Source organism: Endocarpon pusillum (assembly GCF_000464535.1).
Source record: "Endocarpon pusillum Z07020 unplaced genomic scaffold scaffold692, whole genome shotgun sequence".
In the NCBI taxonomy this organism is placed as follows: domain Eukaryota; kingdom Fungi; phylum Ascomycota; class Eurotiomycetes; order Verrucariales; family Verrucariaceae; genus Endocarpon; species Endocarpon pusillum.
In genome coordinates, this window is record NW_006916621.1 from 55,501 (window position 1) to 175,344 (window position 119,844).

A 119,844-nucleotide genomic window follows, 5' to 3' on the forward strand; every position below is an offset into this window, starting at 1 on the left:
GGCTTGCAAAAAGACGGTTATTCGAGCATTTCGAGCAGTTCTTGACAAGAATTATCATGTGGATGATCTTGTGTCAATAGGTTGGCCAGGTCGAGACAGGCAGCCAATGCCTCCTGAGCTGAGGCAGAAATTGTTTCTCCCGAGACAAGCAAGGCTGCACAGCCTGATTCAGCCTCTGCGTTACATAGCTGCTTCTGTGCGACAAGAGGGCGATTCGAGAAGCATAGCTCGACCTACAACCCATTAGAAAGGCTCTGTATCCGAGATGGACATTCCTGGATTGATGTTGAATACCCTTCCTTGATCGAGTCCTGTAGAATGAGAACTATGAGCTCTAACAATCAGCTCACCAGCGCCAAAAGGTCCCTGAAAGCGGAACTTATATAATGGATACTCAGCAAGCCGCAAAATTGCGGAAAGCTGCAGTCATTTTAGACCACTCTACGACACAAATCTGGCTTCTACAGTCTCAAAGGAGAGAAGGTCTCTAGTCAAACGTCCCCAACAGTACAACGTTGAGGATGACCCATGCTGGCATATAAATTGTTATTTGATCGGTGTCAGTAGCTAAGGACTCTCTGCTTTATAGCATCGTTGTATAAGGATAGGCGCAAGGATTACCACGAGCTCCATAAATGCTACCCTCCCACCACTGGTCAACGTTTTCAGGTACTGCAGTGGAGGGAGACACTACCCAACATAGTAGACATATAGTCTAACCAACATTTCATCCCAGCATTTCCAGGTCAATGAGAATTTATCCAGATGAAGGAAGTAGTTTCAAGAGCGTTCATGATGGAGAGCCAGGCGGTGCAATTTTCACGACCTAAAGCCGTCAAGGACCTTTTGACAGAGTGCAACACAATTTATTAATCATAAGAAACCATGATTGCAAAGAGCATCCAGATTTCGCATGTAGCAATGATGCTGACTAGTTCTTAGTCGAGCAACAATAGACATGCAACATTGCTCAATCAGGACAACCCCCACCATACCATAGGACAGAATGATGACATAGGGAAAAGAAAATTGTCAACTGGCATCACTGTAAATGCATGGCACACAGCCTATGGCTCTGTGCTCTGCAGCATTGGTGCTCAGAGCAAGACCCAGCTTGTTGGTGAGTTGAGAGTACTAGTTTGCCATAATTATTGAACGCTTTCTGAGCAAGAATGGGACCCTAGATTTCATGGAGTATAATCTTTTCACCATGTTTTGGCAAGCATCGTTTTCGCGTGGAAGACGGGAGCGCCAGTTTCATTAAGGAGAGAACTATATTACGTCCTACTTTCATAGTAGGTAGCCACGTTGGAGGCTGCTTTAAATCCTTTAGCACTTCTATGCTAGTGTTCTCCAGCCTACGGATTGGCTATCAGTCTCTTAGAAACTTCCGGAATCTTCCCGCGTGCAAGTCACAATTTTGGGAGGGGGCGGTGGGGCAGGATTTAATCTTGGTTGACAAGTTGATGTAAATTAAGTCGACATCCTTAGACTAGATACTTGTATGGAACATTCACTTTGCTAGGGCATTCAATGATTTGTAACCAAACAAGAGGTGGCAAGGTAATAAGCATTGTTTGAGGCAAGATTTCATGTTTGTATATGGTCTAGTGAGCACTTCTTAAGAAGCATAGTTCATGGTGCGGAAAAGTCCTGCTTTGCTCATGGAATCACCATTATGCGGCTCTAGTGGCCGGGATTCAGGGAACGAAAGTGGAACCTGGTAGCGGAAAGGACGCTCGTAACATTAGTGCATCCATTGTACGTAACTAGTATCAAACCCGATGGTCTGGAGTGATGAGATGATCTCAGGGACAAGAAAATAAAAAGCTGGATATTAGGGCATCTTCACATCTGCAATTCCAGGGGCAACTTAGGGGAATCGGATCTGTAAGCACGGAGGATCAGCGGTTGATTCAGGTTTCACACCGGAATGACCTCATGTGCTCCTGGGCCTATGCAAAAGGTTTAGACACCGTGTGTGGATGACAGCTGAGCATTTTGTTCATACACCTTCCAGATGGAACAGGCTCGGACCGTGAAGGCGAACAGAAAAGGAGTGGCCGGCACCTCGTCCCGCATACTCAAGACAAGCGGCAACCAGCAGGAGTGGCTTCGACCAATGAAAATGCTTGTCATGGGAAGCAAAGGACACAGTACAGTCTCTACGACTAAGTATTCCGTGCTGGGATGACAACTCGCTTCGGCTTCCCGACACTCTGCTGCGCATTCTCCGTGTCGAAGCTATTCTCCAGCACATGCACCCAGCTAACTTTGGAAAATTGAACACTGAAGTTCTGTATGTAACTATCATTACACAGGTCACGTCGCCAGGACGAAGGAATACTCGTAGAGCAGTAGTAGTGCAGGTCAATACCAGTTGGTTAGCACAGAGCTTTGACCACGATGGAAGATTGATTGCCGTTTTGGATCATTTGAGCCACTCAATCTGAAAAGGGGGTGAGTGGAGGGGGGGAAGCTTTGGGGGGTATTCCCTCTGCCAGTCTGGGCTTGCTGGCGGGGTTTATCCATATCCCCCTCCATTTTTGCGACTTTGTCTTTTTTCTCTGCAGGCAAGCACGCGACAACCACCAAGAAATTCATCGTCATATCCCCAAACACCCATAATCAGCGATAGTGGTGGTGGTCCAAAGCATAAGCATAAGCCTGCCACTCGATTCCCAGCAAATAAAACACGTGATTACTACAAACTCATCACTGCATAGAGCCGGCAGAACTAAGACGAAAGCCGCCGAGAGCCACCTCAATGCTACTAAGTACTGACTGCAAGCTGATATCACCCTAAACTCGACATGCACCATACATTCAACATTCTCTCACCATCTCATTCTTGAGCAAAAAAAGGCTTGCGCGTGGCGGGAGAGCTTCATTCAAAGATTGCGACTGGGAAAGGAATAACTGGCTTCCGCTTCGTGTCAAGAAGTTCTCGCAGCAGCCATGGCCACTTCCGACCCCTCCACATCCACCTCGAATCCTTCACCCCGAAAACCAGCTTCGGCGCCTGAGAAGAAATACAAATGTCAATTCTGTAATCGTGCTTTCAGCCGGAGCGAGCACCGCAGTCGGCACGAGCGATCGCGTAAGTCTCAAAATTTTGTTGTTGCGTGGGGCAGATGTTTACGGCCTGGGATGGTGGGGTCATACAGATTTTCAGATTGCTAACAATGCGTTCATGCAGACACCAAAGAACGACCATTCAAGTGTGCCAAGTGCCGCAGTACCTTCGTCCGTCGCGATCTCCTCCTGCGCCATGATCGGACTGTACATGCAAAAGATGGTGGCGTGCCTCTCGTTTCCGAGGGTCGAAAAAGAGGCGGCACCAAGTCGTCGCCAACAGAGGGACCATCTAAGCCATCGATCAATGTTGATCCAGGCACACTGGAGCAGATTGAGGCAAGCAGTGATGGTATGGTCGATCTTGAAACTGCCGCCATGTTGATGACAAATTTCCAACACAAAGCCGCTGCAGCAGCCAACGGTCATCTGAACGACGCCGAGAACTCCCTTCCAACATATTCCCCCGACCGTGGCTCTATGCTTGAACCCTCGATAGAGTACCTCTCCGGTGCGGCGACGTTGCCGCAGATGCCATGGGATACGTTCATGTCTCAGGCACCTCAAGACCATAAATCTCACTCGATGAGCTCCAGCATGTCGTCTCAAGATACCAGCATGTCGCAGCAGCCTTTTGTCAACATGGGCACTATCCAACCTCACCAGACCCAACTTCCCCCTATCATGGAAAGGCAAAGCTCACTGAATAGTGCGCTTGCCCCCACCTTCCCATCATTGACTGATTCTTTTCCAGTATCTGGAAGTCCTACACCCAATGCGTTATCACCATTTCCCTCCATGACAGGTCCCGTCTCGCCAGTGAACTATCGCCGGTCACCCGGCCCTAGTCAGGCATTGACACTCCCAAAAGCACCACAAGTGGCGGATGAAAACGAACGAAATGCTATCGCGGCTCAGATTGTGAATGAAGACATTGACTTGCCTCCAACAGATGCAATCAACCAACACCTATCGACGTATTTCAACCTTTTTCACCATCATCTACCATTCCTCCATCCGGAGTCATTCACACCAGGTATCGTAGAACCGGCACTCCTCCTCGCTGTGCTCTCGATCGGTGCTCTGTATAACTTCGACCCTGCGCAAGCATACTTGTTACATCACGGCTCAAAGAAACTTGTCAATCAGTTCCTCCAGAATAAAGACAACTTTGACTCTCGAAAATGTCCGTTATGGACCATGCAGAGTACATTGCTAAACATGATCTTCGAAAGCTGGAGTGGTGGACCGGGCGGTCTTGAATGGGCATGCTCGATCAAAAGCCTGTTGGCTAATGTGAGTGCATCTAAGAGAATGTGAAGAAGTGACTAACTCCTTCTCCATAGATGGTCGCTGGGAATAAATACGAGCTGAAACTCCGAACTGATGCCCGAGGTGGTGTTCCACCCAGTCATCAGGAGTGGATTGAAGACGAAGGGTGCCGGCGGACCTATTTCGCAGTGTATATCTTTTTTGGCATGCTGACATTGACGTTCAATCACACACCTGCCATCAGCTTCAACGAATTCGACTCCTTAGAACTACCCTCTTCCGAATCGCTCTGGAATCTTGAGACTTCTGACGAGGACTCCTGGCGGGAAATCTTCTCTGCATCGACATTCGTTACAGTACGAGAAGCACACGACAGCCTGTTTCGTGGTGAATGCACTCGTTACAGCGCTTTTGCTACTCGAATCATGATCAATGCATTGTTTCTGGAAGTCTGGAATTTGAAACGGAGTTTTGAGACCCTCCAGGACGTTGTGCTGGAATGGAAGATTCGAATAGCTTTGGAGACATGGGAACGCTCATTAGACCTCTGTGAGCCAGAGACCATCGTCGTACCGCTTAGTACCCCACACAAGAGCCACCCGTTGATTTTCAACGCTATGGCTGTCTACCGAAACACCCGCGCCCGCCTTGAGGTCGATCTTAAGTCTGTCCAAGAGGCACTGCGTTACCACAATTCTTACGAGGTTGCTGCAGCAATGACGGTGGCCAGAGAAGGTGTGAAGAGATCCGAAGAAATGCTGAAAGTCATTGAGCAGTGCTTCGAGTGCATCGAAATCGTTGCTCTGCAGGGCATCAATTGGGTCACAAAAACTTCGGCCACTAACTGGAGTGTCGAGCATCCATTATGCGGCATGGACTTGATGGTCATTCTCAGCTTGTGGCTTTACCGTCTCGAGACTGATGACGAACCGGCAACCGACGATGAAATTGCCATGTATAACAAGATTCGGAATCTTTTCGATGACGACGCAGTTGAAATGTATGGCTCCAAGCTCAGCTCGACAGTCGCTAGAGTCTGGGGTACTATGCTCGATGGTGTTGTGGTCTGGGGGTAAGTTTGCCTTGTTATGCGCTGCTGTAACTTCCCGATACTGATCAACATGCAGAATCTCCAAGCTGATGGGAGAATCCTTCAAGCTTCACTCACAGGCCCTGATTGGCTATGAGGACGAGATCATGCCTGACCCTACCAATGGAATGGCGTCGCTCCCTGATCAAGGTCTCATGCCGTTAGAGGCTGCTTATTGACCGCTTCACCTCTCTCAAACCCCCTCTCTACTCTCGGCGCATGGTGCTAAGGTTAATGCGAGGAGCGGACTATCTCCCTCGGTTGTGTACAGGCGTCGAGGTGGCGTTCGTGCATATCTTATGTTCAGCCAGCATTATCTCCAGTCTGTCGCCCTGAAAGGGTGTAGACTGGAAGACGTCGGATATGGTTAGACCTCCTCAGTGAGACCCAGGCATGAACCGTTTGTGATCGTCTTTGACCTGGATGGGAGTTCCTGGCAGCTAAGTCTGGCCAAGTATCAGTCTACCAGTTTCATTTACTATCTAATTCCACTTCGATATCCCTGTACGAGACTTACGCTGGAGGGGCCATCTGCTGGTCCCAGGATTGTTGCTTTGCTGCGGATATCATGCTCTTCACGGCCTCCATGTACAATAGTAGCCCAACACAAGTCAGTACTTGTGCTTGCATATCTAGACATATATGCTGGACCAAAGTTCTCAGTGGTATCCATTTGTTTGAGCCCTCTGTTGAGTATGTTTGCTCTCCATGAATTCTCAGAATTCTCAATACGAATCATAAGACCTTAAATCAAGATCTGTATGTTCGGATTCATTGCATGTGGCCCGAATTGAAGCAACGGGGCACTTTCGACTTCCAGGGATCTCGCCCCCACCAGGTCCTTTGGGCCACGTCTGTGCGTTCTGCTGCATTATCTGACGTTCTTCGGCAACCCTCTCCATACAATACAGTGACTCTATTACATACCGGGCCTTTCTTCGCAAAGGATGCCAGATTTGTCGTGAGCTGGTGCGCACCGCACGGAATTACCTGCAGTATAGCCAATTATAACTGTGTGCACCTACAGGACCTCTTGATATTGCACATACGATGGTTCCCTCAACCACAGTCCGACGCCTCCTGCGCGAAGTCCGAGAACTCTCAGCGGCGTCCTCAAATCCAAATCCATCATTCCATGCACACCCAGTATCCGATGAAGACCTCTTCGAATGGCACTTCACACTGCTGGGCCCACCATCTCCTTCGCCATATGCTGGTGGGCTCTATCACGGTCGCATCTCCTTACCTCTCACCTACCCTCTCAAACCACCCAACTTCCGCTTTCTCACCCCTTCCGGCCGCTTTGAAGTCAATCGCGAGATTTGTCTAAGCATCAGCGGCTTCCACGAGGAGAGCTGGATGCCGGCCTGGGGTATTCGAACAGCCCTGGTTGCATTAAGAACATTCATGGGAGAACAGGGTACAGCTGGTCAAGTAGGAGGCATGGAGGCGAGTGAAAATTTCCGAAATGTGCTAGCGAAGAGTAGCAGGCAATGGAGATGTGATGGCTGTGGCGGCAAGACGAACGAGGAGATTATGCGAGATTGGTGGGATATCTGTAGGGAGAAGGGCATCAATGTCGGGGAAGAGGTTGGGTTGGAGGAGCTGCCTGAGGGTCTGAGACTGGGGTTCAAGGACCAAATTGGCAAGGATGAAAAGAAGAAGTCAACTGAGAGGACAACGCCATCCGAGCTTACAGGCCACTCAGAGTCTGTTGGAAATAGAGACATCTCCGCCAGAAATGGTGGAACAGCACCGGTAGCCTTCAAAGGTACATCTTCAACGAGCGATCCAGCCCGAACGAACGCACTTTCAGAGCCCTTAGCCGAGGCCTCGAATGCAGCATCCGGGGGAGCATCCAGATCTTCAAGCTCTACACCGTCTTCAGACACCCAGAGAACTTCCAACCAGCCTGCTGTGGCTTCATCTCCCGTAGCGAGGCCTATCACAGCTCAATCTACCACAACGATACCCACAAGCCAACCGCCCCGGCCTGCCACACCGATGTTAGACAAAGCCATCTCGGGTCTTGTTCTTGCCCTGCTTTTCATGGTCCTTAAGAAAGTACTATACAATCCGAATGTTATCGGGTACGATTATTGAGTATCAAGTCAGGGATATTCGACGAGGTTCTCCACGCCTTATATTGACGTGGTTAAAGAAGCTCGTTGAAGTATCTCCCGAACATGAGGAGGACGCCCTGGATGTCGTAAGAAAAGGATCACACGGAACACGAAACCATGATTTCGATATCCAGAATCCATACGCTACACCCGGCGGTTTGATCCCATCTACATACCAAGGCACGCCAGCCCCGGTTCTGCAATCAACGCTCTTGGAAACTTGGAAGCTGAGGTCTCACCTTCGAATCTGGGCAGCCCATGCAGTCGGCTGGCAGCCAAGCACTGGGGACGATTGCTCAGCAAGTAGATGCAAAAAGAGGTCTTTGAAATGCTGTCAAGACCCACGCCCGAGACCTGGAAAGGTACACCGTATAGTTTCGTATCAACAGAACGAAACCAGGCGAGGAACCTGTCTTCTCTCCCCCTGCATGCAGAGATGGCCATGCTCTGTCCACCCCGACACCAGCTTGTCCATCCCCCATCTCTCTCTCCTTTCATTACCGGACATACCTGGACTCAACCAACCTGCAGCAGCACCCTGGACGCAGCAAATGGGAAACGCCCACATACACATCAGGACCGAGACTAACTAGACCCCTATCTCCACCGTCACACTGGTGCTGGAACGAGACAGCGTTGGATGACCGTTGCCATGAATCACCAACGACAGGCTGCCAGGACTGCGGATCCTCAGTTTTAGAATGATTAGTAGAAACTTTTCCCATCAAGGCAGACCGTTATTTTGAGACCTTTGTCTTTTTTTTTTCGCTGCAAGATTCCTTCCTCGCTGTACGCCTTGTAGGTATCACGTGGCTTGTTCGTGGTTCCTCTCTGGTCTGCATCGTCCAGACTGCTCCACAAAAGGCTATTGGACAAGGAGTAGATCTTGAGGAGGGTCTGGTCACCTAAAGATATGTCATTGGTTTCTGTCTGGGGATATCGATAGTAGGAAAGGGGTTGCACGATGGCACGGCCCAGACAGCCGAGATGGATAACGCCATCTCATTGACTGAAAACCAGGACAAGACAGATTTGATGAGATGCCCACGCAAGCACTATCTTATTTTGAGCTCAGAGTTCTCTAGCTAGGATGTATCTAATGACGTTGGACCGTGAGAATGAGTCTAACATGATGTTGCTTCCGGGTCCGCCCTCACCAAGTTTACAGCTTTCCGTTTGTAGTTGTTTGCATAGGCTCCCTGACCATGATATCCATTCTGATAGCTTTCTCGGCACGCTTGAGGTAGATCTTCTTGACGAATTTGAAGCCCATTTTGCCGTAGATGACGGGGTTGATATCGTTCGAGCTCTCGAGGTAGCATGCTCGGTTCTCATGATCAGCCTGAATGTGCCTCACCGTGTTAGCGAGGTTTCCCAAGAAAAAAATAGGAATGCTTTTAAGACTGCTCACCTGCGCGGTAACGTGCTCGACCAGTTTCCTCGCATAGCCTCTCCCTCGACTGTCGACCTTGGTCCCGAGATAGACAAGATACCAACAGTCGTCATCACGCTCGCCCATGACTTCTTCCTTGGTCGTGTGCAGCAACGGCAGGAACTCGTCAAAGAACCGCTTCTTCCCCTCCGAGCTCAACTGGAAGTTCAGCCTCCACATCCCACTCCGCAGGATCGTGCACCAATCGTCCATGTTCTTGCCCGGCGGCATCCACAAAGCCACGCAGCCGTAATCGTCTCCGACTGTGGTCACGAGCCCTTTGACACAATGAGCGTAGGTGATGTACTCCAGAGCCTGGCGATGGAGGGTGAAGCGCTGGTCTTCAGTCCAGTGCGCCCGGTCAGGGGTGTCGATAGGATATCGAATCACAAGATCCTCGACGAAGGCCTCGGCAAGACATTGGGCGGCAGCCTTGTATTCAGAGGGCGGCACGACACGGATTTGGGACTCTAGAGGAGTGGCGGCTGAAACGCGGTCGGCTGTAGAGCTGCACTTCTCAAGGGACAATCTTGCATCTAAGATTGGGCCAATAGAGCTCGGAGGAAGTGCCATCCTGCGTTTTGTGCTGGCCTCAGGATGTGAGTGTCAATCTGAATCTGATTGTGGTGAGTTGAAAAAGAACGGCGCCAGATTAAGTGCACCCACAAGCAAGATTTCAGGCAGCGGTTGGCGGAAGTTCAACCTCTATCAATGTGTCTCGTTAAGTCTCCTGTGTGGACTGGGATAGTTCTGACCTCAAGACACTTTCCACTCGAGCAGGAAAGCACAAACATGTACAAGGCAGGCGAAGTTCAACCGACATCCAGGTTGTCTAGAGGTAGAGTCACTGTGATACAACTCACCAGCGTTCGATGAAGAAGCAATGGGTTTCACTTGCGGAGCAAGGCGACAAGATGAATAGCAGGCAGAGCAAGCGCGCTGGAGAGATGGAATAATTTAGTGGCAGGAACGACCTTGAAGCAGGTACCTTTCGCATATACCTCTCTAGATATTGATGTTCCAATCCGAAATGGGTTGTCAGACATCATATTCCTGAGCCGGTTGTTGAAGACTGAGAGAAGCGGAGAGTCACGAGAACACACAAAACAGCCTTTTGTTGAGTGGAGGTTTAGCAATGGAACGCTCTGGCTTATGGTCCGGATTCCATCCCAGACTCCGGCTCACTCTTGGCATTGAGGCTTTTGACCCTGTACGGCCCCAGCTGCATGGTCATTGGCCATGTCAACTTCACACTGAGAATAGCGCGGGACACGAAGGCGAAGTGCTTGCCTTATGCATCGTGGCCGTTGTTTGGTGGATTCAACGTCCGCACAAGTCCTGCAGATCAGAATGTTGACGATCCGCCATGAGATGTAGTCCGTAAATGCCATCTGAGCATCATCGCAGTGTAGGATCCGTGGTGCAAATGGACCAAGATCTGGGGCTTGCTTTTCAACAATGTCCTTAGCATATTGCTCTTCTTAAAAAGCCATCTCCTGCAGTGCATCAGCCACATAATACCTTAGTCATAAGGCCTCCATGGTTGGCCCCTCCATGTCCGATCGTAAAACACCAGAAAATGCTGGAGCCAGGTCGCTAACACTCGAGCAGAGCCCATGTATATTCGTCGACCGTTGTGAAGATCAAACCAAGACTGATGAGCTCTTCCGCCGCCCTCTGCACTTCGTTGGTGTTTGTTCCCATCTGGCCCGCCAGCATTTGCACGTGTAAGCCCTCATTGCTCTGAGGAGTAGCTTTCAACGTCTGGAGCAGCTTCCTTGCTCCAGGACTCATTGATGGTAGTGCTTGACCATTTGACATTTGTTGTGGTGGTGCTCCGGGTGCACCTTCATTCATTCTCATGCCATTCTGACCCTTCCCTGCGTCGACTGGTCCCCTGGTGAAAAATAGATGTATTGCCGTTGCGTCAAGCAAATGGTAATTGATCTCGTTGTAATCCGTAACAGGTCGAACCACGTGTGCGCCGACGTGCTTCTTATTATTGAAGACCTTCAGTTTACCCCATACCCTGCAATAGCCGTCTTCGACTAGTTTAGACTTCGAATCGTTGTCATTGCCCATTGGTTCGGCCATCGACATATCAGGATCATTCCATTGCTTGACCTCGATGACACCAGTCCCATCGTCGACCTTGTAAGTGATATTGGTGGTTTGTGTGCTGATGTTGCGAATTTGTCCCACAAAGGTGATCTGTCACAATTAGCTTCTTGTGGGCAAATGGCGTAGTAAGAACCTTGGCTCTTACGTGACTGATAATGACTCCGTCGACTTGATGACCGGCTTCCGGATATGGCTCTTCTGCATCCAAGATTTGCTTGATCGTGAGTGGTCGCACGGTATCTTTTCCATAATCACCCTAGGTGTAGGAGCAATGAAGTCAGCATCAGGATGTCAGGAGCAGCAGGTGGGGAGCCCACTTTTCCGCCTGCAGGACTGCTTGTGACTTCTCCTTGCATGAAACCACCTCCGTCTGTACCACCCTGAGCTCCATAGCCAGTATTATACGGATTATCGAAGTTGTAACCCGCCATGATTGCAGTATTCGTTCCTATTAGAGGGGTTTGATGGGATGTGATGAGCCAAAGTAAAGTGTAAGATATCGAGCTCTAATTTTGAGAGGAAACTTATGAAGACCGCGTCGCGCGTCTGAGGATGAGGGGATCTGGAAACCACTTCCGTAGTTCTGCCGATGTCCGCCCAAAATTTTGGAGGAGCACTTTCACTGGGACGCAATACTTTTTGTAACACAGAATAATGTGACTTCGGAGCGTACAGAATTTGCATTGGCAGTGTCTGCTACTTGCGATACCGCGGACACAATCTGAAATTGTTATCTGTCCCTGTTCGGCAGAATGGGTCGAGCACTGTCACCAGCCAGATCCGAGAACGAATTCGACATATCCACTGTTCTATTTACGAATGGCCTTGATCATGATGGCAAGAGGCCGTCCGAAGAGATGGATATCACTCTTGATGCTACAGATATCATGGTTGACTTGTCCGAGAACGATGATACAGCCATCATTGCAGAGCAACAAGCTGCGGCAAATCGCAGGGCAAAGAATATGATCGGAAAAACAGTCAAAAAGGGTGGTGGGTTTCAGTCGCTGGGTCTTAATACGACTCTCCTGAAGGCTATTGGACGAAAGGGTTTCTCCGTACCCACGCCCATTCAGCGCAAGACTATTCCACTCCTCCTGCAAGAGAAAGATGTTGTTGGTATGGCAAGGACAGGCTCTGGGAAGACGGCAGCCTTCGTTGTACCAATGATCGAGAAGCTCAAGGCTCACAGTCCTCGTATTGGTGCAAGAGCGCTGATTCTTTCCCCGGCCAGAGAGCTGGCGCTGCAAACGCTTCAAGTCGTCAAAGAGCTTGGAAGAGGCACTGATTTAAGAAGTGTACTTCTGGTAGGCGGCGACAACCTGGAAGAACAATTTACTGCTATGGCTGGTAACCCTGATATTGTAATTGCTACGCCTGGCAGGTTTTTGCATCTAAAGGTCGAAATGGGTCTTGATCTCTCAAGCGTACGTTATGTAGTATTTGACGAAGCTGATCGACTATTCGAAATGGGCTTTGCAGCTCAGTTGACAGAAATCCTGCATGCCCTTCCTGCTTCAAGACAAACCCTGCTCTTCTCCGCCACTTTACCGAAGTCTCTTGTTGAATTTGCACGAGCGGGGCTTCAGGAACCGGCATTGGTTCGCTTAGATGCTGACAGCAAGATCTCGCCTGAGCTGCAGAATGCCTTTTTCACAGTCAAGTCGGCCGAGAGGGAAGGTGCATTGCTCCACATTCTACAGGATATGATCAAAATGCCGTCTGGGTCTTATCAAGATGAGCACTCAGATGCTGCCAATAGCTTAGCGGAGCCGTCAAGGAAACGCAAGCATGATGATCAAGAAAAACCGCCTTCCCGAGGAGTGCCTAGCCCTTTCTCTACCATTATTTTCGTGGCAACGAAACATCATGTTGAATATCTTGCTCATCTCCTGAGGTTGGCCGGCTTTGCTGTGTCACACGTGTACTCCTCTCTCGACCAGGTTGCTCGAAATGCACAGGTAAATGCATTCCGATCTGGGTTGACCAACATCTTAGTGGCGACTGATATTGGTGCTCGTGGCATTGATATACCTATACTTGCAAATGTGATCAATTACAACTTCCCGTCGCAGCCGAAAGTTTTCGTCCACCGTGTCGGTCGGACAGCCCGCGCCGGACAGAAAGGTTGGAGCTACAGCCTGATCAACGAGACAGATGCCGCTTATCTACTCGACTTGCAACTGTTCCTGGGCAAGAAGCTTGTGGTTGGTAGAGCTGGTAATGAGAACGTCAGTTTCACGGATGAAGTCGTTGTAGGGACTCTACAGCGAGACGCCATGCAGCCCAACGGAGAATGGATAACCAAGAATTTAGATGAGAACGCAGACCTTGCCGCTTTACGCTCCGTCGCTGGAAAGGGCGAAAAACATTACCAGCGATCTCGAAACGCTGCGTCCAAAGAAAGCGTCAAGAGAGCAAAGATCTTGGTAGGCTCTGATAGTTGGACGGAAATCCATGCCCTTTTCAAAGATGATTCTAGCATAATGGAAATGGCCCGGGAGAAGATGTTGGCGGCCGTTGGTGGATTCCGACCACAAGAGTCCATCTTTGAGATCGGAGCTCGAAGAGGTGGGCGCAAAGCGAATGAAGAGGCAATTGAAGCCATGCGCAAGATCCGGTCTTCACTAGACGCAAAACGGAGAAGAAGTCAGAATAAGGAATTGGATGTTGCAGGCGGTACTGACATAGCTTCCGAAGATGGTTTGCGAGAAAATGCGGCTAAGAACGCCGAACCATCTGCAGATCTAGCTATTGCATCTGACTCAGAGCTCGAGGTAACATTTTCACACTCCGAACCTTCTACGAAGCGAGCCGAAAAGAGGAAAAGAGAACGAAATCCGGACTCGTACCACGATTCCGAAAATTTCATGTCATACGTACCAACCACGCAAAACTTGGCAGAAGACCGCGCCTATGGTGTCCATTCCGGATCAGCTTCCAATTTCACAGAAGCTGCACGTGGCGCTACGATGGATCTCTCTCTGGACGACGCAGCCAAAGGTTTCGGCGAAGCCAGAGGCATCATGAGATGGGACAAGCGGCAGAAGAGGTACGTTGCCAGAACAAACGACGACGACGGCTCAAAGGGACAACGTCTGGTGCGCGGCGAATCCGGCGCCAAAATCGCCGCCACTTTCCGCAGCGGGAGGTACGATGCTTGGCGCAAGGCGAACAGGATTGATCGTACCCCGCGGGTGGGAGAGGTGGAAGGGAAACTCAGCAGTAATAACCCGACGATGATAGGGAATGGGGGCAAGAAATATAGACATCGAAATGTTCGAGCGCCGAAACAAGCGGATAAATATCGCGATGATTTCGAGAAGAAGAGGAAGAAAGTGGCGGCGGCGAAGGAGAAGGAGCTGAATAAACGGGGCAAGAGGGAGATCAGGTCGGTGGATGATATCCGAATTGCGAGGAAGTTGAAGGAGAAGAGGAGGGAGAAGAATGCCAGGCCTTCGAAGAGGGTCAAGAGGTAGGATCTCCAAATAACCACTCCATCCTGTTGCAGAGCAATGAAGTTTAAAGCTTGCTGAGCGCTTCTGTTCACTGTTACCATCACCATCACCATCACCATAGCCACGCTGGACTCGCATTTCCCGCCTCCCATCTCAACCAGCTCTGCGTGAGCCTCAAGACAAGCCAGGCCTATCTCACACCTCAATCCATCTTACCAAGGTCGAAGATTCTACTCGGCTGGATTCGGTGTTCAGATGCTGGGAGCAAGAGCGAAATGGGAGAAGTAGCAGCAGCAGCAGCAGCAGCAGACCACGAAGTACATTCAGCCTAATGGAAGGTAAAATTGAGTTCCAAGGCCTTAGATGAAGGGGACTCCACACCGAGAGGCATCTATGACCCACCTACTACCTGCTTGCCTTCTTTTCAGGCGAGATATATGGACCTGGGCAGGGTGTAAACCCAGTAATTAATGTTAGGTCAAGCTCTGCTACTGCCACCGTCCGAAAGATGGAGAGGATATACTCTCCTCCCCGTCTCAAAATAGTGGAGATATGTCTGGTAATCTGGTTATTTTCATGAAGAAATGTTGTAAAGGGGCCAATGAGTTGTTTCATAACTGTAGCTATGGTTCTGCGGTGCAGATCAAGGCACTCATTCATTCACAGACACAGCCAACCACGACCCCCCTCTCAGCCTGGATACTCGTGCATCCGATCACCCATTCAGACATTGTAGATCGCCATCTCGGGCGCATAACCCGTCAAGCGCTCTCCACTGCTGGGCCTGAACTTCTTCTCCTTGTACCACTCATGCGCTGTCTGGGACAACTGCTCGACCTCAGAGAACTCGAATTCCTTCTTCGGGAGAGCCGAATACACGCCCTGAGCATAGTCGGTGCCAATATTGTAGATCTGGGCCAGATATCTCTTCTGGATGTCGGGATACTTGACGAACCGCAGGAGCTTGGCCGTGTTGCTGATGGTGTTCTGTCTCTGCGTGTCGGTCATGACGCGGCTCCAGAGCTCCTTGGCTTGGTCGTATTCGTTCTTCTTGCCTTCGTGCCAGTAGTGGCTTTTGCGGGAAACAACGTTGTCGCTGACGAGATAGGGCGCCTCTGCGACGTCCGGACGGAATTTGTGAGCAAAGCTGTTGGGAACGTATTGTTTGTTGCCTGCGTGGTTGGCGTCGACACGCATCTGGCCGTCGAAGTTCAGAGGCGAGTATGATTGTGCCATGAAGGGGCAGTTGACAGGAACCTGATGCAGGTTGATGCCAATCCGGTGGAACTGGGCGTCGCGGTAAAAGAACATACGGAATTGGAGGAGCGGGTCCGGAGAATCTTCGATACCAGGAACCATGCTGCCAGGTGCGAATGCAGCCTGCTCGACATCACGATGGAAGTTTTCTGGATTCTTGTTGAGGACGAGGCGGCCGAATTCTTGCATGGGAAATTTGCCGCGTGGCCAGACTTTGGTTACGTCAAAGGGATCGAAGCCGAGTTTCTCGGGGTCAGCTTCCTCCGGCTGCATGACTTGCACCATGGCAGTCCATTCGATTTCCTCCCCTGCTTCAATGGTGTCCCAGAGGTCGCGTTTCGAGTAATCAGGATCTTCTCCAGAGATGCGTATTGCTTCTGGTTCGGTGAACTGCTTCTGACCATGTTTTGCAATGAAATGGTACTTGATGTAGACAAATTTGCCATCCTTATTCACCCTAAGATAGCCGTCATTGTCACATCGGAGTGCCAGCATATGGCTACAGCGGACTTACCATCTGAAAGTGTGGCAACCATAACCATGATTGAAGCGCCAGCCTTGTGGGGTGCCATGGTCGCTGAAATACATCAAACCCGCATGATTGCCTTCTGGAGTGTTCCCTAGCAGATCAAATAAAGCATCGAAATCAAGAAGAAAATTCTTTGGGTTGCGAGATTGGGAGCGGATCACATCAGGACCTTGGATAGGGTCACGGCAGAAGAAGACAGGCTGTGGTGGTCAGTGATGGGAATGTCTGCTTTGGATAGAGAGTAACCCACAAAGTTCAATCCCACAATATCATAGTTACCCTCCATCGTGTAGAACTTGATGGCAAAGCCACGCGGGTTCCGCGCTTCATCTGGGAACTCGCGCCCTAGAGTCACGGTGGAGAAGCGGACGAAGACAGGAGTTTTCTCTCCCACGCTGGAGAGGAAGTTGGCTTTCTGTAGAACTCAACGTTAAGCAATGCCATCTTTCTATGAAGGGGATGACAGAGGATTATACGGTAAGATCGGAGACATTCTTTGTAGTCTCAAAATAACCGAAAGCACCACTACCACATGGATGTACCTGTTCGCTCGGGACCGGAAGTCAGTTTGAGCTCCTTGTTGATACTCGGGGCCGAGGGCTGACAGCAGGGTGCTGCATGACTAAGGCGTGGGCCAACAGACCATACCTAAGAAAATCGACACGAGTCAACAGAGATCGTTACGTCACCAAACATCACCATCATTGTTAACGTCAGTTGATATCCGCAAATACCGTAGTCCGTGCAGATAATGGAAAGCAGGCATCTTCCACTTACGTTCAAGGTTCTTTGAGCGGTTGAAGTGTTGCTGCTTCCTGTACATGGATTGAGACCAGGACTAATGGACATCTCCTGTAGAAGCGCGCTTACTGGAACAGAAACACGTCGCTGGCAATCGGAATACCGCCAACAGTCTTGCTGTGCGCGCTGCACTGGGCATCAGCAATGAATATTCGAGGCTTAAGCGACGTGAGACTGACGGATCTGGGAAGGGAATGCCTTCGTTGGAGGTGAAATACGCTCCATCGTCCTCCCTCGTTCCACCTTGAACAGCCCCAGATACTTTTGCAATGATATCCGCAGGGCCCTCATTCGCGCTGGCCATATGGCTCATTCGGTTGCTGCGTCTCTCTCCAGTGGCACCGCCAATAGCCATAGCGGTGGCCTGGAGAGGATGCTGGAGCGGGTCAGTCTGGTTAGTATTCGCGCTGGTGCTGCTTGGTGCCATTGTGGGTAATTTGGAAGCAAGGTTGAACGGAATGTCCATTGAGAGACAGAAGGACTTTGGGGTGAATCAAATTTATGAACATATTCCACACTACTGCTCCCTCTTAGGCGTTACTTCTTATGGGCATAGTGATGACGTGACGTACTCAGTATTGGTGATACTACGTAGATTGCGCTCCTGCTGAGGTATTGTAAGCCATGGCGCCAATGATAATGGAAGGACCCAGTCGCCAAGCTGAGATGCATGTGGGAGATCCTACTCTTTCGGACGATGATTGGGTTCGCAGTCGGAAATGTGCTCCGAGCCAGGCGGTAGTTACTGCTAGTACTACGTATGCTATCCATGGTTGTCCAGAGTAACGAAGTCTTCATACTGTTGCTGCCCTCAGCTTCTTCATGCATGTGGCAGCCATTTCTGCTTTTGAAGTCAAAGAAATGTTGTCGACTCCTCCTCGATACCTTCATCTCGTCGACGAGACATCGAAATCTCACCTATAGCAACATGGCATACGTGCTCCATTGCATCCGACATTAGCCAATGAGGAGATCAGTGATCTCGACGGTATAACAGCATTGGTGACTGCGCTGCGTTTGGCATGGGGATTGCTCGATCTAGTGCCCTTGGTATCCACTTTGTTAGGCGTAATCTTACTATAAATACTAATCTTCCTGTTGAGTCCAGCTATACTTAATACATCTCGTGCCTTCGTATTACTGGAGGCTCACGTGCTGATATTTGAACGGCAAAGAAGAGCAGCGTTTGAAATTCATCTGTGATGTGCAGGTAGAGACTCGTAGAACTGAGAGGCCTGAATCATGGCTAAGAAAACGATACTGCCCCAAGGGCAAACTTAAATGAGGTGGGGAGGTCTTCCCTATAGTTAGTCAAGGGCGATGAAAGATCGCCTAATCATAGATCTCCTCGATCAAGTTATGATTGTTGTCACAGCGCACCTCAATAATAATGCTCTTTGAAGCTACTTGAATAACTAATATAGCTGATCCTCTCTGTCAGCATCACCACCGCAAGACAAACTATCCCAGGGAGATCCCTACTTGTTCGACATTCCCGCAGCCATTTATCAACCGGAGCTATATACTCGCCCACGATGCGAACATGATTCCTCCATAGAATAAGCATAGCCATAGTAGATTCCGCCTCGACACACACTCTGCCTCAATCTTACCGCAGCATAAACAAGGCGTCAATGGTGGGCGGCCTTGTCGATGAAAGAAGGTCAGCTTACGTAGTATGGTGTACTCCACTTCGAGGTGCCATGACTTGCTTACGAGGTGAGGCTGCGAGACCTCTGCATTATTGGTTATTCCAGGCGCGGATCGATTCAGGAACCAGGCCAACTTACTTATAGTTAGCTACGTCTTCCAGGTCGCCTCAGTCCGTGTCCGACAACTCCACATTATTATCCCTCGACGCCTCTTCCTTGAACAAGTGAAACATTCACGGCATCTTTCCAAGAGCAGTCCCGCCTAAGTCAATTGAGTGACTGACCCTTCTTCTTTTCGCGACCGTTACTCAGTAGGTATATCATATCACGAGCCGGCCGGTTGGGAACAGAAGGACGATCTTCCAACCTATACTCGCATACCACTGTGTCAAAACAACACGCCGAGGAGGTCTGCTGCCTGATCCACTATTCCAGGTCGATCATGGCAGCGAATGAATACTACAATGCTGCCACTCCGTACAACCATACCGCTCATCAACACCTCGATCATTCCCCACCGTCACCTCCGCCGTCCTCTGCAAAACCGCCTACATCTTTATACACCAACTATCCGCCTTCTAGGGCCTCTTACATCCAGTCACCGTACAGCGCCTCGGGGGCGATAGATAGCCCTTACGATAACCCACATCACTCACGAGATTCCTATTACTCAGGCGTTGTTGGTGGCGCATTGAACGACGATCGCCAATACGCAGATAACATCCCCTTGAAATCACCTCAGTCGAGACCTTACTCCGGGGATCCTCTTGCTGGCCAAAACACACAATATCCTCCGTCACCTGAATCGCAACGTCCGCCAAAGTCGAGTCGCAGGCGAGAGAAGAAGCAGGGATGGTTTTCTGGGAAGATAACATGGGTAGTCTTTGCGGCCACACTGGTGCAGATTGGTGTTTTCATTGCCGAGATCGCAATAAATGGTGAGTTCATGCTTCTTCTAGCTTTCCATCTCACTAATCGACTTCGAAAGCGACGAAAACAGGTTCCCCGATCATGACCCGTCCCAGTTTTAATCCCATGATCGGCCCTTCTCCATACGTTCTCATAAACATGGGTGCTCGATTTGTACCATGCATGCGCCTGACCGATGGAACCGACGGCCTCCTCTTCCCTTGTCCCGAAACGACGAGTTCTGATCCAAACGATGCTGTCAATAAGTGCACTCTACCAAGACTCTGCGGATTTGGTGCAGCCGAGAACTCTCAACCAACTCAGTGGTTTCGCTTTATCATCCCCATGTTCTTGCATGCTGGGATCATTCACATCGGCTTCAACATGTTGCTTCAACTCACGATGGGGCGCGAGATGGAGCTCGCGATCGGATCGCTACGATTTGCTCTGGTGTATCTCAGTTCTGGCATATTCGGCTTTGTCCTTGGTGGAAACTTTGCACCACCAGCCATTGCATCGACAGGGGCCTCTGGATGTTTGTTCGGGGTTTTGGCGCTTGTTTTGCTAGACTTGATCTATAGCTGGAATGAGCGTTCGAAGCCCGGCCGGGAACTTCTCATCATCCTGCTCGACATTGTCATATCATTCGTGCTTGGACTTCTCCCAGGTCTGGATAACTTCTCACACATTGGAGGCTTCTTGATGGGGCTGGTTCTCGGGATTTGCATTCTACACTCCCCCAATGCCCTGCGACAACGTATCGGTATGTCCACGCCATACGAGCCAATGGCATCTGGAGGGGCCACGGGAAATGGGGTCATGGGCACATTTGTCAAACGCCCGGTTGGCTTTTTCAAGGGCCGAAAGCCTGCCTGGTGGGCGTGGTGGTTGCTGAGAGCTGGTGCTCTGATGGGAGTGCTTGTCTCATTCATCGTTCTTCTGAACAACTTCTACAGGTACAAGACCGGATGCAGTTGGTGCAAGTATCTGAGCTGCTTACCGGTCAGCAATTGGTGTGAGCTTGGCAATATTGAACCAGCGAATGCAAATGGCAGCCAGGTGCGAAGGGATTTGATGACGAGTGTGTCACAGATCGGTAGTAATCTTTTCCCAAGAGCGAGGAGTTGATCTGAGCCTGTTCAAATTATTCTCAAGCGCATGTTTACAGGCTTGCTCGTGATACGTCTCAGAGCTACGAGGACATAGGTGCACTTCAGCATAGCGACGGTTGTTGATGATTTTGCCTCTTTCACTGAAGAATGGCGTTGGCCGGAAAGTCGCTGAATAGAATTGGAACCAGTCGAGTTGTACAACTCGTCCCTTAGCACATCACATATATTAGTAAATACATACGGAATAGGTGTGACCCATATGAGGAACTTCTTCGTCAGCTGACTTGGTTAAGTCGAATGACTGGCGGTTGACTTTGTGGATCGTCAGTGTTGCCGCATGGTGCCTATGTGTGGCTATGTATGTAACACTGTAGAGGATCCCTATGATCTTCCACTCTTTACAGACCACTAAGTCAAGTATTGTCGCTCACTCTGCTTTGCATGTCCCTCACAAGAATACTTTGCTCATTCGACTCATCGGCCTCGCAACTAGTAGTGGCAGCGACGATTTGTCTTCCCTCTCGAGCGATGATGGCCTGCAGAGTCGTCTAGCATCAACCCGCATGACTGCGCGAAAGAAACATGTCACCTCTCGACTCACCCTCATCGACATCCTCGTCCCCTGCCTTCGGGCGCAAGACGCGTTCCTTTGCACGTAGATGCGAACGTCGCTGCTGCACCATCGCGACCTATTTTCCTCTTGTGTTCGTTTACAGTCTCACCACCTGGGCCGCCTATGTGGAAGCCAGCATCGGCCTTCCAACCCTGGCTTTTGGAAATACAAAATCATGGACTTCAAAGCCCTCCTCTATCATTGGAGTCTGCCTCTACATCCTCCTTAATGTTTCCTATACCACCGCGGTCTTCACAGACCCTGGATCACCCTCCAGTCCCCGCAGCTCACCGCGCAAAGACCACAAAGGCTACTCTCATCTGCCTACCAGTGAAGCCTCCTCACAGTTCACGCTCGCTCAGCCTATCACTGTATCATCTACCGGCGCTCCTCGTTATTGCAAAAAATGCACCCATCCTAAGCCCGACCGGACTCATCACTGCTCCACCTGCCACCGATGTGTCCTGAAAATGGACCACCACTGTCCGTGGCTTGCGACCTGTGTCGGTCTACACAACTATAAGCCTTTCGTCCTTTTCCTCGTCTACACTAGCTTGTTCTGTTGGGTATGCTTTGGCAGTACAGCGTATTGGGTATGGACCGAGCTGCTGAACGCAGAGAGATATCAGGAAAATCTGATGCCAATCAATGTGGTTTTACTGGCGGTCATTAGTGGTATAATCGGATTGGTGTTGACTGGCTTCACCGCTTGGCACTTGTATCTGTGTGTAAGGGGAATGACGACGATTGAGTGTTTAGAAAAGACAAGATATCTGAGAGGCGTGAGGAGCAGGATTGAGAGGCAAAGGATCGAGGCATTGCATCATCCCTACGATGCGAGCGAGCCACATGGGGTGCAGGAAAGGCTACAGAGGGCAGGGGAGATGGTGCTTGAATTCCATGCAAATGCTGTTCCGGGTGCCACACGCCTAGAGGAGGGAGAAGAGAGACTCAGTCCAACAACAATCCAGCCGGGTCCTGTGCCTGCCCACAAATCTCCTTATCACCAATCCGGGTCAGATAACATGACCCCCGCCCAATCATCACTTGCACGGACCTACGCGTTGCAGGAAGCCGACCGCGAACGCTCACGATATGAAGACTATCTTGCCGATCAGGAATCCTCCAAATTGCCCAACGCATTTGACCTTGGCTGGCGACGGAACCTACTCCATCTCTTCGGGGCCAAGTGGTATCTGTGGGCTTTGCCCATTACTAATACCACTGGGGATGGGTGGAAGTGGGAGGTGAGTCAGCAATGGATTGATGCTGTCGAGGAGCAAGCAGAAAGGAGAGAGAGAGATGGAACGGGACAAGCACTTTTTGGCAGTGGACTGAGGGGTGGGGATGGTTATGCAGGCGCCAACGACCTGGAGAATGGGTATCCTCACTCTCAATCCGGCAGGCCAAGTAGCCAAGGGGCAATGTCGATGCAGACGCTCAAGCGGCCGGGTCGTACACTGGCAAAGGCCAAGCAGAGAAGAGACCTTGACCATGGAGATGGCGGAGAAGTTGACTCCTTTGAAGTCAGCAGTAGTGATGCCCGCTCGTCCTCTGACAGTGGCCCACGATCAGGCAGTCGATATAATGACAGATGGCGAGATTGGGATTGATTCGATGATTTATGTCTGGATTGGGCCAATTACATTTCAACAAACTTTTCTCACGCTATTGCTCAATGCTCTTCCATTACATTTCCAGCCAGAGAAGCGCCGCTCTGCCTGTCATACTATTGAGACGAGCAAGTTTCCATGCTGTCATCTCGTGGCAACTATCTCAATCCTCGATCCCTGACATTAGCTCCTTAGCATGGATTCCTTATCCTGCAGTGTCACTCCGCCATCGTTATCTCCCCACCCCTGAACTGTTGACGCCGTACAGTAGCTTGACCTCCCGCTTCGTCGGCTTCTCATTGACTCAAGTGACAGTACACTAGGTGCTTTCCCTGCATTGATGTCAAAATCGGGGTGGAAGCTTAGTTAGCAAGAAGCTAGGTCTCTTATCAATGCTGGAGCAACCTTTCGCTGCAACATGCCGATCGCCGTCAATTGAACAGCCTATCGAGCTTCTGCAGCATCTGCAGCATATCTCAACGACAGTTGAACGTTCTTCGGCTCGGTTTGGAGGACTGGAGTGTTGAAGCGAGCATCTTCCATCGCTTGCTCAATAAACATGTGTTCTCCCGTCTGTCTTTCTTTCTAATGTCTGTTCCAACTCCTATACTATCTTCATGTTAGCAATTCCTTACAGATCTACTGCGCGATTTTATTTTACTCCTTCCCTGTTGACGATGGCAACCCCTTCCCCCAACAACACCATAGAAACCAAAACGTCTCTCACGATAACCAACTCAAACCACCTCTGAATACAAAATGTCGAACAAGGCCTCCTCGTCTCCCCCAACCAACCCCACCGCAACCCCTCCGCCACATTCAGTCCCGACCCAGCAACGGAGCGCGAAGTCCTGCGCAGATTCGACTTGCGCATCCTACCCATCCTCGCGATCATGTACCTCTTCAACTCGCTCGACAAGTCCAACCTGGGCAACGCCAAAACCGGCGGCCTGGAAAAAAAACACTCAATCTCGGATCTCCAACCAATACAACATCGTGCTCTCGGTCTTCTTCGTCCCCTACGTCCTCACCGCCCCCTTCTTGGGGATCCTAGGCAAGAAAGACGGGCCCCTCACGCGTCCTGGCGATCATGATGTTCTGTTTTCGGCTTCGTCACGCTGATGGTGGTGGCGGTCAAGAACTTTCGCCGGCCTGATGGCGATCCGCTGGGTTCCTCGGGATGAGCGAGTCGGCTTTCTTCCCCGCTCGTCATCTATTATCAGACGACCTTCTATCGACGGGGGGGAGCTGGCGAGGCGGCTGGCCATCTTCTATGCCGCGCAGTCGATCGCGTCGGCATTTTGGAGGCTTGTTGGCCTTTGGCGTGTTTCAGATCGGGTCCGCGACGATGGCGAATTGGAGATATCTATTTGTGATCGAGGGCTGTTGTACCGTGGCCCTTTTCCTTTTTTGCGTGCTGGTACCTGCCCTACAGCGCGGCAGAGGCGAAGTTTCTGAGCGAGGAGGAGAAGAAGATTGTGCGTTCTATAGGATGCAGGTTGACTCTAGCTCGGTGGTGAATGAGAAGTTCAACTTCAAGCAAGCGGTCACGATCTTCAAACATCCTACCAGCTGGGTGATTCTCGGTGTGTCATCTTCTTCTCCCTTCTTCTCACAAACCCCTTTCCCGCTCAGTTTCTCCTCTGCCCATCAACTCCCTCAAACACCCACTGGAAGCTTCATCCACTGACCAGAGCATCAACGTGTAAAACTCAGCCATCGAGATCGGCCTCGGCGTCCCCCTCCAATCCACCCAACTCTTCCTCCCCGTCATCATAGCCCGGCTAGGCTACTCCACCGTCAAAACGAACCTCCACGCCGTTGCGCCCAACATCTCCGGCGCCATCATTGCTGCTCCTCCTCGCCTACGCCTCCGACCTACACGCGCCTCCGCTTCCCCTTTCGTCGCCCTGGGCTTCTTCTTCACCTTCACGGGCTTCGTCATCTACTCCGCCATCGACGTCGAGAGTCAGCTGCGTCTGGCCTACTTCAGGAGCTTCATGATGTGTTGGGGGCACCAGCGCACCCAGCGTCATCCTGGATGTCTGGTATAATAACAACATCGCGGATGAGAACAAAGCGGGTCATGTTGACGAGCGTGGGGGGTCCCTGTGGCGAATCTGATGGGCGTGGTGGGTTCGAATATCTTTCGGCCGCAGGATGCGCCCAAGTATATCCTTGCGTTGGCGACGACGGCGGCATTTGGGGCGCTGGGTGGGGTTTTGACGCTGGCTTTAGGGGCTTGGATGGTGATGGATGATCGAAGGAGGGATCAGAAGCAGGGTGGTAGCAAGGTCAGGGCTAGAGATGTAAAGACGAAGTTGTTGAGGAATAGACTAAAGGTGGAAGAGTATTAATAGTTTTTGTAATAGAACTAATGTCGAATAAAGGATTAAGATAGATGAAAGTAAAATATTCTTATTATCAGCTTATATTTGTTATATCTTTTATGAAAGAAGAATATTCTTGAAATAACAAAAACTCCGGCTAGGGTACCCCTAACCAGGGGCCCTACTAGCTTAGGAGAAACCTAATTGAATAGGTTTTTTATTATTGTTGAATCCACTCGCCGGTGGTATCAGCGGTATACCTAAGAAGTTGAATGTTGAGGTAGCGGTGCTGATGTCGACAGGTACCAAACGACCTGTGGTCCGCCGGATCTGGTGAGTCAGTAAGTTAGTTAGAAAGCCCCCAGAACCCGCATCCTTCATTATCTACCTCCCCCATTCTCTCCAGGGGAGGGAATGACTGAAAGGCGTTTATTTCTCTTATAGCCACAAGTGCCTAAGCCTTTGTGTGTCAGTATCTTTCTCCTTGCCCTCTCTGCCTCTTGTTAGTTGGTTTTTTGTGTGGTGGTTGCCGGAATCGAACAGGAGATGTGCTGCAAATTTCCCCCCGATGGGGAATCGACCAGGGCAACATCTGTAATTTTGTTAGCATAAGAGAGTGTTTTTACCATTCGACTAGGGAGACTTTAGATACCTGGCTGTTAGAGAATTTCTGCAGAATAATAATATATATGCTAATTCTTTGTTCCTGCTGGCATGCGGTGTTTGTGGAACATTTTGGCAGAACACCACATGATAATCGGTGGTCTGATAAGTCTTTCTCTTCTATACATCGGTTTTTGGTAGAGTCGCCACACGGAGGTGTTGGATTTCGGGTGATCATGTCACCATCACTTGATGATCCCCATCAAGAAGGCAGTTATGTACCCGACGATCATGATGCGCCGGCATCAGGAGGAAGTGCGACTGATTGCATTGCGGATCCTCCTGTTGACTCCTCGGATCACCAGGAGCTGGTCAGGTACGGCATACTTGACTAATCGTGTCAGAGCAATGATGATCTTTCTCAGGTATCGAAAGCTATACTCTATGGTTCTCCGCTCTGGAACGTTACTATGGCCCTATGGTACGCGAGGCTGTCGAGGCGCTCCCGGGTGAACATCTCCCTCGTGGCCTGGCAGAGTACCACAGAATACGATGTCCAGGAATCTTGTCGGTCATCTTTCTACCCTTCTAGCCGCCTCGATACCCAAGAACAAGAGACAGGTGGCGACGATGGCACCTGAAACAACGCCGAAAATGACCTGGGTCTTGATACCAGTCTGCACCAGGGCGTCTCTCCGAGCGTACTTGGCCACTGTCCTGACGTAGTTGGCGAATCCACTGACCAAGGAGGTCAAGGCCAGAAACCAAAAGATTATACCCAGAGGCATCGAGATTTTCTTTTCCAGTGTCGACGGTTCATGCTTGAGATGGAAATTGATAAGGATGGCAATCGAGACAACGGCGAGATATATGCCCAGCCGCAGCCAAGAAAGGAAGGTTCGCTCATTGGCCAAATGGTCACGAACATCGGAGGAGCTGTTCGGGATAAGAAGAGGAGCAGTGTAGGGTGTGGAGAAGAACAGCTTCCAAGGCTGTGGTGGTGATCTACGATCGCTACAAGTACGTCAGACGCGGCCTGGCAGCAAAGGCATTGGGATGACTCACTCTTTCACCAGAATTGGCTTCGATCTCATGAGGTTGCACACGGGGTCGTAAGCATGGGCCAATTCAGCCTCAGCTCCCAAATCGGCAGACATGTTCGAGTGGTGGCCTTGCAGCAGCACTGGCCTCTGCAGGACTCGATCATCCGTCGAGATCTGTGGTCGTTTGACGTTGTCGTCGAGCACCACAGGTGAGAGTTTCTTAGTGATGCAGTCATAACAAGCTATCTAATCCCCGACGTCCCGTCGGGGGGCGCATTAACCCCTACCATTTGCAGCGTAGTACAGATCGATCGACAGATGTGCAGGGGAGGAAACAGGCTATTACTCACTGACTGCCCGGGTTGATCAACGGCAGCTCGGAGAATGATTGATCGATGTATCATCAATATGTACCCTGCATGTACCGATTTGCATACATTGGCTGAGACGATTAGTGCAATCTCAACTTTATCTACTTCCTGCTGTCATGGACCGATCATTATGCTTTATGCTTTCCAGCTCCCGAGCACCTCTTGCCACTTGGATCCCACTTGGATCCTTGGTCGAAGACTTTTAGCTCCCACCCAGCCAACATTTTCTTCTCCCAAACCCTTTCTCTTATTTCGTACCTGGACTAACTCACTTATTTGCCTGGAACGTAATGTCCGCTGATTCTGTGTGCGTTGCCAACCGCCAGCTAGCAAAAAGGTGAGATCATGCCCACTCTACCCAAGCCCATCGCCAAAGTTGGCGACCGAGTTACTTTTCTGAGTCGCTCACTGCCCGCCGGCTCCCCAATTGCCCAAGCCTCACTTGCTCGAGATCTCGACGAAGCTTCTGATGAGGCCACTGCATCAGGGTCGAGCTCGGACACAGAGACCTCATCTCTGCGACCGACCACCTCTGGCCCCGGTGCAGCCGTTGATCATTCCTTTACCGGCTCGTATCGACGACCAAGCTTTGCAGCCGCCGGCAACAGGGCGACCATCGTTCCACATCCACACCGAGAGCATGAGCGACTTTTCAGGCAGGAAAGAGAGGAGGTGATCGAGCAAGAGCGTAGTCTCCTGCGTGACAACAATATCATCCCTCCTAAGCACCCTCAAGAAGATCAGCAACATCATAACATCATCAGCAAGCACTTGACCATCCCAAGCATTATTCCCGGAGGGGATAGAAAAGTACTTCGAGATGAAGAAGCTGCGGGCCAACCGCTCGATGGGGCGAGGGCTCTGCCATCGGAGTCAACGCCTTTGCTAGGGGATCCCTCGTTACCGTATGGTGGCCAGGATGACCCTGTGAACATCAAGGCAAGATGGGAGGAGGCAGTCTCCGCAGGCAAGATCCAAACAACATGGCAACGAGAAGCAAAAGTCTTAGTGCAGTACTCTGCCCCCTTGATGGTCACATTTATGCTGCAATACTCATTGACAGTGGCTTCTATTTTTGCCGTAGGCCACATCGGTACTGTCGAGCTGGGTGCTGTCAGTCTGGCCTCAATGACAGCAAACATTACCGGGTTTGCCATCTATCAAGGTCTCGCGACCAGTTTAGACACCCTCTGTGCACAAGCCTATGGCTCCGGCCGGAAAAAACTCGTTGGACTGCAAATGCAGCGCATGATATACTTCCTGTGGGCAATTACCATCCCCATAGGCATTGTGTGGCTCCTCGCCGACAAGATCCTCAAATGCATTGTCCCCGAGCCCGAAGTCGCCGCTCTTGCCGGCCTATATCTTAAAGTTCTCCTCCTCGGGGCACCCGGATTCGCTGCCTTCGAAGCCGCAAAACGCTTTGTGCAGGCCCAGGGCCTCTTCTCCGCCTCTCTCTATGTCCTATGTTTCTGCGCCCCGTTCAACGCCTTCATGAACTGGCTCTTCGTCTGGAAGTTTCGCTGGGGATTTGTGGGCGCCCCTATCGCCGTCGCCATTACCGACAATCTCCTTCCTCTAGGGCTCTTCATATACGTCCGTTTCTTCAGCCAAAAGGGTATGTCCTGCTGGAACGGCTTCACACGAAAAGCTTTTCACAACTGGATCCCCATGATCAAACTTGCGCTCCCAGGCCTCTTGATGGTCGAAGCCGAAGTGCTGGCGTTCGAACTCCTCACCTTTGCCTCCTCCTACTTTGGCGTCAGGGCCCTCGCCGCGCAATCTGTCCTCGTGACCATTACATCGATCGCCTTCCAGATCCCCTTCCCCCTATCTATTGCGAACGCCGCGAAGACCTCCGCCAAAGTGGCCGGCTGCGGATCTATCATCACTGGTCTTTTCAACCTCACCATTCTCTTCAGCCTCCGCAACGTTATTCCCAGACTCTTCACGGACAACGAAGATGTCACCCAGCTCGCCAGCGCCGTCTTACCTGTCTGCGCGGCATTCCAGCTCATTGACGCTCTGGCCACGATCTGCAATGGCATCTTGCGGGGTCTTGGGCGGCAGGAAGTGGGGGGCTATGTGCAGGTCTTCTGCTACTATGCCGTCGCCATGCCTATTAGCATGGGCACCGCGTTTGGACTGGGTTGGGGCCTTTGGGGTTTGTGGTCAGGAGTAGCGGTTGCGTTGGGGTTGGTGTTTGGAATTGAGGGAATCTTTTTGGTCAGAACGAGTTGGGAGAACAGTGTCGAGGAGGCGAGGAGGAGAAATGAGGGCGCTTGAACTGTATATCATGTAACATTCGAGCGTTATTGGGACATTCTTTCCAGCGGGATGGATGAAGGGATGGGACCTGTAAAATCTCTAGTCTTTGTATACATAGGGAATGCCTCTGGATTCGAGTTTGATCTTCCAGACTCTTAGTGTAGAAAAGATAGAGCATCGTCATCAAGAGAAGTGAGGAACAATGTCTAGTCCAAGATGAAGCTACCCTCCAAGACTATGTTTGAGCTTATCATTGTATTGCATCCGGTGGTCTTTGTACTGCGTACCCAACAACAGGACAAGCATGGCATATATAAGTTATGGTCGTAGAACTTTGGGATGTGTTGACTTTGTTGCATGGTGCCTTTGATGCTGATATCATAGTTTCCATCCTGCCAATGACGGAGGACCGAAGGACCGGAGGACCCCGGACCGAAAAATCGCAAGCTCCGAGCACAGATTTGAGCAACATTGTTTTCTGGCCAGTTGTGAAACAAGATAATAGTAGTCCCATCGGGGTGTGTGCATTGAGACTGCTTATATCAACTCTGTTGCTTGCTCTGGGAGACTCTGGCTACGCCGGGCATGCCAACGCCTGCCTGAACCCTCTCCACTTCTTCCTTCACGACCTGCAGCTTACATGCAATGCTATGAGGACTCCTGTTGCTCGAAACACAAACAAAACTTACAGGATTGACGTTTTAGTTTCAGATCCTTGGGAAACATATAGTATTGTGATGAAGCATCATTCATGAAACCCACCACTCAAGCACGAGGCTCACGAAAATGCGGTCTTGACTTGACAAGCAATTACTGGCGTTGTTATGATGTCGATGAACAACGAGGGGATTATGGCTTCCAATTGACCGTCCGCCGCTAACCTTTAACACGGATCTGGATGTAAAGGTCGCAGGCTGTCGCAGCTCCTCAGCTGCTGGAATCTCCGCGACCATTATTGCTACACCCAGCTGATAAGACTTCCTTTGTAGCATGTTTCTGGGCAAGATAAGGCCTCCGCGATCCTTCTGTGGAGGAATATTTGGCAAGGCTATCATTCCCCATTACCATACTCTTGCACGTCCTGTTCGAAGATGAGGGGGCCGGTGGGCGAGTATAAACCAAGGTCCTCTTCCTAGATTTACCTCTTTATATACTCACTTCCTCAATTCCACGTCGAGATCATACATTCACTCTCACAGCAAGCATACCCAACATTGAAACATCGCAAAGAAAACATTTTACTATTCCATATTCCTCTCAACATACCTTTACTCATCTCAACATAATGAAGTCTACTCTCATTTTCTCCTTAGTCACCCTCCTTTCCACCACTTCTCTTGCCCAAAAATTCACAGGCGGTCGAGCAACCTTCTATTCTCCATCAGTGGGCCTAGGATCGTGTGGCGAAACGCATGCCGATTCAGATCTCGTCGTCGCGGGCCCCTCTAGTATGATGCCGGGAGCCTGTGGTAAAACCGTCATGATCACCAACACGGGAACTGGAAACGGCGCCGGCAACACCATCAGCGCCGAGGTGGTCGACACGTGTGCTGGGTGTGGTGAATCCGATCTCGGTACGCTTTGCTTCTGATGTGCCTTGCATTTGTATCAGCAAGACTGACGTGGAAACCATAGATCTATCCATAGGTGCTTTCGATCAGTTGACAAATGGCGATCTGGCGGCAGGGGTTGCAACTATTGATTCGTATGGCTCCATCAACGAGAGAATCTCAGGGTCCACAGTGAAGAGCTAACAAATACTAGGCAAGTTGTCTAAATCGGCACATAGTCACGCGAAGGATACTTCACTCCCGAAGTATGCTGTTAGAGGCATGCTTCGGCTCTGGCTGGTGCTTCTGGTGCATAACTGTTATTTAGAATAGAGCTTTGCTATTCAACTTTCTCTCTCGGTCCTACAATCTTCGTATCTGCTTTGCATATTTATGACCCTGGCTTCCCAATTTTCATACCTCTCTCAGCCTCTTAACACGTCGTGGTTGCACTCTCCAGAAGCTAAGCCCAAAACAGATGCTGGCATCAATTCAAGAATGCGATCTATCGGTAAGCGTGTGGCCGAGACTGAAACACAGGACCCAATTCAACTCGACTGCGAAACGGAAATCGGAGACATCAGCCATCATCGAAGCATCATCGTTTCTATCATTTGACCATTTTCGGCGGCCTGGGATTTGGGCAGAGTTTTAAGGCCTCCGCCGCATCCCACTATCAGCTGAGCCAGTCTTATGCAGTCCTCTATGATGTTCAGGAAGAGGTGCGCTGCCGAAATGCCAATACAGAACTCTCATCAGGTGCGGCCTCTCTTTGATGCTTACCTCCTCGCTTTAACATCGACCTCCTTCAGGCTGAAGTTGCCCATTGACGCATTTCATTCCACGGCGTCCTGTGTCTTCGATTGTCATAACCCGCAATCCTAGCTATCTGAAAGGGGGTTCCCCGACGACTTTCTCCATTTGGACGACACAGAGTATGCGTCCAGATATCACAGTATTCGAATATCGAACCTAAAACAGGGGAAATCCAAGAGATGCGGATTTTCCTCGCAGGGTCCATCACCTTTGGCTCTGGTTTGGGAGCTATTCCACTTACAGCCGGTCTCAGTCTGATTTTGGCCTCATATGGCGCTCGGCGAATGAATGTGGCCAAGCGGAAGGTGGAAGTCGTCCGAGGAGAGTTAACAAGCCACAATATAGCACCCCATACCTTGACAACCCGCGAAAAGGTAATTGTAGTTACGGCTGGGTTGATCAGTCTTGGAGCTGGCACGGCCATTGGTGTCGAGCTTTTCCCGCCTGTCGGTGTAGAGGTGACTAACATGGAGCTCAGTCATGCTGTGGCTCCTGGAGGCGATGTCACTATTCAACCGGGTGGGGGGTGTCCAATACACGACTTCCTAAGTGGCAATGTCTAACAATGCACTAGACAGCGTGCAACACGCGACACCTGCAGATGCAGGTAACGTTCAATCTTTTGCTGCGCAGACTGCCGTAGCTGGTCTAGCATCTAATACGTCACGATGGGTTATGGAAAGGTTTGACGACGCCTTCTGGAAGGAAAAGATCAGGATGGCGGCCGGCTGCCCGCTGCGCTCCATTCGCCGGCTGCTTTAATTTATCCTGCAAGAGGTGCAAAAGGGTGGTGACTGAAGGCAACTACGCCCGTGAGTCTCACCTGGAGAGCTCTCATGTATTTGCATCTCTGCCATCTGGGGGCTCAGATTGTTGTGAATGCGATGACGATTATGACCCGCGTCTCAGCTGTTACCAGTCTGGAACGAAATGTCCAGTGCCAGCTCACACCATTACAGTCCGCCAACTGGCGGGTGGAATGGTGATGTCTGTAAACCCAGACAAGTTTCAGGCACTTGAGCTCCAAGAATGCAGGGGAGGATATGTGGTGCGACCGGTGTAATGCAAGCATCCTGCAGGGAAGGTTCTTCAGCATGTTGCTATTTTTTCAGCCCCTGGTCATCTCACATTCCCTTTGCAGGGTGTATTGCGTACAACAAGCATGACGGAGGTCTTGGACCCCATCTGTCAGCTGCTAAGTACCATGAAGGCAAGCTCTGCGATCAGTCAAACTTCCAGCGCCTGTATTACCGTCTTAAGAGCTTTTTCTATCCAGGGAATATAGATCCCTACAACTACCTTGGTGGAGAAGGAAGTGCGAGTTGTAACAGGTGCGGAAAAGGAGATCTTTATACCAAGGGGAGTATTATTATCGTAGGAGATTCTACAATCCCAAATACTGGCGGTTTCACAAGACAGTCCAAAAACTAACATGATGAAAGACTGCTGTGACCAATATTCGACCGGAAATTTCGACCTTTTTGCCATCGCTGCTGCTACGAGCTTGGAGAATTACAGGAGTTGTGTCACGTGCACGTTCCGTTCGCTCTGCCTTGGCGCTGCTGCTTCTTAGATTAGCTCTTGCTGCTCTTCAGCTTCTATCCTCCATCCACTCTAGAATCCATCGAATTGCCCATAACCATTGCAAGTTGCTCAGCGCTACAGATGGTCACTCGGCCTCTGACTCGGGTCAAAGCGGCGCCTGCTATGGAGGCCGTAATTGGACCCGGGTAAATATACTCATATCCGTATATAGGTTAATTCCTTTTCCTTTTCCATTTTCTTACGCGGAGAAGATAACGTAGGTCCCGTCTCATCACCACCACCATCCGGCGGCGTTCATTATTCGTGGGGTATATGACAACACATCTTTGAGATGGAGTATCTAGAGAGAGATCCTGCTTTGCGAAGCGGAGCGAAGCCACGCCAAGCCTAGCATGAGATATTACGGGCCTGATGATTGGTGGTAGAGAAGAGTGAGTGTATATACATGGGCTGAGGAGCAGATTGGCCAGTATCCACTAAGAGCTATGCATAGGGAACAGAAGCACATAGGGGTAAGGATAAAGGCTTAGACTGCCGCAGATTTGTTGAGTCGGTTCGGTTCAACAGAAACTGCCACTGAAAGCTCACACTAAGCTATCAAATTATCTCGTTCGCTCGTCCACTCGTCCCCTCGTCCACACTGCCATCAATCTCTCAATCCTTCCCACGTCCCATCCATTCTTCCTTCACTTCTTTCTTCCTCTTTCTTTAGTTTGCCGCGAGGCGAAGCTTCTATTTCAAAGCTTTTGTAGTAGTTTTATTAATTTGCAAGAACATCCAGCCGGCAGCAAGCAAGCATATATGTTCTTACAGAGCTAGCTATATACCTTCGAGACATATAATGGACAATGACTTGTATAACCGAGACAGAGAGAAAGAAAAAAGCGTTCAGGTAATATGCCGTGTCAAGGATTGTGGCGAAGTGAAAACGTAAGCGTTCGGCCCAAGTACCGTAGACTGTCGATTTGAGAGGAAGGGTATCGTTTATTTCATTGCTGCAAAAGGAGAAGAACAGAATACGAAAAGCAAACTCCATAACATGGCAAGATGGAGGAAGATGGCTTCGTCGACATCAAGCCACACTAAAGTCCACATGCACAGGTACACTTTCATATGGACTTGGTGTCTGAGCTTCAGCGGGCGGGCTCTTGGTATTCCTCCCACGGCTTGTCGACCTCAATCTTGTGGTGATGGATCGGATCTTCCCTGCAAAATTCTCGTTGACGCTTCTTCCACGTCGATGACCCCCTTGGGGATTTTCCGCATAATTTGTGGGAACGGGCGGCGCTGTCTTTGGGCCAGGCACTTCGACCAAACTCGATGGATCAGGCCAGCCAACGGTCACAACGTCTCCATTGTGGCTGATAGGCGAGTGGTGAGCCATTGCAGGTGGTGGCGGTGGAGGAGGCGGAGTGGCCAGGTGTTGTAATTCTGGAAGCATGGGTGGGACCTCAACGTTGGTTGTGATTGTTCTCCCGTTGGAAAGAGCTTCACGAGGAGAGACTCGTAATCGTTCTTTGGAAGAATCAGGCTGTCTTGCGCCGGGCGGCGAAAAGGCAATCTCCCTATTCTTGCTGCTTGATCTGCTGGTTGGAAGGCGTCTGTCAAATGCTGGATGGGAAGGCAAGTCGGAAGGAATGGGAGGGGAGCCATAGTCTGGAATCGGAGCTGACATAGATCGTGGGAAGTCTGGAAGCATGTCGGCTTGATAGGCATCATTGGAGAGCACCGTCGGATTCTGATGCATGTTTGAAATGGTATCCTCACCAGAGGACGGGCTTAATGCGGGATACCGCATTGCTCGTGGAGTTGCTGGAAGACCCATGCGAGGCATGAGCGAGGACTTTGACGGCGAATGCGCGTCAGCGCTGAAAGGATCATTGGGAGAATGCTTCGCGTGAATTCTCCCAGCCAAGTTGTGCAGCTGTACAGTAGCACTGTTGTCGGTGTGGAACCGCATCAGCGCGGGTGCGCCACCCATAGAGCGAGATTTGGAGTGATTGGGCGACATGTTCTGACCAGGAAAAGGAATAGGCGGAGCTGATGGTCTTCTTGCCAAAGACAACCGACGTGCCTCAAGCTCAGCCGCCGCTAACTCTTTCCTCCTTTTATCCGCTACGAATTGTGGATTACTGTTTGCACTCGCTTCCAAGTTGAGCTCCGATAGTTGAGCTGAACGGCCTAAGAGCATAGGGGCCACTGGCAGGGCTTCGTGGTGTCGCCGATCGGCAGATGGGTCTCGGTGTCGACTATGGATGCCAGCCTCATTCCGATGGGAAAGGCTGCCTTTTCTGGTCATCCCAGGCTCACGTTCATGAGGTTGACGACTGCTAGATCTTGTCCTGGATGCCTTTCTGCGGTCCGGAGATGCATCACGTCTAGCACTGGAGCCGCGGTCAGGTCTCCGGCTCAGGCTTCGGCTTGTGCTCCGATGTTGAGCATGCAGCCGTTGTCTATCGCTTGCAACGAAGCGAAGGACTTGTTCAGCATCAGAATGCTTTGGTCGGTCGGAACCAGAAGGCGACATAGGTAGAGGAGATGTAGGTGAGTCCAAGCCAGCTTGGTCTCGCTTAGATTTACTCCTTGTGCGGCCACGATGTTCATGGGCTGGGTCAGGACTATGGCGGCGGCTCACTGTTCTACTCGAGTGTCGGCTCTTGTGGCCTTCCTTGTGACGAGAGGCCGATCGATGTCGATGACGATCACCGGTCTTGGAACCAGAGCGCAATTTCCCGTTGGAAGACTTGCCCCGGTTGCGCTCGGGCTTGACCGACCCGGCTTCTGACCTAGACTGCAGGACCGAATCAAAACTTTCCACACTGGCGTTGTACAAGTTCAGCTCGTCAGGAGACATTGAGACAGGAGAGGAGGGCGACCTTTTGGCGGGCGGAATCATTCGACCTCTTCCACGATCTTCCTCTGAGGGTGCTCGGAGGCGGTGCTTGCTTCTTTTCCTCTCCCCAGCCTGCCCATGGCTACGATCTCGACTACCGGTGCGGTAGCTTTGCTGGTGCTTGGTGTAATAGTGTGCTTCTTCGAGGCTGCTGATGTATTGATCAATGCTCCGTCCACTGACGCTTGGGCTTTTCAACGTTCGAAAGCTATCGCCCGTGGTTGGCGGGCTTGCCAGATCGCTGTGAGTGTCTATGTAAGTGCCTGTAGTGTCCGATCTCGGCATCTCTGCGGCCAAGGTTGCCAACAGGTCTGTCTCGGCTTCATTCATCGTCACTTCAACAGGCGGCCACTGTATCGACAGCCCATCCGGCTTCCGGTCTCGTGAACCATTTCGAGTACGCGAGTCTTTCTTTAATGAATCAAAAATGCCCTGAGATGGAGACGGCGGCCCGTGAACGGGTTGCAATTCGATCGCGGTCGTGGGACCTACGGCGGTGAGCGGAGTTTCTTTGGATGGAGTCTGGTGCTTCGGCTCATATCTTGCTGATGTCAGCAGGAGTGGTAGATCTGTTGCAGGTTTAGAGCCCGGCTGAACCTCATTCTGAGCCAGGGCTGACTCTTTCTCCTTATCAGAGCCCGAGTCCACAGGGGTCGGCAGGGGTTTCGGTGCGCTGGATACGGGAAATGCAGGAGGATGAATGTCAATCGGAGTCTCGCCAATAGACGGCAGTCGCTGTCGAGAATATCCTCCAGGTGTTGCAGTGCGTGCAGAGAGCGCGCTGTTGATGCTGCGAACATTGTTCAAACGATAGGAGCCGAGGCCTCCTGGAGTCATCGCAGATTCGCCGATGGCCGACTCTGCAATTGGTGTGATCCCAGGAGCGTTGGTTGGGGTTCGATCATCAGATTTCAGACCTGGGAATTTATAGTGCCCTTGGCTGTGTGGACCGAAGGAGGTGATCAGCTTCAGAGCCTGGGTCTTGGCTGTCAGCCGGCCAGGAAGTGAAGACTTCACAGGAGCTTGAGGAGGTCCCATGGCGACAGGGGTGGGCGCATTGAGGAAGTCACGACGTGCGCCAGAAGCTTGTCCAGGCTCTGAGTATTGACTGGTATAAGCTTGTTCGGTGAATTTGGCTGCCATTTGGGCAGTGGGAGAAGTCCACGGCTCGGATGGCTCAACAGCGGTACAGGAGAAGCATCTGATTGCCAAGTGTTGCTCCGAGTTCTCCACCACATGCTTACCCCATTCACGAACGAGGTACGACTGTCTCTGCCAATTCTGAGGCATCAACAGACAAGCCAAGAGGATCGCCTCCATGTAGTGGCGTCTTGTTACATAGACCTCAATTGCATCATTGTAGTCGCCAAGGCTGAGGAGGATTGTTGCTGCAGCGTGGATATCGCCTTTGGCCAGCATTTTTTCCACAAATGCTTCACCTATCTTCTTGGATTGAACCTGGTTGCCTAGCCCACTCAAAGCAAGCATCATCCAGTCCAGACTTGAGGTGGCGCCACCAGCGCCCATCATGGAAGCCATATGGTCGGGATCGTCATCGAGCCATTTGGAAAGAAGGACAGCACTTTGGCTGCCGACTGGATGTCGGCTTAGTTCATCACGAATAAGATCTTCGATGTCCTCCTCCCACCCAAATACGGTACTCAACATCTGGCGCCGAAGGTCGTCTGGTGTGAGACTTAATTCGTCAAACGCCCGAGGAGGTTTGTAAGGAATGTCGCTCAGCCGAGAGCGGGTATACGGGAACAACTCCTTGATAGGTCTTTCTTCTGGACTAGGAAGTACCTCTTGCTTCAGCCTTGAACCTTTCCTAGCTGATTTGATCGAAGCTGGTGATTGCATTGACGAGGGGTAAGTCATCGAGCTGCTAGTAGGTGGTGGGTCTCTCGCGATTTGCGATTGTGTGCCAAACGAGAAGACTGTGCTGTTGTTATCGGTGCGTCCCAACGCAGCGCTTTTCTCATGTCGTTCTTGTGTGCTTGAGGCTTGGGAGCTTCGGGACTCTGTGCGGCTGCGGGTGGAGCGAGGACTTCCGGTCTGGGCCCTTTCAATACGGGCTGCTTCCAATGCCGTTACTTGGCGGTTCGCCCTTGTGATGGGCGAGCTGACGTCTTCTTCGCTCTCGGACGCTGATAAGCCTAGTTGTCGGTTATATTCCTCCGGTGGCGTGGGTGGCACCGCCATGGGAGGATGTTGGACGTGGGCAACCATCTGAGGCCGATCTAGATCATATTGTTGTACGGTATGGTTGGGACCAAGAGTGAACAGGGTAGCTGTAGGCCCGTATCCTGACAAGCCTCTGACATCGTCTACCGTAGGCACGATTTCGTAGGTGACGTGCTTTGTCCGTACGTCCCATGACCATGTCTGTCGCTCTGAGTACTGAACAATGCGCCCGTTCTTGGACCAGGAAATCCAGTTGCGGCCTGGTGAAAAGTTCTCAGACTTGCTTAGTGTTCGAATTACTCGAGGGGCATCTCCAGTCGGCGGCTTGGACACACTCCACACGCGCAGGTCTCCATCCGACGTATGCGTAGCCAACATGTCTGACTTTTGCTTGGAGGACGAAGCATGCCAGGCAAGTGCAGCGATCGGCGAGGGCGCCCGCTGTGTCGTCAGCGTATGCAGGATAGTGAATGTAGGTTGTAGCGTTGCCAAAAGAATCGAACCGTTGTTGTATCCAATGGCATATGCTTTGCAGTCGGCAGATGGCGCCAGTGCCGTGATTGGGTCATATATTGTTCTGGCCGATATATGCTCCGAAGTCGAAGGCTCGAAGAGGATGACTTCTCCCTTGCTGTTTCCAAACGCCACATTCCCATTGCGCATCCATGCAGCAACCGTGATATGCTCGAATGAGGCAAAGCGAGCAATTTCCTGACCACTGAACAAATCCCACACAATGGCTGTCTGTCCAACATCATAGCTCACCACGAGTCGTCCTGCACCTCTTTCGCTCACATTGTCGACGCAGATAAGTTGTATGTTATCGGCATGCTTTTCAAATCTTCTTTCAAGCGCCAGCGTATCGTGATGGAGGCACAGGATCGAAGTACCCTGGGCATAGAGGAACAAGGAGGCCGTGGCAGCGCATGGCTCAAATGGCGGTGTGACAATTGGGCCCTTGCCCTTCTGTTGGGAAGGCTGTATAGATCTCGAACTCGATGAGAGTGACTTCTGCCTCGCCAGTTGACTGGCGGACATGTTCAGATGTTCCGCGCTCCCTTGCGGAGCTTCTGGTAGGGGTCAGCGACTTCAACAAAGGCGGATGGGAACATTGACGAGTATTCGGGGGCGAAGGAAGTTTTAGGAGAGCAATTTGAGAGAGCGGGCAGAAGTTGCACAAACCGTATCGATTGTGTGTCTCAGAGTCACAGCCACATGGATAGACAGACGTTTCTCCCGATTAATGGTGTGTATCCTGGTCTTCAGGCATAGACGCTTTGGCCGGGGTGCGGAGTATGCACGGTAGGTCAGAAGGGGGGCGAGCGGGTATACGCAGGTCGCTTTTTCGAGCTCACGAACAGGAGCTAATCGCGCTTAGAGGTACTTGAAACTCAACAAAATCGCAACAATGGCGCAGTCATAGGGCTTCCGAGAGACAATGAAAACATTCTATGGTAAAGAAAAAGGTGTGGTAGGACAAGGGAAAAGGGTGGAGTGGAAATATGAGAGACCAGGGCAGTCTTGGACCAAGCCCATAGTAAGAATGCCATTCAACGCTCAGCATCAGCACGATAGACTTTGGGCGCTTGGGAAGAGAGAAGACATTGGCTGCATCATACAACCCCGGCCCCAGTGGAGAATGTGCTCGCCTTGGAGTGAGTCTGACTATTTAGTCCAAGTCACGACCACAGTTGCATTGTGGGACATTTGAAGGGCTTTGAGGGGTCTACTCTGGGCCCGTTGGGAACCAGTGACAGCTCTGCCGAGTAGGGGAGCGTTTTCGAGCTCGACGGGATGGCTCGTCGGACCCTGAATGGCAGGTTCAGTTGGCTGCGAGTGATGCTGCTATTGTGCTGGTAGTTAGTGCTGTTGCTGCTGGAGTGTTGGAATGCAGTGGGTGAATTGGCTCCAGGAACAAGCTGTAGCTCGAGCATTAGCCTGATGTCTCTTGGAGGCTGCGATGATGGCGATTGGCTTGCGCTACCTTTCAATGCAAAACCCGTCACACGCAGAACACATCCAATCACACAATAAGGTTCATCATTCTCCAGGCAGTCAAGGGCTGGACTGTCCCGGGATCAGCACAATAGCTGCTCAACTAACATTCCCGCACGATTCGAGATGACCCTCCTCTCCGATCGCCTCCCTACTAAGGTTTCCGGCGGCTATGAGGTCACGGGCATTGGGGAGTGTCTTTCAGAGAATCAAAAGGCTTCCAAAGCTCATCTATGCCGCGTTCAAGGAGTACCTATGAAAGGGCTGACCAGATGACACGCATGCGTCACTTGTCTTACCAGTGCCAATGGGGCTGCACAGAATCATAATCGCTGCCCGCTAGTCCTTTGGTACCACAGTCCGGTGCCGCGCCGTGGTCATCCGATCTATCTAGGCTGGCATTCTGGGCAAAGCAAACCCCCATCGTCATCCGCTACCTGCAGTAATCTCGCCAACTCTCGGCTACGGTGACGAGGTTCCTCGTGAGGAGTGCGAGTGGTTGAGGTAAGAGAGAGATATCAATGACTGACTGCTGCCAGGGCACATCAACCCTGCTCTCCAATTCATGTTGTGTACCCGGATTCCAGGACCTGGGAGTACCATGTTACGCTGATCATCAGCAACGGTCTTGATTCGAACTGAGTCTGCATAAAGTTGCATGGGTCTAATATATCGATAACCAGCAGCATGTTCTTGGTTTGGTGCGGAAATGCTTGCAGTGGTGCCCGTGGAGGCCGAGAAAGCCCGCCGTAATATTGCGGCACGGTTTGTCTCTTCAGCATCATTATCCTGTTATTTGCTGTCTTACCGTGCATAAAGTTCATGTATCTGCTCAGTAAATGATGATCAACATGTTCCATTGTCAAGATTACATTGCGAACCTCTTTGCATCGGATCGGATCTGGCCTCATGAACGGCACAGCGGAGCGGCCTAAGCCTTGAAGGCTCGAATTCGGAACAGGATCACACTGGTCTTCCCTCGTTGCCCATCGTCGTCACAGAAGTATCACAGCAATTTCCTGGATCACGATTCTTTCATTGGCCACTTTCAGAATAGACGGGGATGGAATTCTTTCGAATTTAATCACCAAAGCAAGCGTGCATCAGCTTGTCCTATGCGCTCACGCTATGCCCACTCTGACATTCCATTGGCGAGTTGACTCCAGCCACCTGCACTACGGGATCGGAGGGTAAGAAAGTCCGGGTTGCTGTTGACTTCGCGAATCATCTCAATCATCAAGATGACTCGCAGCGATATGATGGCTTATGCTCCATAATATCTCATCCAACCTGGCGCTTATATCTCGAACATTCCATAATGCCTCTTCTCTTCCCGGTTCTGTCACAGCAGACCATTTTGACTGGGACCTGCATTTGCTGTATCATGTCTGTTGCCTTTTCTCGAGGCAGGGAAATTCCACCCAATCAAGGAGTGGCTGCACAGCTAGGGAGATGTGCAGCATCGAGCTGTCAGCGTTTCTACCACGTACCAGTATCGAAAAGAGTGATGCATTCTTCTAATGCATGCACGTCGCCGATGATTGATGACTGTGGGAAAGACACTATCGACCAAGGCCTTCCCCGTCGCTTGGATCGCTTTCGTTGCTGCATAAGTTCTTACTACGTAGTACAACTCCTACCCTTGGCCGTGGTCTTGGCACATTGGGCACGCATGAGTGCTACGTGGAGACACGGTAACAACAAAAGTCACTGAAAGGAACTTCCATCTGAGTGCTCCCTTCACGAGATTCGTTGTCTCGGTCGCTAGGCCTCGGCGCCTTTTCGGCAACGGATAACTCATCCATCTCGTGTATGACTACTGCCAAAATGCCTGAATCCGGCTATCTATGCGTTTACTAACAGTAAGTGAAGCGGATGAGGATACAATGTCTGGATATTGGTTAAAAGCCATGCAACACCCGCTGCCCATGGCCATGTGGCACCAGTTGCGCCAGTTTTGAACCTCGATGAAGAAAACGGAAACCTGTACTCTCACCTCACAGCTCGCGGACTAACGGAGCGGACGCACTCAAGGGACAGCAACGGGCAAGGAACATCGCTGGGTAAAGTGACCCCACCAAAAAATTCCTTGACTATATCTGGGTCAAATTTTGCTGGCTATCTCGCAAGCTGGTTCGTCCCCCCATGTTCGTCCCCCCATGTTCGTCCGCCGCGTGAACCGCCAGTTTGAGCGCGGGGCCCGTCTGAGTAAAGGGTGTGGAGTCCAATGAAGGTTGTGTATCCTCTATCTAGGTCTGAGATATCATGCATACGCGAGAGGAGAACATGAAGGTAAGTTAGGCAAGATAAGTTCTGCTCTAAAACAACTCACTCCAGCGGCATCCCAGCTAGGGAAAGTCAGTGCAAAGCAAGGAAGCTAGAGGCAAGAAGAGAGAAGAAGAATGGAGCTAAAAATGAAAGAGGAAATAAATCAAGGTAGGTAAAATAAATTCAATTGTCGATATCTCAATCCAACGGCATCAAGCCAGGAGAGCAGGTAGGGGGTATCATATGCAAACGCCCTGCTTGACCTTCCAATGCTGTTCCACTGTATAACCAAATACATGCCGCTTCCTCGCTTAGTTCATCAAATGCATCGCTCCAAAATGCCGGAAGACAATCAAAAACCCATCAACAGCCCAAAGTGGCAGGTGGGCATAAGTAAAAGACGTCAAACTCCAAACTCAGTCTCTTCGACTCGAGCCCTTGCCACCAACGACAACACTCCTCCTCTTCCCATGCCCAGAAGTCTTCCTCGTCTCACCGGCAAACCTCACAACCCGACTCCTCTTCTCCATACCCATCACGGGGGCTTGCTGGGCAGGAACGCCCTGCAACCACCAAGCGTCGTTCTTGCCCGCTTCCCTCTCCCGCTCAACTTGCTCTCTCACAGCCGCGACCTGTTCTTCGGTCGTCATTTCGCGCTTTCTGTTTGGCACTGTGGACGTGCCATCAAGATGCACGGACTCAAGGTTCAAGGAGAGTAACTCGTCGTCTGAGAAGTAGGAGGATGGCTCGCTATGCGGGTTGTGTGATGATGATGATGATGATGCGACGGACGAAGAGTGGAGGAGAGCTGAGCGGAAGGGTGTTGGGAGATAGGACGTCCCATTACTATTGTGGCGAGAATGGCTGTGTCGGTTGGCGTATGAGGATGGAGAGGAGCATGTGGTTGAGGATGAGGAAGGCCAGTAGGAGGAGGAGAAACTGGCTGAACTTGAGCCTGGTTGCGACGATGAGTTGTATGGTGACGGAATGGAGATTGAGGAGGAATTTGAAGCGGTTGATGTAGTTGACGAGGAGGAGCCGGTACGCGTCATTCTGATTGCGGACCGGTGAGGTTGAGGTGGGATGTTGGAGGTTGGTGAGGTGTAGAAATAAGACATATCTGCTGCTGCTGAATTTCGGACAGAATTATTGATCAAAGACTTTGAGGTAGACTTTCAGTGTTTGAAATTCCGTTCAGTCCGGTTGTTTGTCGATAGTGGTGACTATTTAAAATGTGCTTCGTGGATTTGGCTGTGCTTTATCATTTGCGTAGATGTGATGAGTCAATCCGATTGAGTTGCGCGTTGTGACTGATCAACTTCCAAGGGTGATGCATGTGCTCATTCTTGGCGCGATGTGTGGATGATAAATCCGTTGATGTGATGTAGAATAGAATAGAATTAGAGGGAATCCAGTTCTCCTCTTTATTATGCTTGGAGGCTGTGTCGAAGGGAATCAAATGTAACAATCAGCCGAAGTTTGGTGACGACAGTAGCAAATAATTCGTGCTACTCTGTATTATGGTCGTGGCAAACGACAAAAAGTGATGACCCGGGCTCAGTAGTGTATTTGTGGGGTTTGAGTTATTCGCGAGTGACAGAGCACGAGGTGGCAGAGGGCGGCACAGGCGCGCGTAGGTGGGTACGGAGCTGCTTGTCACAATAATAATAAATCCTTGGTGCGGATCCAAGAGTCTGGAGACCCTGAAGGAGGTACCGTGGGGGCGAGAATAGGGGCCGGAACACCGAAACCGAAACACGGAGGCGCGGTCTCAAGGGGGATCGAAGAATGTCGCGGCTGTGCTGATGGCTGCTTTGAGTTTCAGATCGATATTGTCTGGAACACCAACACACAACAAGAATGGGTTTGGGTTTTGAATAATGTCTGAGGAGCAGAATGTGTCGACAGCGAGGCCGTGAAGGAAGGTAGGAATTTATTAATGTTTCCGGGTGGACTCCTGATCCTGGGCTGGGGTTGTGTCGGTCTGTTGACCGCCTTGTTGTGCGCGAGGCCTGGTCACGCCGATTTGCTGTGTGCGGCAGTCGGTCTGTGGTCGGGCAGGAAAAAGGTTGCACTCAGGATTCCACACAGGGTCGCTGGACCAGGTTTAAGATTGCACGCGTGGGAATCTGGAGTAGCTTCCGGCTGCGGGCGGGAGAATCTAGCAGAGCCTGTGGTCTGTGTTGATGCCTTTGTCTGTGTCCTCTTGCCGGATAGGGTAGTGTAACGATTTCTTATTTGGTGGGGCACAGGGTGGGAATGTCAAGCCCTTTGCTAACGGATCAAGCCTGACTATCGATTAGGGGCTTATCGATTGCGGTTGTTTTGTTGTGCCACCCGCGGGTATGACTCGATCTGCAAGGGTAGTTGGTGGCTTGTTGGGCTTGCCTCACTGTATCGATCTAGGCTGCAAACAATGATAGCAAGGCAAACAGCGTTGAAGGCCATGTATAAAGCCTGCTTGCATCCACTGGTCATCATATAGCCATGGAGTTGCGGAGATGGAAGCGGATCCGAAGCGGCGAAGAAGAAACGGAACTCTCGATGTCTATCAATTCTACATATCCGTCCTAAATCCATCGCCAAGCCAGGACATGCTCTGGAGATACACCGTCTTCCCAACCGTTGGCATCAAGTGTGCCCAAATAAAACGCCATGCTACTGAAGTTGGGTTGGAGTGCGAAAACCGGAAAGATCGTGGTGGAGACTTGCCCAATCTTCGGCGGGAACCCAGAAAAGTTGCAACGGTCCTGACTAACTCATGACAGCCGGGATAGGTAGCCTTACCTAGCTTTTGACAGTACTACGTACGTGGGCGGCCAGACACTAGAATAACCCCGTATGTCCCTTGATTTATCGGGGACTTTCTGCTTCGGAGTCTGCCTCCTGCGCATGATATACGTAGTATCTGACGATATTGAGATCTACACCCTTGATTTCCACATGGGGTTTGCCAGATCGGTGAAAGTAGCTGGACAATGATCATGTCTCTTGCGTTCGTCGGATATGACGTGGTGCATTAAATTTGGCTGAGTATTCCGTGCCATCCTTCACACCGCACGGTGTCATCAGGAGTCCTCGAAATGTTCCTTCCAAGTTTGATTGCTCGGTCAGCTTTTTGGGGTTGGTTCAGCCCTGGGAGCTTGTGTCACCATCGCATTGTTGCAACCTTATCCATCCATGGAAGTCTTTGTCGGTCTGAAATTAGCCGACTGAACATGTGCGAAGCCGCTATTTATGGCCATGTTTGAACAAGTGGATGAAAACAATTAAATAGAGAGCACTTCGGCATCTTCAATTTAAAAAAATCCCCGGGCAACAGTCAGGATGATTAACTGGATGATGCCTTATCCAATTGAATGGCACGCAATTGTCATGTCGTAACTGGAGGAGACTGTAGGCTCCGACTTTCGGCTACGTTAATCTTTAAGGCGTCCATCAGATGGTAAGTCATCACCCTGACTGGACGCTTGTAAAATCCCAATCAATGTCAACAATAGCAGTCTACGACTTTTTCCAACAAGCATCCAAGTTTGGGCCAGCCTTTGCACCAGGCTACCTCGTGTCATGTAATGTGCTGTTGTAGCACCTTATGCCTCCTCCACACTGGAGGGTATTGATGCACTTGTCACTAGTTAGGCAAATGTGGAGAGGACTACTTCTCCACAAAGCTGATATCACGCGCAGATTGGAGCAGGGTTCCTCATAGTTGACTCTTCTGTTTCCAGTCGGGATTGTTCCCTTGAGATACCTTCATGTGATATGCTTCTTGTGACACATGGGGAAAGCCCCCTGGTGTTCGAGATGCTCTGTGCGCCGGTTTCACGAAGATTCACGGCGTGCAAGTCGCGAACAGCTACCCAATAAAGGATAACAAAGGCAATTTAGGAACTTTGACCAGCTGTACCAATAAAAGTAGAAGAAGCTTTGTCACATCGCTTTCGTATCATCAAATGCGGATTGATAGGTTGTTGTTTGCCCTGCATATGACAGAGCAGAAAGGGCCTTCCAGATCCAATGCAAGCGGTACAGTTGGGCCATTGAATGAACCCTGCACGGTTCAGAAATAATATCGGCAGCCGTGGATGACCTTGCGAAAATCGCTTTTTCTGGAACCCGTCCTCAATGACTTTCTGTATTCGCAATGCACTACATTCAGTTCTTTGTAGACCGAGGGTGGTGCTGCAGAGTAAGTCTTTGAAACTCAAGGAGGTCTTGGACCGCTATACACTTTTCAGCTGTGCTCCGAGGCTAGATAAAATGCCCACGGCGCAATACTTCTCTTTCCAGCGCACTTAAATTCTCTTGCTTCTGAGCAGATTCTCGATGTATTCCTTGGTGACATTTGATTAGTCGATCCACCACCATAGGTCGCTGTTAAGAACTGACATTGAGCTACCGAAATAATTTCCATTTCGGCTGATAGATCCAGTATGGGCTCGGTGTTCGCCCACATCTTCGTTCCAATCCTAGCATCCTCCAATAAAAATCGCTCGATATGTTGACCAATGATTGCTGCGGAAGGATTCGTGGTGTGGTCCACCATGATTGCTGGATGTTGGAACTGCCAGCTGCTGCCAGTTGGGACATGAGTCGAGCAGAGACTTCACCCCAGATTTCAGCCAGCTAACGGATTGGCATGAATCCGCACGCTTTCAATGGCTATCTTCTCGCCCTTGGGCCTACCCTTCCTGTCTACTTCCACTGCTTCCATCTGGTCGAGTGTACCTCCATCTTCAGCGCCAGAGATGACTCTGCCAAACACAGTGTTCTTGCCATCAAGATGTCCAGCTTCTTTGAAAGTGATGAAAAATTGGCTACCATTCGTGCCGGGACCTTTATTTGCCATGGACACGATACCTCTTGTATTGTGTCGTAGAGCTGGTATCTTGATCTCATCTTCAAAATATTGCCCCCAGATCGAAGTACCACCTTTTGGGATTGAGCTGTCGGATGGTTGGTTTGAGGACTGAGATGTGTCTCCTCCTTGTATCATGAAACCGGGTATGATGCGATGGAATGGTGTGCCATTATATGCGCCCGACGCGCAAAGTGCGAGGAAGTTTTCAGTGGTCCGAGGAACTGATTCACAAAAGAGCTCGAGCTTCAGAACACCATGACTTGTGTGCAGCTAGAACAGTCAGCAAACAACTCAATCAGAAATAAAAAGATGACGACTTATACCGAAACTGCCATGACACTTTCACGATTGAAATAGAAGAGTTTTGGAAGCGAGGACTAATAATAGTAGGCAAGCGATCGGCCTTGATGGCATACTAGTGACTTTACCGGTTGCCTAGGTACCTTACTCTGTAGTAAGTACGGGCGCCTCAGGGTATGGGAAACATCCCAACACCTAAGCTCCCACTGCAACGTACTTACCACACCGAATTTGCGGGATGCGTTCGGGGAGTCGAGTTAAATAGGCGTTCGGGACTTGGCATGTCAATACGATGATCTACCCACCATAAGTACTAATTTGTGTGAGGATCTCCATCCTTCGTCCCCTGCATGGTTTTTGCGGATTGACGCTCGAAGTCGACTCTCCGGACGCATCCCACTGAATTTGTCCCCATCCACCAAAATCTCTTTCTGTTCCCAATTGGTTTCTGTCCCAACCGACCTTGGGAACTTGTTGCCACTAGTTTCTGAGCTCATCCCTCCTCTAAACGTTCATACGGAAGTTCATAACTTACAGCTCTACGTCCTTGACCCCTCTCCACGTTCCTCCCACCACAATGTCTACCACCACCACCACCACCACCACTACTCCTGCTCAAACCATCACAGCCGAGAACATCCTCCACCTCTTCCCCGAAGTGAGCACAACCCTCAGCGCCGCCACCCCCTCTCGCCTCGACTCTCCCCACCAAGACGACGACCTCAGCGGCTACGATGCCGAACAAATCCGCCTCATGGATGAAGTATGCATCGTCCTTGACAAAGACGACAACCCCCTTGGTTCGGCGTCAAAAAAGATCTGCCACCTCATGACCAACATCAACAAAGGCCTCCTTCACCGCGCATTTAGCGTCTTTCTCTTCCACCCAACCACCCACAAGCTCTTACTTCAACAACGCGCAAGCGAGAAAATCACATTCCCGAATATGTGGACCAATACCTGCTGTTCGCACCCGTTGGCCCATCCCACAGAGACAGGCCACGGCGATCTAGCATCGAATGTCGAGGGCGCAAAACGTGCAGGGCAGAGGAAGTTGGGCCACGAACTCGGAATCAAAGCCGAGCAGGTTCCCGTATCGGAATTCGAGTTTCTGACTCGGATACACTACCTCGCGCCCTCAGATGGCAAGTGGGGCGAGCACGAGATCGACTACATACTCTTCATCGAGGCGGACCCAGAGCTGGATATCAATGTGAATGAGGTGCAGGACACGGCGTGGGTTAGCCAGGAGGAATTGAAGCAGCTGTTCAGGGATGCGGAAAGGAGGATCGGGAAGGGCAGGGACTTCAAGTTCACGCCATGGTTTAGGCTAATCTGTGAGAGTATGCTTTTTGAGTGGTGGGATGCGATGCTTAAGGGTGATTTGGGGAGGTACATCGGGGAGAGTGAGATTAGGAGGATGTGAGGAAATGATTTGAAAGATACAGAAGCATTTGCAGGTGTTTTGTCCAGCATCTCAAAAAGGACTAAACCTTAGCGTTAGAGGCGGATTATCTTAAGCAATTCATTGGTCAGGTAGTCTTAACGCAATACTGAGTTGGAGCACCTCAGCTGGAAAGTCGTTGAATGGCAGTTTATTTCTATTCTTCCAGGTGATCTATCTAAACCTATACTCTAGACTCTGTATCTGATTCGACTCCTGCGCTCTCATAGATCGCGCTAAAACACGCCGCAAGGTAGCAAATTCGGAAAGCTTTCGTGAAGCAAGATAACAAAAATCATGCTCTAACAGCGGCCACAGGGGCAATTGCGCTCGCCTCCTTGATAGCTGGAGCAGCAGGACTCTTTAGTCCAGGCGTGCGCGGCATGAAAGTCTCCGGCCAAATAAACATCTTCTCCTCCCGCGGGCTAAGCGCAGCAAAGATCGAAGCAGCAGCTTTACTGCTAGCCTTCCGCCATATATCGGCACGAGGGTTGAAGTTGTTCGGCGAACCGAGACCATGGGTCTTCTCCTCGTCATACCGAGCGATCTTGGTGACTTCTTTTTGGATGTCGGCGAAAGTGTCGAATGGAATGTGGGCGAGCTTGTTCTCGATGCAGTATTCTTCGAGGCGAAGACCGCGACGGGCGAAGAGGACGTCGGCTTCGCGGGCTGCGGGGAGGTCCGAGACGCCGTCGCCAATGAAGACGATCATAGGGATCGTGCCGTTCTCGCTCTGCATTTTTGCTTCTTCACGGTACTCAGTGATTGAGAGGGCTTTGTCGTGGCCAAGGTCACTGTCGTGCTTCCAGACTGCTTTCCATTCACTTCCGTCAGCGGAGATATCGGCATCGTTGGCAACGATTTCAATGTGCTTGCTTGCTTCCTCGCCTAGAAAGTGGTTGAGCACCCGCCGGAGTATTGGTTTCAGACCAGCAGAAATGACATTGAAGGGTATATTGTTGTTAATGCAGAATTCGTGAAAGACCTTGAAGTCAGGATCGATGTCAAGGGCTGTCTTCATCACTTCGAAGCCGTCCTCGAAAGGGACATCCAATGAAGCATAGAGATCATTGGAGACCTCCCTGAAGCTTCTTTCGCCAGACTCGAGCTCAGCAGCCAGAACAGCACGGCGTTCCGGACCGCATCCGAAGTTGTCGAATAAAGTATGGCCAGTGTCCTGGAGGAAAATTGTTCCGTCGAAGTCTGGACAGAAAAAGGTCAGCAGACCGACACCCTGCTTCGGTGGATTCTGTTATGTCGCCCAGTTATACGCACCTGAGAAGCAGATGATCTTGCGTTTTGTACCAAGACTCGAAGTGTCGACCTGTTCCACTCCAGACCGACCACTTTCATTGATCGACTTCACCACAATGGGTGGAGGGCTGATAGCAATTGGTGCCATAGTCGATGATAGGGTTGTAGAGGAGAGCTAGATTAGATGAAGCTACAAAGGAAAGCAGGTATTCAGATAAGAAAATTGCAAAAGAACGCGATACTTGGGTCTAAGTCAAAGATGAGCCGAGAGACCTCCAGAACATTGTTAAAGGATTTCCAGCACCTGCAGGCTTGCAGAGATGCGACGCTGCGGAAAAGTAAACCTGTGGTGTCAAGGTACTACTGAGCCACGGTGTCTGGCGGGAAGGCATACGAGGCTGTAAAAGACCTGTTAAGAGGCACATCGTGTTTTGCATGTTTGGGCCTCTACTGGAGTACGCCAGTGGCCTCATCCATACACAAAACAGTTGCCGACACAAAAAACTTGATCGAGTGAAGGGCGAAGAAGCAAAGGAGTGGAGTCCAGGGTGAACCAAAAGCGTGGGATTGAGGATTGCCAGTTGCCGTCTCTGGGTCTCAGACATTGTAACAGAAGCATCCTGATGCTTTGCCGGAGTTTGAAAGCTCGATTATTCTAAAATAAATGGCAAAGGTGAAGCAGAAGCTGTCGTGACGTTCAATCACTGAGTACTCGGCTGCTTGGCTTGGTGGGGTCGGAAAATCCTATTGCTCCGGAAATGGCAATTCGGACTAGTCAAGCCTTCAGATGAATCATCTTATGTTTGAGCTTTGGTCTCAAGATCTCCAGGCGTATTACAGGTAGGTTTAAGTAGGTAATTGATGTGGAGGCTTGCATGAAACTCTGCTCAATAACCGCGGATAATGACGGTTATCCCTCCATGTCCCGGCATTGTAGTATCAGCTTCCGAGAGCTCTCGTTCTTCCCATGATCCCGTAGGGAAGGTTGCGCCTCAACACCATGCAGAGCCTCTCATTCCTTCGTACAACAACCTATGCCGTGCTTAATCATCCCGCGCTCCACCACACCATGCTCAATCAACAATATAACGACTACCCATCAGTTCATCCAAGTATGCCCGCTGGCCAAGCCATTCTTTTCCCTTAGCTTTCTCTTTCTCTCTAATCAACACGGCTAGAACCTCAATGGGAGGATCAAGGCCTAAGGAGTTTGCTCGCTTCCACCTCTTCGCTCGAGCAATACCAATGCACGGTCCGAACTGTGAGCAGAGGTCGAAATGCCGAAGGATCTTCTCATGAATGGTGAGATCTTGCTGGTGCACTGTCATCACAACCGGTCAGCATGCACCTTCAACTAGTAGATATGCCTCAGTAATACCTCTCGGCGCCTTCCGTACTTCTTCTTCTTTCCTCCAGTACTTTTTAATTTGTGCGTCTGTAACCTTTTCAGCTCGTAAATCTGCCTCGTCCTTTGGTTTGGCTGCTTCTGTCTTTATCTGCTGTCTTAGAGCGACTTCCGAGGTCGGCGCATCTTCTGTTATAGCTTCAATGAGTGCTGACCCAACCTTGGACGACTTCTTGTTTGAAGGTGCCGATCCTGTTGGTTTCAAAACTTTGGTAGGCTTGGAGTGGAAAGAGAGGGTAGGCTGGGCATGGCCGGAGCTTTGGGCACTCTTGCGCCGGGTCGGAGGCATCTTGGACTGCTGAATCGGATCGGTTTCTGCACTGATATTGTTTGATGGTCGTCTTTGGTTTACGATGTGGGTGCAATACTACTACTATTGCTGTAGGAGATCACATCCGCTGGTGACAGCATTTACTACTTACTGTGGTAAAGCGCCCCCCAGTGTCCCGGCAACGCTAGCTCCTTGGCACGACGTCTTCGCCAAGTCGTGGTTTTCTTCCAGATGGAATGCAGAGTCAAAGGCCCTCCATACGAACGTTTGGCATGAATATCTCTCTCTCTATCTCAATAGGTCCGCTACGACTTCTACCGTTTCGAATATTTTCTCTTCCTCCAATCGCCTGCTTACCAACTGTAGCGACCCAGGCGTGCCATGATAAAAAGCTAGATCATAATCCCCTAGATCTTTCCATCGAGCTCACTCAGCTCTGAAAGTCTTCATGTCTCGCGCTTTATCAACATTCTTATCAGCAAGTGTGACAAGAAAAGTACACAATGCAAAATCTATGATTGGCTGATTTAGCTGTAACGAGAACAGGCAATAACCATAAATGTCTTTTGTATCTGTCCGAGTCTTGCGGCCTCCTATGCTGTTACTGCTACGATGATTCCAGCCATCGGCTGCTTTCCGTCCACCTCAGTTGCCATCCAGCAGCCAAGATATCCCTTCGCAGTGCTTTTCTTTTCAAGTTCACTATCCGCATCTTTGTTGGTCCAAGATCTGCCTCCCCTGCTCTGGCTGCCTGTGCTTATCCCTTCGTAGACTCCAACACAGGCTCTCCATGTGGCTCTGGAAAAGACATGATAGCAGCTCCTCCAAGGTCAAAGAATGCCGCAATCAAGTTCTTCACAGTTTTAGGATGGTCCGTGGTGGCCCATGAATGGTTGCGTGGCCCGCATCTTCAAGCACCTTTTTGACGGTCCTAAGTGCTCTTTCCACTGGCGGATGGCAAGTCACCAACACATCATCAATACCTACCAGGCCAAATCGGAGCCTCCGGCCTTTTGATTGAATTACCTCTTTCCCCATGGTATTGGAAGATATTTGCGATCCAAATTCCACGGCGCTACTTGCTTAGAAAGCACAGCTTCACTATGAAGCTGGATCGACCTTATCGATCGGGCCATTGGACCATTAACGGCAAGAATGAATCTTGTCTTGAGATGCCTGACTTTTCCACCATGCTCAGGAATCTTCCGAAACTTGGCTTCAGTCCATAGCGATGGCTAACACGCACTGGGAAAATGGATACTGCCACCAATATCAGTGCCTACACGCAGTGGCGAAACCTTCGCGGCTATCAAAGCTGATTCGTCTCCACTAGAACCACCAGGACTAAGGTGCTTGTGCAGAGGGTTCCTGGTCTCCTCCACACCTCGTTATTGGTCTCCATCATCATCATACTATGGGAATACTGGTTTTGACATAGAAGACGGCCCCAACATCTCGCAAGATGGTCACTAGGAGGGTTTCGGATGCCAGTGGTTCGTTCGCCAGGGCGGCCATTCCCATTGGCGAGAGATGTGGCGGATTAACGAAGCAGTCTTTCAGCGAGATTGGCAGGTCATACAGTGGTCCAGTAGGCTTGAATCTGACATGCAATGATGATCTGTGATTATAATTTGATCTGGTAGAAGCCGAGATGCCGCCTAATCTGTGGAGTCCACTTCCAGGTCAATGGAAGAGTTGTGACCGACTTCGTAGTCTTGCAAAGTCAGAGAGTCCTTAAATGGTCTCTGCCCCTGCCTTTTCAAGAGGATTTCATCTGGGCGAACAACAAGCCGGTGGGCCACCAACTTGAAATCTTTAATGCTATCCGTGGGAGAAGATGGAATGGTGCTCTTGATACCAAGTCGATTGTTGACATGAACCAGGATTAAGCCGCCAAACGACATATTCTGATTCTCCATTTTTGGGGGTTCTTTAGACTGCTTCTTTTCTACACGAGAAGCTTTAACGTGGGTATTCATTGGTTTCCCACTGGATTTATCTCGTCTGTGGACTGTTTCTCTGCTTCGAAAATCGCGTGCCGTATTTCGAAAGAGGCTGGTCGGCGTGAATTTGATAAAGGAGGGATCGGTGGGGCCATTTGGACTGCGAACTTGATTGAGCACTCGAATGCTTGAACTCGGATTGATTGCGTAGGTGGCCTAGTCCGTGCGACCACTGAGGCTGAATTCTGAGCTGGCGATGTTGGAGGATGGTAAGTAGGTATTCTGAAGAAATTGAGACTCCAAGTTTTAGTTGAGCAAGCGAGGCGTGTTCTACCCTCAAACAGTGGTAAATAGATCCATTTTATGATTGGCCTGCTAAGTACACAAATAGTCAATGGCGGCCTCTTTCTGTGGCCAGCGTACAGAGTATTGTACTGTAATAATAATACATCGGCGTGGGGTAAATATGTGCCTGGCCGCATCAAACAGCTGGCCTTCAGGTTGGTGATTCCTAACAACTTCATCACCCTGCTATCTTAAGTGTTTCTATTAGAATGCGTGTAAATACGATTTAGATATGTCTCAGCAAACTGCTCGTTAATCAAGGGCGCGGGATAATCATCGTCCCCAAAGACGTGCTCTCCAACAGATGCACCCTTGAACATACCAGCCGCGGTTTTGTCTGTGTAGCTGTCGAAAACAGCAGTGATGCGGGCCAGAGGGCTTGTCGGATGTGCGGCAGCATAGTCCAGTGCCTGTTGCTTCCACGAACCGAAGGTTACGATCTCCTTCCCACCACCAACGGCACCTATCAGCTTGAAGAAGTCATTGCAGGTCGGTGCACGTGTGTTCAAAAAGTCCCAGTCCCGGCCCATTCGATGCAAATCTTGTGTCATTACGGCTACGATGGTTTTACTTAGGTAGTCGATGGGTAGCACAGCGGACATATCAGCATCCAATGACGGGAACGCTCCCATTTCAAGGCTTCCGACAATCAAGTTGTGTAAGAAGTCGCCGCGATCGAGCCGGAAGTGACCAGTCGCAGTCGAGGCAGTGACATAGGGTAAACGGTAGACGCATGCCCTGGCGCCGCGCCAACGAGCCGCTGCCACCAGCCTCTCTGCAATGTATTTGGAGGTCCCATAGCCGTATTCTTGGTCTGCCGCGCTAAGGTCGAGGCCCATATGCTTGGGTAATGTCGAGATCGTGGACACAAGATGGACTGCTTTGGCACAGCCGCGTGAGGCCAGGCGCAGAATCTCGTGGGTGCTGACGATATTGGGACCGACGTAGTCTTCCAGCGGCCGCATCCAATCGACGAGAGCGCCCGAGTGACAAATGGCATCAACTCGATCTGCCAAGTCGTCGAATACTTCCTCGGTCAAGCCGAGCAAGGGTTGAGCCATGTCACCGACTGTCGGGTTGATCAGTGACGCAAAGTTGGCTTGCCAGAGACCATAGTCTTCCAGAGTGCCCACCACCCGCTGCCGTGCCTTATCGACGCCGTCGGCGCGCACGAGGCAGTGCGTAGTGATGCCCTGCTTGAGCAGCTCGTACAGGATAGAGGCACCGACAAAACCTGTAGCGCCTGTGAGAAAGACGGAGTCGGGACGTGTGGTACATTTAGCTGGATCCCGAGTTACGTTGTCGAACCTGAAGCTGCTGTCGAGACAGCCTTTGCGGACTGCCTCCATATTCAAATGAGGAGAGTCAAATGCCGTGGTGGCAGAAGTCGCACTGCTCGATGCCTTTGTGGTGGACGACGTATCCATGTCCTGCAGCTGGGACAACAGGGACTGGCTGAGCGCCTTTAGGTTTGGATAAAGGAAAGCAATATTGACGGAGAGCGTCAGGCCCGTCAGTGTCGCCAGATGATTGCGCATCTGGACCGCGGTCAAGGAGTCAATTCCAATGTCTTGCAAAGGACGGTCAACATCCACATCAAGCGGGTGCGTATAACCCAATGCCTTGGCAACGACTTCTCGGATCATGTTCAGCACAATACCGGCGTGCTGCCCAGGGTCAGCTTCGCTCAACACCTTGCCCAGATCCCAGCCTCGGGAGGCAAGGGTGCTGTCCTGAGTTAGAAGCGAATGAAGCAATGGCGGTATACCGCCCTGTTCCTCAAAGAAGCCCTGAAGCCGTCCCAAATCGAGCGCGGCTGCCACGGTCAGCGCACGAGTGCTGACCACAGCTTGTTTAAATAGCGCCAGCCCCTCATCGGGTGTGAGAGGGTCAAGGCCAAAGTGAGTGAGGTGAGCTCGGGTGGTTTCGCTAAGTCTGGACGCCATGCCGTCGCCTGCCCAGGTGCCGTATGCCACTGAGGTGGCCGGCAAGTGCTGGGCGCGACGCAGGTATGCCAGCGCATCAAGAAAGGCGTTGGCTGCAGCATAATTCGCAAGACCCGGCATGCCCATAACGCCAGAGATGGAAGAGAACATCAGAAAGAGGTCCAGATCCATATTGTGAGTTGATTGGTGCAGGAGCCAAGCGCCGTACACCTTGGGCGCAAGCGTCGTTGCGCACCGCTCCGGCGTCATGGCTGAGAGGACACCGGAGTCAACCACACCGGCCGCGTGGACTACGCCTCGCAGCGGCCGGTCTTTGCTGAACATTGCCATGATTGAATTGACGCTGTCTGGATCGGCTATGTTGCTGGCAGTCACCGTAACTCTGACGCCGATTCTAGAGAGTTCGAGTACCAATGCATCCGCGCCGGAAGCTTCCATGCCATGGCGTGAGGTCAGTACCAGGTCGCGGATGTCATGGTCACTCGCCAGCCATCGTGCTACGCGCGCTCCAAGATGGCCGAGGCCGCCTGTTATCAGCACTGCACCGTCCGGTCGGATAAGTCGTTGCTCGGCTAGTGGCTTCGGTACCCAATTAACGCGCTGCATCCGTGGGACAAGCACTCGGCCCTGGCGCACAGCGCATTCCGGCTCGGTGTTTAGCGTCAACGCTGATGCGATACAGGTGCCTGTTTCCTCAGCCAGGTCGACCAGGCGCAAGTGCAATTCCGGATGCTCGTTCCTGGCAGTCCGCATAAGACCCCATAACGGAGCCGTTCCAAGTCTCATGGCCTGGTCGTCGGACTCGGTACCAGTACCGACCGCCTGGTGAGTGACCCATACAAGCGGCGGCATAAAATGAGTCTGGGCTGCTGTCTGCAGCTGTGTCAGCGCCTCTGCAATGACATCTCGCGTCTGAGATATAACGTCGGTATCCGAGTCCCACAGGCACATCAGACCATCCAGCTTCCCAGCATGCTTGAGATGCTCGACTTCGACCAGTCGTATACCAGCTCGCGACAGACTGGCTGTCACACGCCCTGCCCACGTCACATTGTCAGCTCGAAGCAAAAGACCCCAGGTCCCGCTTGAATGGACATTGTGCGTCTTCACTGGATGCCACACTATCCCGAACTGGAAGCGCCCTTGACGGCCTTTGCGAGCACGGCTGGTGGTATTGCTGATATCATTAGCAGCAGCACCTGGCTGCGTGTCGAGACGGACATGGTATTCCCGCTGGAAGGCGTATGTTGGTATTTCTACGCGCTGACAGCCAAAAGGCTTAAAATAGACTGGCCAGTCGATAGGCACGTGCCGCATATGTAGAGTGGCAACACTTTGTTGAAGGATCAAGGCGCTTTCTTTGCGACCGTTGAGAGATGGCAACCAGGCAATGGACTTGCTTTTGTCATCGTCTGCAAGACACGCTACACCCATGCCACAAAGCACTTGCTGCGGTCCTAGCTCAAGGAAGACATTGACACCGTGACGGGCCAAAGTCTGGATGCCGTCACTAAAGCGAACTGGCTCACGCGCCTGCTTCACCCAATAGTCCGCTTGTTCGAGCTGACCGGCCTCAACCAGCCTGCCGTCTAGACTGCTGATGATGCTTAGCTGGGGAGGATTAAACCGTACAGTCTCGGCTAGGGCTCGGAAGTCTGGTAGCATACCGTCCATATGCCGGGAATGGAAGGCATGTCCAACGACCAGCGTCTTGGTCTTGCGGCCTTGGCCAGCAAAATGGCGCGTTATGCTTTCAACGGCATCTGTGTCGCCAGATATCACTGTCTGCATTGGTGCGTTATAGAGAGCGATATCAACCTGATCACCGTGGCCCAATTGCTCAATTGCTATTGCTACCTCGGCAGCGCTGGCGCCGAGCGATACCATCCTGCCATTACCGGATTGAGCCTGCATTAATCGTCCACGCGCCGCAACTAATCGACAGGCATCAGGCAGATCCAAGATGCCCGCTACATGAGCAGCCACAAGCTCGCCTAAGCTATGGCCGAGGACAAACTCCGGCACTACGCCCCAGCTCTGCCACAGCCGCCATAACGCGACCTCCAAAGCAAATAGAGCAGGCTGGGCAAAGTCAGTACGGTTTAACCATGTGGCGGCTGTGCTGCCCGGTTCCGCCCACATGACATCGAGCAGCGGCAATTCCAATTCCGTGAACTCGGCCGCGATCTCGCTTATCGTTTCGCGAAAGATGGGGTAGACCTCGCACAGGTCCTTGCCCATGCCTGGCCACTGGCTGCCTTGGCCGGTGAAGAGGATGGCTAGCCTTGGCGCCTCCGCAGCGTCGCTAGCAGGCAATGCGAAAGAGTCCGGATGGATGATCGAGTCCAGCTTCTCCAGCAGCTCAGCCTTGCCTTCGGCCAACAATACTATCCGCCTTCGAAAATGACTGCGAGTGGTCGCCAGGGAGTAGGCTACATCACCAAGGCCATCCTGGTCAATGGTGCTGCTGATGTGTCTATGAAATTTCTCGGCCTGCATGCGCAGGGCTGCGTCGGTGTCGCCCGAGAGGAGGAACGGCATAATAGAAGGCAGTCGAACTACCGTCCTCGCACTATCAGCAACCATCATCCGCCTCGGTGGTTCTTCGACAATGATATGAGCATTTGTGCCACCGATGCCGAATGCACTAACACCAGCCCGGCGCACCCGGCTCCCTTGTGATAGCCACGGGCGCTTTTTCAGCACCGGGGTCATCTTGGCACGCTGCCAGTCCACCGCCAGGGTAGGCTTGGCGACGTGCAAAGTCTGCGGTAGGGTGCTATGCTGGATGGCCAACGTCACTTTCAGCAGACCTACCAGACCAGCAGCGGCTTGAGTGTGGCCGATATTAGACTTGGCCGAACCGATCAATAGAGGTTCTACATTGGTGCGGCTGGGGCTAAACACCTCCATCAACGCTGTAGCTTCGATTGGATCGCCCAGTTTAGTACCGGTGCCATGAGCCTCAACATAGTCGATGTCATCAGGCTGCAGTCTAGCCGCAGTTAAGGCCGTACGAATGAGTCGTTGCTGGGCAGATCCGCTGGGCGTTGCCAAGCTGGCACTGCGGCCGTTGTGGTTGACGGCGGTGCCACGTATCACGGCGTGGATCGGATCACCATCGCGTTGAGCATCGGATAAGCGCTTCAGGATGACGACGACAGAGCCCTCGGACCACCCTGTGCCTTGGGTGTCGGCAGCAAACGACCGACAACGGCCATCCGGCGACATGCCCTGTAGCCGGCTGAATTCCACATGCAGGGCGGGATTGAGTATCAGGCTTACGCCACCAGACACGGCCATGTCGCATTCACCCTGACGCAGCGCAGTACAGGCCAAGTGAGTCGTGGCCAGCGAGGAGGAGCACGCAGTGTCTATCGTCATTGCTGGGCCCTCTAGGCCCAGTTGGTAGGAGATGCGGCCGGACAGAGTGCCTCCAGCCGAGCCTGTCACCGTGTACCCGTCAAGATCTGCCAAGTCATTAATGGCGGTTAGGTTGAAACGCTGATGGGCTGAAATATTGCTGATGCCGATGAAGACGCCAGTCTGGCTACCGCGTAACTGTTCTATAGTATAACCCACACGCTCAAATCCTTCCCAACAGGTCTCCAGCATCATGTAATGTGAAGGGTCCAGTGTGCGTGCCTCTCGTGGTGAGATGCCGAAGAATGATATATCAAACGAGTTGATTGAAGGAATGAATCCACCACGGCGGCAATACGATTTGCCGTGAGCGTCTGAGCTCACATCGTATAAGGCATCAGCATCCCAACGGTCCTCAGGCACGTCGGTAATGGCGTCACCACCGCGCTCAAGTAGCTTCCAAAAGTCCTCTGGGGTGGTAATGCCACCGGGTAGCCGACATGCCATGGAGACAATCGCGATTTCTTCGGTATCATACACATGACGTTGCTTGGTATCAAGTTTCAGGCCAGCCATATCAGACGAGCTTGTCAGATGCGCCGCCAATGTCTTGATGGTATAGTGTTCAAACAGTGTGGGTGACGAAACCGTCCGGCCTAGCAGTCTCTCGAGCTCTTTTTGGACGCGGACGACACGTGCAGAGTCCCCTCCAACCTCAAAGAAATTGTCATTGACGCCGACGCGGTCGTGGCCAAGGACTCTCGACCAAATCGTGAGTATCTGATTCTCCAACTCAGTGACGGGCTTCATGTCGGACGTCGTCTGCATTGCCGCTACTGGATCCGGGAGGGCGTTGCGGTCAATTTTGCCATTCATCGTCACCGGGAAAGCTTTCATTTCAACGAAGAATGCTGGCACCATGTAAGATGGCAGCCGCTCAGCCAGCCAAGGGCGTATCACACGGTCAAGCGCTGCCTTGGCTTCAACTCCACTCCTGAGCGGCCTCACCTTTTGCACGCAATAGGCTATCAGTCGGTCATCGCGACAGACTACAACTGCGCCGGAGATGTTCTGACACTCAGTAATAGCCGCTTCGATGTCGCCCAGCTCAATTCTGTGGCCTCGGATCTTAACCTGCCCATCCATACGGCCCATGACGCTCAATTTTCCGGGCGCCAGAAAGCGAGCGAGATCACCAGTTCGGTACATCCGGCCATCGTGAAAGGGGTTGTCAAGAAATCGAGAGCGGGTAAGTTCGCTGTTGTTGCGATAACCGCGTGCCACGCCAGCTCCTCCAATATATAGCTCACCAGTACAACCGGGCGGTACTGGCGACAGGTTCGGATCGAGCACGTAAAGGCGGCCGTTGATGATGGGACTTCCGATAATCACATCATGGCCTTGGCATACCCTCCAAATGCTCGCATACACAGTCGCCTCAGTTGGACCATACATATTCCACATCATGTCGCTACACGCCAGCAAGCGATCTGCTAGTGGTCGAGGCAGCGCTTCGCCGCCGCATAAGAGCTTCATCAGCCGAGGCTGGCCTCGCCAGCCTGAATCCAGTAGCATTTGCCAGATTGCGGGTGTCCCCTGCATTATGGTGATTTCATGGCGCTCCATAAGTCTGATCAGGGCAGCGGTGTCTTTTACTTCGTGTCTTTGTGCGATGAGCTCGACAACGGCCATATCGAAAGATACCGTGGTGAGAGCAAGCAGCCGATCCGTTTCGCTACACCCTGGTTCCTTCTGCATCGACAATAGTAGATTTGAGATATTCCCGTGGCTGACCTCGACGCCCTTGGGCCGACCAGTCGAGCCGGAGGTGTACATGACATAGGCAAGATCATCGCTCCCTACTACCACACCGAGGTTGCTGCCACCACAGTCTGGATTTATCATGCGCAGCACCTCGTAGACGCTCAGGTACACGCTTCCCCTGGAAGTGAAGGCCTCGAGTGTGTTATCACCGGTAATGAGGAGCTTCGGACAGGCATCTTCCATCATTTGTTTGATGCGTTCTGCGGGAAAGGCCGGGTCAATAGGCACGTACGTGGCGCCGGTCTTCAAGACCGCTAGCAACACCGCGACGAGGTTGACGGAGCGATCCAGGGCCACACCGACGAGGTCGCCATTCCTGATACCTTGCTGAATAAGGACTCTGGCAAAACGATTCGCAGCCGCATTGAGTTCTCCAAAGGTGAGTGTCCTGTTGGCACAAATTAGGGCGATCTTGCCGCTGTACTTCTCCGCGGCGTGCTCGAAAAGTTGGTGTAAACACAGTTGCAGTGTTGTGGAATCATCAGTGTTGTTGAACTCCTTGGCCGTTGTCTGGTAGTCTTCTGCTGAGACACAAGCCATCTTTTCTGGTAATGGTTTCTTGGTGCAGGGTAGATTACAAGTACCACACTATAGGCAGAATGTGGTTTTTTGTGAAGTATATTTTGGCAGAAAGGTAAGAAGGTAAGGGAGGCACAGGTGTTACAGTTGTGCAATCCAAAGTGCACAATTGATATATATTTTCATGCTAATTCTTACCAGACTTCCTTCAACAAGTGGATAACCTTTAACAATTAGAAATCTTTCCACAACGGGAAGGCCTTCCACAAGTGTGCATCCCTCAGAATTACAAGCGAGAATCCTTCCACAAGTGCAAATCCTCCAACAAGTGTGAATCCTGTTAAAAACACAAGCCAGTATTTTACTAAGATCTCCGTCCCGTCTGACACTAGAGAAGAGATTAGAAGACATATCCCACCGGTCGCTTCGAGTAGACCAGCTACCAATCTTTCTAAAGCTTGACGGACAGCTTGGTCTACTGCAATTCAAAACTGCTACGCACTATGGCCGTTGTTGCAGTTGCTGGTGGCCTTGGTGACCTGGGTCGCCTCATCACGGATGCCCTGTTCGAGACTGGCAAGTATGAGGTATACATCATGTCGAGAAAGGTAGTAAATACGTTCCGTGAGCTATTCCACGTCATTGACCGCGGAGTTACAGGTTGTGCAAGATCAACCCGGCCACATATCGCCATTGACTGGCAAAAGCTACCTCCCTAGCATTCAGACCGACTACTCCTCCCAGGATTCTCTGGTTGAGAAACTCACAGAAAAACATGTCAAGGTTGTTATCTGTGCCTTCATCATGGATTGTGAATCCGCGTCCGAGGCTCAGCTACGCCTGATCCGCGCTGCCAACCAGTGCCCCAGCGTTCAGCGCTTCATTCCCTCGGAATTTAATGTTGAGTACGATGTCGGCGACGACATCCTCCCCTATCCGGAAAAGAGGTTCCATCTTGCCGCCCGGCGAGAGCTGGAGAAGACAAGCACGCTCGAGTACGCATACATCTACCCGGGCATGTTCATGGACTATTTTGGCCAGCCGCCGGTGATGGGCAAGCTCCGTCCGCTGTGCTTCTTCGTCGACCCGGCCAACGGACAGGCGGTGCTGCCGGGGGACGGAGAAGCGAAGATGAGCATGACCTTCACCACAGATGCTGCGCGGTACGTTGCGCTGGCGCTCGAGCTGGACCGGTGGCCGGCGATCCTGACGACAGCGGCAAGCACCGTCTCGTTGAATGAGCTCGTCAGGCTCGTGGAGGTGAACCTGGGTCGGAAGCTCGAGGTGCGCTATCAACCGGTCGACAAATTGCTCAGGCATGAGACACTCGACCTCCCGACGAATGTGGACATTGCCAAGCGGTTTCCTCAGCGGTTTCCTCATGGATTGCCTCAGCTGCGAGCGCTAGTCGCCGATCTCGAAGCCGGTGTTGCCCTCGGCGCATTTGATTTTGGGAAGTTGGATGGGCATCTCGACCTCGTCAAGGCGTTTGAGGGAAAGGTCGCCAAGCCAAAGCGCATCGAGGACGTGATAGAGGAGGCTTGGAAGACAGATTTCAGCCAGTGAGTTAGGGGTAATATGCTGATCTGACGCGCTGCACAGTTTAAGTGAGTGATGCAAGGGCGTGTTTAACGAGGGAAGCATATCTGCTGCTGCTGCCATACTGCCCTTGCTGTTACATTGCGCCGCTGACGCACGCGTGCGTGTACAGAATCGCCTACAGCTTAGGCTTCTTACAAGTACCCCATTGCACGCTCGACAATTGCTTAGGCCGTTGCCCTGTGAGAAAATTAGGTTGGAAACGATGTGCCAGTATTGACTTTTACCAGCACCACCTATTCTCATCTAATGAAATGAAAGCCTATCACCAAAAACGTCTCTGTCGCTTATGAATCCCTGTATATTATACCCCGTTAGTTTTAGCTAGGCCGCGGACTTAATTGATCCAACCATAGTTGACTATCAGGGTTGGTTGCTTTTTTTTCTTGAAGCTGCCCAACTAGTCCAAACAAGGTGAAGATATACATGCCACGGCCCGACCGGGTACATACTGCCCCTCTTATAGCCATCCAGTATTCTGTACCCCATACTTAGTCACACACCCACATTGTGACTAAGTTATAACGTGAGCAGACCCTTATGTGTGCAGCGCATCTTTATCCGCAACCGGAATAGAGCTGATGCTGTATCTCCGTCCCGCCCCTCCTAAAATCTCTACGTAGTACGTAGTACAGTAAGCCCTAAGTTTTAGCTTGGAATCATTTGCCAAGTATTTACCGAAACCAATTTAGAGACGAGTCAAATGCCTGAAACCAAGCGATTTTGGATTGGAAAATGCCTTATTTTGAGCTACTTGGATCAATGCTACATCTCACAGAACGCCAGCAACGTGTGAATAACAGAAATATGCTCAGAGACTCACGACGCCAAGCATTCCCCGTTGCGGATAGGGATCCGTTGTACTATGGTACATGGGGCCCGCTTGCGTTAGGGCTCTAACGAGTAGATCAGGATGCTGATCATACCAGAAATGTAAGCCTGTTAACGCCGAGCTAATTCTGCATGAGAGATCCATCACCTTGGTGCGCGGCACCGACGCTAGCAGTCACTGTCCTGGCGATGGGGAAACCATATTACCTGCACCCATTGTCCGTAGGATTCGTCTAACAGATGGGTTCGGAACCCATTGGCGCTGTCCATTCGGCGGAATGGTAGTTGGAATCCTTCTCTCCCACCAGCCATACCTACCTGGGCAGGTAACTGTTGCATCTGAAAATTTCTCGCTTATAGGCCCCCCCCCCTCGAGCACAAGAGACACACCGTCCTGTTTCCTGAAGCGAGATGTCGAGTGTGCTTGACTTTCCAGTCGGTAAAAACTTCTGAGGTTGGGTCAGTCTTTTTTGGGGAAATTCTCATGTCTCTCAATAATGATATCAATTTCTTTTTAATGGCACCAACGGTTGGAGCTCACATAATCAGCACATATCTCCTTTCGGCGTTATCAAACAATTCGTGACATGAACTCGCTTTACCATCCTAAAGGTAATATGTCCCCAACTCCAACCAAGCTACAGCAAGTCAAGGCTTTCGACGGCCGTGACGCCGTCCTCAGAGCCCTCCGTGAGGACGGGGCTGTCATCATCAAGGGCCTATTCACCAATGACCAAGTTCGTCGTCTAAATGAAGATGTGCAGCCCGCTATCGACAAGCTCGGGGTGGGCTCTAAGCGCTCAGACGAATGGCTCCAGGACTTTCACGGTGACAACACCAAGCGATTAAACAACGTGGTCACGCTGAGCAAGACTTTTCGTCACGAGATGCTGGAGAACGACTTGATCCACCAACTGTGCGAGGCCATCTATCTGAAAGACGCCGGTGGATACTGGATGAACTCAGCCCAAGTCATCGACATCGGCCCGGCCAGCAAGGCCCAGCCCTTACACCGCGACCAATGGCAGTTCCCCATCTTCACGCACTGCGGGCCCGACGCGCCCGAGGCGAGCATCAACTTCGTCGTAGCGCTGACCGAGTTCCGCGACGAGAACGGCGCCACCCGCGTGATCCCCGGCAGCCACCGGTGGAGTGATCTGCGAGACAACGGAACCCCCGAAGACACCATCCCCGCCGAGATGGAGGCCGGCGACGCCTGCTTCATCACCGGGAAGGTGGTGCACGGCGGTGGTGCCAACCGCACCACCGACGTCACGAGGAGGGGCATCACCCTCGTTTTTCAGTGCTCATACCTCACGCCAGAAGAGGCATACCCGTTTCTGGTCGACAGCGAGCTGGCCAGAACACTCACCCCCCGCGCTCAGCGCATGATTGGTTTCCGATCCCAGTTCCTCAAGGACAGCCCGGGAGTGTGGAAGCGTGATTACAGCCAAGTGGATGAAGTTTATTGTTAGAAGAGACCTTATAAGTCTCACGATCTTGCTGCCTTTGATCTTTTCTTTCCGTTCGCCAGTGTGTCGACATGGGCAAGTCAAAATAGAGTGGCTGGTCCGCGGTGAGAGCTTCTGCCCCGGCAGGAAGGCCAGCTTACACCCGCTCATCCATCAGCTCACAGCAGCTCATGAGGAACAGGCATGGCTCTGGCCGCTCACAGCTCCAACATGTACTAGTATAGTTTAACCTCCCTAGCCAAAGGAGTCTTGACTCCCCTAAAAATTCCTGTTCGAATTTTCCTGTGTTCTGACTACTCTTCTCCATCACTTTTGACAGTTTAATGTTTATTTCCTGGAAAATTACATAAAGACCATCAGTTTCCTAAGAAAATTCAACAACGATAATATTGATTAGAATACTAAAAAGGTAGAAGTTTTAAAAGGTGATAAAAGAGATGCACTTATGAAACTCAGAGAAAAATATCGGAAATTTATTCATATAAGTAGGAGAAAAAGGTTTTGGATGTGTAATTCTACTTGATAGTCCGACTCAGTAGAGCCGCTATGAAAAGCCTGTTAGCTACTCCTCGTTCAAAGCTTCCAACAAGGCCCCTGGCCCACGATGCTCATCCCATCCAGCATCTTCTCCAGCACCAGCTGATGGAACTCATCCACCTCGGCGTGCGTGTAGTAGGCTGGGTTATAGCATGAATTCAAAGACAGCCGCCCCTGCCACGCCCACATGAAACACTCCAGCCACGGCCCCGTCACGGTATCGCCAAACCACACTTCCTCAACCCGCCAACCGCCCTGTCCCCCAGCATCGGCATACCAGGAACCGATAAAGTGATCCACAACCCCCAAACTCGACAACGCCGGCGTCGTCTCCTCGAGCGGCGTCCGAGTGAACCCGGGCAACAGCATGCGGATCATGGGCTCCATCGCACTCCATACCTCGGCATCCGCCTTGGGCAGGTCCTGTTGGTAGAAGGAGGCGAGCTCTCGCGCGACTTGCGAGAAGGTCTTGCCATCCGGCGTGACAACATACGGGAGCACGCAGTGGTGGTTGCTCAGGGCGTAGGCGTCGGGTAGGGTTGTTGCGTCTGGGGCAGGGAAGTAGCGGCGGAGATCGAAGTTGCCAAAGCAGGCAAACTGCGTACCTCCTCCTGCGCCCGGCACCGAGTTACGCTTCGCTTGGATGGACCGGGTGGCGAGGACCACGGCTGCGTGCCAGACGGCTGTGACGCTCAGGCGCTGAGCTTTGCACGCGGCGGTAATAGATTCTGTGGTGCGAGTGCTGAGTCGAAGCTCGAGCGCGGCGTTCCGTGGAGAGCAGGGAGGTAGAGGATGGGGCACGGGCAAGCAGATCGGCGCGTTCATGGTGCCGAGCGGTGCGAGGATTTCCAAAGCGCGCTGCTCGCCGCGCCCGGGTTTCTTTTCTGCCATGTCGAGGAGGTCGTCGGATCGGGGAGGGAGACGTGATACTTCGGATCCTTCTGTCTTCATTATATCTTCCTTGGCCGGCGATGCAAGAGCCCTGAAGAACCGATCCCAGAAATTCATGAGCCCCCTCCCGTCGAGGATGTGGTGCTCCCCTTGCAGGAACAGCTGGCGCTCCTCGGGAAAAAAGTACATCGTCATTTGCCTTGTCTTGATCATGGTTCTCCAGTGCTCGGCGGATGTCTTTCCTGGGGTTACGATGAAGGTGGCGGCAAGCCATTCTTCTAGCTCGGCGGAGGACGATGGGGAGGTGTATATTTTCCCCTCGGGATGGGTCTCTGCTGCCAACGTTGGGTATTGCTGGCGCATCTGTAGCCAGGCATTACGGAGCAGAGGGGCTAGGTCGTGAGCAGAGAGTCTACCGGCTGGAGAGGAAGGGTTGTAGCTGAAGGTGATAGATGAGCCTATCAGAAAGAGGCCGGGGGATCCGGGCGGGACGGAGATGGCGTTGTAGAGGACTTCTTGAAAGCCATACGGTTGGGAGTATGTGTTTGGGCCGGTTTGGGCCCATGACGGGTGGCATTTCACTCTCTCTGTGGATATCATTTTTGGGTTGTCGTCAGAACCGTGATGACTTCGGTGAGATGCATACAGTAGTAGCTTGGCCGTAGGTGGGAGATTGTCATTGTTAAATCGACACGGCACATAGATTTCTATATCTAATAGTTGGTTCGTCTAATCTTTCCAGCCATTCACCGGGGCCGATGGGGCCGCTGTATCAGTGGAAGGGGTAACTAGTGTACAGGATTGCTTTCCGTAAGCCGTACTACGTAGTTACCGTCAGCTGGGATTTATCTAGCAGATAGGTTCGAGACCCGTTAGCGCTGTCCTGTTGGCGGAATGGTAGATGAATCCTTCTTTGGTACCATACTATGATAGGAGCAAGCGAGGCCAAAATGGTTCCATCTGAGGCCGAATCCCTGATACTTGTACTAATGTCTTGCTGCTGCCAGGCCGTGACGCTTGTGTTGCGTAGGGCCTGCAGCTTCGTATGTTGGTAATATAGTAACGGGCCAGATGAAGCTTTGGACAGAGACATCGGATACAACCAGACTGATCGAAGACCTTGAAAGAACATGACAGATTAGAGGCACGTGGTACTGGGCACGGGGATGTGAAAGCTGGCGATTAGTGTAGGGAGAGGTGGGCAGAGCGAAATAGCGCGAAACGCAGATATCAAAAATACACACGGAGCTTAGGCGAGACGCGTAATAGATCTGTAACAAAACGTATGGGAAACGCGTAAAATTATCACCGTTTGGTTGTATGGTTTGCCCGCTAGTGTGTACTGCGAATGCTGGTTTCAGGCAACCTTCAAGCATCCTTCAGACTACTTTAAGGCTAATTGTGACGTGGCAGAGGGAAAAACAATGGGTTTGCCTTTTTATTCCAAATATTCTGGGGGCAGCAATTTCCGTTTCCATTCCAAAGGCACTTTCCCCGTCATTTCGTCTAAGCTCCATTGAGTAGGTCATTTCTCGTCATTATCATGAGTGCTTGTTGAGTCACGTAATCCGTACAAATCGAGGAAAGGCTACTACACTACACGTTCCAAAAAAGAACAGGATGGGTATGCATTATTTACCATGTGGATTTACAGCGACTAATAAGCAATATTCTTCTAGAAATTGACTCGGGTCATGTGTACGAACATGAGTTAGGCTGGACACATGGTGGTCACATCCCGCTCGATGTCATCACACCGGACGTCTTCAAAGATATAACGACCGTACCACAAGCTCCGGAGGTCGAGAGGGCGAAGAGAACAATCGGTCAAGTAGCCGAGGTCCAGAACTTATACGAAGGCCCGAGGAAATGCAAATGCTGCGTTAACTGGGTGGAGAAACCACCTACACAAGTACTTACCGGATGAATCAGCGGAGAAATACAGCCGAGCCGCCATTGCTATATACCGATCCAAAGACCACCAAGCTAACGAGAAGACGGTAGGCGGCCTGCCAGCCCTTACCATTGACTCCATCAAAATCCAGAGCCCTTACCTTATTGCGGCGATCGCACCGTTGATGGAAGACATCGGAATGCCGATAGCGAACAAAGAAGTCCTAGGGTATAGAGCACCTTTCAAGGAGTTGTACTTCATGCACCCAAAGATCTTGGACCTCGCCAGACAAGTAGAGAATGACAGCGATGAGGGACAACACTTAAATGTGCTAATCAACGTTTTGAATGAGGTTTTCGGGGAAATAGGCCCTGAGATTGCGCAGCTTCATGCCGACAAAACGATTACATGCGTTCTACCTTTGAACTCTTTTCCCAAAAGGCATATTGGTATACGCCCGAATTAATGATCAAGACAGGATTTTTGAGGTTGTTTCCGTCGTTCACTACTCTGTTTGTCGGCATTGGACAATGAGACTTCGATATGTGCAGTTCAATGGGATAGAATTCGGCTTCACAATAACCAAACTGGAAATTCATGATTTCCCCGGCACGCAAAAGATAACTGATTTACCAGTTTATCCTCTCGGCTTTCATGCTGATACGCATCTGAAAACAAGACTTGCGCAACGAGGAGAACAAGTATTAGCCTTTCAGGACACAAGCAACCATGAATACGACGGCGTTGCAGGCGGCGTGAGGTACGCTGACGACTGGGAGGACGATGAAGATGATGAGAGAACATATCAAAGTCAACAAAAATATCATGTACGTCACTATTTCTTCTCTTACAACTATTTCCTAATGACATACAGGTTAGCGGCAGAATCGTCATTGACGTCTTTGGTTTCCGAAAAATTCAACCCTAGCTCTGCTGCACCAGTGGCACCACTGGAGCAAGACAAAGGCGGGGCTTCTGGACGCAAGGAACCGACAACCCAGCTCTTCTTTGAAGACGCTCATCGAGAGGAACGTCCTTCGGTCGAAAAACAGAAGAGCAATAGGGAAACAGTCCAAGGGAACCCAAAGTATCTGCTCATGCTATCGCCGCTACTTGCTGGGTATGCTTTGAACAACCGGAAATGGCGTCAGTAAACTTCTCTTCAATCGAGGCAATGGATAACGGCCGTGTAGTTCTGTTCTCCATTGATGATGTGCGGCCACTCCATTGGAACGATGAAGCCATCGATCACCTTGTTCTTCACGACGAATATAAGGATATCTTGTTGACTCTTGTCAACAACCACAAAATAATCAAATCACAAAACCATGATGTGATTCCAGGTAAAGGTGAGGATGCTCTTGGCCAGAAAGCTACGATAGCATTCTGTTGACGTTAATTGTTTTGCTCTGTCGAGCCAGGTGAAGGAGTTGTTGTCCTCTTGAGCGGACCACCAGAGACAGGGAAAACACTGACAGCGGAAGCTGGTGTGTCGCTTTTGGTCCCAGAAATGTCAATAGCCACTGAAAAAAAACCCTAGTTGCGGAGAGTGTTCGACGACCGTTGTATCATTTGCAAGCTGAGGATCTCGGATCGACAACTCATTCCGTTCGGTATGAACTTGATAATGTCTTGGATCTCGCAACCGAGTGGAACGCCATTGTGCTTCTAAATGGTTTGCGGTTGCAATTCTCTCTCACTGATATTCGTTGACGTTTGTCTCAGAGTGTGATGCTTTATTCGCTAGCCGATCCAATGCTAGCACCTCTCGCAATGGTGTGACTTCCGGTAAGTGCACTCCACTCCGTCTGCCCGAAACTTATGGTATTGTCAGTTGTACTTGATAGATTAGAGTACTACTGCGGTACTATTTTTCTTACAACAAACCTTTTGGAACATATCAACGATGCTTTTCGATCCCGTGCTCAGATCCACCTCTGCTACCCTGAACTCTCAGTCGCAAACCGCAGACAGCTGTGGGAGCGCTTCATAGTTCGTCTACGAAAGGCGCCCATTCGGTTCCCAAGCAATGACTTCGCGTCGTCTGAATCAGAAGCGTTCGGCGGAGCGATCGAAATCGAGCTCTTGATCGAAGATTATAGCGAGCTCTCGGAGTAGAATTTAAACGGGTGCCAGATCAAGAATGCAATCAAGAACGCACACGCTTGGTGCTTACTGAAACAACAGAGCTTGACACGAACTCGCCTGGAAACCTTTATCAAACTCGCCGTGCCATTTGCAGAAAAGGGACAAGCCGCAAGTCCGAACAGCCCTAGGGTTCAGCATCTCAGAGGGGGAAAGATGCCGCGCTTTAGGATATAATTAGTTGTGGTCCGAGGAACGATGTGACATTTGCAATCCATGTCTGTGCAGGAAGCCGGTTTGGCTTCAGCATTATGAAGGACAGGCAGTATCAGAACTCGCTTGACATAATATTCTGGAGGCTGTCCCCGAGACAAAAGCCAGTGGTAACCGTCCCACACACTGTTAGTAGCTCTCCGAGTCTCCCTTCCTTACACTCCACAGCGCCTTGCGTCAACACGGCGTTCTGCGTGAATGCATTTTATCAAGTGCAACATAGGTAGAACGCATTGATTATTTGGAACTTAAATCTTGTCGTTCTATATGCGCATATAAGTCCCCGACTTCCACAGAGACGAAGACATGAACAATTACCCAGCGAGTAAATAAAAAGATAAACTTCCGTAAAGGAGGGCATAGAATTGGCACGTAGAAACAAATACTCATTTGGCACATCCGATTGGTTGTCCATCGCGTGCTATCGATAAGATGACAACCCAAGCCTGACATGACGTGCAACAACGCTGAAAACGCTGATGAAGATTATCTGTTATCTAATAACATGTATCCGCCAGCACTGCTTTCCTCAGATGTACTCTAGTATGAATCATTGTCGCCTGATGGTGACGGATCAATATACTCAACTCCTCTGCCATCCTTCAGCCAAGCGTCAAAGTCTGTGTCGTCAAAGTCTGTGTCGTCAAAGTCTGTGTCGTCAAAGTCTGTGTCGTCAAAGTCCAAAGTCTGTGTGTGTCGTCAAAGTCTGTGTCGTCAAAGTCTGTGTCGTCAAAGTCTGTGTCGTCAAAGTCTGTGTCGTCAAAGTCTGTGTCGTCCTCGAATTCTTTTGGATCCGCAATCCAGATCGCCAGCCTCGAAATCTGGCCCTCTATCCCTTGTGAGCCGCATTCAGGCTCACAAGGGATAAAAGACTTTTTCGACGCCCCAAAAGCTATCAGCAGGATATGGCATAAATTGTGTATTCTGGTGGGCATCCGCGTTTAGATCCCATTCGTCCGGTTCTCCCAGCAGCGATGAACAACAGTCCTTAGAGTGAGGCTTGTACTCACATCTACCACAAGCATAGAACGACGACCACCCTTGGTGAAGGTAGGTTAGATCCGACCATTGAGCCCTTTTGGTCATGGTATTGACGTTGAAGATCTTCAGGTATTCTTTGCTACTTGAGAACATGCGCCGGAAGGGCGAGGACGCCAGTGAGACATTTAATTTGACCGCGCCAGTTCGATCCACAAAATCTAGGAGCATGAAAGCGCTATGACAGTAGTTACAGTCCCTAGTTCTCTGCTCGAGATCGTTGCCTAGCGAAAGTCTCAGAAGCATGGGATGGTCCTGCTTTGACGTCGCCTTGAACTTGATCCATAGAGTGAAGAAACGTGCTCCACGGTAGGGTATGGACGGATCTCCGAATAAGCTAGTCGCTAGCTTCGCGACTTTCAGTCCATCGACATCTGGCATTTGCTGCCAGTTTTTCACCCAGTCTAAGCGATCTTGAGGACTGTGTGCGAGGAGCTCACGGCAGATATGTGAATGCTTCAGTTGACCAGTCAAATGCTGAAGCTTGGCATTAGAGGCGGCGTGTAGATGTGGCCACTCAACCCAGAAAAGGGGAGCACGGGAGGTATCCGAGGAGGCAGGGGTTTCAGGCCAAAGTGCTGTCGAACGAGGGTCCTCAAGGAGGTTATGCAGGACGACGCCCAGGTTGTGAGAGTGTCTTAATATCTCCTGCGCTCTTTGTGTATTCGAGAAGCTGCCACTATACACAACGGCTTGATCTGCTCTTTGATGGACTTGGCAAGCAGTCCCGGCCGGCAAGCTCAGTGGCTGAGATATATTCTCTGCGTGTACTCTGAGGCTTGTGATGAGCGAGACCCCTGTGTAATGATGCAAGAACTCTGATGCAAGGGTGTCGTTGATACCGTCGCAAAATGATTCAGGACTCACGATATTTTGCGGTGTATGGTATGTCACGCCAAAAGGTGTTGCTGCCAGAAATAGTCAGCAAATGATGGCGCTTAGTTTTGGCTAAACATACGAACAGAAGGGGATGGGTAATCCGTCCTATCCGCCTGTCTCTTAATGAATCGCTCAAGTCTCTCATTTTCTATCTCATTGTCGTGGAAGTAGAACACTGTGTCCTTGGGCACGACTATTACGTTTCGCGACGAGGGTTTTCATGTCCGAGGCGCTTAGGTTCTTTTCGAGGCCCCATTCCCGGACCTTGTCCTTCCACAATCGCACGCTGTAAAGGAGACAATAATCAGCAAATGTTAGACACCAATCCCGATGGCAGCACGTTATGCAGCGATGGTGCCTGGACCCACCTCGCCTTGAAGCCACATCTTTCCTCGATAACCTTTGTTGCTTCTCCCAGCGACTTGCCTTGAGTACAGTCAGCTCGATGAAGAGGGCTTTTCGGTCCTCCCAATCTCTTGGGAGATGGCGTTTCGACTTTTCTTGGTGCTCTGCTGGAGTTCAGGCGTGATACTGGGGTTCCTTGTGGGTGGAAAAGGTTGTGCCTGAGTGGTAGGCCTACTCAGCAGAGGTCTGAATTGGCACGACATCGTGCGGCTGTGACTAATGAGCAGCGGAATGAGCGAAGAATAGCCGGACTAGGACGTATGCTCCAGAAAGCATGCCGCAATGTTTCAGAAGAGTCCCTGCTTACCCAGTGCCAAGGTGTGGACAGCTCTGATTCAAGTTGCCAATTGGCCGACCATCCTCTCGGGCACACCTCCCATCTCCTCAATTGGCTACATTTATGTCGCCACTTCTTATGTGCGAAACACCACCTTGAAGGCAAACGCGGTAGGCGCATCCATCGTCAATATAACGGTAGCTGGCATGCTGCATGCGTCTTTCGTGGAACCATGGGAAAGCTTGTTCTGACCAATGAGCAAAAGTGCAAGTGAAGCTAGCGCAATCATTGATAACACCTACTGACAAACCTCAGATACCTTTCCTACATCCGATCATTACGCAGAACCCTAGGCCCAAGCCCAGCCTCAAGTGACGTACGCACAGTCCAATAAACAGGAAGTGCACACCGCACATTTGTTGTTCAACAGATCCTACGATGTCCCCCCGGTGGCCATTAACCGAGCGTGCTTCTTCCAATGCTGGGAAGGCATAGCATCAGTGGTGGCGGAAGCTGTCAGTTGAGACTTAGAAGCCTAGGGGTCTAGTCTCTCCGGCCTGGAGCCGCTGTTTCGAGTGGGTGATCTATGGCCATCCGGACGATACATATGACCCAGCTTAGTCATATCATACTTCATGAAGCTGCCGACAGTGGTGGTAACACGACTAGGAGTGGTAGTTACATTGAATCTGGCCGGACAAGCTATTAAAAGTGTGCTCACGCATGCTGAGGGAACAGGGTTTTGCTGATCTTTCTCGATACGGTGCCGGTGGTTTCCTCCTCAGTACGAGAGCAAACCTCCGTGGTGGTCTCAGGAAGACATAAATAGATGCCTTCTTCCCGTACTGACCTCTTCTACGGGGCTCCACCATACCGCCCACCATTCAAGTAACACATCCATCATTTCAGACAGCTGCAGCGGTCCTCGGTTTCCTCAAACCACAATGCCTAGCCAGTCTCCACAGAACCCTTCCTGTACGCCCGAGGGTTCCTCTTCTCCATTATCAAGCTAATTCATGCCGCAGATGTCAAAGCCAACGCACCGCAGCCTAAGACAGGTGATACGGGGGTAAAGGCGGCATCTTCTGGGTAAGTTTTCTCTGCCTTGTGTTTATGCACTTATGGAAGAAATCTGCGAAACTGACACATACAGACCACAACAAGGCCTGCATGGTAGCCTCAGTTCTTTTGAGACCTTGCAGGGGCTTTCGTCAATGCAGGATGAACGTACTGCCGGTAGCCAATCCATGCAGAGATGGATTGAAGAAACTGCACAGGAACAAGCATGGAACAGTGTTATCTATCACGCCAAACGTGATACATGAGGGATAACATTGCAGAGGTTGCTCCTTGGGGATCACGGCAGACATGGTCGTTGTGAACCTAAACAGCTCAATATCAAGGAACTCATTGTTGACGGTTTGGCTTGCAATGTGCTACGAAGTGTCTCGAATCAGAAATTTCCCGTGTGCCCCAAGTATGCTCGATCCGTACGGAGTAGATATCTCCCAGCCATAGCATTTTGATTCAAAATAGAGCGATGAAACAGAAGCAGCTGATTTGTGAGTCTAAAGTTTTGTGATATCCAGAGTGGCTAGCAGCCAGCAGAGGTGGACAGAACTGAGCTGGTGGGAAAAAAGTAAGGTTACAAAATATCTAGCCATGAAGGACCAATGACGGCAAAGGTGAATGGGAGGATCAGATTGATTAGAGTGGTTAGAGTACTAAAATGCTACAGCGTTGAGTTCAAAAGCACTGATAATGATTCAGGTGCGGAATACCAAATGAATCCATTACTACGCAACGGTACAGAGGCGTGCATTAAAAGTAATTGACCAGTGCTATTTTGGAGTCAGAGACTAGCTGTTCTAGCGCTCCTACCAAAATGTATGTAACAGGGATCTCTCCTCCCACGATTCTTTGCAGTCAGGGTTAATGAATGTTTCATTTTCGCTGTTTTCGTCAATTCTATGTTCATTATCACTATTATCGTAAGTCGAAACTTGATGTTAAGCTTCTCCTTTGATGAGTTGTAGCGTAGAGAGCTTGTTCTTGATTGAACAGATTACTAGAAATGTTCATGTTTTGTTCCATAATAGTTTTCCACCTGATTTGCTCAGTCATGATTGTACGGAGTCAGAATTTCCAGACTCTATGGGCTTAAGGGTCCGGATGGCTTGCTGAATAAAGAAAGGATCTGGAAACTCAACATACCATAGATTTGAGAGACCAGATGTTTTACAGTTGCAAGTAATACTATGTATGTTCAAGCAGATATGTGTTACAGTAGGAGGCATAAGTGTCGTTAGCATGAGCTAGTGGTAGCTAGTTTTCGATACAAGTGTCCAGCGTCCTCTAGAGGCAGCGTAAGTCTCGACCCCTCACTAATCATGATGATTGGCTCTGTTCTAAGAACCATACAGACTAACGTTGTTTCAGTGGAGCGCAAACTCGTTAGGGCTGTGTTAAATACAAAATCGATAGCTTGAAGTTAACAATACTTATGCATCCTACCGTAGTATTATGTTGCAGCAATCACAAAGTGTTTCCAACTTACATCTCCTTCAAAACGCTTGCGAATTCACACTGCGTTGTCCGAACCCTTTCAACAGCCTTCCTTGAGTCTCAATTACGTCGCCAGAGTGATCGCTGAAGGAACTGGCTGTGTGGACCCCTGGCTTACCTCTCATCCCACAGCAGATTGCGCGCACAACATCCTTCCTCTTTCAAGATTGAACGACCCTTCAATCGGCAATTGAGACCGCCTTCCACAGCTCCAGTCCCGCGACTTTACTCCCACTCCTCCATCTCCCACCCTTCCTCCTCTACGACCCACCCAAGTTTCTTCCCCAAACTCGAAATAGCACGAAAACATCAGCCCACGACCTTCGAGTCCCCCAACCCTCCTAGGACTCAAACCAAAATTACCACAACCCCCGGACACACCCACATCTCCTCGAAACCCCAAACCGGCCAACCAATCAATCAAAATGATATCCGACGCAACGCTCTACTCCCACATATGGGAAATGGCTTAGGTTTCTTTGACATGTTTCGTTGCTCAAGATCGCACGACAGACCGTATCGCTCATTCACGAAACTTGTGCAGAGGCTCTGACTCCACTTTGCACGATGGTGGACCAGACGACTTCGGTACCACCACCACAGTCGAGGAACACGGGTGCGGGTTTCGACAAGGACAAAGGTACGATGAATAATAAGGGTGGTGGCAGTTCGTGACGTTCCTCTCTCCCCTCTCCTGTGCCTGTTTTGGGGGGGAATTTCGGGTTCGGTTTATATAGAGTAGATGGGAAGAAGGATGGGGGGATGGTTATAAAACACCGCGGTTGTGCTTTCAGGTCAGAGGCTGATCTGAGGGCGCTTTTGAGTTAGTAGGCAAAAAGAACGCGGAGAGAAAGGATCGAGTATGGGTTTTGCAGCCGGGGAGGTTTTGAGACTTGGGAGGAGGGGGGATGATGAAGTGGTAGAGTGATATGGTATACGAATGGCAACGCTACGGGTCTCGTGGGGATTCTATGGGGAAGCGCAGTACAAGACGATGTTGCTGCGATGGCGGACGAGTGGCAAGAGATTTTGTTTCAACCCACGCTTAGGAGCATAATGAGTGGGCCCACTGAGAAGCATAATCCAACTCGTTCGAGCACCCATCTTTGTAGCTCCGACCATCGTCTCCTGCAAGTTTGTTCCGCAATCACTCTCCTATTTCCTTGGTAGCTTCCCTCACTTCCTGCTGAGCACAATGCCCACGAAGCCCAACCCTCAGTAATCCGCATCCACCACCCTCATCATTCCCTCTGTATCCATCAACGTCTTCCTCCTCTCTTCATTAACCAACGTGCACCCACCCCGATCCAGGCCAGGACCTACCCTCTCCTTGTGCCTCTGCAACGCCAACAGCGTCTCAATCGCGCTCAGTCGAGGCTCCATCTTCTCGTTTCCATGCGCCTTCGAGAACGCGCGGTTGGGGATATTCGACTCGGGGTTCATGGTCACGGACGACAGAACCAGGGTATCGGAGGGATAATCCAGGATGGTGCTTTTGGTCGAGGGGGCGGTGACGGCGCGGCCGTGTTTGTCGGACAGGTAAATTTGACGGTTACGGGCCAGTGTCTGTGGGTCTGTATGAGAACATGTTCTAGCTTGACTTGTACAAATGGAATTCACGGTGGTACGGGGATAATAGAAATATTTTTCAACCTCAAAAGGTTTGGGCTTACCGGTCTGCTTAGAGGATGGGCCGTCGCCCAATTTCATTCCAATGGGGTGCAGGTGATCACTTTCGACGTGGTCAAGCCAAGCTGAGGTGGAAGTGAAGGTGACCTCAGGAGAGATCTCTGCATCCTTGATTCGGAGCGTGCGGCAGTTTTTCCACCAACACGGCTGGCCTTCACCTTTGGCCTCGTCGTCTGGAACCTTGTGGACTCTAGCTATGTGCTTTCGGAGAGTAGAGAGATTATGGAGTTTGACGTCGCATTTGCGCCATTGACAAGCGTAGATATTGTATTGGGGAGGCGATGTAGATCGTCTGGGAGTGGAGACAGACACCTGAAGCCCAGAAGATTTGGCAGCTTTCTTCAACAAGTACGCCGAAGTTGCCTTGTTCTTGGAGCCAGGAGGGCGGCCGCGACGCTTCGCAGGCTCAGATGACGGCTGAGCCATGGTGGTTGACGATTTACGTGGTCGACCAGGCCCTCGCTTGATGGAATTCTGCGAAGTGGGTGAAGTGAAGATGATGGGAGTAGTACTAGTAGTAGATGGTGCGCTGTGCGGGGTAGTTTCTTGGAGGCTCACAGGGCGCGGAGGCGTCTTTGCCAGCGCTTTCTTCGCTGGAGGCGTCTTGGAATCTTTATCGACGTTTTGCGATGGGCGCGCTCGTGCAGGTTGCGGAGTAGACTTTGGAGGCTTGACTGAGTCTTCGACAGCGGATTTGCCCTGGGTACTCGGGCGTGCAAGGGGTGACCCAGCACCTGGAACGTGGCCCTGGTCTGGCTTCTCCTTGCTCGACTGCTTGCTCGACTCCTTGCTCAACTCCTTGCTCGACTCCTTGCTCGACTCCTTACCCGCCTCCTTACTAATATGGCCTACTCGTACAGCGGTTCCGTTGCTCGTTGTCGCTCGCTGCTCCCATGATTTGGCTTTGTCGTCGGTCCTGACCCTGGGCGGGGCGCCAACCGTGCCGGGTGTAGGGCCCCGGGCCTTTGCCCTTTCACCCACTTTCCATCTTGGTGGACCAGCCGGAATATCAACCACTTGAACGACAGGCATTGGTGGTCCGCCAGGATCCACGCTGTCCCAGTCGAATGTGCTCAAGTCTGAGTCAATATCGATGTGCTTGCCTAACAGCCGAGCAAGATGTGCATTGAGCGGGTGTTCTCCAGGATGTCGTCCAGCAGCAATCAAAATGTCTCTGGCCACCGTCTTTGGATCGTAGTATGATTTGCGCAAAGCCTCTGTTTTGTTCAACGGCTTTGCCAGAAGATGACGACTTTTCTGCGGTACGGCTTGAGGAGACGGGGCGCGAGCTTGGGATGGAAGCCGCGATGCCAATGTTTGAGCTTGGGGACCAAATTTAAGCGGTGCTGCGCCTCCTGGCGGCCTGTATGAGCTCTGAAAAGATGGACCAGGAGACTGTCTTTGCATACTGGACATTTGCATTGCAGCATTAGGCATGGCTATGTCAGATTTGACGTGAAATACGTCTTTCTCGGGACTCTCTTCGTGCCTCACCTGCTTTCTCGGCATAGAATAGTCTTCGTCATCGCTCAGCTGCGTCAGATCCACCAGCTCAGAGAAGTCTCTCTTTCTCGCGTTTGCCTCCTTCGAGCCAGGCACTGGCGTGGGAATCCTAGGAGATGGAACACCAAGACGTGGCTTTGTAACACGATTGGGCGTGGGCTTCGATGGTGGAGCAGGCATAAGACGGTAATTGATGTATGCTGACGAGTGACCTGGTAGATGACTATGCTGTAAAGCGCCGTTCCCAGCGGCCGGCGAGGCAGCTTTACCGTTAGAGATGGCTTGCTGCGGAGGAGGGATGGGCGATGAGCGGGCGCGAGCAGGTTGCGGAGCTATTTTCGGCCGGGGTTGAGATGGTGATGACAGATCCGGAACGTTGTTCAAAATGAATCGAGCGAACTGTCCACGATGAAAGGCAAACCCTCGTGCCTCCAGCTCTGTGCACAACTCAATGTAGGATGGATTTTGTTCTACCAAGGCGTGGATCTCAGCCGCCGTTATTGACTTGCCCTTGTTGGCTGGCAGTCCCATGAGAGCCTTTTGAGCAGCTTCTGCCAAAGCTTTCCGTTTCGCCTCTGGCCAGATGGTGCCGCCATTTGCGTTGATAGGTGGAAGTGCCTGTGTTGGAGCTGTTTGTGACATCGTGTTCGTGGTCGTGGTCGTGGTCGTGGGAGGCTGTGGTGTTGGTTGTGTTTGCCGCATCAGCTTGTCGTCTTGCTTTGCCTGTGCTGCACTTGGAGGTGGAACTGTCGAAGGTGTCTCGTTTGCACTCTGAGGCCGGACAGACGAAAGCGTCTGTGTCGCACTTGGCTGTGGGGTTGTAGAAGATGCCTTGGTCATATCAGGGTGTGCAATGGTAGAAGATGCTTGTGTTGCACTTGTGGTGGGGATTGCCGAAGGCGCCTGTGCAGATTGCTTTGCTTTTACTTTCCTTGCTTTCGCTCCGGCAATTTCCTGATTCGTTCGTCGATCTCTTCGCTCAGCAGGGAAACGACCAAGATCTGGCAGACCGCCTTCGTTGTCCTCAACGACCATTGTAAGATCCCAGTGGCGCTTCGGTGTCGAAGATGTTGTGGAAGCACTAGGAGGTGGGGCTTTTTGAATTTGTGCCTGCGTCTGAGGAGCTGTTGAGGCTTGAGATTGCACCGGCTGCGAGCTATGTGTCAGAGGCGATTGTTGAGGTGCGACCTGAGCAAGCTGAGGAGATTTGCTCGGTGTTTGACCTTTGGTTACTTGGGTACTACTACCACCTTTTTTCATGTCATCCCAGAGCTTCTGGAACAATGAGGGATCCTTTGACTTCCATTCACGCATGCGATGCATCATAGCCTTCATCTCGGTGGCCATATCGACATCTACGGAGTCCTTCGATTCCGCCGTCATGGAGCTCGAGCGAGAAGATTGCCTGCCACCTGCATCCGTGCTAGGAGGTAGTGCTTGCTGCTTACTGCCAGACGCTGTGGTTGTGGGTGCCCCTTTGTCTTGTGGACTGGTGCCTGCTTCCGGGGCATTGAGAGCCACACTCGATTCCAATGCTTCTATGGATGCTCGTTTGGCACGTTCCTCTTCCTCTCGTTTTTGGCGCTCATGCTCTTTATGATAAGGATTGAAGACCTGACTAGGATCAATAAATGTTGGCATGGAGGCAGCTGGCACAGCATTCTGTTGCAGTGGCGTTGCGCCAGAGGTATCTACTCTACTGCTCAAAGTCGTGTCCAAATCGCCACCATCAGGCTCCTTTGGCGGCAGACCTTCAACACCGTTTCGCTGACCATGTCCCTGGGTGGGCCCGTAGGATGGTTTCGGCTGAAGCGTTCTTGTGGCTGATGGAAGGGGAAGAGTGACGTTTGAACTACTCGAATGGGCATATCGATGAGTTTCGCTTGTCCCGTATCTGTTTAGATTATGACTGGACGGCGGCGCACGTACTGTAGGGGGAGGCTGAGATTGTGCTTGAGGCCCGCTGCGGACATTGGTATCCTGAGAAGAACCCATCCATTGACGTTGCTGATTGTTTGCCGTATTCGCAGGAATCTGGTATCCTGGGTTCGCGGCTGCCGGCGTAGGGGATGTATATTGCTGTGTGGATACACTCAACTGCTGAGGGGAGCTGTTGTATCTGTGATTGACTGCTCCTGCAAGTGCAGCAGCCGCCGAAACTGCAAGGTCTTGATGCGAAGAGGTAGGACTTTGCTGGCTCTGCGTGGTTTGAGCAATCCTGCTGATAGGCGACGTATGCCCTCGATCATGTGAAGGAGAGTTAACGCGTTCTGAACCATGTGTTTCGCGTGGAGCCGCCTTGAGATGTTGAAGGCCCGGATGGCTGTGTCCAGCTGTATGGTCATCTTCAGCTTGCTGTTCCTGCAAGTTCAGGCCAGAGGCATATGCTAGTTTGCTCAGCGCTTGAGTGCTGGGCTGGGCTTGTGGTTGCGTGTTGCCACCATACCAATGATGAGGGTTATGACTCGTTATCGGTGAGACCGCATGATTCGTTTGTGGTCGTGGATATTCATAGACAGACCGCTGACCCTGCCCATCCCTCCATTCAGTGTTGCCGTAGTGCTGCACGTTGCCATTGATGTTTCCATAACTCGATTGACTCAGGTCTGGCCAAGCATATGCCGTTGAAGCATACTGCTGCTGACTAGTCGACACTGGATATGCTGGACTCTTCGATACTGGGGCAGCTGCGGAAGAAGCTCTGCCAGCGCCATATGCGCCACTCCGGTCGTTAGAGGAGGAGCCATAGTTCCCACTGTAACCTTGGAAGCCAGGGTATGACATCGTCGTCTGGAATAAAGTGGTTGCTGATGCTAAAATCAAGAGGCGTGGCCCAGCTCAACCTCTTGCTTGACTCCTCGTCTCTAGTTTCTTGAGAAGACCAGCTTATTTGATCGAGGTGTGAACTGGAACTTTCTGTTGCGCACATTCGCGTTCGAGACAATTGATGTCCCTATGCCTTCGCCATGACTCCTTCATGTCAACGATCTAATGGAAATCATTTCCGTGCTATTGCACGGCTTATGGTAACTGCCTCTCCGAAAGCCGAGGCGCGCGACTGAAGTCAAGGCGCGGATATGGTCTTGGCAAAAAGGATGATGACTAATCCAATCATTGCTGCCAAATGCCTAACCCCTTTCAGCTAAGTAATTTCATCGCACATTCAACACCAAAAGCAAAATTTAAGGTCGACGACGATAACCACAAATCAGAATCGAAAAATTGCTGCGCAATATCAGTCAAGATGGCGAAGCATCTTGGAGGCTCAGGCAGTAAGTGCAGCCTTCACGAGTCAGATGCTCGTCGTGTTGGAAGTCGAGCAAGTTGAGACTAACTGTATCAGCACTGCTTGCGTCCTCACGAAGGAAGTCACGCAAAGCTCATTTCGGAGCCCCCTCGAGTGTCCGAAGAACTATTATGAGTGCGCCTCTCAGTAAGGAATTACGGGAAAAGCACAATGTAAGACTACAGCCTGTCAACAGCCCGAACCCCTCGAATACGATAACTCGACACATACTTCTTACCACCCAGTCATGAGATAAGTCTGACAGGCGTATCATCTACAGGTTCGCAGCATACCAATTCGAAAAGACGACGAAGTCATCATCATGCGAGGTACCAACAAAGGACGAGAAGGCAAAGTCACCTCGGTGTACAGATTGAAATATGTCATTCATGTCGAGCGAGTGTCGAGAGAAAAGTCAAATGGTCAAAGTGTTCCGATCGGCGTTCACCCTAGCAAGTGCACCATCACCAAGCTAAAGATGGACAAAGATCGCGAGAGTATCCTCGAGAGAGTGGGTAAGGGTAGGGAGGCCATCAAGGAGCAGCGACAGATTGGGAAAAAGGATTGAGGACTCGAACAGGTCAGAGCTTACGCTACCGGTGAGATGGGAAATCAGGTCTGTGTAGGGCCAGAGCTTGAGACGGTCTCGATGAACGAAGACCAATTCCCAAGACTCATCAAGTGCGGATTCAGTTTTGCTATTGAGCCCACCGCACAGCTGTTCTCCTCCGCATTTGATCAATATTGAGGGCCTCTAGCCACGTGCACACCAAATGTCCAGTGCTGGTCACCTGTCTACCACGCTTTATACCCCTTCCCCCTTCTTACCCCTTCGTCTCTTTCTCTCCTTACATCCACGCGCCAGTATTATCTCCTTGCCAACCTCTTCTCTCCTCTCCTTGGACTGAACATTTGGTGGTTGATCAAGGTATACGGCTGGCGCAGATTGAACCACCATGCAATCGTCTCTCTCTTCTCTTCTATCAGGTTCAGATGAAACATTATTGCAGGCTTACCGGCAGACTGTCTACGAGGATTTGCGTCCGAGGAGTTGCAGGATTTGATGGTGAGGTACATTTTCAAATCTAAATCATGTAAAGACGGTGTGAATGCGGCCAGATAGCAAACTTGGGACAGTTTGCCATTATGGAAAGGTACAAGTCAGACATACCGGCACAACATAGTGTATCCGCCAAGCATGACATCCTTCCCAAAGATTTCTGCACGCTTCTGTATCCCCCCTTCCCATTTATCAAACATGAAACGTATTGGTTGGTTCATCAAGGAGACTTCGGCCAGAGCATCGATAACTGCAGAACACACGAAAATGTCCACTTGCAATCTCCGCTTTTTCCTTATGGTTGCGGTGTCTTACGAGTGATATGCCATCGTGGTTGGTTCAAGCGATTGGTACATTGTGCAATGCTAGCAAGAATTGCATCGAAGGGCCTTCGAACTCGACTTCCGGGACAGAGTGAAGGACGATGATGGCAAGTAGGTAGAGGATAAACACAAAGGTAATGAGACCAGGCAGTACCAAGAGGATCATGGGGATGTTGTTGAGTTTTTCTGATAACAACGAGAGCAAGACGGAGAGAGTGGAAACATTTGAGAGCAGATATGCGATGATAGCTGATATATGACGGAATATGTTTAGAAGGTCCTCTTCACCCGACGGCCTCAAGGAGATAACAGGGTTCCCAAAAGGTCTGGCGTTGGAAATCCTGTTGGTGCGCAGACGCTTTAAAGGCCTTCGATCCTACGAGTATTGAAGAAGACTCCGTGCGAGATAAGCTGGGGTCCCTCGCCAGTGATCCATGACGCAAAAGCTGGTGCTTGACGTCGCATGCTGTTGCGATATCTCCCTATCAAGCGTGAGCACATCTGTATATGCACACACGACCAAAATCATGCTTGAAAGTTTTCGGAGGGAGAAAGGCCGACACCGTGGTGGAGGTGTCGAAGATATCTAAATCAACTTGGTGAAAGGTTTGAGTGACCAGTACGAACAATAACAAACACATGCCTTCATTCTACCTCCGGTTTGAAGACATGGACCACCGAGAATGTCCTGGGCTTCTGCGGCATATACTAGATCAAAAAGACTGTTTCAGGGATCTCGAAACATCACAATGAAGAAACTGAAACGGCAGTGAGTACGGTTGGAATCAGGCAACGTACGCTTGGTCACTGCGCCTAATATTTGCAGAAATCTGGTTTCAATATCTGATCTTACCACTTCTCCACATAAGGCCTGATATCGATCTCATTCGTAAAGCACGACCTATGCTGGGTATGTAGGAACCAATAAGAATCCGCAATCTGGACCACGTCAGCTCTATATCAATCTATGTATGTTATTCAGGGGTAGAGGGGGAAATCAACTCACTGCATGTGGACTGATTTTGGCATCAGGCGCATCCGAAACTTTCCATGCTTTTGTCCTCTCGATGTCGATGACTCCGTCAATGATTGCATGTGCTACATGAACACCCTGTGGGCCAAACTCCCTAGCCAGGGACTGAGCCAGTGATCTCATAGCGAACTTGCCGGTCGAGAAGGATGCGCAATATGCGGAGCCTTTCATAGCTGCAGTGGCAGATGTGAAGATCAAGGTGGGGGGATATTCGAGGTTGGTCGCTTTCAAGAGAAGTGGTAAAGCGGCTCGGGAAAAGAGAAAACCACCTTTGCTATATTGGAATTGGTCGTTAGCTTTTTCTAAAGAGAGGCACCCATAGTGGTGCGATCTTTCTTACCCATTAGCATCCATACCGCTCAAAAACTCCTCTTCGGTTAGTTCGAGGAAGGGCTTCTTGATGAAGCTTCCTCCTACATTGAACACAGCAGCTGCCAACTGAGCATCGCCCATCTCTTTATCTAGCTTCTCAAAAGCATTCTTGACGCTCGCCGAGTCTGATACATCCGTGCTGATGCCAATTGCCTTTCCGCCCGCTGCTTCAATTTCTTGGACGATGGGTTCGTAGTTCGCCGGCTTCCGGGCAAGCAGAGCGACAGGGTAGGCTTGTGCAAACTTCCGGGCGACACAAGCACCTCTGGTAGCTTCAGTAAGCCAGAAAATTTCCCAAGGACCAGTGGCCTAGACTGGAGTCAGTAGACTATTGGAGGAGCTTACGTTCCAGGTCCCACACCAGCAACTACAGCCCACGCTTTGGATGCTGCCATTGTTAGGGTTTCGAGATATATTTTAGTTAAACGAGTCTTTCTAGATCTCTATGCGGGACACTGGATACAAATCAAAATTGACAAAGCTACCAGACATTGCATAACCTATATATTCACCAGATGACGCTCGTAATGACATTCTCCATAGGCCAATTACTAAGCAGGTCCGATGAGACCCTTTCAAGCACGGACCATATCCGCTCTCATTAGATCATATTCTACCAGCAGAATAACAATGAAGGGCCAGCCATGGTCGCCCCTGGCTGCTCTGCTTGGAGAACATTGAGATAAGATTTGATGGCGTCAAAATCAGAGTACGAGACACCGTATCCTGTACCCAAGCTACTCGTCGAGTATAAGTCAAAATCCCTGGCGAAAAGTCGCGAACTCATGACTCGAGTTGTGTCACCTTGCACAACCATGGGTAGCGCTGGTAGAGCATAGTGGCTGGGAACATATCAGGAGGTCAGAACAGTAACAGCAACACACCCCGAGCTCTAGAGAATAGTACTTTCTCGTGATTATACCTGGATGTTGCGGGTATCATTGCGCTGAGTTACCCCCCCCCAAAAGAAACCGCATGTCTGATAACATCTACTATGTCTCGTTAGTGTAGTGTAGGATAATACTAAGGATGAAGCAGCGTCTGCTGAAATGAGGCGCAGTGGGGGGTTGCGAAATTACATAAAAGCCTTTCCTCTCAATGGGATTGCTTCATGGCAGCTCAACACCCCTAGACGATGAAGCGTACTGTGAGAACCCTAAGATCAGTCATGCCTGCTCGGCATGGCTCTGGCACTGCCTCAACTCCAGTGGCAGTATTCCATAGATGAACCCATGCTCGCTTCTGGGTAAAGCAGATGGTACAAGCCATGACGTCTCCCAGGTATCTCGTATACCAAATATCTGCGAATTTTCTCGAGGCCTTGATAGAATTCGGGCACGAAGGAAGAGTTATGCCTAATGAGTCACTTGTCATGGTCCATTGTCCCTCCGCCTTGTGGGTCTGAAACAGCGGATGACGAAGGAGAGGACCACAAGGCAAGAAAAAGAATCGTAGTCGTCTCCACCAAGTACCCAACGTGTCAAAGACGTAGAGCAACTGGTCGAAAGGAGGGACTACACAGGCGTCGTACTTTGCACCTTCGAGGTAGACTCCGTCGAAGTCACTGAATTTCGCACAAGGTTTGCGAACAGAATGCATACAAGGTGCGATCTAAGCATTTGTGGTGACCAGAATGGTCAACGATTAGGGCACTGCGGCCCAAGACATGCATGATCGGCGAATAATATTGATGGTCGCAAAAATGAGTCGCCGAGCCAGATGAGTTGGCAGGACACCTTAGGGCAGTTACAGCGTCATTAGTCTGGCCACAACCGATAGACCGTAGGTATCGATGTTGTTCTCGAGTGTCCTTGTAACAGCAATAACAGAAACGAGCGTTCAGACCACGATATGAATCTTTCAAGTGCATAGCCTCACCTATTTTTCTTAATTTCCAATTGTTCAAGCAAATTTCACTGCCTAAAGCAAGAATCAAGTACTCATCCGGCGCTTGCATGTCCGCCATGTCCGTATGATGGTGTTTGAGTCCAAGTGGCAAGCACAGAGGGTGCCCTAATAAAGAAATTCTGGAAGCATGATCAGCAGATTATGGTAACACGTTGGCATATCTGAAACGTGTAAACGCACACTGCCGTAGGCTTCCACAGGATTGACTTCGGTTATAGATTTTCGCTGTGTGGAGGCGTTTTGGAGCTGTCTGACTGCCATTTAGAACAATTTTGGGTTGTCATTCTACATGTTAGCGACAACTTCCTTCCATTGGGCGACAAAGGTTTCATATACATTATGAGAGAGCTCCCGCAGGAGCGACTGATGAAGATCGTTTCACGAAGGACTGTGCTGAAGGTTATTGCTAAAAATCGGTTCCATTGGAACTTACGTAGTAGGTAGAAGTCAAAACTTAGAAGTCAGCACCGGCACAGCACCAAAGCGTGCTTCCGGAAGACTAGCTGTAGGCTAGGCGGAGGTGTGACACTTACTGAGGGGCGGGATCATTGGATACCGGCCTTCTAGTTTGTAAGTCCAGATCTCTCACCGTTGGTCTATTAATGTGCGGTGTGTAATCTGCTAAAGAGAACGGTCACACTTTCAGGTGTCGGTGCAAAAGAAGGGCAGGAGATACAACCTCAGTTGATGTAGATAAACTCCGCATGAAGATCCCGCTTGAAGAGCCTGGTAGAAAGAGACCTGCATCAAGGCCATGGGCAAGTTCGAGAGAACCCCAAGACAGGGAGGGTCTGGCAAGGACGGAAACCAGCAAAGTTGACCTGTCGACCCGCCTCTTATGACTACTATGTACGTACTTCATAGCATAATAATACCTGCAGAACAAATAAGATCACTAATACTCGAGTAACACTATCAAGCTACGTACTCTCAGCTATTGAGGTACGGAACCGAAAATGGTCGATCATCTAGAACCAATCATCTGCATGAGGGTACCATACGCACTGTACTACAAAATCACGAAAAGAATGCCAGAAGACTGGCCCACATCTCGGAAACGCAGCAGCAATTTATTGTCTGTATGAGTGGCGTTCGATCGACGGCATCTGCCTTCTCACCATCAACGCAAGACGCGCAGTAAAGCTTTACACCCCGCGCAAGAAGGCAGTAATGGCCTTCGTATCTGGTAGGTCCATCCGACAGCGAGTTTGCTGTTAGATCTGATCGTTGGTTAGGAGGCCGAAGAACCAAACAGGCGGCGTTGTGCAAGGAACACTGACGGAGGTATTACAGACATGACTAGGCCCTTCGAGAGAGATCCAGTGCTTCATCATATGCTGAGTAAACACTTCTGCAGCCACCGCGATCTAAACAAGTGGCGAAGAGACCTGTTCATGCTTGTGGGTGGTAGTACGTCGTAGTATTTACTCCTGTCGCAGCGAGACATTACCATACAGTGCTGAATAACCAGTATCCGTAATTACCAGAATCTTCTGCCCACACAGGGGTGTAGACTTTATTAGTTTAATTAGATCCCTGCAAGTGGTGCGCCTGTGGAGCTTTTTAGCCTGAAATAACTAAGTCAGTAGCAATCCACATGTCTTCTGCGGCCATGGATGCTCAAATACTACGCCGCTCCCGCCCCCTATTTAAGATCAACTTTCCAACGTTGTCGTCCACAAATGTACCCAAGTGGCTGTGAAAAGTCTGAAATTAAAATCCTAAAATCCCAGGATTTTGACTTGTTCTATGATCCGACGGACTCATATCAAGTCAAATTGACGCGCGGAACAGTCATTCCTAAAGCCCAGGCCCCCCTTGTTTACGGGATTCGCGCTTCTCACCATCACTACTAAAGCGTCTACCCCCTCAGCCCAGCCTCAGATTTTTTTCCTTTTACGACACATCGTCATTCAACGTTTTGCACAAAGCAATTGCCGTTCTGCCATATTACAAATTGGGTCATTTCGATCCAATTCTACCACCGTCTATCATTCACCATCTGCAATCATCCATTCTATTATGTCAGCAAGAGAGTTCCAGTCTTCCCGACCTTTCCCCTACTCTCGACACGATCAAGCACCAAACGTTCTTGAACAGCCCCCACCGAGGCGACCTGATCACCGACCCAGGGACATATCCATGCGAGCCGGCAGGCAATGAATTCATACCACTATTCCAGTCCCCCCAAGGGCTACTCTCCATACTACTTCAACTCTTCACCTACCTCACCAAACAACAGCGACTATATCTATTATGCGCCTCAGCAGCAATATGGCACATCATCAGCGAAGAAGCACTCAAGAACGCGCAACTATCAACCAACGGCGACGGCGCAAAGGCCAGGTGGATGGCACTCTCCTCCAGGATATCCATCTGCGCAATTCTACGAGACGGTGCCAAATTACACCACACCACCTCAGAGAGGCGACTATGTGAGTACTGCCAAAGGCATGAGGAGCAAATTTCGCACCTCTTCCATGTCCGCAGGCAAGCAGCACAGCCGCACAACGCGAACGCAGAAACAGCCCGTCTATGTAGACGTTGTTGACGATGCCTACAATTCGCCACAATACATATACCGCGAGCCAAAGGCCAAAACACGGCACGCGAAACCCAGTGCTGATCAATATTTTTTTTTCAATCAGGATCAGATTTACAACGAACAACCCAAGCGATCGCGAGCCCGCCGCTCCTCGACCACCACGCGCACACCTCAAAAGTCCGCTCAATCGGCGCACACGAAGTCGCCACATATCGCTACCGAAGACGACGCACAAAGGGCTGGCATCCCAGCAGGCTATTCTATCAAGAATTGGGACCCTACTGAGCTCCCAATCGTCCTTCTAGGCAGCGTTTTCGATGCGAATTCCCTTGGCAAATGGATATATGACTGGACTGTGTTCCATCACGGGGCATCCAGTCCAATGGCTGACGTGGCTGGCGACCTCTGGCTCCTTCTGATCAAACTAGCTGGCAAGATGAAGCGAGCGGAAGAATGTGTGGATCGTATCCGCAGCATTGACAGCCAGGAGATGGTAGAAGACTTCCTCACTAGTGGAAGTCGTCTGTGGCAAAAGTTCAAGCAACTTCTCAAGGCATGTGAACAATTCATGTGGAGGGCTGCGAAGCGAGAAGGCAGCAAGGGCATTTCAATGGGCAAGAATGCTGGAACCGAATTCGTCGATTCGATATTTGGTCGAGATCGGGAACTTGAGACCACTGAGAAAATTATGACCAGCATTCGGTTGTGGAACATGCGATTCGACGCGAACTGCGAAGATATCCTTAGGCGGCCTTCTGCTGCCTAGTATTTAATGGAGGCGAGGCTGTGGTGACTCATAAGACGGGGGTTTTGTCCGGGTGGTGGTGGCACATTTGATATTTGCCACCTCCTTTTCCCTTTCTGCACCGATTATTTGGTGGACAATCTGCTTGCACATGGAAGTTTGGCATGCAGCGGGATAGCATTGAGGTGTTTGATTATTATTGCTTTATCAGGTTCCTCCCTTTCGTCTTTATTGGTCGGTATGCGGTCTGTCTGTCGGAATGTCTGTCCCATTACAGCACGGCGCTGGAGGCAGCACTTTTCACCCAGGATGTGGAGATTTGTCCGCGCTTCTGCCTTCCTTGCAAAGATACCCCTTTATATTTGTTTGCTTTTCATGAAGTCTGGTTTGGCATCTTGAAGCTGGTCACTTTTGCATGTAATTTATATAATCACTCACGCCTTTTATGGTATAGATATACAATACACCAGTGGGTTTGTGCATCACTGTAACAATATTGTAGCTTGTGCCTGGCACATCCTTATTGTGGTGTTCTACAATCATTGTGATCCCTCCACCTATACACAAGACCATCACTTGACCTTTTGTATCGTATTGTTGTTGCCCCTAAATCCTGCGTTACTCATCACATCCGGAGTAGTATTCTGTCCCACCCTTGGGGGGCCAATGATATGGTGCAGGGGCCAAAATCTAGAGACGTCTGCCCGCCAGTGGTGGTGTGCAGGAGTTCGTCACTTCAGCACCAATGGAATTGACGATAGATACGAGGATACCGCTCCATTCGTTTGTCTTGTCCCACCCACAAGCCCTATCCTGTGCCCTATGAAATTCAGTAACTCTCTTGTGCTCATCACACATTTCTAGGCATCTTAGGTTTATAACCACTTTAGGAGACTGTTATTCCTGCCACATGCCGCCTGGAATGGAACACTCCACGGCATTGACGTGACAGCGGCACATAGCGCTAGGTAACTTTGTCACAGGCTTCAACAAGCTTCTGCAGCATTACTTGGTTTCCCATAAAATGGTGGACACCACGGCGCTTGCTTCTCCTCCGAATTGGTTCATCTTCCCTTTTCAATTTGTGAAACAATCGATCCACTTCCTGTGATTGTTGACCCCACTACACCATCCCAGACCATGAACGATTCTAGCAGCATTTGTGTTGCACATATTGCTATTGTTATAACTTGATGGCTACGGCTGAAAAAATGTGTTGCTTTGTTTTAATTGATTGGCTCGTTTGCTTGTGGCCTGAGCACACTTCAGCTTCGGGAAGAAAACTCATGACATTCATTGTACGTCTATGCTTCAGCTTGTGATGCAGGTACGGCGACTTGTTGCATGTCGATCCGGTGTGGTTGCGTTCCTGATCTATACGGCACGGCATTGATCGAAATATGCCGGACCAAGACTGTATTGTGACAAGACAAGACGGAACGGTATTTTGACCCTTTGTCATGAAGTACCACTGGTATGATGCTTGAATGCTGACTATTATACTATCCGTTGCCGTCAAGCATCCGCAGCACATTGTGAGTCTGTAATTGATGCAGAAGAGGGTCGAGCCTACAGACTCTATATATGGCTTCGAAGCACTTAGCGATAAAGAGTTTGCCCACCCTAGTAGTGCTCTTTTTACAACATAAGCAGAATGCACAACCCTCGAGGCATCGAGGCATCGGTGCTCTCCGTTTGAAGCATCCTTCCATCCATCATTCCTGAGCAGTCTTGGGGAACGTTATGGGATGTTCCACACTTATACTCTCCCAGATGATTGACAATTCAGTATACCATTCTACGGTTGTTGTGCTGAGCGATAGGTATCATTCTAAAAGAGAACCGAACCACTCCTGCGGCCCTCTAAGCAACAGCGTCTTCGAGGCCTGATCGCTGTTGGGGATGCTCATCACTAGTGCCAGGAAGGATGTCTAACTTGTTTGTTGCTGCTTGGTCTTTGGTGTTCTGGTTTTATGTACATCTGGCTGCTGTCGTGCCATTGTCTCCCAAAAATGGGTTCCCAAGAAAGCGACGAAAGACACCTTTTGATCTTTAAGACATGTGGTGTTCCAAGCTGCAACGCGGACGATAGCTCCAAATGCTCAGAGAGATTGTTAACCATTACATCCATCATTGATTTTGCTATGGACTAACATCCTCAATGCCCCGCATTAGCCTCCTCGTCTTATTTGCTTTATGGTATTGCAAAGCTTGAATGTCGAGCATGAGCTGGGATAGTGGTCGTGTCACCAACGCCACCATGCTTCAATCGAACGTCTTGCTTTGGAAGGTCGGCAGGATTCTTATTAGAGAATCGTTCACTCGTGTGGTTTCAAATTTTGGTTTGAATGTTTCATAGTGGGCCTGCCGAACGCTTGCACCCTCTGGCGGCTGGCATCACCACCGCTGCCGCTGATCTGGATACCTCAATCTACCACACCTGATCCCTGGCGCCCAAGTTGGATCAAGAGCTTCACACCACCTCTAGCTACGTCTCGATGTGGCTCAGCAACCACGGGAAAGCTCTTTTTACAAAGGCACCACGCAGACTTGACCTTGCTATTAACACCCTGATGTTCATAGCGATCAAAAAAGGCACACAACAGACGCCAAGTCTACTTGTTGGCGGATGATGGAGCAAATGGGATGGCCTCTGCGGATCCAGATCATGAAGATGGTGTATGGGGACCAGAAGGCTGATGGCTACGTGAGCGAAAAATAGAGACTATACTTGCTATGACAGCGACAGCAACTGCGACTGCGACTGACACAGAGACTGGTGGCCAGTGTTGATGAATCACTGCAGGATGTGAGAGCGGTCATCTACTCACAGGGCTTGAATGTTCCTTTACTTCAACATCTCATACCACAGCAATGACCCGCACTCATACAGACCTTATCACGAGCTTCAACCAGAAATTCAAGGTTGTCAATTACGAACCTCGAAAGTGACAATACACACCCTATTCTCTTTCTTCTCGTAGGGCTCCTCTAACCTTGAAATGACAACAATTCTACCTGAATTTGCAGTTCTTCGTAGGGTTCTGACACCATGGTCGGTATATCGAGCTTTGTGATTATCACAAAGAAATCCGTCATTTCCCACTCTCCTGCAACCCAAGTCTCTTGCTATGCAGTACGCTACATTCTCTATTTCCAAACCATAAGTCTCATGTGATGGTCGCCAGCCCACCCACCAAAAATAGTGCTGCTATTTCCGATGTAGTATTGAACCTGTCAACCTGTACAGGGGGTCAAACAGCATCAACTGCCCTCCCTGCAAGCTAAGTGGACTTCTTTGCCTCTGAAGTTCAAAACGTCGCTAATCATGGCGTTTTATCCAGAGAACCGGAACTGCTCCCAATTGGAGGATGGCAGAGAGCGATCGTCGGCAATGGCGACTGTTCTGGTTGATGATCTACCTGGATACTGCCCCGTCCTTGACAAATGCCGAGGCGCAAAAGTGGAATCGATTGGATATCAAACTGGTTACCAAGATTTAATTCAGGACTGATCGGCCTCTAGGAGAATAATAATGCCTGTATGAAACGTGGGAAGCAGGACTTCTGAAGGGGACCGCTTGTGCTGGAGTGATGGTGCACCATTAGTGATCTCACTATTGTGTGTTGGTGATATGCCGTCGACCCTTGAAGCTGGAACGGTACCGCAGGCAGGTTCCAGGGCTTCTGTTGGTGGTCTTTCCGGGATTAAGCTTCCCAGGCCGCTTGGCTGGGAAGACAACACCCTCAACTGCACATGGGCCTTGCTATTCGTTGACCATGTTGCTGTTGCAGGCAACGATTTGAGTTTGTTATGAGCGCAGTTGTTGAACAACATCCTTCTCTTTCTTTTCTTCCTTTCAGTCCCCTTGGCATTGCCACATTCGCCCGCACCTGATTGTCAGGAGCATTGAAAGTTAGTCAAGGCCTCTTCATACTCCTGTCATTGGATCGCGGGCTAAGCGATGTTGTCTGCTCTGGCATACATTATCGACATGTGGCAAACAAGTCTAGACTGTTGACCTGATCATCCAGAACTAACACATGCGTTCTGCTGTTGCTGGTATCTCAGCATTGCGAAATTAACTACCCGATACTCCCGGTGCTGTCAACGTCCGAGTTGATAACGAAGGCGTCTCTCTATCCTGCTTTCCATGACACGCTTCTTACGATAATGCCTATACCAGAGGTCCAAAACTCTACCATACCAGATGCAGCGGTACCTAGTACGCCTCGCAGGAAACGTAGACGAACCCTCGGCACAGGAGCCGCAAATGATTGCTTTACCTGCTCCCGCCAGAATGCAAGCTGCGATAGGAAAAGGCCCTACTGCACACCATGTCTTGAGAAGGGAAAGGACTGCGCAGGGTACAAGACGACATTGACATGGGGTGTTGGTGTTGCAAGTCGGGGCAAATTGCGGGGGCTGTCACTACCGATAGCAGGCAACAAACAAAAGCCATCGGCTCGGCTTAAGAATTCGCCTCGTGAGCGTGAATCTCTCAAGAGCGAGCTATCAAGGCGACGTGTGCAGAAATCGGGGCCGCCAAACAGCTCTCTTCACACGTTCTCAAATTCTACAACGTTGACCTCTGATGGTAACCCATGTACCGAGGCATTGAATATGACATGGCAATCTATTCCACCTGCTCCTCACGTCGTCTCGCATCCTCAAATTCCCTCCGGCCCAGGCTCCGCAGCCATTAGTTCGTCTCCGGACTCCTCCCTTGATAATGCGCCGGCTTCGAGCAAATCTGATCGATCCGTTCTTACGGCTGGCACGGGGTCAGTCGAGACGTATAGCGAGCAAGGCTTTAGTCAGGTTTCAGGAACTGTCGTACATTCCGAGACCACTAGTCCACCCGGGGGTTTTCAATGGCCTCAAAGGCCTCGGTCTCACAGTCAGAACGCCACTAGCTTCATACAACCACAGTCTGCAGCATTTTGGCCAGCACGATTTGATCATGAGAGAAGTCCCAGTCCCAGTAGATCCGATGTGCCAATACTAGGTAAAGCACAATGTTGTATGCAAATTGACGGTCAAAAATTGTTGGATCTCTTGACCGTAGATCCTACCTGTTTACAAGATGAAAAAATTCCAGAAACCTTTGCAGAAGCCGCGGAAGTTGAGGATCATGAGCATGTTAGCTCGAAGTGTGAACATAGATCACCAACTGGTGACTGTTTGGACCAGACTTCTCTTATTTTCTCACCATTCTCTAATGGACACACGATTGGGAAAACCCCGCGAATGCAGTATCTCATCAATTATTATACCGAAGTCATCTCGCCGGTCATTGTGGCCTTTGACGGTCCCACAAATCCGTACAGAAGTTATATACTCCGGTTGGCCTCTGAAAGCGAGACACTGCAACATGCAATTTCAGCACTCTCTGCGAGTAATCTTCGCCAGCGTCGTGAAAGTGGAGAATTGTCGACAGGCAAAACAGATCCAGCAAGAAGGTCCTCAATGGCACATCTGACATTGACAGACAAGGCATGGCAATCTAGACCTGGCTATTTATCTGTTGAACACCAGAGGAAGGAGGAGAATTATCACAAAAATGCCACAGTTCATTTGATACAAAAACAATTCGCAGATCCAGCACAGCACCGGGATGACTCTGTGCTAGCTACGCTACTCATCGTTTGTCTCTTCCACATCTGCGAATCAGGAGTTGCAAAGTTTAGGACGCATTTTGCTGGGGCTAAGAAATTGCTAGGGATGCGCGAAAATGCAAGCATCTTGAAGTCTAAGGAAGCAAAGTGGTTCACTAGAATGTTCACTTGGTTTGATGCCATGACGGCCACTGTGAACGATCGCGAAGGCCAGATGCAAGATGGACTCCTCGATATGTCAAGTCTCCTAGACGAAGACTGGACATTGGAAAACCTAGCTGGCTGCGATGGCAAGCTCTTCAAGATCATGGCAAAGCTGGGCCGCCTCAATATCCTTAGTCAGAATGGTGTGCTCGATGACGTTTCCGCTCCAGCTTCCTGCAGTGCTCCTGTATTGGCGCCCGACCTGTCCTACTGGAACAACTCTGACGGCGACACTTGGACTATCGACAGTAGCAGTGGGGCGATTCCAATTTCTAGTGAATCATATCCCGACATATACACAACATATGGACGTGAGTGGCACAAGACCCGTAATGCTCTGATGTCGTGGAGGCTAGACACTAGTCCGTTCAGCAGTGGTAATCGTGACGCGCCAGCTCTTTCTGAGGACCAGCAGGTGGATCTTTTGAACATCTCCGAGTCCTTCAGGTTCTCGGCGTTGATCTACTTGGAGCGCTTAGCCCTTCCGCACGTTCCATCATCGGATTCCCGGATTCAAACCTGGGTACAGAAAGCTCTGTATTTCATCGAACTCGTTCGCAGTGATGTGTACCTTCTTTGGCCATTATTTGTTACGGGGAGCGAGTGTGTTTCAGAGGACGATCGACATATCATTCGGCAACGCTGTCTTGACATTCAGAAAGATTCCGGGTTTTCCAACAATGCTTCATGTTTGAAGCTTCTAGAGAAGATCTGGACCTCGAATCCGAATAAACCGCGCGGGTTCAGATGGCGCTCGGTAATGGATGCCAATGTATCTGGAGGAGAATATATTGTAGTCTGAGACGTTTCTGAGTGGGACTAGTCCATCACCGTCTGTGGCTTTCGAAGCCGATTGTCACATGCATGACCGAAGTACTGCAGCCTAGTTGTTGAAGAAACAAAAAGGAGCCTGCTGGTTTCGATATGAATTGAACTATCACTCGGAATGAGAGAAAACTCAAACAATGCTTTTGCACTGGTCTCGTTTGTATTTCCATCTTATATGGTTGGTTGCTATCCATGAGGCTCAGTCGCATATTCAATGCGAAGATGCCCTGCAGAATGTCAGAACTCGTTGCCCTTCTGGGAAGTACCGCCATACAACCCGCTCGCACCTTCGTGATACTAACATTCACAAATCGCAAAGCGCTTTCATTCTCAATCTTGATCGGTTGCTTGTCAGAATATACAGCCTCTGCGAACAGCATGTCAACTGTGCACCTGGGCGCGGTTGCTGCAGGGCCAATCTGCAAGCCTGGAGTTGGCTAGTCAGCAGGATCAGTGGTGTTGTCAGACTTCTCAGCGCAATCATTCGGTCTCATGAGGTTCTAAAGACCATTGCAGCCAAAGACAGATCTTGATAATGAGACGGACTCTGTCGTCGTCACGGCATGTGAACGTACACGTGTACTCGGTCATCCTACGGATGGAAGTGAAGACATTCCTGGGACACGTCTACCGTATCATCTCACCTCGATCCGCGAAGAAGGAAATCAATAAATTACTGACTTGAAAATTCGAGCAGACCACATCTCCAGGCGCATGAGTTCTTCCCAGTTATCAGACCTCGTCCATTTGGTGGCAATGAAGGAAGACACCTAATGCAAAGCAATTTGGCGTTGTGGGAGAGTAGTGGCTGCTCATACGGACAATGGATTGACTGGATGCGTTCCATTGTCTGTTTCAAGATGAGTACAGTCGTCCAACCCGGTATGGGTGAAAGCTCTACTTGTTATTCACCTCGGTTTACCATAACCACATCCGAATCAACCAAAGAAAACCAGTGAAGCCATAGCTCCGGCAAAGTTCAAGTCGTGTCTTCGATTGGAGGCGCCAAAAATTGTTTCGGCATTTACCTTGTTCTCTAAAGTCCCTCATGCACAATTTTTAGTCGACAAAGGAGGAACAAAGAGGAATGTAGGACCGCGACCTGTTTCCGGCTCGGGCGCAGGTCTGGAGAGTGGCTTGCCGAACAAAGACTACAAGTTTTACAAGCGTGAGGGATGACCACCTTGAAGCACCTAGCGGACGTCGGACCTAAATCTGTAGCCATGCGTGTCCTGCAATCACGTATCATTGGGATATGGTCCAGACAAGAGCACAAACTCGACAGGGAGGCCCTCCACCGCCTACAATTCAACCGTTTTCAAAAGGGATACAGAACAATATAATCAACAAACCTCCTAGAAGACGCCATGTCGGACTCAATGTCACTTATCCTGAAGACAAAGTTGAGGAACCATCCGACGAATACGAGCTAGCGAAATCTGAAGAGCTCCCGCATGAAGACAAGCAGCTGCACCAAACCGAACCGGCACCAGAAGACAAGGAATTGAGTCCTTGTAAAGCCGCCCATAACCAGAAGCACTCGAGCGCTTCTGAAACCGACAAGATCAGTGGAGGATATAGCGTGTTGCCTGCCCCTAACATTATCGGTGTCTGCTGGGCACTCCAGCATGTTCTCCGAGGCATCGTGTACAACCTTACCGATCTAGAGCTCCACAATCTATTCATTGCCATACCTCCACTGCAACCATTGTTTGAGATACCCAATCCTTCTCGACCTCTGGCATGGCAGGACTAGACCGTCGTTCTTACGCCATCAGAACAATAGCCTACTACTTGCACCCTACTCACCATTAGGCGAATGTCACTAATGCGGCTATTGACGTTATTCCACTCGGACGTTGCAAAGGGCCATGGTCTCGACTACGCCTAGCAAGACAGCGCACGTACTCGTCAAACTTGGCTTCTGAGTGTGCGAAGGATTGTGTTCTAATGCCAGTAGACTCGCACACCAATCTTGACCTCTCCACATTCCATTTCCACTTCGAGACCTGAGCATACGTGACTGTAGCCTGAGCGATGGGATAAGCAGCCCTGAGCTATGGCTGTGTAAGGCTGTTCCGAGCCTGGAGGTGGTTCATCTCCATGTATTCGACCGCTCCTAAGACTTTCGACTTGATAAGTGTGATCCAATGTGGTTTTATTTTGTGACCGATCACGTGTAATTGGAGTCAAGCATTTTTGGACCTTTTCGGCTCAGGGGAGGCAATTTCAGAGAAACTTCTAGCCCGCTTAGGCATTTTGATAAGCCTACTGTAAAAAGTTAGGTTAGGGTTAACCAGAAATACTACGTATGCCTCCTACCGCAGTAGCTTCAGCGAGGCGTACAGTCAACCTTAAGAGGCTGTAACTTAGTTGTGATAGTGCGGAGAATTTGGAGTCTAAATTTTTGGGGGGGGGGGGTCAAAAGGTTGGTTTGTAACATAGGAACGGCTGAAAGTTAGGTGGCACGGTTTGAGGAAGTTTGTCCATAAGCCGCCACAGCCGTCAGCTCCAGTGGTAGTGATGGTGGTAGTGGTACGGAAACAAGTCAAAAGCATTCAGTGAAAACCTAGAGTAGGGCCAAAAATAGATACGGTGGTTCAATAATAATGAAACTTGGGAGGGAGTACAATGGGCTTCAGAGCATTTACGTAGTAACTTACTGGTTTGCGAAACTTTTTGATGGAAGAACTCGAGTCACCATTCCTGACAAACAAACTTACCGACTCCACATTCATAGAACCCCTTTATAGATGAGGAGAAACGTCGTGCACTGGATATTCCGTGTCTGCCCAACCAAATTATCCTCGAAGAGTTTTGCCGAGTGAATCTGAGTGTAAACTTGCACATAGCCCCGAGGAATCGTGGCCAAAGGAGGAATTCAAGCTTACCCGTGTGTGACGAGGAGCCAGTAAATATTATGCGTTGCAAAATTGTTGCGAATTCCTTGGCGGGACCCTCGAATTGCTGGCGCTCGTGGGCAGAATTGCGGTGAGATATAGGAATGGCTCTCCAGGCCGTAGAACGCGTAGAAATTGCTTGAAACTGCTTCTAAAACGTTGCTGACGCTTGTATCTTTGCTTTATATCAACTGCTGGCCCTTGGTGTTGAGTTTGTAATAAGGAAATTATAGAGAAGGATATATAGGGAAGAGGATATTATAGAGAGGAGGATCTATAGAGAAGAGGTGCGAACGCGGAATGAAGTGGGTAAGTAGGTTAAATTAAACTGGAGCTCGGATAGTTTGAGAAGGGGGAAGTGGCACTTGGGTCAATTGAGGAAATACTTACCGTGTATAACATTTTAGACGAGTGGGGGAATAGTGAAACTGCGACCACAGACAGACAGAGTCCTCAACCTGACGACGAAAAGATCTCTCCAGGTAGCCATTATGTCAGATCCAAAAAGAAAAAAAAAGAATACCAGCCTCCCCTCTTGCCGCATTTGATCATTCGCCGGATGCGGAAGTCATGGTTCTTTCACTCGTCGCAAGGAGTCATTGTCGTCCGAACGCAGAGTTCCCGAACCATGGCCATGCCAAAGACAAAAAAGAAAGAAAGCTATGTCTTTAGACCGAGACGGGGCCGAAGAATGGGATTAAATGGTACCTCGAGAGAAAACCTGCATCCCCTTCACCCGTTGCAAAATTTCCTTCAATCATCGAAAATCCCCAGCCGAAAAGATGGTGCAGACCAGAAGACAAGCGGCCGCCCGCCCGGATTCGGTCCTGATGACCGCCGACCAGCTCCCGCCATTGAAGACCCGTCGAAAGCCCCTCTGCCGGGACTGTCCTCCCCGATCGATGGTTGCGTTTGTGAGAGAGGAAGACTTCCCCAAAGTGGAGCGAAAGGACGACGAGAGGCCCCGGTCACGTTGCACAATCCCTCCCAGTGCCGGTGTTGAGGTGCTGGATTGTGAGGGCTGGAGTCGAGGTTATGAGAACGCTCGGCGGCCCGGCCATGGCAAGAATTTCAGAGTTTGCCTGCACTGTGCGCGAAGGAACTGGGACCTCTTTACTTGGACCAGGAAACCATACAGTGTTGACCTTTGCCGTAGGTGTTCACTAACTTGTCGCGCTGGAGATAGATATCCGGGAGACGGCCGCAACGAGTGCCAATGCCACATTCTCTGTATCGACAGGAGCGTCCATTTGTGCTACGGCTGTCGGCAAGAGCAGCAACAACGGGAATACCAGAGACTGGGCGAGTGGGCTCGGCTCCGCATGATGCACATACACGGCAAAGAGGATGAACCTTGCAACTACAACGAATGTACCCGTATCAGCCATTACGTCGATAATGACCATCACCCGTTCGGCGAGTCGGGATGTATCTGTCCCCGAAACCTTGACGAGGGCGCCAAGCTTGAAACCTACGATGTGAATGGTAGACTGGATTTTGGTGGTATGGTGCGAATGTGTTTGCACTGCCGGCGCGAAGTCTTTGTGATAAGGCGGTTTACATATTATCCGCCTGAATGGTCATAGTTCTCCTCATGATAGAGGACACCACCTGTCTCATAGTTTAATCACGTTTTCAGGCACTGACTGCAGAAAAGGGGAGTCCGCAAGACCTTGTCGATACAAATGACCCGAAGCGCAGATGGAGCCACTGTCAAGTGAGCCGAAAGATGGCGGAAGAGGCCTGGAGGTTGGTGTTGGAAGGCGAACGAACACACGGAACGTGTAGCATAGATATGAATTCCGCCAGTAACTATAAACATTGTGTCCATGCACACCATCTGAAATTCACCTAGTCTTTGTGAGCTCTTCAATCCTAAGTTGAGCAACTGTGAAATGCTGAAACCATTCTTCAGAAATCGAGCATGGATAAGATGGGCCCGAAAAGCCACACAGGAGAAGACTCACGAGCATCACCAATCAGGCAGTATAACAATGCCTTGAGCGACACCTCGTTACTACCAGCTCATACATGGTGTGAGAGACCTTGACAGCCCAACAAAATCTTGCAGTCTTTGACTCCTCAAGCCAGCATGGGGCAAGTTCCCAGACGTTCAATTCAGTAAAAGTTGGTTCCTGAAAAAGGCCTGTTGTTTCCAGACACGTCAGTACGAGCAACGTTGACACCGAGGGGATCTAAGTCTTTGTCAACACGGCCCAGTCCTTGGTATCTCTGTGCGCAATACCATTGAATCTATCCGAGATCTGCTCGTTATTGTTCAAAGCAGATCGGCTAGGCCTCCCAACTTTCATTCCAGCTGTGATTCCATAGCCACTGGATCCTGATTGACTGTTCCGACTGTTGGTAAGATTTGTCAAAGGTTTGCGAGGAACTGTGTCTGGCGCTTTGGTGCTCAAAGGAATATAGGACCTTGTGGCTGCGTTACGGACCGTCCCTGGTAAATGTGTTCGATGTTGAGGTGTGGCCGATGCAAAACCATCTGTGATGGTTAGTGGAGACCATACGGTGAAGATACAAGACATACGACTCTGCTGTCCCATCGGAGGTCCTGATGGAGGTGGCATGGCGGAAGCTTCAGCTTCAGCGTGAGCATTCTTGCTGGATCGACTAGGACTTCTGCTGTGATGGGCATGCTCGTACTGCATATTGCCTCGCTGATCGTTTGTACGATAATTGGGTGGTGGAGGTTGCTGGACTGAGGCATCCCCGAAAGTTTGGGGGCGTGGAATGCTTGACATTGAGTTGATAGCCTGTGCCACAGAATCTGAAGCTGCTGTTTGGACCTGAGAGGTCATTACCCGCTTCTTCAGGGTATCGTACAGATGCTGGGTCTGTGCCTGCTTCTTGCTTTTGTCTCGGTACATTTCGACCAGCTCAACATTCTTCTGCTGGAGTGTCTTTTGATCAATTTGGAGGCCTGCAGTAATGTTTAGCAATTGCGGTAAAGCAGATGTCAAAAGTGCCTACTTTTGACCTTGCTCTGCAGACTCTGTATCTCAGCATTGGCATCAGCGACAATCTTGTCGAGCTGGCTGCTGAGATGACTATACTTGTCGGCCAGGTTCTTGCCCATCGCCTCGTTGTACAATCTGCTGACGGTTATGATGCCGGTTTGAAACGGATGTCACGGGAGGTACATTTCTTGCGTTGTTTGATAGGCCCAAAAAGCAAGCCCTCGTCCAGCACATTCCATGATCGTGGTTGGGTCCAAGCCACTCAACACGCTTGTTTTGTAATCTTCAGTAGGCTGCAGGATGGTCGTAACAGCATCGTCTGGGTTGGATAGTTGAGTGCCGCACGCTGGACATTTCCGCTCGGCTTCTCTTGAACGAGACAGACCAGACTTATGCGCACAGTTCAAGCAAAAGACATGGCTAAGGAGGCTCGGTCAATGCCATTGTCCCTGCAGAGCGAGGGAAGTTAACAAACGAGCAAGTTGTGACAACAGCTTGGTCTGTCAAAGCCGTTCGACAGCTGCGGATATTGTTGCATCTCAAAGGGGCGTCCATGATGATGAAGGGAGACGATGGCTACGAGGTGATTCAATGAAGCCAGCACCTCTCGTGGATTTGGAGGCATCAGACAAAAGGAAAGGATGAAAATGAAGTTTGGCAAAGTGGTCAAGCCGAGAGGAAGTTTGAGAATGAAATGCGTCCCTTGGCTCGTTCCTGATAGCAGTGCTCTGGAGGTCGCTGTTGCTTCATCATGTCTGGAACTCTTTCTCCACCTTTGCACTCCGAGTTCCCAGTCCCCAGCATGAACATGAACATGAACATGATCATGATCAAGACTCGTCTTCCACCGGGCCCATCTATACCTCACGCCTCCAGCCTCAAGAGAAAAAGAACGCATTGCCTTCTGCATCTCTTCTCGATTGTGCTAGCTTCTCTTCGAAACCTTCTCCGGCCTCAAACTCCTTCCAGAGGCTCGCTGGGTATATGTGCTTGTTCTTTTCGTACCATCTCCTGTCTACGACTTTTGTCAACGAGGGATCTGTATCCCTACCTTCCAGATCTTGATTGCCGCCATCCAGATTCAGACCAGAGCTTGTGCTGTCTGAATTTGACGGTACTACAGCATTCGAATAGTCAAAAAGAAGACTAGTTGACTTTGACGAGCTAGGAATACGGTTGGCGATGAAGTAGTAGAACTCGTAGTGCTGTCTCTCCGTCAGTGTAGTCGAAGACATGTACGAGGTGCTCCTACATGTGGAATAATCACCTCTCCACGCACACACATCAAATCATCCACACCCACTCTTGCCCATTCCCTTCGGCTATCATTCTTGCTCTTCGCACCTCCTCCGCCACCTCCTCCGCCACCGGACACTCCCAGCTGTGCGCCCACCTTTCGGCATCGCTCTAGGAACAGCCAGACGTGATCACCCTTCTTGACCTGGACGACTCCGCCGGGATTGTTCGTCCCATCATAGAACACGAAAGGTATTGCAATCTCAGTATTTCGGACTGCTTCTTGCAGAGCTAGGAATTCTCGTCGTAAACTATCGCGGGCAATAGCTTCAGCCTGTAGAGTTGCTTTGGTTTGAACCTTTGGTGCCGGTAAAAGTGAGGTGGGATTGGGTGTTAGACGCCTGGGAGTAGATGTCTCCCTACTCTTCTGGGCAGAGGGATCTGGTGAACGAGCTTGTCTGCCACTTGGAGTGTGAAAGGCCGATGAAGTACCACTTAGTACTTCTTCTTCTTCATCCTCACCAAATGAGAGCAATCCTTTGGGGGCCTTCCTTTTCCTTTTCCTAGGAGGTTGTCCTCGGGGTTCGCTTCCTGGTGTCAATGCACTGAGCTTTGCAAATTAGCTCTGTAAGGCGGCTGGGGATCTTGTGCACTCACCCGTCGCTCTCATCATGGGCTCCTGGTGTTTCAACTCTCGGGGTGCTGGATTTAATTCTACCATAAGCATTATCCTGTGCTTCTTTCTCCTTCTGCTCGAGCACTTCTGCACGTCGCTTGCGAAAGTCGTCAAGATGCACGAGACCAACTGTCTGGGATTTAAGAAGATCTTCGGTTGAAGCTATCTGATTGGTAAAAGATCTGGGGGTGGAGGTTGCTGAAGGTGGTTCTGAGCGCGCCATAACCAGAGGAGAGAGGCACAAGCAGAACGGAAGGATGGTATCGGTAATATTAAGTCACATGTAAGCCTGTTCTGAGGGGTTACAAGTGATCAAAGGGTTGGGGGTTAGGTGTACACTTTAGCAAACGACAGTGGTGACAGAAAGTGATAGGAAAATACCATGGCCTTTTTCTCATTCTAGAATCGCTGCCGATGCGCTGCCCCTTCGGGTTTAACCCCAACCCCACCGATGGGGAAACGCGCCCCGTACCCCTCGCCGCTCGGCCCAGATCTAAAGAGCCCGCTTCTCCTCGATCCCCCTCCATTGTCTCCTTTTCTGTCTTCTACTCCCTCCCCCCTCTTCTCTTCCCTTGCAGATGGCCTTTTCTTTCTGCCTGCTGCGCCGTCGCCACAGCCCCATAGCGCTGGGCGCTGATGACGTCCTTACGCAACCCTGCCCCGCCGTCGACCCAATCATCCGAGCTGTCCTCATCAAGATTAACTCATATCTAATGTAACACGTCTATCTATCATTAGTCTCATAGCTACACTGATACAAGACTCAGCGAGCCTCAGTGGTGACATCTGAAAGTACGGTCCGCTCTCAGGCTGGCAGTGCTGAGCTTCCCACCTTCTCTTGCTCTTTCTTCGTGGCAGCTTGCTGCGTTTCCCAGCCTTCATACCCATCCGGATATTTGTCGATCAGCTTCTGCATCTCCTCCATTGCCAGCAGACGCATTCTCTTGTTTGCTGGCCAGGCGCAGAACACCTCTAGATCCACCTGCAGCGCGTAGAGCGCATTGCGGTCATCATGATCCTCGGGAGGATAGGATACTTCCACCAACTTGTGATATGCGCGGACATGAGATTTGTTGGTTCGGTAGCGCGGCTCTGAACATACCTAGGTCGTATTCATGATGACCATAGAATGCGCAGCAGTCGTACAAGACCACATGGTATGTCGTAAGATTGATACCAACGTTGCCATGCCACAAGTCTCCATGGACGAGGAGGGTAGGTTGTAATTTCAGCGTCCTATGTCCCGGAATCTAGAGTTGTGCTGTAGATGTGATCGGACGACCCAGGTACATCATTTACGTACAGTGCGAATGCAATCTTCCTGAGATGCCTAAAGCTACTCCTTTTCGAGTAGGTCAACTTGGCTCGGCTTGGGTTGTGCTCTGCCTTCCACGTTGCCCTAATGAACTGCTCTGCTGCCAGTACTAGTAGTACAGTTAGGATTTCCCTCCACCTAACGCCTGTCGCTAAATGCTTGAAGCTATCTCTTCAGGGTTTCTTCTACCACCCTCTTCTGCCCCTCCCTCTTCCTTTCCCGAAACTTCCTCCTTGATCAAATCCTGCACCGCCTCCAGCTCCACCGCCAAAGGCCATCTGAGGCTGCTGTTGTTGACCACCACCAGGCATGCCGGCGAATGCTTGACCTTGTCCAGCGAAGCCTTGACCACCACCCATCATCATTTGCTGCATGAATTGTTCTAGATTCATAGAGCTTGGGTCAATTCCCCTCTCCATCATGCTCATAAATCTCTGCTGCATCTCTGCCTCGCTTGGCATACCCGGCATGCCTGGCATTGCCGCACTGGCTCCCTGCGTAGCTGCCCCTGCTGTTATACCGGGAGCTCCTCCCCCTGGTATTCCTTCCACGAAGGATTTCATAAAGTCGGCCTGTGCTTTTATTTCAGAGATCTCCTTTGGCGTTTGCTGTCGCTTATAACAGTACGATGCCCAAGTGAATTCATCAAACCCGTAGTTGAAGTAATCCGTAATGTCGGAGCCCGGCTTGCGCCATGGTTTAGACGATTCGGTAGGAAAGTCGGTATCGAAGTCGGTGGAAAGGATAGGCTTTCCAGTAGTAGGATGAACAGGGTTTGCGTCGAGATCGATGGTGGAGGTGTGTCTGGCGGGATAATCGGTGCCTGGTTTTTCGTTGGCAGAAGGCGTTGATTTCCGGTCTGCAGACTGCTCATGCTTGATGGCAGAGACAGGTGTAGCAGACGTTTTGCGAGTGTCATGCGGCGATAGCGTTATTGGATGTTGGTGTCTGGTCTCGCTACAGGAAACTGTCAATTCCTGAGGGCACCACTGTTTACTGCTAGAGAACGTACAGTACTACTTCAGCTTTGGGAGCCTCCTTGGAATCGGTAATAAAATTGATGTCATCCTTCACTTTAGATCAGCGGAGTATGCCACATGCCGTGACAAACTAACGTCGTCGCTGTCCTCCCCCTCGACCTCCTCGCCTTCCTCCTCACCTTCTTCAAGATCCTCCATCTTCACTGTACCGGATGGATGGCCGTCTTGCCCAACGCCGTTGGATGTTTTGGGTTCGTCCTGACCATATAAATCGTCGTCATCGGAGTCCATAATAAAGGAGATTTGATTGAGCGTGATCAAATCTCACTTGCCTTGCAGTGAGCTTTCTAAAACTAGTAGTAGGTGCTGGAAGGGGAGCTCCTAAGCACGACTGGATCCCGGGACAGCCTTGGCACTTGGCATTTGAGCTCCAGGAGACCCCGGAGTTCGAAAATCTTCCAGAAATTCTTTTGTCGATCTACAACCCATCCAACCCATCCAACGCCAGTCCACCAATCTTAAAGCACCTTCGTCCAAATCATAGAACCAACGCACTGTTATCTGCAGGACCTCTTCGAGATGGTGAGTCTCGTGTCGCTGTTCATGCTCTATATTCAGTTCAGATGCCCAAGGTGCAAACCACGTGGTCTTACAGCTAAACTTATGCTACACAGACGACCGCACTCAAGAGCATCAAGTCCCTTGTGCCTCTCCTCGACCGTGTCCTCGTACAGAGAGTGAAGGCTGAAGCTAAGACTGCTGGGGGCATATTTCTTCCGGAAAGCAGCGTGAAGGAATTGAACGAAGCAAAGGTTTTGGCTGTCGGTCCCGGAGGGCTTGACAAGGAAGGGAAGAGAATACCAATGAGTGTTGGTGAGGGCGACAAGGTGTTGATTCCTCAGGTATGAGTCCACGCAGCGCCTACGTTTACGGGTGGGTGCTGACAGGCGCTAGTATGGAGGCAGCCCAGTGAAGGTTGGGGAGGAGGAGTACTCTCTTTTCAGGGACCATGAGTAAGTTTCATTTATTTGCTATCTATCATGATTGGGAACTTCGCTCACAGCTTGCGACAGGCTGCTGGCGAAGATCAAAGAATAAGCGACCGCCCTGAAACCTTCTCCTTCACGTCTGGCCTTTCCCATCCACCAGGCTGTAACATATGTACTACCAGCGCCACCCCAGCTTCGAGCGACTTCGATTCAGCAGATGGGACACCTGTCACATGGCCTTTTGCAGCAGCATTATAGCGTTGTTCGTGTCCTCACCACCCCCTGAAATATGGATGTTATATACGTTCAAGAATAATAAATCGCGCTCTCCACTTCAAACCCTATACTTCGAATAGTTTGCTTCCAGCAGCGATTCTTGGTCAACCTGCTGCGCTGTGATAGTGGCCAGGTCGAATTGTCGTACGTGAGAAGTATCTCTGGCTGTGAAGTAGTGAACAAGATTAAATCTCCCAGGCACTAAGTCTACCAGCCCAAAGGACACCTGACCGTCGCTAGTGTCATGGACAATGGCAGATAGAAGTAAAGGAGGTGCTGGTACTAATTAGTCGTAAATGTTTTTCTGTTTCTTAACACTCTCCGCGATCCGTATTTCAGGTTGTACTCGTCAGTATGTTGAATACACATGAAACACATGCCGCGACTTATGCCTATGAGTATTTCGGCGGAAACAGCTAATTTTGCTTAGGACTAAGGCGGAGTAATAGTAATAATAATAATACTAGTCATGAAACATGGCACTTTCTTTGGCTCATGTTTTCCACTAAGATAAGGTGGTTTTACGTAGTAGATCACCATTTACGTCACGCTTACTTAAACATTAAAAAGTAATGGGTGCACTGAAGTTACACAGCCTGGACCCTCCTGTTTGAGAGCGGGCTGGAAGCGAAATTTACAAGCAATTGTCCTCGACCGGACGTCTTGGCCCGCGGCCTCTGATTTGATGAACCAATCCTCACGGGTATCAAGTACGTAAAGGTGGTGAAGCTCCTTTCCACATGCAGATTGGAATCGAACCGGAACTCGGATGCGATCTACCTATCATAGCCCCTAGCATCCAAATTCCAACGTGGCAAGGCCGCAAAAGTCGAGGGCCACTCTCGAGACGCGGTGATCCACTTACTTGCCGTGGAGCCATTACCCTGACTCAGGTTGCAAAGCAATTTCCAGAGATCCGGGCACTGGCTTGGAGGTAGGAAAAAGGTAACTATTAGGCAAGAGTCAGGGGATACAGATGGTACCTCTACTACGTAGTAGTAGTAATGAGTTGGTGTGGCTTGCTTGCCTAAGGTTTGTTAGACGATCTAGTTGAAACTGTATGGCGGCTCTGATTCGAGGACGCCGCCAATCGTATCCTCTTCTTTATCTTCGCGCGTTCCTGACTACTGCAACTATGTCGTCCTCCCTCATCCCTGTCATCTACTTTCCCAGTCTCCGCAAAATGCTGTTTCAGGGAACGGTGCTGAGGAAGAACATGATGGACACACACCCGAGGCCCGCTTAACTTTCCCCCTGCAGCTTGTTCGGGTGAGCAGTCATCCACTCATTCTGTGCTGGAGGATCCATCTTGAGGGATGTATAAAGAACTCGCCTTTCCTTACCTTTGTTCCTCTCTTTCATCGCTTGGTGGTTATATCACACTCTTTTGGACCCATTGCTTTGTGCCTTGCTTGACGCAGGCTTTCATTCATTCAGTCAATAGCCTAGAGCTATATTCATTCATTTTCGAAGCACCACCAATCACACATACGCTGTGCGAACGTCGCAATTCATTCTCTGCCCTAGGAAACCTACTCTATACTGAGTTACAAAACCGAGAAAACGCAGCACATTCTCAACCAAGATGCATATTACGGCTGCAAAAAGTACTCTCGCCGCCCTGGCTCTTCTGGGCTCGGTGCAGGCTCATACCAGGTTCACAACACTTTTCGTTGATGGCCAAAACCAAGGCGATGGTGTCTGTATCCGTATGGACATGAACGCCAATACATGCAACAGTCCCATCGCTGGTAGTCAGAGTCCTGAGATGGCTTGCGGTACGAATAACCATTTCCTCTTCTGATACATACAAGACTAATTCGTGATCAGGGCGAGACGGCGAGAAGGGAGTGGCGCGTGTCTGCCCTGCAAAGGCTGGCAGCACCCTCACCTTCGAGTTCCGCGAATGGGTTGATGGCTCCCGACCAGGCGCTATTAACCCCCAACATGAAGGTCCATGCGCTGTTTACATGAAGAAGGTAGAATCGGGAATTGCCGACAACAACGCTGCCGGTGATGGCTGGTTCAAGATATGGGATGAGGGGTTCGACGAAGCGGCTGGCAAATGGTGCATTAACAAGATGATCGATAACAACGGTCACCTTTCGGTCAACGTGCCATCTGACATCGAGGCCGGTTACTATCTTGTTCGACCAGAGCTGTTGGCCCTCCATGCCGCGCAGGACAGTCCACGTGACCCACAATTCTACGTTGGATGTGCTCAGATCTACCTCGAAAGCACAGGTTCGGCCAAGCCCGCCACCATCACGATCCCTGAGAACTATGTTGATATCAGCATGCCGGGATTGACCTTCAACATTTATTCCAAGCCTCTTGCTCTGCCATATCCGATGTATGGTCCCTCAGCCTATAACGGTGGCGGCACATCTGCCACTGCCACCACCCCCAGATCCCCTGTCTCTTCGTCCAGTGCAGTTGCCTCTTCTTCCACTTCAGATTATGTCCAGGCATCTGAGGGCACAACTCCTGATGCTCCTGCTCCTAGTGATGCCGTTGAGACGGATAGCACAGCAACAGATGACGCTGGGACGGATGGCTCTGACGCGTATGACACCCCAGCCAACTTTGTGGAAGTTGACGATACTCAAGCCGATGATGATGAGGTTGATGAGACCGACGCAAATGAAACTCAAACTGACAACACCGAAGATGATGACTCAACAGAAGTTGACGCTGGAGAGGGTGATGCTGAAGCCGACGACACTGAGGTCGATGACTCGCAAGATGATGGCGCCGAGGAGGATGACGCAGAGGCCGATGACACATCAGACGATGACCCATCAGACGACGACACCGAGGTCGATGACTCGCAAGTTGATGGCGCTGAAGATGATGACACATCAGACGACGACACCGAGGTCGATGACTCGCAAGATGATGGCGCTGAAGAGGATGACGCAGAGGCCGATGACACATCAGACGACGAATGCAACGCTGAAGAAAGCGAGGATGACTCTGAGGGCGACGAGCCCGCGAGTTCGTCTTCATACTCGCGCCGCGATGTCCAGATCGAAGGCCTCAAACCAGAAGGTTGCATCATGGTCAACGCCAACTGGTGCGGTTTCGAAGTCAAGTCCTACTCAGACGAGAATGGCTGTTGGTCTGCAAGCGCCGATTGCTGGACACAGTCCAGGGCTTGCTTTGACCAGGCACCACCAACGGGAGCCAAGAACTGTGATCTCTGGAATGACAAGTGCAACAACCTCGACGATACTTGCAATGCCAAACAATTTACGGGACCACCTAATGCTGGAAAGGATCTTACTCCAACACCGCCAGATTTAGCCGAGACGGCGTCGCGCAAGCTCATGGCTTTGGTCAAGAAGCATGAAAGCCATGTCATGAGACGCGCATATCGTGCACGACACTAGAGGACACGCCTCGGAAATGGGACCGAAGGACTGCCAAATTTGGCCATTCGCGGGATGATTCCGTTCAAGAGTGAAGCAGTTGGACCGGGGCACATGGTTGGCGATGTTGAATTCTTCACTGCCACTGCCATCAGATGGTTTGTATCTGTCAGTTAGTTTATCAATGCCATACATTTCTCAGTGGGAATATGGCAAATTATGAAGCACCTTGCATCTTTAGTCGTTTGCTTTCTGACACTCGTATTCACGGTCTCCGCATTTTCCAGTGAGGTACGGAGTATCTGTAGATGAGAGTAAAACGGGTGCCGCATTTGGGAATCTTTTGACGCTGCTTCTACAACCCTCTGCACCCACGCTAGACAGGGATGCCAGTAAATACCAAGATCAATACTGTGCATTGCGAAACTCTTGCAAATATTTGGAGGCTGTGCGGAGTTGCTAACGCCGCATCATCAAACCAAAACCAGCTCTTGAGGCCTACTTACGCATCTGTATTATATAATTTCTATATCAAAATATTGCTGAGCTTCTCCTGATTCTAATAATATAGATTTTAGGTATATAAGACTTTTTTGAGAAAGTAGTATTTACTATATAAAAAAACAGTTTTATTATTTAAGATCTATATAACTATTTATCTATATCATTAGAATCAGGAGAAGCTTAGCAATGCAATGGCTCGAAACTAGAACAAGTCAATAGTCCATAGATTGCTAAAACGTAAGCTGAGGAGTCTATCTACATTGCGGCCAGCGCTCTACTCTATATACTCCTCTATCGAACACAAGGGGTGCTACTAGTTAACCTGCGCAGAGGATCCGACGGAGTATCTGCAGGGCCAGAAGCGGTAGCTTCCCTCTGGAGGAGATTGTACTTCCCTAAAGGGGTCGTATCAATCTCCTGTTCCATGGTACTCGTACGGGGAGCCACGTGCCGTACGGATGCCTCTATCGGCGGCATAGTAGCTTGACGGCAAGAGTTCCGCGTGCCGTTGTGGATACGCCATCGGCGCTGCCATCCGAGTGCGTAGCTGGTCCCGTGTATTTCCTGCGCCATAGCAGAGGAGATACTCCATCCATCACACTACCCCCCCCTCTAAAAAATCGATTGCCCTTAATCGAGAGCACGAGAAAGTAAGCCCACTCCTCCCAAATTCTGTTGCCAAGCCTAGCAACTTCCCTATTAGGTTAGTCCGAAATTTGGCTATACATGTACAGCCAAATTTGTCACGTGATGTTTCTGTTGGATTTTCCTGTATTTAGCTTAAGTTCAACTAATCAGGCGCTCTTTTTGTTAGGTGCCTTTCGAAATAGTCTCTGAGCAGGTCCTCAGAGTCCTTGAAGTTCGTGATAAGGTAGTAGGTCAGGTCCTCTGGCCAACCTACCTACTTGGCTCACACCTTCAAGGCCTTGCCTACTTGCTTGACGTCGACTATATCCTTAATCTCTCATGCCTCCTCTCCTTCTGTTTCCACGGGCAAAGGCTGTGGATATTCCTGGCCTGGCAGGGGGTCAGCAGGGTCTTTGGTAAGCAGCGATACGTAGAACACGTTATGAATCCGCATTGACGAGGGTAGCTCTAGACGGAAGCTCTGCCCGAGTCTCTTCACAACAGGGAATGGTCTAATCCATTTCGAATCCAGCTTCTTGCAAGGTCTTGTTGTGCTAATATTCTTTGTCAATAGCCAGACCTTGTCTCCTTCTTCGAAATCGATTTCCCGGCAGTGCTTATTCGCCTGCTCTTGCTATCACTCTTACGCGACCTTCAAGTACCCCTGTGCTCCACTTCTAAACTTTTTCTATTAGCTTTGCCAGGTTCTTAGCCTTCCCTAGGGCTATGTGTTTCCTTACTGTCTCTGCAGACTCAGGCTTGTCAAAACTTATCCTTAGCTAATATCTGTGTATGTTTATAAATAGTGACAGCTGTATAGACTTAGATATTGCTATATTTATAACAAATTTGGTACTTAAGAAGAGATTATTCTAATTATCTTATACAAAATCTATATAGGCCCTTGTTGAATTGCTGCCAAGCCGCTAGCATACTAGTGGTCACATGACTTGAGGCTATGTCTGTTTAGGCCTAGCGTCACTTACTAGCCATCGAGTAAGATTGCACTTGAACTTCGGATGGAAGTTGGATTCAACTTCTGAACGGTTCACCACATTAATCAGTTGATTGAGTGCAGACATCCATAGATAGCAGAAGCAGTTTAACGTTACTTTCAACAGGTTATGAGCCCGGTGAGCACCCTCTGAACGCTGACAAACAAACAGAACACCAAGCAATTGAAGGAGATCACAATTGGCAGCATCCTGTTACCCCTATTCAGCAACTACCTCGAAAGGTCCCAAATCCGCCCAGGCAGTTTCAGGACCTCAAGCCAATTGGACCCCCTTCCAGCTTCGAAGCTCCTCCGAACCTCCCTACAGCCTTCGAAGCCTATCTAAAGCCTTCTCAAGATGAGCAGCAACGACAACACCGACCACGAGAAGCGAGAGAAGCTCAAGGGCTTCGAGAACTGGCCTCGTTGGTCCAATTTGGCCTATCTACGTCTAATAGAGAAAGAGCTATGGAGATACATCGCCCCTGGGCCACCGAATGACCCAAATAACCACAGGGCCGCAAGGGCAGCATACTACCTAAAGAGGGACGTCAGTGATGAGCTGTTCCAGGGCATTGAGACTATTAACGACCCACGGCTCATCTGGAATCATCTTAAATCGGTATGCTCACAAGCAGGGCAAGGCGTCATCTACGCATCTCTGCGAGAGCTCTTCTCCCATCCTGCCAATTATAAGGCTCTTGGCCTCGAGAAGTCCATTAATGCTCGCGTTAGTGAGATATCAGCTATCGTCAAACGGATTCGTATAGCTGTCAACCCTACAAGAGACATCTGGGAGGACATTCAGATAATTCAGCTCCTTGAAGGTCTCCCTTCCCAATTCGACAGCAAAAAAGAGCATATCCTCAACCAGAAGGATATGAAACTAGCCGACGTTCAGCAGATACTTGCCTCTGAAGAAGTACGAATCAATACAGACCTCAAGACAGGCCTGTTATCCAAGGCAGCGATGAGCGTGAGGTTTAGGAGCAAGCAACGCAAGAACCTGGCTGAGATCCAATGCTATAACTGCAATGAACTCGGCGACTTCGCAAGGGACTGCAAACTGGCCAAACAGACCGAAAGAAGCACTAACAAGAGGAGAAATACCACTGAATCAAAGCGGCCAGCATCTAAACGCCGTATCAACCAGGTAAAGGCCGACGACAACACAGAAAGCGACTCCGAACAGCAAGAATTCCCCCATGGCGTCGTTCACGCGTTAAAGTCGAGCAAGCTCAACGAAGAACGTAATTAGTATATCAATTCCTGCGCCAGCAAACATATCACTGGCCAGAGCAGTTGGTTTCAAGCACTAACAACTGCAAACGAACGATTTACCACTGCCAACGCCGGCACCATCATAGCCAAACAGGTTGGTACCGTCAGAATTGAGACAGAAGACGGCCACATGGACATTGACGACGTAGCGTACGCGCCTGCTTGTACAAGCAACCTCTTATCTCTCGGCCAATTGAAGTCAAATGGAGTGAAATACGTGGATATGGACGACCATATGGCACTCGTCGTCAATGGAGAAATCGTCGCCCGCGCAACTCTCAAGGACAACCTTTTCGTGCTCAATAGCACCCACGCTGCTATCCTGATGGCCGTGCGAGGCAGACCAACATTCAAAACAGCTGAGGACCCACAATAGCAACTATGGCACCGTCGACTCGGCCACGCAAGCCATATCCGAGTCGCTCAGGCCAGCAGGATGTCTACTGGCATAGATTTAGCTGCTTTAGACACAGACCCTGCTATTGCTGACATAGAATTAGCCCTCTTTGGAGAAGCAAACGAGCGACATAGAATTGGCCCTCTTTGGAGAAGCAAACGAGCTCCAAGAGAGTAGCCAAATCTGTGAGCCCTGTGTCGAAAGCAAGCAAACTCGGATAATCCATCACGAAGGAAGCCAAAAGGCCACAAGGAAGCTCGAATTGGTCCACTCCGACCTCTGGGGACCCCACTATCCCGCCTCTTTTCGTGGCAAGCACTACGCCATAGTCCTGGAGGACGACTATACGAAGAAGAGCTGGATAGGCTTCCTGACGCAGAAATCAGATGCGTATGAGCACTTCAAGAACTGGCACGCTATAGTTGTCGCCGAATCAGGGTATCTATTGGCGGCGCTTCGAGTCGATGGAGGGGGAGAATTTATGAGTATCGCCCTGGAGGACTATTGCAAGAAAGAGGGCATATCCATCGGCCCCTCTGTGCCCTATACCCCTGAGCACAACGGCAACGCAGAGCGAGCATGGAGAACTATTCGTACGATGAAGGACTCGATGCTGATTGATAGTGGACTGTCAAACCGCTTCTGGGCCGAGGCTATGGATACCGCCAATTATATCCGAAATCGACTACCAGCAAGAGGGATCAAGACAACCCCGGAGCAGGCTTGGACGAATCAAGTACCCTTCCTTGGCCACCTACGGATCTTCGGCAGCACTGTCTATGCTTATATCCCTAAGAAGAAGCGACAGAAGTCCGACATCAAGAGGACCTGGACAGGCATTCTGATAGGGTACATGCCAACAACGAAGCAGATTCGCGTGTGGAGTCCGACTCAGCAAAACGCTCATGCTATCTCAGCATACACCGTCGACGAAAGCCGCAAGGGAGCCGACCTCCTCACACAGCACCCTCTACCTCCTCCTACGGATACCCTACAGAGGGCATATGTAGAGAGGGCACAGCCAGATGCGCCAAGAAAGAGAGGTAGGCCCCGAAAGCAAGCTAACAACGTCATAGATCCAGACTACCCCTTGCCTGTACAGGCAGGAGATTCAATTGAACATTTTGAACAAGACAAGTCTAAGAGAATTAGACTAAGTGAGTTGAGCACATGGCCAGTGAGAGAACCGTCTGCAACGAGGCAGCAAGGGATGAGCGGACGACGGTCGCAACAGCTCCCAAGCCAGGCAGAAGAGTCGGGCACAGAGGTTGTAAAAGATCCTGCTATAAGTCAAGAGAGGACCTCTGTAGAGGTTGCAAAAGATCCTGCTGTGTTAAGACGGTTCGCCCCTGCGAAGGACGCGACGAGAGGCACTCGCAGAGCTCAGGACGCTGTAGCTGCTGCAGGAACAGGAGTCACCTCGGCGTTGAAAGGAGTACGGTCGGGTAGGAGTCCCAGTACACTTGCAGGAGGAGAGATAGCACAGCTGGGCCATAGCGAAGCAGTACGGTCAGGTACGAGTCCCAGTACACCTGCAGATAGAGAACAAGCAGTACGGTCGGGTACGAGTCCCAGTATGCTTAGAGTCAGAGAAGAAGTAGTACGTTCGGGTAAGCGTCCCAGTATACTTGCAAGGGCCACAGAGGCAGAGCAGCCTGGTCACTCTAAAGACCCAGACGGGGCAGCTAGAAAGACCATCAATATGGTAGACGCTAGTGAGTACCCTGGCGTGAGAGAGAGTTTGCTGTTAGCATATAGAAACAAGGGCCACTCGGGGCCAGATGAGCCGAGGACCTACGTACAAGCGGTGACAGACCCTGTGTACGGTAGGCAATGGAGAGACGCAGTTGATGAAGAACTGCAGAACCTGAGCACCTACCAAGCCTGGAGAATTGAGAGGCTGCCCGAGGGCCGGAAGTTGGTAGGGTGCAAATGGGTGTTCAAGATCAAGAGAGATGAGAATGGCCAGCCAGCAAGATATAAGGCACGGCTTGTGGCACAGGGCTTCTCACAGATTCATGGGATTGACTATGAGGAGACGTTTGCTCCTACTGTCAGAAGAGAGTCCCTCAGGATGTTTCTCGCCATCGTCGCAGCAAGAGATATGGAACTACATCAGATGGATATAGTTGCCGCCTATCTAGCTAGCGAGTTGGGAGAAGAAGATGAGCAGATATTCATGCGGATCCCTGAAGGAGTATCACTCAGGGAAGGGCTGAATAGAGACCAATGGGCGTGCAGAATCATCAAGAGCCTATACGGACTCAAGCAATCTGCGAGGAAGTGGAGAGAAAAGCTTGTAGGCGTCTTAAGAGCCAACGGATACAGCACGCTGAACGGAGATCCAAGCATACTGATATCCAGCAATGGAAGGACGATTATCAGTACGTACGTGGATGACCTGCTGCTGGCGGCAGAGGATCCAGAAGCCATCCGCCAAATCAAAGCCCTTCTCCAGCAGAACTTCGATACAAAGGACCTAGGAGAAGCGAGGATGATTGTGGGGATGAGGATCAGAAGAGACAGAGTTCGCCGACGGCTGTGGGTTGACCAGACTGTCTATCTGAGAGAGATTCTTGCCACGGAGGGCATGACAGACTGCAATGCTGTGGCTATACCGATAAAGCCTGGCACGTTTATAGCCTTAGACGAAGAAGAAGATATAGAAGAGACTGACATTCGGGCGTATCAGACGCTGATTGGGAAGTTGCTATATCTAGCATGTGGCACAAGGCCAGATATCAGTTTCTGTATTGGCTGTTTGAGCCAGCAATGCGCAGATCCACGCATAGGGCACCTCAAGGCTGCAAGAAAGGTCCTACGATACCTCAAAGGGACACCAGATATAGGTCTCGAATTCGGAGTCAACCACGTTGTACGGAACACGTCGTGGGGGGAGCTGCAGCCATATAGATACGCAGATGCCAGTTTCGCAGGAGATTTGGACAACAGAAAGTCGACAACTGGCCATCTATTCCTATTGAACGGCGCAGCTATCTCCTGGACGTCCAAAAGGCAAAGGACAGTGTCAACATCCAGCACAGAAGCAGAGTACCTAGCTATAG

General features: G+C 50.5%; 38 protein-coding genes across 38 annotated transcripts; 21 read left to right on the plus strand and 17 right to left on the minus strand.

Moving 5' to 3' along the window:
- Positions 1–2,958: 2,958 nt before the first annotated feature.
- Positions 2,959–5,616, plus strand: EPUS_05737 (uncharacterized protein; the record flags this gene model as incomplete). The annotated part of the gene is made up of 4 exons (XM_007807469.1): positions 2,959–3,100; positions 3,200–4,371; positions 4,422–5,419; positions 5,475–5,616. 4 exons carry the CDS (start codon positions 2,959–2,961, stop codon positions 5,614–5,616), a joined length of 2,454 nt encoding a protein of 817 aa, XP_007805660.1.
- Positions 5,617–6,487: 871 nt separating this feature from the next.
- On the plus strand, positions 6,488–7,540 carry EPUS_05738 (uncharacterized protein; the record flags this gene model as incomplete). The annotated part of the gene is made up of 1 exon (XM_007807470.1): positions 6,488–7,540. The coding sequence occupies one exon, from the start codon at positions 6,488–6,490 to the stop codon at positions 7,538–7,540; it is 1,053 nt and encodes a 350-aa protein (XP_007805661.1).
- Positions 7,541–8,722: 1,182 nt separating this feature from the next.
- EPUS_05739 (uncharacterized protein) lies at positions 8,723–9,565 on the minus strand (the record flags this gene model as incomplete). Its single annotated transcript, XM_007807471.1, has 2 exons — positions 8,723–8,902; positions 8,972–9,565. 2 exons carry the CDS (start codon positions 9,563–9,565, stop codon positions 8,723–8,725), a joined length of 774 nt encoding a protein of 257 aa, XP_007805662.1.
- Positions 9,566–10,588: 1,023 nt separating this feature from the next.
- On the minus strand, positions 10,589–11,544 carry EPUS_05740 (uncharacterized protein; the record flags this gene model as incomplete). Its single annotated transcript, XM_007807472.1, has 3 exons — positions 10,589–11,203; positions 11,259–11,369; positions 11,431–11,544. 3 exons carry the CDS (start codon positions 11,542–11,544, stop codon positions 10,589–10,591), a joined length of 840 nt encoding a protein of 279 aa, XP_007805663.1.
- A 321-nt stretch (positions 11,545–11,865) lies between these two features.
- Positions 11,866–14,592, plus strand: EPUS_05741 (ATP-dependent RNA helicase dbp10; the record flags this gene model as incomplete). The annotated part of the gene is made up of 1 exon (XM_007807473.1): positions 11,866–14,592. The coding sequence occupies one exon, from the start codon at positions 11,866–11,868 to the stop codon at positions 14,590–14,592; it is 2,727 nt and encodes a 908-aa protein (XP_007805664.1).
- A 702-nt stretch (positions 14,593–15,294) lies between these two features.
- EPUS_05742 (uncharacterized protein) lies at positions 15,295–17,585 on the minus strand (the record flags this gene model as incomplete). Its single annotated transcript, XM_007807474.1, has 6 exons — positions 15,295–16,285; positions 16,343–16,557; positions 16,608–16,768; positions 17,135–17,172; positions 17,228–17,284; positions 17,338–17,585. The coding sequence occupies 6 exons, from the start codon at positions 17,583–17,585 to the stop codon at positions 15,295–15,297; spliced, it is 1,710 nt and encodes a 569-aa protein (XP_007805665.1).
- A 1,667-nt stretch (positions 17,586–19,252) lies between these two features.
- On the plus strand, positions 19,253–20,847 carry EPUS_05743 (uncharacterized protein; the record flags this gene model as incomplete). The annotated part of the gene is made up of 2 exons (XM_007807475.1): positions 19,253–19,748; positions 19,811–20,847. The coding sequence occupies 2 exons, from the start codon at positions 19,253–19,255 to the stop codon at positions 20,845–20,847; spliced, it is 1,533 nt and encodes a 510-aa protein (XP_007805666.1).
- Positions 20,848–21,413: 566 nt separating this feature from the next.
- On the plus strand, positions 21,414–23,057 carry EPUS_05744 (uncharacterized protein; the record flags this gene model as incomplete). The annotated part of the gene is made up of 1 exon (XM_007807476.1): positions 21,414–23,057. One exon carries the CDS (start codon positions 21,414–21,416, stop codon positions 23,055–23,057), a length of 1,644 nt encoding a protein of 547 aa, XP_007805667.1.
- Positions 23,058–23,816: 759 nt separating this feature from the next.
- On the plus strand, positions 23,817–24,179 carry EPUS_05745 (uncharacterized protein; the record flags this gene model as incomplete). Its single annotated transcript, XM_007807477.1, has 1 exon — positions 23,817–24,179. One exon carries the CDS (start codon positions 23,817–23,819, stop codon positions 24,177–24,179), a length of 363 nt encoding a protein of 120 aa, XP_007805668.1.
- Positions 24,180–24,405: 226 nt separating this feature from the next.
- On the plus strand, positions 24,406–26,385 carry EPUS_05746 (uncharacterized protein; the record flags this gene model as incomplete). The annotated part of the gene is made up of 3 exons (XM_007807478.1): positions 24,406–24,643; positions 24,774–25,025; positions 26,192–26,385. 3 exons carry the CDS (start codon positions 24,406–24,408, stop codon positions 26,383–26,385), a joined length of 684 nt encoding a protein of 227 aa, XP_007805669.1.
- A 177-nt stretch (positions 26,386–26,562) lies between these two features.
- Positions 26,563–27,147, minus strand: EPUS_05747 (uncharacterized protein; the record flags this gene model as incomplete). Its single annotated transcript, XM_007807479.1, has 2 exons — positions 26,563–27,004; positions 27,056–27,147. The coding sequence occupies 2 exons, from the start codon at positions 27,145–27,147 to the stop codon at positions 26,563–26,565; spliced, it is 534 nt and encodes a 177-aa protein (XP_007805670.1).
- Positions 27,148–27,749: 602 nt separating this feature from the next.
- On the plus strand, positions 27,750–29,690 carry EPUS_05748 (uncharacterized protein; the record flags this gene model as incomplete). The annotated part of the gene is made up of 1 exon (XM_007807480.1): positions 27,750–29,690. The coding sequence occupies one exon, from the start codon at positions 27,750–27,752 to the stop codon at positions 29,688–29,690; it is 1,941 nt and encodes a 646-aa protein (XP_007805671.1).
- Positions 29,691–30,957: 1,267 nt separating this feature from the next.
- EPUS_05749 (uncharacterized protein) lies at positions 30,958–31,426 on the plus strand (the record flags this gene model as incomplete). The annotated part of the gene is made up of 2 exons (XM_007807481.1): positions 30,958–31,246; positions 31,308–31,426. 2 exons carry the CDS (start codon positions 30,958–30,960, stop codon positions 31,424–31,426), a joined length of 408 nt encoding a protein of 135 aa, XP_007805672.1.
- A 791-nt stretch (positions 31,427–32,217) lies between these two features.
- EPUS_05750 (uncharacterized protein) lies at positions 32,218–32,800 on the plus strand (the record flags this gene model as incomplete). Its single annotated transcript, XM_007807482.1, has 2 exons — positions 32,218–32,557; positions 32,613–32,800. The coding sequence occupies 2 exons, from the start codon at positions 32,218–32,220 to the stop codon at positions 32,798–32,800; spliced, it is 528 nt and encodes a 175-aa protein (XP_007805673.1).
- A 1,855-nt stretch (positions 32,801–34,655) lies between these two features.
- On the minus strand, positions 34,656–39,698 carry EPUS_05751 (uncharacterized protein; the record flags this gene model as incomplete). The annotated part of the gene is made up of 1 exon (XM_007807483.1): positions 34,656–39,698. The coding sequence occupies one exon, from the start codon at positions 39,696–39,698 to the stop codon at positions 34,656–34,658; it is 5,043 nt and encodes a 1,680-aa protein (XP_007805674.1).
- A 3,641-nt stretch (positions 39,699–43,339) lies between these two features.
- EPUS_05752 (uncharacterized protein) lies at positions 43,340–44,041 on the minus strand (the record flags this gene model as incomplete). The annotated part of the gene is made up of 1 exon (XM_007807484.1): positions 43,340–44,041. The coding sequence occupies one exon, from the start codon at positions 44,039–44,041 to the stop codon at positions 43,340–43,342; it is 702 nt and encodes a 233-aa protein (XP_007805675.1).
- A 3,500-nt stretch (positions 44,042–47,541) lies between these two features.
- Positions 47,542–48,119, minus strand: EPUS_05753 (Peptidyl-prolyl cis-trans isomerase-like 3; the record flags this gene model as incomplete). The annotated part of the gene is made up of 2 exons (XM_007807485.1): positions 47,542–48,054; positions 48,108–48,119. 2 exons carry the CDS (start codon positions 48,117–48,119, stop codon positions 47,542–47,544), a joined length of 525 nt encoding a protein of 174 aa, XP_007805676.1.
- A 542-nt stretch (positions 48,120–48,661) lies between these two features.
- Positions 48,662–49,510, plus strand: EPUS_05754 (Isopentenyl-diphosphate Delta-isomerase; the record flags this gene model as incomplete). Its single annotated transcript, XM_007807486.1, has 1 exon — positions 48,662–49,510. The coding sequence occupies one exon, from the start codon at positions 48,662–48,664 to the stop codon at positions 49,508–49,510; it is 849 nt and encodes a 282-aa protein (XP_007805677.1).
- Positions 49,511–49,823: 313 nt separating this feature from the next.
- On the minus strand, positions 49,824–50,930 carry EPUS_05755 (uncharacterized protein; the record flags this gene model as incomplete). The annotated part of the gene is made up of 2 exons (XM_007807487.1): positions 49,824–50,731; positions 50,804–50,930. 2 exons carry the CDS (start codon positions 50,928–50,930, stop codon positions 49,824–49,826), a joined length of 1,035 nt encoding a protein of 344 aa, XP_007805678.1.
- A 925-nt stretch (positions 50,931–51,855) lies between these two features.
- EPUS_05756 (uncharacterized protein) lies at positions 51,856–52,476 on the minus strand (the record flags this gene model as incomplete). The annotated part of the gene is made up of 2 exons (XM_007807488.1): positions 51,856–52,103; positions 52,161–52,476. 2 exons carry the CDS (start codon positions 52,474–52,476, stop codon positions 51,856–51,858), a joined length of 564 nt encoding a protein of 187 aa, XP_007805679.1.
- Positions 52,477–54,937: 2,461 nt separating this feature from the next.
- Positions 54,938–62,419, minus strand: EPUS_05757 (uncharacterized protein; the record flags this gene model as incomplete). Its single annotated transcript, XM_007807489.1, has 1 exon — positions 54,938–62,419. One exon carries the CDS (start codon positions 62,417–62,419, stop codon positions 54,938–54,940), a length of 7,482 nt encoding a protein of 2,493 aa, XP_007805680.1.
- Positions 62,420–62,901: 482 nt separating this feature from the next.
- On the plus strand, positions 62,902–63,964 carry EPUS_05758 (uncharacterized protein; the record flags this gene model as incomplete). The annotated part of the gene is made up of 2 exons (XM_007807490.1): positions 62,902–63,006; positions 63,059–63,964. 2 exons carry the CDS (start codon positions 62,902–62,904, stop codon positions 63,962–63,964), a joined length of 1,011 nt encoding a protein of 336 aa, XP_007805681.1.
- A 1,481-nt stretch (positions 63,965–65,445) lies between these two features.
- Positions 65,446–66,303, plus strand: EPUS_05759 (uncharacterized protein; the record flags this gene model as incomplete). The annotated part of the gene is made up of 1 exon (XM_007807491.1): positions 65,446–66,303. The coding sequence occupies one exon, from the start codon at positions 65,446–65,448 to the stop codon at positions 66,301–66,303; it is 858 nt and encodes a 285-aa protein (XP_007805682.1).
- A 570-nt stretch (positions 66,304–66,873) lies between these two features.
- On the minus strand, positions 66,874–68,328 carry EPUS_05760 (uncharacterized protein; the record flags this gene model as incomplete). Its single annotated transcript, XM_007807492.1, has 1 exon — positions 66,874–68,328. One exon carries the CDS (start codon positions 68,326–68,328, stop codon positions 66,874–66,876), a length of 1,455 nt encoding a protein of 484 aa, XP_007805683.1.
- Positions 68,329–70,405: 2,077 nt separating this feature from the next.
- On the plus strand, positions 70,406–71,740 carry EPUS_05761 (uncharacterized protein; the record flags this gene model as incomplete). Its single annotated transcript, XM_007807493.1, has 7 exons — positions 70,406–70,449; positions 70,497–70,768; positions 70,816–70,971; positions 71,044–71,109; positions 71,163–71,297; positions 71,348–71,410; positions 71,457–71,740. The coding sequence occupies 7 exons, from the start codon at positions 70,406–70,408 to the stop codon at positions 71,738–71,740; spliced, it is 1,020 nt and encodes a 339-aa protein (XP_007805684.1).
- Positions 71,741–72,582: 842 nt separating this feature from the next.
- EPUS_05762 (uncharacterized protein) lies at positions 72,583–74,505 on the minus strand (the record flags this gene model as incomplete). The annotated part of the gene is made up of 6 exons (XM_007807494.1): positions 72,583–72,872; positions 72,991–73,926; positions 73,977–74,045; positions 74,098–74,183; positions 74,266–74,323; positions 74,394–74,505. 6 exons carry the CDS (start codon positions 74,503–74,505, stop codon positions 72,583–72,585), a joined length of 1,551 nt encoding a protein of 516 aa, XP_007805685.1.
- Positions 74,506–78,359: 3,854 nt separating this feature from the next.
- EPUS_05763 (uncharacterized protein) lies at positions 78,360–83,120 on the minus strand (the record flags this gene model as incomplete). The annotated part of the gene is made up of 1 exon (XM_007807495.1): positions 78,360–83,120. The coding sequence occupies one exon, from the start codon at positions 83,118–83,120 to the stop codon at positions 78,360–78,362; it is 4,761 nt and encodes a 1,586-aa protein (XP_007805686.1).
- A 460-nt stretch (positions 83,121–83,580) lies between these two features.
- EPUS_05764 (60S ribosomal protein L26-2) lies at positions 83,581–84,190 on the plus strand (the record flags this gene model as incomplete). The annotated part of the gene is made up of 3 exons (XM_007807496.1): positions 83,581–83,608; positions 83,680–83,795; positions 83,903–84,190. 3 exons carry the CDS (start codon positions 83,581–83,583, stop codon positions 84,188–84,190), a joined length of 432 nt encoding a protein of 143 aa, XP_007805687.1.
- A 1,664-nt stretch (positions 84,191–85,854) lies between these two features.
- On the minus strand, positions 85,855–86,805 carry EPUS_05765 (uncharacterized protein; the record flags this gene model as incomplete). The annotated part of the gene is made up of 4 exons (XM_007807497.1): positions 85,855–85,944; positions 86,012–86,312; positions 86,379–86,719; positions 86,770–86,805. The coding sequence occupies 4 exons, from the start codon at positions 86,803–86,805 to the stop codon at positions 85,855–85,857; spliced, it is 768 nt and encodes a 255-aa protein (XP_007805688.1).
- A 3,672-nt stretch (positions 86,806–90,477) lies between these two features.
- EPUS_05766 (uncharacterized protein) lies at positions 90,478–91,629 on the plus strand (the record flags this gene model as incomplete). Its single annotated transcript, XM_007807498.1, has 1 exon — positions 90,478–91,629. One exon carries the CDS (start codon positions 90,478–90,480, stop codon positions 91,627–91,629), a length of 1,152 nt encoding a protein of 383 aa, XP_007805689.1.
- Positions 91,630–95,781: 4,152 nt separating this feature from the next.
- On the plus strand, positions 95,782–98,232 carry EPUS_05767 (uncharacterized protein; the record flags this gene model as incomplete). The annotated part of the gene is made up of 1 exon (XM_007807499.1): positions 95,782–98,232. The coding sequence occupies one exon, from the start codon at positions 95,782–95,784 to the stop codon at positions 98,230–98,232; it is 2,451 nt and encodes an 816-aa protein (XP_007805690.1).
- A 1,281-nt stretch (positions 98,233–99,513) lies between these two features.
- EPUS_05768 (uncharacterized protein) lies at positions 99,514–100,014 on the plus strand (the record flags this gene model as incomplete). Its single annotated transcript, XM_007807500.1, has 1 exon — positions 99,514–100,014. The coding sequence occupies one exon, from the start codon at positions 99,514–99,516 to the stop codon at positions 100,012–100,014; it is 501 nt and encodes a 166-aa protein (XP_007805691.1).
- Positions 100,015–101,940: 1,926 nt separating this feature from the next.
- On the plus strand, positions 101,941–102,744 carry EPUS_05769 (uncharacterized protein; the record flags this gene model as incomplete). The annotated part of the gene is made up of 1 exon (XM_007807501.1): positions 101,941–102,744. The coding sequence occupies one exon, from the start codon at positions 101,941–101,943 to the stop codon at positions 102,742–102,744; it is 804 nt and encodes a 267-aa protein (XP_007805692.1).
- Positions 102,745–103,353: 609 nt separating this feature from the next.
- Positions 103,354–104,252, minus strand: EPUS_05770 (uncharacterized protein; the record flags this gene model as incomplete). Its single annotated transcript, XM_007807502.1, has 3 exons — positions 103,354–103,658; positions 103,704–104,096; positions 104,147–104,252. 3 exons carry the CDS (start codon positions 104,250–104,252, stop codon positions 103,354–103,356), a joined length of 804 nt encoding a protein of 267 aa, XP_007805693.1.
- Positions 104,253–105,011: 759 nt separating this feature from the next.
- On the minus strand, positions 105,012–106,268 carry EPUS_05771 (uncharacterized protein; the record flags this gene model as incomplete). Its single annotated transcript, XM_007807503.1, has 3 exons — positions 105,012–105,338; positions 105,386–105,974; positions 106,027–106,268. 3 exons carry the CDS (start codon positions 106,266–106,268, stop codon positions 105,012–105,014), a joined length of 1,158 nt encoding a protein of 385 aa, XP_007805694.1.
- Positions 106,269–106,850: 582 nt separating this feature from the next.
- On the minus strand, positions 106,851–108,631 carry EPUS_05772 (uncharacterized protein; the record flags this gene model as incomplete). The annotated part of the gene is made up of 4 exons (XM_007807504.1): positions 106,851–107,137; positions 107,611–108,317; positions 108,373–108,428; positions 108,476–108,631. 4 exons carry the CDS (start codon positions 108,629–108,631, stop codon positions 106,851–106,853), a joined length of 1,206 nt encoding a protein of 401 aa, XP_007805695.1.
- Positions 108,632–108,963: 332 nt separating this feature from the next.
- On the plus strand, positions 108,964–109,438 carry EPUS_05773 (heat shock protein; the record flags this gene model as incomplete). Its single annotated transcript, XM_007807505.1, has 4 exons — positions 108,964–108,972; positions 109,015–109,242; positions 109,295–109,353; positions 109,414–109,438. The coding sequence occupies 4 exons, from the start codon at positions 108,964–108,966 to the stop codon at positions 109,436–109,438; spliced, it is 321 nt and encodes a 106-aa protein (XP_007805696.1).
- A 1,752-nt stretch (positions 109,439–111,190) lies between these two features.
- Positions 111,191–112,997, plus strand: EPUS_05774 (uncharacterized protein; the record flags this gene model as incomplete). The annotated part of the gene is made up of 2 exons (XM_007807506.1): positions 111,191–111,383; positions 111,436–112,997. The coding sequence occupies 2 exons, from the start codon at positions 111,191–111,193 to the stop codon at positions 112,995–112,997; spliced, it is 1,755 nt and encodes a 584-aa protein (XP_007805697.1).
- Positions 112,998–119,844: the final 6,847 nt, after the last annotated feature.